Below are 144,179 nucleotides of genomic sequence, written 5' to 3' on the forward strand. Positions count from 1 at the left end.
TCTATAGGGGGATAATACAGGGGGCATCTATAGGGGGATAATACTGGGGGCGTCTATGGGGGATAATACTGGGGGCATCTATGGGGGATAATACAGGGGGCATCTATAGGGGGATAATACAGGGGGCATCTAAAGGGGATAATACGGGGGGCATCTATAGGGAATAGTACAGGGGGCATCTATAGGGGATAATACAGGGGGCATCTATTGGGGATAATACAGGGGTATCTATAGGGGATAATACAGGGGTATCTATAGGGGGATATACAGGGGGCATCTATAGGGGCATAATAAAGGGGGCATCTATAGGGGGATAATACAGGGGGCATCTATGGGTGATATACAGGGGGCATCTATGGGGTATAATACAGGGGGCCATCTATAGGGGGATAATACAGGGGCCATCTATTGGGGGACACCATAAGGGGGCATTTATAGGGGGACCAAATGAGATGGCATCTATAGGGGGACACCATGAGGGCCATCTATAAGGGGTAAAACATGGGGGACCATCTATAAGGGGGATGGACAACACAGGGGGTCATTTATAAGGGGCCAACACGAGTGGCATCTGTAAGGGGGAATACACAGAGGGGCATATACTATAAGGGGGTCACATAGTGTCAGGGCTACCCACTAAATTAGGGAGTAAAGGGGCCAATACAGATGTGCAGTGTGTAGAGAGATGAGGATGGTGACAGAGTGAGGAGTCTAATATGTTTGTCTGGCAGATTCTGTGGATTCGTGGCTCGGAGACGTTCTAATGGCCCAGGAAGGATGAAGAAGAAGATGAAAAGGAAACAACTCTAATCAGAATAGACGTCACCTGTAAGTCACCTGATATAACTGTACTGTAATTTATATGGTGTACAGAACCTGTGTAGAGCTGAGTGTGTTGATGGCGTAGTGGTCGATCGAGGGGGGGAGGGGGGGGGGGCCCAAGGGGGGGGGGGGGCCCAATCAAAAGTTTGCTATGGGGCCCAGCCATTTCTAGTTACGTCTCTGAGCTCCTTTCTTCTACGCTTTTCTTCTCCACTCACAGGGATTATTACATCACCTGTAGGAAGTCATCACATGGGGAGAGGAAGCATACACCCACACCTAGTCAGTCTTAGCTACGTTTCTGAGGAGAGAGGAAGCAAGACAAGTTGGACCCTATCGTGGTCCATCTGGGCCCTGGCTTAGCCAGGTCCCCACTCCTGAGCTACACTCTGCAGTTTTAGTCTAGTTGTTCAGCAGAGCAGATGTATATTGGAGACTTAGACACACTTTTCTTGAAAACAGCACTTCCACACACTATGCGGTGTTAAGCTACTCAAGGGTGAGAAAATGGGCAACAACGGACGTACTTTGTGCGGTTTGGACATAGCCTTATCTTCTGTGTGATCCAGGCCGGAGCGTGTACACATCGTATACGCTCCGGCCGGGATCCCGCACGGGGCCGCAAATAAATGACATATCAGTTTTCTGAGGCTGCAATTCAATGAATTGCGGCCGTAGGAAACCCTGTCAGTTCACACAATGAAGCGAGCAGCACCTGCCGCTTCCTAATTGTGTCCTATGGGAAGTTCTGATGCGGGCGCTCGCAGATCCCGAACGGACTCTCACGTTGTGTGAACATAGCCTAAGAGTGCAGAACAGTATCCTGATAACAAGAGGAACTGATCCGGATAGAGCAAAGTTGCTAGTAGCCTACGTACTCTATCTCGCAGCGCAGGTGTCACCAGGAAACCTTGGCCACTCTGATCAACCCAGGTAACAGGATCTGGGTCTTGTGTCACCCTCTAGGATGGGTGGCCCGACACTGGTCAGCAATAGGTGGTGCAAAGGCAACAAGTCAAAACAAGAAGACACACGTGAACGTCTATTCTCAAGTCTACAGTATTCTACTTCTTCTTCTTCTTCTAACGTTCCAGCAGAGCACACTTCTACCCTGGGTTGGGACTCTTACGACATCCTCCTCTCTACTACTCACCGCTCTCCTACGCGAAAGGTCCTCAGTGCAGTTCCTGTCTTCAGGTTTATAGTCTACTATTAATTATTGTACAAAGTATTCCTATAGTAAAGAAGATCTATTTATGCTAACAGGACTCAGTGGTTATTACCCCAGCACCCACACAGTAGGCAGTACATCTTTGGGTCATCTCCCTTTTCTGTGGGTGGAGGTACCGACAGTCCGGGTAGGTCACAACTTCACTCCGGACCACCGTGATAAGTACCCAAGGGACCCCCTCACAGCCCAGCAGGTCACCAACCACAGGGGAAAGGGTATAGCCAGCCATCCTAAACTAAAAGCAGGTGTGCCCAACCGGCACTTACGTCACTACAGTATACCATCTGGCTAAGCTATATTCCGACCAACCACCACAGAAGTGGCGTCACAAATCACCATCTAGCAAGTGACCGGTCGAGCACACACCACACTAAGAGACTGTCTATGAATCTGTACAGAGTCAGCTTTAAAACAAACTGAAGCTAGAAAGATTCTTAACTTCTTAAAGGGAATTTATTATTTCACGGGCTTTATCTAGTGTTACATACCATCGGATGCCACGCTGAATCAGCTGCCACGTTCTGTTTTCTAATCAGTTGTCCCGTTCACTTTATTTTTGCCTGAACAGCTGTATGCACATCCGGTCAGTTGTGCACAGGAGGTGAGCCCGAGAGAGCAGTTCAAAGCTATCTCCTCCCCCAGCCTCGACGAAGCATGCCTCCTCTTCTCCTCAGCCCAGTCTATGATATCTGATGACAAGCTGAGATGGTGCCGCCCTGACAAGCCGGGCAGGGAGTAGACTGGAGGCAGGACTGAGGAGAAGAGGAAGCACAATGTTATCAGGGCCGAGGAGGAGAAAGCTTTGAACTGCTCTCCCGAGGCTCACTTCCTGGGCACAACTGACCAGATTTGCATATACTGTAGCCATTCAGGCGAAAATAACCTGACAACTTATTAGAAAACCAACCATGGCATCTGATTCAGCATGGCGGCGCACATCCGATGGTATTTAACACTTGTTATAGCCTGTAAAGTGGTACATTCGTTTTAAAGGGGTTATCCAGTGCTACAAAAACATGGCCACTTTTCCCCCTCTCTTGTCTCCAGATTGGGTGGGGTTTCAAACTCATTTGCATTGAAGCAAATGGAGCTTAATTGCAAACAAGAGGGGGAAAAGTGGCCATGTTTTTGTAGCGCTGGATAACCACCGATATGCCTTTTCACTGCGATCATTAAGGGTCCTTATTCTGGGCCTCCTACAATAAGGTACTGTGGGTCCCCCATGGGAATTGTGGGTGCTAGGCTGTCAGTGTGCAGCTGGCCCCTGCTGTCTCTACCAGGAACATTCCTGGTAGATTAACGCTTAACATGCCACAGTCAGATCATGACTTTACATGTAAAGAGCCTGCTCCATTATACTTACCTATCGGAAATACCTTGCACTGCAGCTACACAAAGTAGAATGTTTACGCACTTTGGCTATGTTCGCACGCTGTCTAAATGACATCCGTTTCCATTGGACGGCCGCCATTTAACGGCAAGTAATGGCCAATAAAAACATACATCAATTTGACAGTGTGTGAACATAGCCCTATAGAAGTCTCACAGTCGCAGAGGGGTAAGGACAATGAAAACTTACCCATCCTGGTGCCCCATAGCGCCACTCAGGGGGCTCTTCCAGCTGCAACTGCATGGCCCAGCTGACAGATTGCTTGCTCAGCCACTCAGTGACTGGGGTGTGTCCCACTTCAGTTACTGATTTGGTCCTCCAAACAGTTTATTTGCTTGATAAAAGGAATCTCGAAAGTCGGCCCCCCATGATCCATATTGATGGCCTGTCCAATGCCATGTTCCCACACGTTGGAGGTTCATTTGTAGCACTGTTGTGGTACTGCAGTGTCTTCAGAGAAATGATGCAGTACTGCAATGTGTGAACACAGCCTAAGGACAGACCATCAACCTCAATAGGCTGGATAACCCCTTTAGGTCTCTTTCAGATTTTGGTCAGTATTTTGCATCAATATTTTGAAGCCATAATATACGTTTTAGTCCAAAATTTAAGAGGTGAAAGTCTTTTCATTGTAGTTGTTCTCTGTGTACTTCCACTGTTCATGCAGTGAAAAGAGGTTAAAGGGGTTATCCTCCAGGCTTTTAAAATCGATAGAGGATCCACTCCTACGTAGTTTTGACTTTCAAATACTGATGCAAAATACTGACCAGAATACTGTCATGTGAAAGTGGCCTTATAACATGAAGTCTGTACAAATCAGAGGGGAAAAATGTAGAGAAGAGATAAAATGGGACAGATGGGTATTGTGTTAAGAGTGGGTGGTAGTGACTGAATACTTAAAAGACTGGGCTGGGAGTTTCTCATGTGGAAGGAAATATCTTTGATCTATGGGTAACATCATTAGATTAGATGAGAAGAGAAGAGCATGTTCTTACATTGAATATGTGTATTGTATTAATCCAACTTGTATAGAATGTTTGTATTCCATGTTTCTTTTTTTTTTTTCTTGTATATTTGCTGTCGGTTCTATGGGGAGAAAAAACAGCCATGGCCGCACATCCATAAACTTATCATCAGCACAATACTTACTAACATCAGGAGTAAGGGGTCATTTACACGCTCTGTGATTTTCAGACCCTATGGAGCGTGAAGCTGTACAGTGGAATAACAGACCTCCCGGCACCATGTATCAATATGATGCTGCGAGAACTGAAAGTGCTCGCGGGACTGTACTGACACATGAAATGTGGGAATAAGGCCTTAGGGTAGGTTCACACATACCAGTTCCGCAGCGTAATCCACTGTGGTTCCTGGTACTGTAATTTTGTATGGGTTTACATACCCACAGTAGAATTTTCTTTCAGCTGCAAGTATGTAAAGCCTTATCCCCCTTAAGCAGCTGCAACCCGGTGAATACTTTAACCGCCCGCGCTCCGGCCTGCTTCTATGGCTCCCGGCTCCCTGGTGTCCCGCTCAGCCAATCAGTGGCTGCGGCAAGATGGGAGGAGCAGGACGTCAGGGAACTCTTTATATACCATATTTTCCAGCGTATAAGGTGACTGGGCGTATGACTTTTAAGAAGATTGTCAGGTGTTCGCCTTATACGCTGTACAATGTTGACCCCTGCCTGACCGCAGCCCTGCTGCGGTCAGGCAGGGGTTATCTGCAGCTAAAGAAAACAAAAACAAACAGTTAACTCACCTGTGGCCTGTTCCGGCAGCTTCAGTAACTTCCGGCGCCTCTGTCATTTTCCCGAAGCTCTCACGGGAGCCAAGCATCTCCGAGCTTCTCCGATGAGACGCTCGGCTGCCTGGGAGAGCTTCGGAGATCTCCGGCACAGGCAGTGTATGTTAACTGTTTGTTTATTTTATAGTGGTCGCCCCATACGGTGCGGATGCAGGCATTTTTTAACTCCCCCACAGTATGGGGCGACAATACCCGTACAATACCCGTATAAGACGACCCCTGAGTTCTAGGAAGATTTTTTTGGGGTTTAAATACGGAAAATACGGTACTCTCGGTTTTGCCACTGTTATGCATGTGTTTGATACCACGCTGCTTTGCATTCTCCAATGACCGCATGATATTGTTGAAAGTCTGGACAACATTGCATGGCTATTGGAGAATGCAGGGGGGGGGGCGGGGTTGTGGGAATACGGGGGGAATATATTATTGTTTTAAAGTTTACACCACTCACCTCTGTTCTCAGAGAAGTTCTGTTTGTACGTACATTTTTTAGTGCCATGTCAAATTTGACAACTGTGACTTTTTAAAAATGGCACAAAAAGGCGCAAAAAGCCGCTCCAGTCCGGACCACATTTAAATACTCGGGGATCTTGTGAATGAAAGAGGTGCTAATGCAAGATGTACCATTTCAACAGGTGTATTGGCGCAGCCACTCATTTTCATAATTTTGTGCCGAAAAAAAAATGCTCTAAAGGCAAAAGGCATAGTATAGACCACTTTACATTTAACCACCCACAGTCTTATGGTGCCTTTACACAGAGAGATTTATCAGACAGATTTTTGAAGCAAAAGCCAGGAATTGATTAAAAAAAAAAAAAAGGAGAAATCTCAGTCTTTCCTTTACGACCTGTTCTCTGTTTATAGTCTTTCTGTGTAAACGTACCCTTAGGCCATGTTCACACAACGTATATTTTCGTAAAATTACGGCCGTTGTTGCCGATTGCAACAATGGCTGTGATTAATACAAAAATATACGTTACCTGGCCTCTATGAAATGACCAGAGAGTATGCACATAGTATACACTCCGGCATCAGAACTCTGCAGCCCTATAAATCTTTTCTGAGACCGGCCGTTCCGTGGCCTCTTACGTAGTGTGGTTCCGTGGTCTCTTACGTAGTGTGAACATAGCCTTACACAGTGCTATACTGCATCAAAAACATGCAATTTTTAATTACATGGGACATCTAACAGCTGATTCAATATATGCTACACTTAGGATCCATTTACACAGAAAGATTATCTGACAAAGATATGAAGCCAAAGCCAGGAATAGCTTTGAAAAGAGGAAAAATCTCAGTCTATCCTTTATGACCTGATCTCTGTTTATAGTCTGTTTCTGGATTTGGCTTCAAATCTATCAGATAATCTTTCTGTGTAAATGGACCCTAATTGACAAAATAATTCACCTAACGGTATGTTTCCACATATGCATTTGGATTGAGATTGAAACTCTAGGGATACTAATTCCTCATGTTCTCCCCCAATAAACACACAACATGGGGGGAGAAGGGGGGATGTGGTTTCCATAGTCAGATCTCATATGTAGATTGGTGCCTGGGGGCGTTAATTCCACCCCAAGTGCACCAAACTGCCCTAATAGCCTAGGGAATTAACTACAAACTGGATGAAAGTAAGAAACTTACCTTCATCCTCAGCATCCCATGCTCAATAGAGACATATAACTAATTATGGAAGTAGTCTAAATGCTGCATAATCTTGTGCAAGACCATATTGGAAGATACTGCAAGTTAATTAAAAACCTAATCACTGCCAGCTGGGCAGTTGTATATACATTCACCGGCCACTTTATTAGGTACACCTGTCCAACTGCACGTTACCACTTAATTTCTAATCAGCCAATTACATGGCGGCAACTCAGTGCATTTAGGCATGTAGACCTCTCCTGCAGTTCAAACCAAGCATCAGTATGGGGAAGAAAGGTGATTTGGTGCCTTTGAACGTGGCATGGTTGTTGGTGCCAGAAGGGCTGGTCTGAGTATTTCAGAAACTGCTGATCTACTGGGATTTTCACGCACAACCATCTCTAGGGTTTACAGAGAATGGTCTGAAAAAGAAAAAACATCCAGTGAGCGGCAGTTCTGTGGGCGAAAATGCCTTGTTGATGCCAGAGGTCAGAGAAGAATGGGCAGACTGGTTCGAGCTGATAGAAAGGCAACAGTGACTCGAATAGCCAACCGTTACAACCAAGGTAGGCAGAAGAGCATCTCTGAACGCACAGTACATCCAACTTTGAGGCAGATGGGCTACAGCAGCAGAAGGCCACACCGGGTGCCACTCCTTTCAGCTAAGAACAGGAAACTGAGGCTACAATTTGCACAAGCTGATCGAAATTGGACAGTAGAAGATTGGAAAAACGTTGCCTGGTCTGATGAGTCACGATTTTTGCTGCGACATTCGGATGGTAGGGTCAGAATTTGGCGTCAACAACATGAAAGCATGGATCCATCCTGCCTTGTATCAATGGTTCAGGCTGGTGGTGGTGGTGTCATGGTGTGGGGAATATTTTCTTGGCACTTTTCGGGCCCCTTGGTACCAATTGAGCATCGTTGCAACGCCACAGCCTACCTGAGTATTGTTGCTGACCATGTCCATCCCTTTATGACCACAATGTACCCAACATCTGATGGCTACTTTCAGCAGGATAATGCGCCATGTCATAAAGCTAGAATCATCTCAGACTGGTTTCTTGAACATGACAATGAGTTCACTGTACTCAAATGGCTTCCACAGTCACCAGATCTCAATCCAATAGAGCATCTTTGGGATGTGGTGGAACGGGAGATTCGCATCATGGATGTGCAGCCGACAAATCTGCGGCAACTGTGTGATGCCATCATGTCACTATGGACCAAAATCTCTGAGGAAGCTTCCAGCACCTTGTTGTATCTATGCCACGAAGAATTGAGGCAGTTCTGAAGGCAAAAGGGGGTCCAACCCGTTACTAGCATGGTGTACCTAATAAAGTGGCCGGTAAATGTATGTTTGCTGGGTTAGGGTATGTGCACACTACTGAATCTGGGTGGATAACCCACCACAGATTCCTCCGCTCGCGCCCGCATGCATCTCCACCCGTGCCATAGACTCCATTCTATACATAGGCGGTTGCACCGTCTGCCCAAAGAATTGACAAGTCAACAGACAGCAGAATCGGCCTGTGCATAGAATGGAGTCTACAGCACAGGCGGGGATGCGCAGCGGGTTATCCGCCCGGATTCCGTAGTGTGCACATACACTTATTTAGCAGCATATAGATGAGGAAGGAATCTGCGGTCTGATGAGCACTTGACATGTCTTTCTATTATAAGAGACCAATGTACGATAGCATTACACATCAAGTGAGTGAAATAATAAGTGTGTATTTACAGGAGTTATTTTGTTCACAGTTTTGATGTTATTCTTGTAATCGCAGCAAATTAGCAGCGACTTTTGTTCACAGTTGCGAAAATACATCTTAAGCAGTAATCTATAGCACGGTGACACTGTTTTTTGTAAAGATGCTAATTCTTTCTGGTGTTTTCTATGCTTTTTTCTCGCTTTACGTTCTATGCTATGGCCAATTGGTACATTAAAGTCTACAGTGAAATATTAAGCACAATAAAACAGTTAAACACACTGGAATCAGAGAATTGTTATTACAGAAAGTTTGGGTTTGTGTAGGTATTTGAATCCCAGTGGGTGGAAAAAATGATGCAGCCCTAGGACTGGATAGAGAACATGGATACAGCCATAGGAGACCTGTATCCGTCTTCTTCACGCAGTCCTAGGACTACATCCATCTTCTCCAGACATCACGACTCAAATACCCAAGTGAACCCAAATTTACTGTAAGTTCGCTCATCTCTAGTCATTAGCATTTTTTTCAAACATAGCATGCACTTGGTATGGTGATTTTTTTCAGACATTTTTCCGATAGACTTCTTGATGACTTTTAAAATATTGCAGATATAATTAATTGAAAAATTACACTAAGAATTTTAGAAGAAAATAAAATAATAATAATAATAATAATAATAATTTGTCATTTTGCAGTATATTTGTCAGTGTGTTTAATCCAGTATGTGTACATGCGTAACATGTATTATAATGCATTGTATTGCTGGTCTTGTGCATACACTGTAGTCATATATGTGCTAGGTTTACAATCATCTTGCTCCACCTTCCCACAAAGGCTTCTCATAGAAGTGACTTGTCTAGTGTAGCCTGCCTAATGGTGCCTTTACACAGAGAGATTTATCTGACAGATTTTTAAAGCCAAAGCCAGGAACAGACTATAAACAGGCTATAAACAGGTAACAGGTCATAAAGGATAGACTGGGATTTCTCCTATATGCAAATCCATCCCTGGCTTTGGCTTCAGAAATCTGTCAGATAAATCTCTCTGTGTAAAGGCACCCTTAGCTGTTCACAGTACAGAATTTGGAGGAATTTCAGGCGGCATTCCCGTCACGGACTCCGCTTGGAATTCTGCCTGTCTGATTGATTCAATGGGATTTCTCAAGCTCAATCCGCCATCTTGTCTAGTCAGCCTGTTCAGGTTCGGCAACATTCTCCAAACCCGAACGCTATATTGCAGCTACTACATGTAGACATAGCTGGGCCCATACGGGTTGGCTGTCTGCACAAATGTGCTGATAATACAGTTCGATAGGCACAATCATGCAGCTGTTGGCCAACTCATGTTCAGTATTCAGTAGCAGTAATATGGGACTGACCCCTAATAGGATGTATACACACAAGGGGAGATTCATCAAACTGGTGTAAAGTAGAATTGTCTCAGTTGCCCCTAGCAACCAATCAGATTCCACTTTTGATTTCTCACATATTCTTTGAAAAATGAAAGGCGGAATCTGATTGGTTGCTAGGGGCAACTGAGACAATTCTACTTTAACCAGTTTGATAAATCTCCCCCATAGTGTGGTTTTGGCATGGTAAAAACAGAAACAAATGCAGTTTACGGCTATGTTCCCACACAGTACTTTTGCTCAGTATTTTGCAACTAAAACCAGGAGTGGATTGAAAACACAGAAATTAACACACTGCTGAAATTGAGTGGATGTTTTGAAATGACGGCCATTATTTGCCATTAAATGACGACCATCCACTAAATTTCAACAGTTTTTGAACATTGCCTTTCTGTATTTTCAATCCACTCCTGGTTTTGGTTGCAAAATACTGAGCAAAGATACTGTGTGGGAACATAGCCTTAGGCTACTATTAAACGGAACGATAATCGGCCGAATCGGGCCGATTCGGCCGATTATCGCTCCGTGTAATAAAGACAATGATCAGCCGATGATCGTTGTCATCGGCTGATCATTGATATAGGTTAGAACCTATAATTGTCGGGCGTGTAATAGCGGTGCGCGCCCGGCGACTGACGGTATACATTACCTATCCACGTTCCAGGGCTGCTGCTGTGGTCCGCTTTTCCCCGGGTCCCGAGCGCTCGAGCTTCAGAGTGGCCTGTCAGCTGACAGGCCCCTCAGCCAATAACAGGCCATGACCGCAGCAGCATGTGATTGGCTGAGCGGCCTGTCAGCTGACAGACCGCTCTGAAGCTAGAGCGCGCGGGACCCGAGGAGTAGCTGAGCGCAGCAGCAGCCCTGAAACGTGGATAGGTAAAGTATACCATCTAAGCAAGGGCTGCAAGGACATCGGTAACGATGTCCCTGCAGCCCTTGTTAAACGGTTATCGGGCCGTGTAATAGGCCCAGTAAAAGAGCACCGATCTAGCAGATCGGCGCTCGTTTACAGTTGTTATTGTGCCCCTATCGGCCCGTCTAATAGTACCCTTAGGGTGCCTTCACACACAACGTATCCACAGCGGACTTCCGGCGGTCAGCCAATCAGTGCGCTGCCCCACCGCACCCTGACCGCCAGGAGACGCCGGAGGCTCCAAAGGTAGCAGGAGCTATGCAGTAACTGACCATGCATCTCTCCACTCAGAACATGTGCACCTCATTATACTGCAGATAAATTCTGACCCATCTTTACATGTCCCACTGAGCCTTACCAGCACACAAATGAGCCCTAATGCTGCGTTTACACAGACAGATTTATCTGACAGATCTTTGAAGCCAAAACCAGGAACAGACTATAAACAGGGAACAGGTCATAAAGGAAAGACTGGGATCCATCCTCTTTTTAAATCCATTTCTGGCTTTGGCTTCCAAAATCTGTCAGCTAAATCTTTCTGTGTAAACGCACCCTAATGGTCCTTTTACACGGAACGATTTATCGTTCGAATTTACACGATAACAATCGAATTCGAACGATAATCGTATGTGTAAACGCAGCGAACGATCAAACGACGAGCGAGAAATCGTTCATTTTGATCTTTTAACATGTTCTCAAATTATCGTTGGTCGTTCGCAAAAAATTCGCAGATCGTTCCGTGTTAACATTCTTTCAACAATTTCACCTATGTGTGAGATGGTGGAGCTCTCCATGGTGGAGCTCTCTGCCGCGGAATCCCGCTTGCCTCAGTGTGTCAATGGGATGGCTCGCGCTCCTATTAGAGATAAGCGAACCTGGAGCATGCTGGAGTCCATCCGAACCCGATTGTTCGGCATTTGATTAGCGGTGGCTGCTGAAGTTGGATAAAGCCCTAAGGCTATGTGGAAATCATGGATATAGTCATTTTCCACATAGCCTTGGGGCTTTATCTAACTTCAGCAGCCACCGCTAATCAAATGTCGAACAATCGGGTTCGGATGGACTCGAGCATGCTTCAGGTTTGCTCATCTCTAGCCCATATGCTTCTACCACTCTTTGCTCAGTGTGAACATACCCTTACTGTCAAGGAAGTCTCAGATTGTCTGTTGACCGCCATTTCACCCTGAAAGGTGAGTTTGGGTCCATTTACACAGAAACATTATCTGCCAAAGATTTGAAGCCAAAGCCAGGCACAGACTATAAACAGAGATCAGGCTATAAAGGAAAGCCTGAGATTTCTCCTCTTTTCAAATCCATTCCTGGCTTTGGCTTCAAATCTTTGGCAAATAATCTGTCAGATAATTTTTCTGTGTAAATGGACCCTGTGACTGGCAATTCACATGGTCAGGCAAGACATGCAGGCGATGGGAGAGCGGATTTGGATCACCAAGGACAGAATATCTAGTCTTTGAAGACAGACTTGAACCTATGCAAAAATCCTTTTACAAGAGAAAGCAGCCGACCTGTGGAAACAGAAGTCTGACAACTTAGAAAACAGACTGGATATAAATAATTTAAGAATCCTAAGTCTACCCAAGAGAACTGAAGGCCAAGTCCCAGTGGCTTTTACTGAAAAACAGCTTCTTAAAGGGGTTATCCAGCGCTACAAAAACATGGCCACTTTTTCCCCTCTCTTGTCTTCAGTTCAGGTGCGGTTTGCAGTTAAGCTTCATTTACTTCAATGGAACTGAGTTTTAAACCCCACCCAAGAGAGACAAGAGAGGGGGAAAAGAGGGCATGTTTTTGTAGTGCTGGATGGAGGGGGAGAGGGTTTCTATGGGGATTTGCTGCTACTCCATTTTCACTGGAGTACCCCTTTAATCTCTTAACAAACTATAAGTTTAAGGGAGGCCTTGATGCTTTTCTTGAAAAATACATTTTTATATGCAAGTTATAGGCACTAGATAGCTTGTGATAGTACGCTGATACCCCCCCCCCCCTCTTTTGGGGCAACTGACACCTGTCTGAGTTTATTTTTTTTGCCTTCCTTTGGATCAACACAGTGGGGTTACAGGTATAACTTGACTTGTGACTTTTTTCTACCAGAGCTGAGTACTCTATCATTCCCACTAATAACTTTTTTATATTTACATTTTCTGCAATTTCAGGTTTAACTGAGGGAAAGCATTTGTTCCTTGTGGCTGTGGCCTCAGGCTATGTTCATATATTCATAGGCAGTAAAATACTACCAAAATGCGGCTGTAATTTTGAATGAAAATTAAACAATGTATGAACAGGTGACTTAATTATGGTCATTATTCTATACAGTGTGTGCACTGCCGACCAATTTCCCATTGATTTCAATGGAGCACATTGTTACAGTAAAAATATGGCTGTATTTTCACCTCAAAATTACAACTGTATTTTGGAATTATTTTACCTTGTGAACATAGCCATAGGCTAAATTAATTGTCATGACCCAGCTGATGGATTGCCCGCTCAGCCAGCCAGTGACTGGTGCGGGACACTGCAGAGACTGGCTGTCTGGGCGGGCAATCAATCAGTACTTTCACCAGAGTCATGATGTAGCAGGAAGCTGGGGGAGTTCCGATGATGTGGAGCTAAGGGTGCACGGGGACAGGTAAGTATACATTCTTTATTATGTCCCTCCACCCCCTTCCTGCACAGGATTTTCTGATTTTTAACAAACTTCTCCTTTAAAGAATCTCCCCTACACTGCAGTGTTTTCATGCAATTGCATACAGATCATGTGGCATTGTAGATAGGAAGTTTTTTTTATAGATTTAAAGTGTCCCTGTTGTTATAACTTTCAAAATCTAAATCAACAGTAGATGTGATATAAAGTTTGCAATTTACATTTATTATATTTTTTAGTTATCATGCTATATAACAGCTATACTTACTGTATCCAGGACCAATCTCCTGAAGGCAGCTATATAACAGCTATACTTACTGTATCCAGGTCCAGTCTCCTGCAGGCAGCTATATAACAGCTATACTTACTGTATCCAGGTCCAGTCTCCTGAAGGCAGCTATATAACAGCTGTACTTACTGTATCCAGGACCAATCTCCTGAAGGCAGCTATATAACAGCTATATATACTGTATCCAGGTCCAGTCTCCTGAAGGCAGCTATATAACAGCTATACTTACTGTATCCAGGTCCAGTCTCCTGAAGGCAGCTATATAACAGCTGTTCTTACTTGTATCCAGGTCCAGTCTCCTGAGGGCAGCTATATAACAGCTATACTTATTGTATCCAGGTCCAGTCTCCTGAAGGCAGCTATATAACAGCTATACTTACTGTATCCAGGTCCGGTCTCCTGAAAACACCTATATAACAGCTATACTTATTGTATCCAGGTCCAATCTCCTAAAGTCAGCTATATAACAGCTATACTTACTGTATCCAGGTCCGGACTCCTGAAAAAACCTATATAACAGCTATACTTATTGTATCCAGGTCCAATCTCCTAAAGGCAGCTATATAACAGCTATACTTACTTGTATCCAGGTCCAGTCTCCTGAAGCTTTTCAGTCTTGTGCTGGTTGAAAAAAGAACATAAACACACAAAGTCCCGACCAGTACAGAGAGTCACAGCTCAAGAACATGACTGCCTTCTCTATGAACGCATTAGATCGGCACTTCCTGCGTTTAGTCTTTTTTTTTAAAAATTTTCCAAAAAATCTAAACACAGGAAGTGCCATGTTTCCCATGAAACTTGCTTTAGTTACTTGAGTTACATTTTGAAAGTTTAACATCAGGGACACTTTAAAGGGCTTATCCGATGCTTTTTACATCTTGTTGCCATATAAGAAAACATAACAAACATTACATGCTTACCTCTCCATGCTTCCCCAGTATGCCCATGCAGTTGCCTGTGTCCCCAGCTGTGTGCACCTCTTAGTAAATCTAGATGAGGAAAAGGGGAGGGGGCTTTATTTAAAGGGGTTATCCAGCGCTACAAAAACATGGCCACTTTTTCCCCCTCTCTTGTCTTCAGTTCAGGTGTGGTTTGCAATTAAGCTTCATTTACTTCAATGGAACTGAGTTTGAAACCCCACCCAATCTGGAGACAAGAGAGGGGGAAAAGTGGCCATGTTTTTGTAGCACTGGATAACCCCTTTAAGACTGGCGTATGAGATAAATGTCCCCCATAATGTTTGTTATGTTTTCTTATGTGGCAGCAAGATGTAAACAATGTGTGAGTGCCAGATTACCCCTGTAAAATACCCCGACGCGTTCTGTAAGACATGCTCTATGACGCCCTCTATAGTTTGTAGTATATATTTTTCACTAATTAAAAGTTTGAAACCAGCTGCAGTCGTTCTCAGTGTCACACATAGCTATAAGTATCAGTTCCAGCAGGATTACTTAGTTTTAGTCTCACAGAATCAGCAGTTGTTCTACCATAGAAAAGCAATGGTGTGATATCACACCAGAGACAATTTAAGAAAAGTTTTTTTTAAATGAGACTGTAAAATAGATGTTAAAGGGCTCAGTTCACACCGGGACATTGGATGCAGTTGATGCTACTAGGGTTGGGGTTTGGCGGGTTCTCCTGAACTGAATGTAAAGTAACCAGGTAGAGGCAGGAGGAGAGGCAAGATTTGTAATTTACTTCTATTAAAAAATCTTGTCTTCCAGTACTTATCAGGTGCTGTATGACCTGCAGGAAGTGGTGTATTCTTTTTTTAGTTATCATGCTATATAACAGCTATACTTACTTGTATCCAGACAGAGAGTCAAAGCTCAAGAACATGACTGCCTTCTCTATGAGCGCATGTGAGCGACACTTCCTGCGTTTTTTTTTTTTTAATTGACCTCAATGTAGCTGGGCACAGAAGAGGTGCCGCTCCCCACTGACCGGCGGGACAGAGGGGGTTCCCCTTTAATAACCCCCACATGACTTATAAGATGTTGTGCATTATTGTGTTGTATATACATGGTGCATGATTGTGTTGTATATACATTGTGCATTATTGTGTTGTATATAACTTGTGCATTATTGTGTTATATATGTTGTATATTATTGTGTTGTATATACATGGTGCATTATTGTGTTGTATATTATTGTGTTGTATATATGTTGTATATTATTGTGTTGTAAATAACTTGTGCATTATTGTGTTGTATATGTTGTATATTATTGTGTTGTATATACGTGGTTTATTATTGTGTTGTATATACATGGTGCATTATTGTGTTGTATATAACTTGTGCATTATTGTGTTATATATGTTGTATATTATTGTTGTATATGTTGTATATTATTGTGTTGTATATAACTTGTGCATTATTGTGTTATATATGTTGTATATTATTGTGTTATATATGTTGTATATTATTGTGTTGTATATACATGGTGCATTATTGTGTTGTATATACATGGTGCATTATTGTGTTGTATATACGTTGTATATTATTGTGTTGTATATATGTTGTATATACGTTGTATATTATTGTGTTGTATATATGTTGTATATTATTGTGTTGTATATGTGTTGTATATTATTGTGTTGTATATACATTGTGCATTATTGTGTTGTATATATGTTGTATATTATTGTGTTGTATATTATTGTGTTGTATATACCTTGCGCATTATTGTGTTGTATATACCTTGTGCATTATTGTGTTGTATATACATGGTGCATTATTGTGTTGTATATATGTTGTATATTATTGTGTTGTATATACATTGTGCATTATTGTGTTGTATATATGTTGTATATTATTGTGTTGTATATACGTTGTATATTATTGTGTTGTATATACGTTGTATATTATTGTGTTGTATATACGTTGTATATTATTGTGTTGTATATATATGTTGTATATTATTGTGTTATATATATATATGTTGTATATTATTGTGTTGTATATATATTGTGCATTATTGTGTTGTATATACATGGTGCATTATTGTGTTGTATATATGTTGTATATTATTGTGTTGTATATTATTGTGTTGTATATACATTGTGCATTATTGTGTTGTATATATGTTGTATATTATTGTGTTGTATATACGTTGTATATTATTGTGTTGTATATACGTTGTATATTATTGTGTTCTATATACGTTGTATATTATTGTGTTGTATATATATGTTGTATATTATTGTGTTATATATATATATGTTGTATATTATTGTGTTGTATATATATTGTGCATTATTGTGTTGTATATACATGGTGCATTATTGTGTTGTATATATGTTGTATATTATTGTGTTGTATATTATTGTGTTGTATATACATTGTGCATTATTGTGTTGTATATATGTTGTATATTATTGTGTTGTATATACGTTGTATATTATTGTGTTGTATATACGTTGTATATTATTGTGTTCTATATACGTTGTATATTATTGTGTTGTATATATATGTTGTATATTATTGTGTTATATATATATGTTGTATATTATTGTGTTGTATATAAGTTGTGCATTATTGTGTTGTATATACATAAAGCATTATTGTGTTGTATATATGTTGTATATTATTGTGTTGTATATACATGGTGCATGATTGTGTTGTATATAACTTGTGCATTATTGTGTTATATATGTTGTATATTATTGTGTTGTATATAACTTGTGCATTATTGTGTTGTATATACATGGAGCATTATTGTGTTGTATATATGTTGTATATTATTGTGTTGTATATTATTGTGTTGTATATACATGGAGCATTATTGTGTTGTATATATGTTGTATATTATTGTGTTGTATATACAGTGTGCATTACTACATGGAATCCATCATTATACATGGTGGGTGGACATAAGCTGTGGCTTGCTCCTCCGTGTCTTCTTCTCATCCCTCTCACCTCTGGCCTCTGCCACCAGGAGCCCAAATCCGGCCAGTTAAGCCCCGCCCAGTACCGCCCCTCTATTAGCATATAGCCCTCCCCCTATTGCGGTGCATTGTCTCGCCAGTATCAGTGCAGCAGCTGTCAGATCCTGAGGCTCATTGACCTCAATGTAACTGGGCACAGAAGAGGTGCCGCTCCACACTGACCTGCGGGACAGAGGGGGTTCCCCTTTAATAACCCCCACGTGACTTATAAGATCTCTGATAAAATTCACGACTACAATTGTGACACGTCCACATGGCCGTCTCCCACCAGTCATTGATTTCCAGGCACACCCGTCCGGCAGTGTAAGCATCCCGCACACGGCAGCCATTCCTCCTATAGTCGCCCATTGGCCGGGAGGAGATGCCATCAGATTCCCATTATACGCCGGGGACTGATGGCGCGCAGTACCGCAGAGCCACCACGAGATGGCGCCCGCCCCGCCTCCTCTCCTCTCATCTACCTTCTTCACATTGATCGCTGGGGACAGAGGGAGGGGAGACGTTTCCTGCTGAACGGTAAAGAGAAGAAGGACGAGGAGAAGGGAGGAAAAACCGTAGCGGGTGGGAGACGGCGGACGAAATCCTGAAGGTGAAAGGGAAGGAGAGCGACTGGAGGAGAAGAGGGAGAAGAGGTAGTGAGGGAAGGAGGAGGAGGAGGAGACGTGAGGGGGTTGTCATAGAGAAGGCGCTATCCTGCCCCATGGACGAATAGAAGGAGCGGCCAGCACAGCGCAGGGACCACCACACACCGGCTCTTCTCTCCCACCACCACCACCACCATGCATTTGGCCTTTGGACTTCTCCATGGCGCAGGGCTGCTGCTCCTCGTCTCCCAGGCGGCTGTGGTGAGTAGCCTGACAGGAGGGGGGGGATCATTAACCCCTTCACCCCCTCCCATAGGTGAGGATAGATCCATCTCACTGCTGCGCTCCCTGACAAGATGGAGTCCTGGAAAGTGTCTGGAGGTTTCAGAGACTTCTGCAGCCATTAAACCTCCAAGAGTATTTATAAGGGGCCGCGGTGGGAAGATGAATTATTGATGGGGATAGGAATGGCTGCGGGTACACGCAGGGTTACACATAGGAATGGCTGCGGGTACACGCAGGGTTACACATAGGAATGGCTGCGGGTACACGCAGGGTTACACATAGGAATGGCTGCGGGTACACGCAGGGTTACACATAGGAATGGCTGCGGGTACACGCAGGGTTACACATAGGAATGGCTGCGGGTACACGCAGGGTTACACATAGGAATGGCTGCGGGTACACACAGGGTTACACATAGGAATGGCTGCGGGTACACGCAGGGTTACACATAGGAATGGCTGCGGGTACACGCAGGGTTACACATAGGAATGGCTGTGGGTACACGCAGGGTTACACTACGGCGAGAGTGACTAGGATGGCTATGGCTGAGGGACGGCCAAATGACTAGGATGGCTATGGCTGAGGGACGGCCGAATGACAATGATGGGTATGGATGAGGGACAGACGAATGAATATGATGGCTATGGCAGAGGGTCTATGATGACAGAGGGGTAGGCGACTATGATGGCTATGGCTGAGGGGCGGCCGATTGGCTATGATAGGTATGGCTGAGGGTCTATGATGGCAGAGGGGCAGCCAAGTGACTATGATGGGTATGGATGAGGGACAGCCGAATGACTATGATGGCTGAGGGGTGACTCAGTGACTATGATGTCTATGGCTAAGGGGTGGCCGATTGACTATGATGGTTTTGGCTGAGGGGTGGCCAAGTGACTATGATGGATATGGCTGAGGGTCTATGATGGCAGAGGGGCAGCCAAGTGACTATGATGGGTATGGATGAGGGACGGCCGAATGACTATGATGGTTTTGACAAAGGGTCTATGATGGCAGAGGGGTAGTCGAGTGACTATGGTGGCTATGACTGAGGGGCAGCTGATCGACTATGATAAGTATGGCTGAGGGTCTATGATGGCAGTATGGTGGCCGAGTGACTATAATGCCTAGTTACTAACCTACCCCCGACAATGCTTCCTGCCCATCGCAGCGGAGTGTGGAGCCCCAATAGGGTGTAATACCTCACAGAAAGTAAAGTAATGCAAGTAAAACCTCTGCAGTATGCAGTACTCCATGTACTCATTGTTGTTCCCACACCTTGGTGCCATTGTGCCAGCCCTGTATCGACAGTAGTGACATTGAATCCGGCGTCATCTGGCAAGGTTGCCACCATAGTCGCGTGCCGTGGAGCCACATGTGGACGTCACTGCGTTCTATTGTAGACAAAGGACGGGCACAGAGGCACTGAGGAGCGGCCACAGGGAATAGGAGTTGTAAGCAAAGTGTATGCGGAAGAGGCGCCTCCTAATACTGATATACTGATATGGTCCCCCCCCCCCCCCCCCCGTATAGTCACAGTGTATGAGGCTGTCACTTTGGCCCAGATTTATTCATCTGAAAAGACAAAAAGGAAGGGTGGGCACCGCTATCTATACGGGCTGCTCACATGTAGTACAGCCACTTAAAGGGAAAAGATTTGTGCATATCCAGACATGTGCACACCGGTAGTTCTAAGGTTTAGGCTTTAGTCACATCACATGGCTGAACAACTAAAAACATCAAAAATCCTGCAGCCTCCTCACTATGAAAGACCTGCAGCCAAACAGTTCTAGAGTAGAATACACTCACCAGGTATACAGGGTTAGTTATGGCTATGGCAGAGGGTCTATGATGTCAGAGAGGTGGTCGAGTGACCATGATGTCTATGGATGAGGGGAGACCAATCGATTATGATTGGTACAGCAGAGGGTCTATGATGTCAGAGAAGTGGTCTAGTTACTATGATGTCTATGGATGAGGGGTGGCTGATTGACTATGATAGGTATGACAGAGGGTCTATGATGGCAGAGGGGCGGCCGAGTTACTATGATGACTATGGCTGAGAGGTGGTCGAGTGACTATGATGGGTATGGCTGAGGATCTATGATGTCAGAGAGGTAGGCGAGTGACTATGATGGCTATAGCTGAGGGGCGGCTTAGTGACTATGATGGGTATGACAGAGGATCTATGATGGCAGAGGGGCGGCCGAGTGACTATGATGGGTATGGCTGAAGGTCTATAATGGCTGAAGGGTGGCCGAGTGACTATGATGGGTATGGCTGAAGGTCTATAATGGCTGAAGGGTGGCCGAGTGACTATGATGGGTATGGCTGAGGGGCGGCCGAGTGACTATGATGGGTATGGCTAAGGGGCAGCCTAGTGACTATGATGGGTATGGCTGAGGGGCGGCCGAGTGACTATGATGGGTATGGCTGAGGGGCGGCCGAGTGACTATGATGGGTATGGCTGAGGGGCGGCCGAGTGACTATGATGGGTATGGCTGAGGGGCGCCCGAGTGACTATGATGGGTATGGCTGAGGGGCGGCCGAGTGACTATGATTGGTATGGCTAAGGGGCGGCCGAGTGACTATGATGGGTATGGCTGAGGGGCGGCCGAGTGACTATGATGGGTATGGCTGAGGGGCGGCCGAGTGACTATGATGGGTATGGCTGAGGGGCGGCCGAGTGACTATGATGGGTATGGCTGAGGGGTGGCCGAGTGAATATGATGGGTATGGCTGAGGGGCGGCCGAGTGACTATGATGGGTATGGCTGAGGGGCGGCCGAGTGACTATGATGGGTATGGCTGAGGGGCGGCCGAGTGACTATGATGGGTATGGCTGAGGGGTGGCCGAGTGACTATGATGGGTATGGCTGAGGGGCGGCCGAGTGACTATGATGGGTATGGCTGAGGGGCGGCCGAGTGACTATGATGGGTATGGCTGAGGGGTGGCCGAGTGACTGATGGGTATGGCTGAGGGGTGGCCGAGTGACTATGATGGGTATGGCTGAGGGGCGGCCGAGTGACTATGATGGGTATGGCTGAGGGGCGGCCGAGTGACTATGATGGGTATGGCTGAGGGGTGGCTGAGTGAATATGATGGGTATGGCTGAGGGGCGGCCGAGTGACTATGATGGGTATGGCATGTCTCTATGACCTGTTACTTATAATGACAGTGACCCTTCCATGTTGTATCTCTATTTTCCTTAGCACTGAGGTAATTTGCAGCTACTGTTTCAGCATTTTCTGAATCTCCCAAACAAAAACTAAAAATACACTTATGGAGCTCTCACCTTTTAGGTTACCTTCACACTTACTGGATCACATCGGATTTCCTTGCCGCGCTCTGACCTGCTTCTCAGGCTCCCGACCTCTCAGCCCTACCCGCTGCCCCATCGCCCCCACTGATTGGCTGAGCGGGATGTCAGGGAGCCGGGAGCCTGAGAAGCAGGCCGGAGCGCGGCCAGGTAACGCATTAGCCGGGCAGCTCTGGGTTATGTGGGAAGGGGCTTTAAATAATAGCAGTGGAATGAAAAATCCCCGGCGAGTATGGGAAAAGTTTCTCCATAGATCTCAATAAAAAAAAGGGGCAGTTATTAAGCAGTGTTTTTGTTGCCCAATCAGAGGCCAGCTTTTAGATAATAATGAGCTCTAATAAAATGAAAGCTGAGCTGTGATTGGTTGCCATATTCATTATATATTATATTGCTATCTGATAAATCCCTCCAATGACCTGTCTGTTTGCTGTTACCTGGTGAGGCGCTTTCTTTGCATTCGTCATGCTGTGTTTATTATTTCGCCTTGTCACTTGTTGATACATTTACGTCATTATCAGGTGTTTTGCTGTTGTAACGTTGTGTTTTTCTTTACACCACCTGTCCCATAATTGTGTCGCACACTACAGTAAATCAGTGGTGTTTTACAGGTATCTCCGCACCGTGCGCCTTTTACTGAAAAAATACCAACAAGTAAAGATTGTTAAAATGTTGCCAACCTATTGCAACTAAATTAAAGGGAAACTTATCAGCAGGTGAGGAGAATTTAACCCACTGATGGGTCCCTATTGCGCACAGGGTGCTGAGGATGAAGGTCATTTTTCTTACTTTCATCCTCTGCTCTGTTCCCATACTGTTAGGAGTTTAATACTTATGCTAAATAGGCATTTTGGTGGTCTGGGGGCGGGGCTACCTCTCCTAATGCATCGGTCCAACCCGCCCCTCCCAATAAATATCAGTAGAGTCAGACGGCTGTCCGCAGTAGTCCCACCCCCAGCTGGCCGACTCTGCTGATATGCACTGGGAGGGGCGGGTCGTCCGTGGGGTGGATCGATGCACTGGGGGAGGTAGCTCTGCCCCCAGTGCACCAAAGCACAAAATTTGCGTAAAGTTTAAACTCCTAATAGCACAGAAACCGCACCAAAATCTGGTGCAACACTGTATATAAATCTGGGCTGATCAGTGGTGCAAGGAAAATCAGGCACAGGGGCCTGTGCCTGATCCCTATGCCAGTTATAGGTATAGTGTTACCATTACCTGGGCAGCAAACATGCCCCCAACATAGAGCAGGATGGGTGGTGGGAATAGCTGCGCTGGAGCTCTGTCATGGAGTTGTATGTTGTGTCTCTGTGAGCCCATAAGATATTTACAGCGTCAGGCTATGTTCACACACTGTCAAAATGACGACCGTTTTTAATGGACGGTCGTTGTTTAACAGCAAATAGCAGCTGCCAATATTCGTATAATAATGGACTCTATTTGCTGTTAAAGGGATTGTTCACCTCCCAAAAAAAACATTTCTTTCAAATCAACTGGTGTCAGAAAATGCTAGAGATTTGTAATTTACTTCTTTTAAAAAAAATCTCAATTCTTTCAGTACTTATCAGCTGCTGGATGTCCTGCAGGAAGTGGTGTATTCTCTCCAGTCTGACACAGTGCTCTCTGCTGCCACCACTGTCCATGTCAGGAACTGTCCAGAGCAGAAGAGGTTTTCTGTGGGGATTTACTACTGCTCTGGACAGTTCCTGACATGGACAGAGGTGGCAGCAGAGAGCACTGTGTCAGACTGGAGAGAATGCACCACTTCCTGCAGGACATCCAGCAGCTGATAAGTACTGAAAGAATTGAGATTTTTTTTAAAAGAAGTAAATTACAAATCTCTAGCATTTTCTGACACCAGTTGATTTGAAAGAAATGTTTTTTTTGGGAGGTGAACAATCCCTTTAACAGCAAATAGAGTCCATTATTAAACGAATATTGGCAGCTGCTATTTGCTGTTAAACAACGACCGTCCATTAAAAACGGTCGTCATTTTGACAGTGTGTGAACATAGCCTGATTGTTCACCTCCCAAAAAAAACATTTCTTTCAAATCAACTGGTGTCAGAAAATGCTAGAGATTTGTAATTTACTTCTTTTAAAAAAAATCTCAATTCTTTCAGTACTTATCAGCTGCTGGATGTCCTGCAGGAAGTGGTGTATTCTCTCCAGTCTGACACAGTGCTCTCTGCTGCCACCTCTGTCCATGTCATGAACTGTCCAGAGCAGTAGTAAATCCCCATAGAAAACCTCTTCTGCTCTGGACAGTTCCTGACATGGACAGTGGTGGCAGCAGAGAGCACTGTGTCAGACTGGAAAGAATACACCACTTCCTGCAGGACATACAGCAGCTGATAAGTACTGGAAGATTTGAGATTTTTAAATAGAAGTAATTTACAACTCTATAACTTTCTTGACCCAGTAGAAATCAATGATAATAGAAAATGTGCTGTGCAGTAAGTAAACGGAAAGTAAACTTTTTTTTTTTCTGAACTAGCCCTTTAAGTGACGACCGCCAATAAAAACGGCCATGATTTTGACAGTATGTGAACATAGCCTCAGCTTGCTGACTATGATATCCTGTGCTGATACTTCCTCATTGTACTCATCATCATTGAAGACCTCTTGAAGTGTCCTCAGTGTGAATGACAGTGGACGGGCCCCAGGCTCTCATTTCGTTCATTATGTTGCATGAATAGAGGGGTTGTGTTTTTCATTCAGATGACCCTGTGCCGTCATTTCATTCCTTATACTAATGTAGTCATCTTACAATGTTAGGAACAGGGATCTCTCTATCTCTCTCGCACCTTTTCTTCTCTCACCTCATGTCTTGTGGTTTTGACACTTGTCATGGAGTCATATGCTGGAATTGTCGCCGTCTTATTTCACAGAATGGATTTTATCTTGTGGTGTATACGATCACCTCCTTGTCACAAGAGGGAAATGTTTTCTTGCACTTTGCATTAGTCGGTGAGATTTCTTTAGACTGATGTTTTACAGGATCTGAAGTTTTGCTTAAAGGGGTACTCCGGTGATGGGAAACTTTTTATAAAGTGCTTCAGTTATATAGAAACTTATAAAGATGTCATTCTTACTGCAGTGTTTTCAGGTCCCCTGCTGACTGTCACTTCCCAGATGAATGCGTCTTTGCAGTGACAGCCCGCTCAGCCAATCAGTGACTGAGGTGGGACAGCACTGTGGCCAGTGATTGGCCGAGCACGCTGTCACTGCTGTATTTTGGCACCTAAACGTCCGAAGAAAGGGTCTGAGAATTAAAATGAATGAGTTGCCAAGAATGTTAGGGTTGGCTATGTAAACATATACTTACCTAAATAGTTTTTAAAAGAATGTAATGATTTGTTTTACAGAAAACCCCATGGACAAAAGCATTTTATCTCCAGCCTCTGTTTTTTGTATGGGGCAGGTTTGTAAGCATGCTCTGTGACCTGTGCAAATGTCATTCTACAGGGTAGGGGAGGCTGGGAATCTATTGTCTTATCTATATACTGCTGTCACCCTTTACTGTATTTCTGTATAGCTCTCCTCTTTATAATCACCGACAGAATAGGGGGTCTTAGTTTAGGTTTAGATTTAGCGGTCAGAATAAAAACGGAAAGTTTTCAGGATTACAGTGAAACCTCGGATTACAAGTAACATTGTCAGAGAGTGTTTTGTAAGACAAGCTAATCATTTAGAAAAATTGTAATTTGGTAAAGGAGCAAGATTTGGTAGGAGCCCCCTGTGTCCCCATCCTGATACTGTACTGGGTAGAAATCCCTCTCATTTTAACCTACTGCCACATCATCAGCTCTGATGGTAATGGTACACCTTCCGGCTCTCCTCCAGTGCCCGTTCATGTCAGGGACCCTGTAGAACTGCAGTGATCCTCCTGTGGAAGCGAGCAGCTCTGCCTTATCTATTCCTCCTGCTGCCGTAGGGCTGAGTGTGAATGAGGCTGTGGCACCTTCTTATTCCAGTGTTCAGGCAGCCTAGATCCTGCGCGCACAGATGTAACCCAAGCGGTGAGCGCTTCAACTCCCCTGGTCCGGACATCTCCCACCGCTGCCACTCACATTTCGCCACTATCTTACCTACACCTGATGCTGGATGGTGTATGACTGCTACTTCCCTATAACCCCTGAACTAACCCCTCTCACCAAACCAGCAACACTAGGTTTGCAGCCACCTGGGGAGTTGTATGTGGAGGGAGAGTTAACTGATTAACCCCTTCTTTACTTTTACAGTCTTCTTTATTGATACAGAACACCTTACCTACCTTATATTTGGGTTGTAGAACTAATCCGACAGCCATTGGGTAAGAGAGGGACCTGGAAGCCCATAGGAGATAGCTGCGGTCTTCACAAAGTGACGGCCAGCAGACCATTGTTACCGTACTTTGCACGATGTCGCTAATGGCTATTACACCAAGTGATTATTGGCCGTAACGGATGATAATCAACCAAATACGGCCGATAATCGCTTGGTGTAATAAGACCTTTAGATATTGAGGTAAACAGGGATCTGACATGTTGGATTTTAGCCCATCTGATCTTTGGTTTGCCCAGGGGAGTGGCAGCTCGGGATTAGTGTTGAGTGAGCATGCTCCGATGCTGCTTGGGTAACTGAAGGCTGAGCGGCTTCCCCCTAAACCCATTTTCTTGTTCTAATTCTTTTTAGTTTTGTTCGAAATATAGAAAAATTAGAACCAAAAGAATGGAATATTCAAGGAATGTTTGTTCTTGAATTGCACCATCTGCTATGTTGAGTATTGGGCACCTGGCATCATACTGCAATGGGTCCCATTGACTTCAATGAGGCTCGTTAATCGAGCATTGAAAAATGCATTTTAGTGCTCACTCAGATACTTTCCTCTCTCCGTGTTAAATAGCATGCATGTTCAGCCAGACCTAACCTATAAAAAAGCAAGTAGTCACCAACGTCTGATAGTTCTTGACGATTACTGAACCCTCAGACAATGTAAAGTATATCCTCACCTGACATCCATGTATTCCCGCTATACATGGAACAATAGGAAAATGGCATTGAAGTAATATATTGAAGAACGCTCCGCTGAGGTGAGAAAGGAAGGCGATGTCTTTGTGTTCCATGTGATACAATAGCCAGAGAAATTACTATTGTGCTCGATTCCACAGCGAATGGACATGACCACAAAAGAGCCCTCAAGTCTTCTCTACCGCTAGTGTCTAATCTGTGTGTTTGACACCTCCTATGGGAGTGTTACCAATCCATCGCTGCCTGTATACCCCAGATCCATACAGGTCTGATTTGTCTGCTATTATATTAGTGTAGTAATGACTGTTTTTTTTTGGTGCAAATTTTTGTAAAGACTCATTTTTGTGCGCAAAACAAGGGAATCGATAGCCTGATGGTGGATGATGTGACATTTATTATTATAGGAAGCGCACCATATCAGAGATGGATAATTACGATGAGTCAACATTAAACCTAATGACAGAAGAGGCGGCTTTGCGGGCCCCACTCACAAAAGGTGATAGGAGAAATTGTAATTGCTTCATTGTGTGCTAGAGAGCAGACATTGGAAAAGCTGTAATTAATGGACATGAGAAACTAGATCACGGTAACCCTTCATGGAGAGAAGGCTGAATCGTCACTGACTTACATGCGTGAGACTCTTAAAGGGAAACTCCGGACACATCTAAAAATCTGTTACAGGCAGGGGGTAGGGGAACATGTATACTTACTAGAGATAAGAGAATCTCAAGCACGCTCTGGTCCATCCAAACCTGAGCATGCACCATTTGATTACTAGTGGCTGAAGAAGTTGGATGCAGCCCTAGGGAGTCCTGAAAAACATGGCTGTATCCAGCCTTAAAGGGAATCTGTCACCTAAATTTTCTTTTGCTAATCAGATAATGAGTCAGATACTAAAAATTGTTCTTTTATTCTAATCTGTTTCTACTTTTTGACTGTGATTTTTTTAATTTCACCTTTTGGACATTGTTATGGGGGCTGCCATCTTGCCCGGGCTGTTCTTAACAGCATTCATCAACATGCTTTACAGAAAGTCTCATGGACATAGATGAAAATAGACAGAGTCCGACCCCCTTGTGTCACATGTCGCTGCAATGCTGTGCAGATCACTTTACCGCAGCCTCCTCTTATCACTACAGACACAACAGAAAGTCTCGGCTTAGGTTTTAGCAACAGTGGTGTGAATGAAAACTGCAAGATACCGGGATTATTTTATAATATAGATAGTAAAATGGAAAATTAGAAAAGACATCCACAAAAATTCTTAAAAAATTTGTTTAACATAAAAACATTATGGGGGAGATTTATCAAAGGGTGTAAAATTTAGACTGGTGCAAACTACCCACAGCAACCAATCACAGCTCAGCTTTAGGCAGTGCTGAAAGGAAAGAGGAGCTGTGATTGGTGGCTGTGGGCAGTTTGCACCAGTCTAAATTTTACACCCTTTGATAAATCTCCCCCTATGTAAACAAAGTCTACAGACGGTCTGTAGAAGCACGGTCACGCGCGAAACAGTCTGTCACTGTTGTTTGTTTCCTAGCGTCTGCCATGTCCGTGTCTGCACTATGTCCAGTTTTTGATATGAAGAAATAAAGTTTATAAAGACTTCTTTGGTGGCTGCACTCCATTCTTCTCTTGTTGGAACTAGAATCATGCATCGTATTTCCCTAATGGGATCTATAGTGGACTAATTGTGTGGTGGATTCTCATCTGTCCTATACAGTAATGGTAATCTGGCCTGGTATTAGATGCGACAGGAGCGCAGATCCCCGCTGGGCAGATAAAAGTAATGGTTTTAGTTCTGGTCCCGGGTAATCCTGTTGCCGGTATAGGCAGGTTATCTTGGGGTGATTTCTTTATTGGGTTTTGAGGAGATTTGTCCTTTGTTACATCGAACGGGAAATCATTTTTGAAAACAAGACAGCTGATAGAGAAAGCCTCACCTACTGTTATAATAGACGGTCTGGAAGTAGACAGCAGGATAGTGGAGATATCTCCCTGCCTTCTCATCACTGCTGCATTCTGAAGCCCCCAAGACTTATAGGGCATCCTTATAAGTCTGCCACAATTTCTGAAATAGATGAAAATGCAGCAAATGTCACCAGGAATCTTCTTCAGGTGCAAGGATGTATGTTGGGGGACACTTAGGGGGGACATTTATTATATCCAGCTGTGTCGGGCTTAAAAATGTCCCTGCAGTGCAGAGACCCCCAGGGTTCTTGTAGGGGCACAATGCCTCTATGTAAATCCTGTGTGCATGCGAATAAATATATTTGGCATTTGCGGCTATATTTACGCACATTAGGGGAGATCGATCAAACATGGTGTAAAGTGAAACTGGCTCAGTTGCCCCTAGCAACCAATCAGATTCCACCTTTCATTTTTCAGGACTGAAAAGTGGAATCTGATTGGTTGCTAGGGGCAACTGAGCCAGTTTCACTTTACACCCTGTTTGATAAATCTCCCCCATTGAGAAATGGCATCTCCCCAATATGGCTGCGACATAACATTTTATTTTTTTTTGCTCATTTGGGACGGCAGAGGAATATTGGAAGTTGTTTGGGTGCGAAATGACGGGCATTCAAATGCCCCGAAAAGCCGTTTTGTTGCTGTATACTGTTTGTTGTATACGGATTTCTGCCGTATACATTTTGGGATGCCCGGCCATGGGACTTTCTCTGCAGGCACCTACATTTTTATTTTTATATATATATATATATATATATATATATATATATATATATATATATACAGTGGTACCTTGGTTTAAAAGTTTTGGTTTAAGAGCTCACAGTTTTTCAAAATTGCGACTTGGTTTAAGAGCATTGCTTTGGTTTAAGAACTCCCTGTACTGGGTGGGAGGGAGAGTGGGGGAGGGGCATAGTCTGCATAGTGTGGTCTATAGCACTGTACTCTGACCCAGGAAGTCTCCCTCACCTTTTAAATCATAGCAGATCCACTTCAGGCTGGGGCTTACATCAGGGGACAGGACTGTGGGGGTAATTTCTCCATAGCTGTAACCCCTCTCTCCCCGGACAGAGAGTGCTGCTATACTGTGCCCACATCTGCCTGCTCATTCCTTCCTGCTCCCTGCAGTCTCTGTCAGTCCTTGTGTTTTTGGGGTGTGGAACCAATTGTCTACATTTCTATGATTTCTTATGGGAAAATTTACTTTGGTTTAAGAGTGGATTTGGATTACAAGCACGGTCCCGGAATGAATTATGCTCGTAATCCAAGGCACCACTGTATATAAGCTTTGAATGTGCGGCTTTTCTCTTAACCAACAGATAGTTATGTAGAAATATAAGAATGCAGCACTCCGAAAATGGCTGGTTCCATGTTTTTCCAGACTCCCTAGGGCTCGTCCAACTTCTTCAGCCATGACTGATCAAATGCCGAACAATCAGACTTGAACGTTCTCCACATGCGCTGATCTCTAGAAATAATATAAGCTCGGACTAGATGGACCAGGTGGTCTGTTTCTGATGACAGTCTATTATGTTTCTATGTTTTGACTGTGCCTTAAAGTGATACTGCCCCCCCCCCCTTTCTGGATGAGGACTTCTCTACACAGCTGTAAAGCCTAAATTCTGTCATTTTCACACCTCACTTTATAACAGATTACTTGGTACTTGTTCCAGTGAAAAATGCTTTTTATTGTTGGTGAATTGTGCCACCTGGGCGGGGCTTCATGACTGCTGTGCCACTTAGCCCTGCCCACATCGGCGCTATAGGCCCCACCCCTCCATTGTCATTTAGGCCCCGCCCCCTCTGTGGCCACTTAGAGGGGGTAGGGGGTGCATGGACAGTGTTCTGCGGACTGGACCTGGGAGCTCCCAGCATCATAATCAATTACAATGTCGGGAGCTCGTAAAGAGTTTAAAAGTTCAGGCTAGTCTCCTTAGCCTGAGGGAGGGGGATGCCAGCCGACTGTGCCACCCAGCCAGCCGGCCGAACAGCTGGAGGACCTGCAGGACCTGAGGAAGCCGATCAGTGTCAGGACTCTTCATTGCTTTTATATGAAGCTGTGTAGTCATCACACTCCCGTCCTCTCTGCCGTAGGAGAATACTTCCACACTCACACTTCACATCTTCTATAAATACATATATACGTTTTCTTCTTTGTAGTGAGACATCCTCTTCACGTGCCGCGTTGCCATGGGGTGTTGAGAGGAATGAAACATGAAGCTCAAAAACCCTTTGGATCGGAGAACACAATTTGCTGGGGATCCCAGCTGTTGTCCTGTATGGATGTAAGGCAATACTATGTGTGCAGGGCGGATCTTAGAGAATGTAGTAAGTTATGGCAGGAGAAGGGGGTCTGCGGAGTTACTAGTCACTGAGGGGGCTTATTTCTGAAATTTCTAACTTCTCTTGGGATGCAACGCTAACAGGCTCACACACTGTCTAAATCACGTCCGCTTTTATTTAATATGATTGTCGTTTAATATCAAATAACGGTTGTCATTCTAAAACAACGACCATTATTACGCAAATAACATCCGTTCAAAATGGCCATCATTTTGACAATGCGTGAACATAGCCGTACAGTATTGTTCAAACATTCAATATATGGATAATTTTACTTTACAAAATAGCTTCATATGCTATCTTTTAAATGGCAGATTTTTTGGGGCCCTTTTTGAACAAACTGTCTGGCGAGGAGACCGCATCCAGGTGGATCCCCAGTGTAAGGGTGGATCCCCAGTGTAACGGTGTATCTCTACACTAAACATGAGGTCGGATCCCTACACTAATCATTAGAGTGGATCGCCACATAAGGGTGGATCCCTATTCCCTACACTAAACATGAGGGTGGACCCCCAGTGTAAGGGTGGATCCCTACACTAAACATGAGGGTGGATCTCTACACTAATCATTAGGGTGGATCCCCACATAAGGGTGGATCCCTACACTAAGCATGAGGGTGGATCCCTACACTAAACATAAGGGTGGATCCCTACACTAAACATAAGGGTGGATCCCCACACTAAACATGAGGGTGGTTCCCTACACTAAACATAAGGGTGGATCCCTACACTAAACATAAGGGTGGATCCCCACACTAAACATAAGGGTGGATCCCTACACTAAACATAAGGGTGGATCCCCACACTAAACATGAGGGTGGTTCCCTACACTAAACATAAGGGTGGATCCATATGCTAAACATAAGGGTGGATCCCTACACTTTACCTAAGGGTGGATCCCTACACTCAACGTAAGGGTGGATCCCTACACTAAACATAAGGGATGCGTCCCTACACTAAACGTAAGGGTGGATCCCTACACTAAACATAAGGACGGATCCCTACACTAAACATAAGGACGGATCCCTACACTAAACATAAGGGTGGATCCCTACACTTTACATAGGGGTATGCTGACATGGGAATTTATGTGCAACTTTTCCCAGTTTCAGCAATGTGAATTATTTTTTAAAGGAATTTTATCCTAACACTGCAGAAAGATATGTGTGATCTGTGATGGTGGTTTATACATCAGTGATCCCTACTGTTACTGATCTCCCTATCTGCAGCTTATGTGGAGAAAATTACCAGCGCGCTTTCTGATGCTGTCAGTGACTGCTCTGTTGTGCAGATGGATCTAGCGGTGCATCACATTCTCACATCACTATTGCTACCATGTTTCCTAAATAATCCCTACCCCAAAAATAATCCCTACCCCAAAAATAATCCCTACCCCAAAAATATGCCCTACCCCAAAAATAAGCCCTACCCCCAAAATAAGCCCTACCCCAAAATAAGCCCTACCCCCAAAATAAGCCCTACCCCAAAATAAGCCCTACCCTAAAAATAAGCCCTACCCCAAAAAAAACCCTACCCCAAAAATAAACTCTACCCCAAAAATAAGCCCTACCCTAAAAATAAGCCTTACCCCAAAAATATGCCCTACCCTAAAAATAATCCCTACCCCAAAAATAAGCCCTACCCCAATAATAAGCCCTACCCTAAAAATAAACCCTAGCTATAGTCATGTGAGGTCAGTGATAAGAGACAGAGAATGGGCATACTGTAGCTGATTGAAGGACCATAGGAGGGAGGGGGGTTCACAGTATGAGAGGCCTAGTTACAGAAGGGGAAGGGAGGTATACAGTATACAGCCTAACTACAGAGGGGGAACAACTACAGGGGGTGGTGGGGGTGGCCGTGCTTCTTCAAATAAATGATTTACCCCCAAAATAAGCCCTAGTGATGTCACTGATAACACAGAGATGGCAAAGGGGCATACTGTAGCTCCCCCTAGGACGGAGGGGGTATACAGTATGAGGGGCTTAGTTATACAGAGGAGTAAGGGAGGTATACAGTATGGGGGTACTAACTACAGAAGAGGAGGGGAGAATATAGTATGGGGGCCTAACTATAGAGACTCATGAAAAAGGAACCGATACGGTTCCGAAACGTGTTGGGTCTTAATATTGTTAAATTTTTATTGTTTTATTTTTATTCATTTATTGGGTCTCCTTTAGTCGGACCTGCGCCTGGATTCCTGTTGTTGGTGTTTGGTGGTTTTTGCTAACTACAGAGAGAGGATGTATACAGTATAGGGGGAACAACTACGGGAGGGGGGGATGGGGTGTTCTGGTTTTCTACCAAAATTTTCCCTACCCCGAAAATAAGCCCTAGCCCTTTTTTCAGGAAAAAATAATATAAGACCCTGTCTTATTTTCGGAGAGACGCGGTGAGTATACAAAATGTCTCAGGCCTTGTGGTGCGTGATACATTTATAGAGTGCTATATATATATATATATATATATATATATACTGTCGTTACATTTAACATTTTGTGCATGTATGAGCTTTAACTAAGCACTGTTGTTTGAACAAATGTGGCCTCCAGAGCAGAAATCTGCAGAAACCTGCCATATATAAGATATGTGATGGCCGGATATGGTGCTAATCCTCATGTACACACATATACAGCAGCTTATCCTGAAATGTCAGCCCATGCTTTATAGGAAATGAAAGACATGTTTTATGCCATAGCACTTGTTGTATGCGTTCCTTTGTTTCGGGAGCACACGGCTAATACATCAGGGAATTCCATTATTAGCAGTCGGCTAATATATTGTCACTAGCTGCAGCAGGGAAGCCATGGGGAAATCAGATCCCACAGGTGTCCTAAAGCCCAGCTACAGGTTGATGACTTTTTCTTACAGCTTTCTAGACGCTTTGTATACCTCTATAATGTATCTATACATAGGGAATTTGTAGCAACCATGGTGCTCCGGGGGGAAAAAAGGATCACTATACCTTCAAAACATTAGAATTGGGGATTTTTTTTTACTGCTGTGGACAGTTCCTGACATGGACAGAGGTGGCAGCAGAGAGCACTGTGTCAGACTGGAAAGAATATACCACTTCCTGCAGGACATACAGCAGCTGATAAGTTTTGGAAAACGTAATATCTTTAAATCAGCAGGTTCTCCCTAATGAACCTGCTGATGTGCCGCACACGTCAATTCTTTGAGCGGAGAGCGGAAGCCCTCCCATAAAAACACTGTGTAACACTAAGGCAGAGGGGATTCCGCCAAATTTACTCAGTGTGAACATACCCTAAGGTTAGAAATTGAAGTGTGATTTATTAGACCATTGTGTATGATGTCGTCATGTCTTACATTGTTTTGTGGGACTACTGCGTCCGCCATCCTTACCAAACGATTATTTGCGGATGTTAGCGACAGTCCGGCCACTCATTTTTTCCCCAAATTGTGTCCGTACCGGCTGCTATACCAGGATTCTGTGATGTTCCAGGACTATAATAGGTACCGTTATTCTCATTTATGTCCCGGTATCTCGATGAAAGCCGCTTCAGCTGAGATCTAATGTCATCTTGGATATTGTTTTCCCGATCTCTGGGGTAATACACGGGATTGTGATGGACATTTAATCTCTTTGTGTCAACAATATGGATATTAATGACCTGTGACAAGTGCGGGGAGGGAGTAAATGAGAGTCCCAGCACCCCTGATGGTTGGGCTATCCCAGTGACCATCGTATATCCTTGTAGCTGACAGTCATCCATCCATGTACGGCTGCAGAGAGGGGTCCGAACGAATGATTGATCCTACAAATCCCTCCCGGTAATTGGCAAGTGAAAGCAAAAGTAACCAAGCTCCCGATTGATTTCCTATATCATTGATCAAGTGCTCATGTAAGACCTTTAAAGAGGCACCGTCACAGAATGTCTTATAAAGAAATCTACGATATTGCAATATACTCTCGTTTTATTTAGTTTTCTTTGTTTAAATCAACATTATACATATGGCCACTAGGTGTCTCCTTTCAGCTGCTGCACATCCACATTCAGTATCAGAGAATCCTGGGAGTGCTCACATTGTATGGTCAGCTCTCCTGTCACACACTACCAAAACCTCTGTAAGCACACCGTGACATTATACTGACTGAATTGTTGTATAAAAAAGAGCATTGTCTCCTGGTAAGCTGCAGAGCTGGTTATATAATTAGTAAAAGTTAAAATTATATATACTGTAATTAGCCTAAGGTAATTGCCCTTAGCTGATATACAACCTGCATGATGGACAGGCGTGTTTCTCTGTGTGAGCGGCAGAGGACGGGGACTTCCTGTGTTCGGTCTCTTTTTTTAACAGAGAAAAGACCAAATATCACCACGGAGGGAGGATGGAGCACAGTTTGACGGTATGTATAACGTTGATTTAAACCTAGAAAAATACAGCGAGTATATTGCAGAACTGCTTAAAAAAAATTGCAACAGAAACACTTTAAGGTCACCATAGATATTATTAAAAAGGAGGCTAAACCCATTGACTTCAGCAGGACTGGACAACTGTCTAATGTGTATGGTGTCCTCCCATATAAAATTTGGGGGGGTGCAGGGCATGTTTACCTCAGACAGATAAGTTGAGTCTAGCAGCGGCTTTCCTCTCATTGCTCCATTAAGAACACAGAAAATGAGGGTGACTTGTGCATGCTTAAATTTGATCATTTGGCATCTAAATACCGCCGGCTGTAGAAGTTAGATGCAGCCCTAAGGAGTCTGGGAAAACTTGCATACAGCCTATGGCCTACGGCTGTATCCATGTTTTCCAGAGAGCCTTAGGGCTGCATCCAACTTCTCCAGTTTTCAGATGCCAAACCATAGGACTCATCTTCAGGGATTGGCTGAGTAGACATTTTCTATGTATTGGGATAAAGAACAGGAAGCTCCAAGTAGCGGGGGACATCAGAGCAGCGCTGGCAGTGTTCGGTAGCAGATGAGTACACATTTCTTACTTTTACATCTAAAAATACTCGGACAATCACTTTAAGGGTCTGTTCACACGTACAGACTCGCTGCGTATTTATCGCTGCTAGTTTCTCGCACATAAATCCACAGTGATGCTGATTGCTATCAAGTCAATGTATGTGTATTCTCGCTGCGCGTTTGGTGCGATTTTTTAACATGCGAGTTTTGATTTTCACATGATTTTCACAGGCGAGTTCAACACCACAAAAAACGCAGCTACTTTCGTGCAAGTTTGATGCGAGTTCTGTGCGAGTTTTACGCAGCGAGTCTGTGCGTGTGAACAGACCCTGAAGGGGAACTATAAGCAGGTTACACAAATCTAACCTGCTGACATGTCCTTACTGCACAGGAGACACCGAGGAGGAAGGTCTGTTTCTAACCTTCCTCCTCGGCTTCATTCCAATGTACTTTGCCCCAATCCGATGCGCACTGCCCGCCCCTATAGCGCCATTCCACCCCTTTCAAATCATAATGAATGGAGCGAGGGGCTGATTGGCGCTATGGGGGCAGGGATTTCTCCTAACGGGTGCCTCAGTGCTCTTAACGGTCTCACCGGACTGTGGAGCACACGACTAACTGCAAAGGAGCAGCACCGAGGTGGAAGATAACAGACATAGCTCAGCGTCTCCTGTGCAATAGGGACATATCTTCTGGTTAGATTAGTCTTAGGCTGGGTTCAAACTACGTTTTTTGCAATCCGTTTTTTGCAAAAAAAACAAACAAAAATGATCCGTTTTTCCATTGCACTCCATTATAAAGAAAAAACTGATCAATTTTTTTTAACGGACACAAAAATGAGGTCGACTATGTTTTTGTGTGTTAAAAAAAACGGATGTTTTTTTTTTTTAAATTATGGTATTCAATGAAAAAACGGATCAAAACGGATGCATACACATCCATCTGTTTTTTTTTTTTTGCAAAAAAAAGGATTGCAAAACGTAGTGTGAACCCAGCCTGATCTGCCGATAGTTCCCCTTTAATCTCACCCAATCTATTTCTGAATCAGATAATAAAGATCCCTAACAGAATGATTGACAAAAACCTATAAAATGTATTGCCTTGCTTGGTGACACTCCGGGTGTAATGTCGCAGCTGCTGTGAATTATTGGCTCCTTCATTTGTAAATAGATATTGATTATCATCCATCCAGCAGACTTGCAATATAACGCACATCAATACAAGTCCCATCCACCCTCAGTGCGGATCAGACGCTCAGTGCTAGACTTCCTCCATGAAGGTGGGGGAATTCCTCGGTGGCCGGCCGACACACTTTGATGAATGCTGAAGTCTCGGACACATGTAAGGATTGGCGCGGACTTTATATTGAGCTGTGCGCTTTATTTGAATTGTCTTTCATTTTTCTTCTCTTCACCACATTCTGTGTGTTTTGATCAAAGATTCTTAGTCTCTAAGCTTTGCCGTTCTTCACCTTGAATTATTTAGAAGAAGATCCTTCTTTTTTCAGTGCACAAAGAAGAATATTTGGAGGTCAGGACTATAATATAACTCATAGTTAACTCTTTCACCACTGGGTTTACTTTCACTTTTATGTTTTCACTTTCTTCTCCTCACCTTCTAAATCCCATAACTCTTTTCCTTCTTTTCATCTAGAGAGTTATATAAGTGTATGTTCACACTGAGCAAATACGCCATGCTCAGTTTCCCGATGTGAGTAAATGAGAGAGTGCACGCTCCTCTGCTGCCGCCGCTCTCCGCTCGGGTGAGTGACATGTCACTTCTTTGAGTGGAGAGCGCGGGTGCAGAGGAGCGTGCGCTCTCCCATAGACTGGCTATGGCACACTGAGACAGGCGGGAACTTTTCGGCGCGGAATTCCGCCTGTGTTAAAAACCTTAGGAGCTTTTTTTTTTTTTTTTATGAGGTACCCATTGTACTTTCTCGGCACTCTGATCATTTCACCATAAAATGAACTGCAAAACCGAAATAAAATTATTTGTGGGGTAAAATAAAACAAAAACAGCAATTTAGTAAATTTAGGGGGTTTTGTTGTGCAAATTACGGTAAAACTGACATGGTGACTGTATTCTGTTATCTGTATTCTGTATTCTACTTTTGAAAAAATGTGAACTTAACCCCTAAAGCGAATGTACCAATAGGTAAATTGTTTTACATTTTTTACATGAATAGACTGGCTCTGACGGATGCCAGTGCCATAGTCCTTTTTTGAACTGTGGCTAGTGCCCAGGTATCACCACGCAGGCACCGGTCTATTCTTTTAAAAAGCTTAAAGTTCTGTACCTAATGGTACATTCGCTTTAAATGGGCTGGCTACTTCATTGTAAAATTGTTCAGTGTATAGTATTAGTAAGTGTGCTCACTGCACTTACTGACAGCAGCTCCCTGTGTACCCTATAGAGCAAAAACCAGACTCCCCTCCTCCAGGCTGTGCTGTCCTGTTCTGTGGTCAGTCTGTCCATAAGATGGCTGACATGGAGGAGCATGTGACCATGTCCTGCCCCGCTGATCGTACCCACCTCCAGCCCTCTTAGCCAATCACTGACTGAGACAGGGCAGCGCCATGACCAGTGATTGGCTGAGCAGGCTGTCACTCTCGCCTCAGGAGTGGCAGCCTGCTCAGCCAATCACAGACTGACTGTAGAACACCCCTGCACGCATACAGATTTAGCCAGCACCAACTTCATAGTTGAAACCCTACATGTATTTCGAAGTGTGTTACCCTATTTGTGTATCATGCTTTGTTATATGTGCACACTCCTGTGCATAATCTTTATGGGGTAGCAGGGACAGTAAGCTAGGGATGCTTTATGCATCCTTAGCTGTCTGTTGGTAGATTGCCTAGGCCGGGCGCTCTGGACCCAAGCATGGTGAGCAAGCGCTGGTACTACTGCTTACTGCCACAGGGTTTTCTTGGCAAAAAGCAGATTGGGTCTCACATTTTTACTTCTCTCCAAAGGTTAAGAAAACTCACACAAAACAATAGTAAAAAAAAAAAAAACAAAAAAACTTGAGATTGAAATGAGAACACTCAGAGATACACTTCTTTGACCATTTTATAAAAATATATATAAAAATCATACCGATTTCTCATTGGACCAGCAAAGTCTCTGCTTATTGCCACAGGGTATCCTGGGTATCCCTTTGGTAAAGGTTTGCTGCCAAGAAAACCTTGTGGCTTTAAGCAGTAGTAGGTAAACCATTGCTCACCATGGCTTAGGGCTAGAGATACCTTGGGTCGGGTGGCGGTGCCCTTGGCCAATGAAATCTACTACAGCTCCATGTAAAACTACATATGCAGGGAGGCAGGGAAGACATATTTTTGCTAATACCTCTAAATTCTCTCCCACGACCAATAAGTGATCTACCCCCGGCGATGGTGACATCATACATCTAAAAGGGGAAAGTAAAGAAAAACATGTTTGTGTGACACACCTACACACAGCATGGACATAGAATGGAGCACCTGTTGTGTGGACACCTAACGGGAAATCTCTAGTATTCAGAGTTTAGTCATTGGTTTCTCTTATATATTTGTCACATTGGGCAAGAGGAAGAATCCAAGTAAACAGTTTCTGAATTATTACTTTGTATAAAGTGCCCCTATTGCTTTACAATATTGGTGCTTTAAAGGAGAAGTCCGGCTAAAATTTTTATTTAAATAAAAGTTATACAAATGACCAATATACACTTATTACGGGAAATGCACATAAAGGGGGCGAATTGACATTTTGGTGGACGCTGAATTAAACTCGAGAATATCTTTGAGTCTATGGGACAGCCGGAACTTCAAGCGGAGTCCACCGCACAGTTTCTGCTTTTTTTAAAAGTTTCTGTATTTAAATTAACCCGTTAACATGTGGCCACTAGGTGTCTCCCTTTTTCTCAAACTTTGGTCCATGCTCCCTCCTGGAAGTGTTTGGTCTTTTTTTTTTTAAAGAGACTAAACACAAGAAGAGACCCATGCAGTCCCAGACATGGCTTAGGTATGAAAGCATTTTCAAGCTGTGAGTGACTGCTTACTATGAGATTGTCCTTCTGGCATGGCTAGTGTATTAGTATCATGGTGCGTTTACACGGAACAATTATCGTTAGAATTTTCGCGATAACGATCGAATTTGAGCGATAATCGGCTCGTGTAAACACAGCGAAAGATCAAGCGACGAGCAAGAAATCATTCATTGTGCTCTTTTAACATGTTCTCAAATCGTCGTTGGTCAATCGCTAAAAATTCACAGATCGCTTCTTGTAAACAGTCTTTCACCGACTTCACCCTATGTGTGAGAAGGGCTTAAGCGATCTTAAAACGATTGAAATAACAAATTTTCCAAATGATATATCGTTCCATCTAAACGCTGATCGTTATAAATAACTGTTTCTCACTTGAGACACAGGAGTAGTAGTTATGCTAAGCTTTACATCAGTGGTTGTGGTACATTCGTGGGCTTAGGGCTGCTGTTTTATTGTTTTAGATCAGGGGTGGGGAACCTTTTCTATGTCGAGGGCCGGTCGGGCATTAATAAAATCATTCAAGGGCCGCATGCTGTGCGCGGCAGTTAGTAGCGTGGGTTAGCAGCACCTGCCCTGTAACCAGAGTTAACCTCCAGTGATGCCCCTGGTAGCTGTAGTTAACCCCTTACTGATGTCCCTGGTAGTCTAGTTAACCCCCGAGGATGCCCCTTGTGGTCTAGTTAACCCCCAGTGATGCCCCTTGTAGCCTAGTTAACCCCCAAGTCATGCCCCTGGTAGCCTAGTTAACCCCCCAGTCATGTTCCTGGTGGCCTAGTTAACCCCCCTCCCCAGTCATGCCCCTGGTAGCATAGTTAACCCCAGTGTCTGCCCCAAATAAAAAAACAAACATCCCACTCACCTTTCCTCCACTCCCACTCTGCCCAGGTCCTCTTCTCTCCCCTCTATTTTGTGCCAGTCTTCGGCAGGCGGCGTGTGATGAAATTAAATCACCGTGCACGGCCCGCAGGAGAAGAAAGACGTGCGGCACTCTAGTGGGGAAGGGGCCGGCACTCACAGCATCCTCCTGGCAGCTGTCACAGACACAGGAGGACGCGGTGGATGCCGGCTCCTTCCCCTTTAGAGCGCCGCACGTCACAGGGGAGCCGCAGGCCACATTCCGAAGGTGTCAGGGGCCGGATGCGGCCCGCGGGCCGGAGGTTCCCCACCCCTGTTTTAGATGGTGACTTGCTTTACTGAAGCGGAATTAGATCATAAGGAGGGATTCACTCATAACAGAATTGGATTTCACCGGTCCGCGTTCCGGCCTGCTTCTGTAGCTCCCAACTCCAACAGCGCCCTAATTGGCTGAGCGGGACATCAGGGAGCCAGGAGCCACAGAAGCAGGCGGCGGAATGGTAAAGTATTCACCGGGCCACGGGGGGTTAAGGGGGATGGCATTTACATACTCAAAGCGGCATGAAAATTCTGCGGTGAGTATGTAAACCTATTGAAACGATAGTGCCGGGATTCACAGCGGATTTTGCTGCCAACTCGCAGCAGATTTCACGCTGCGAGTTTGCAGCAAAATCTGCTGCGATTCGCACTTGGCTTATAGGCCGGCTGTCTTTGATCTCCGTGCTGCTTCACACTGGGTGCCTGGAAAAGTTGGATCCTGAGTCCTGGAATACTTCTCCCAGTTTCCCAGGACTGGATCCAGATTTTCCAGGCACCCGACGTGGAGCGGCACAGAGATCAAATGCAGCCGAGTGCCGAGCAAACAAAGCGCTTTGCTTGTAATGTAAATTTTCTCATCTCTAATCCTAATCACTGTATGTACATAGCAGTAAACAATGGTAAAGCCCATACTATTTGCAGACAGGCAGTCAAGCAGCATGGAATACGCGCTCTCATCATCTCCGCTGCTTTCTCCTTTGTAGTTTTATTTTTCATCCTAGATGCTCTGAGCAGTTGATATAGTGGTGCGGCTCTCACCCTGGCCACAGAATGCTTTATATGATACCTGAGAAGGGAATACGGCCGGGATCAGTGGTGTAGTCGCTGAATAAATACCTGGGGAAATAACTAGTGCGGCATTAGCATTCCACAAATCACTTCTCAATGTTAAATGAAAGGCAGTAATCACAAAGTGGGATACAGCCAGGTAAGGACTTGCCTCCTGATCGCCGTCTTTTGTTCCACATCACTGATTTTCATTGACAGCCGCTGTGTATTCACTGCACGTCATCCTTATTTTTTTTTACTATTGTTGTATTTACTGCTCAATGGCTGCACTGCAGGTGTGATGCATTGTGGATTCTTTACACAGTACTTTATTCATATACTCTTAAAGGGGTAGTTCACCAATTTTTTTTTTTTAATTTCAAATCAAATCAAGTACTGGAAGACGTGAGTTTTTTTTTTAATAGGAGTAAATTACAAATCTCTGGCACTTTCTGTCACCAGTTTATCTGAATGAAAATGTTTTTCTTGTGAACTACTCCTTTAAGTGATGGTCCCACCTCCCGCATCGCCGTAGTCATCTGTATATATAATATTTAAGATCAGCTTTTTAGTCATCCTACACACAAAAAAACTAAAAATATTAGGAAATTGCCTGAATATTCTGTCTTTGATGTAGACTTATTATCGGAATCCCTCGCTTTACCAGCAGGAGCCGGCTGATAATAAGATACAGGATAGCGTGCCTTTCTACATTCCCTGCTGCTTTCCTACAAATCTTTTACCAGAATAAACGCTGTTATAAAAACGCCTGTAGCCCCGTGGCTTGTCTGCTGTATTCTTGGAATGTGAGTAATAATCCAATACCCTTGTATATTGCTGAAGGTTTATCCGAAGGTGAAACAAAGCCCAGACTCCATTTTATTGTAGCATGGCCTGTGATCTGATTTCACAGGGCGATGGGGCAGTAATGGGGAGATTTACTGAGCAACGGGCAGCAGAACTCTGCGGGGTAACACGGCGGGCGCTGAATGTATGTGTTTTAGACTATTTACTTCTACCTAAAGCATCGAGTAGAGCGAGCACAGTCTAAAGATGTTGTAAATTTAAGATGTGTATATGTATGCTATCCATCAGGTCCTTTAAGGGAAGACATTTTTCTAGAGGTCCTATTACACGAAACGAACTGCCCAATCAGGCCGATCAGAGCCGATCAGTGTCTGATTGTTCACGATTCACGGGCCACGCATCACTATGTGTAATAGCGTGATCGATGGCTGATAAAAGGTAAATACTAAAGATTATACTTACCTGTCCAGGCTCCCCTGGTGTCCTGCTTCCTTTTCCTTGCTCACTGCAGCCGCCTGTCTGAAGTGACTATCTTGATCACTGATTGGCTGAACGGCCTGTCGCTTCCTAGACATGTTCTGAGGTGAGCAGGGAAAAGACAGCAGGACACAGAGGGGAGCCTAGACAGGTAAGTATAATCTTTAGTATTTTCTCTATAGAACAAAGGCTGTACAGACATCGCTAACAATTGCCGCACGATTCCCAAGCCGTGTAATATCTATCAGACTGTCACTCGCTTACAGTGAACATCGGACCGTGTAATACGTCCCTTACGTGTCTAGCGAATTGCACTAAGGTTCATCTTATGTACGCCATTTTCATGGTTTGTGCTCCTAGATGATTGCACGTATGCTACAGTACTACCCCCCCCCCCCCAATGTCTGTATCCTTCATCCATGTACCTTTACAGTTCCCATGGAAAGCCGAGAGGTGATGAGTTTTAGGGCATGTTGTTAGAATATTATGGTAAAGTTTAACAATTGATCAATACCTGCATTGTGTTCTAGGTTGCTAGCTCATGAACATTTATTCCTGTATAAAAATCCTGGATATATACGGCACTTGTTTGGTGGAAGGCCAGACCTGAAAAAATCATATAAGAAGTGTCCATGTTAATATTCATTTAAAGGTAAAGGTCGCACAGCCTGCTCCTTCCACACACTGGGACCACCCACTTGTTCACATCATTCTCTTCTGTACATCAGGATTTTGCCCATTAACTCCTTCATATCGCAGCCCAAAATGGCCTAAATGACCAGGCGCCAGTTTTCATTTTTGCCTTTTTTTTCCTCCTCTACCTTTTACCTTTATTTCTCCATCTACAGGGCCATGTGAGGGCTTGTTTCTTTTTTTAAAAATGTAATTTTGTAACTTTTGTGGGTTCCCCATGTCTACCTAATGCACTTTACACTATAACTGACATGATATCATTATTCTATACGTCAGTCCAAACGTGCATGTTTTCATAACTTTTCTAATAATTTACTATTTTTTTTACATTACAGGGATTTTTTGCAAATAATTATGATTAAAATTGCTCTATTGTGACGCTTTTATTATTTCACCTACGTATGTATGTATGTATGTGTATAGAATGTCATTTTTTTTGCGATGTGATCTCTAGATTTCATGAGTTTCATATTTGTGTTGCCGTTTTTATCACTTTTTAGAATTTTTTTGTAACAAAATGTAACAAAAATCAGCAATCAGCAATTAAAGTGACACTGTCACCTCCTTTTTGCATTCTGACATCTCTACAGAGGTGTAAAGGGTAAATTTAGCAGTTTTCATACCTTATTTTATATCATACGTCATGGTGCTTGTTCAAGAAAAAAGTGTCCTTTTATCAACTGCAGATTGTGCTAAGTGGACGGGGCCTCGCGACATTACCGCCACTTAGCCCCACCCACAACGACACAGTTGGCCACGCCCCCTTGCCGGCCATTGGAACAGGTTGGCCGAAAGGTCTAGACCCCACCCCCTTTACGTCGGCCAACCAATGGGTGTCAAGGGGGCGGGGTCAGATGTGCCATTGTGGGCGGGGCTAAGTGGCACTATTGCAATGAGGCCACGCCCACTTAATACAATCTGCAGTTGATAAAAGGACACTTTTTACTTGAACAAGCACCATGACGTATTATATGAAATAAATTATGAAAACCGCTAAATTTACCCCTTACACCTGTGTAAAGATGTCAGAATGCAAAAAGGGGGTGACAGTGTCACTTTAAGTCTTCTTTGGGGACTATTACCTGCAATAATTAGACTGCATATACTTTTCAATGCTATGGCATTGCATGATATGCCCTAGACAGACTATATTAGAAGATTGCCGATCGGACCGCACAGAGGTAAGTATAACTCCTCTGGCAGTCAGGCAGAAGGATGTGGACCCCCACACTCACACTACAGGGGGTGCCGATTGTTTAGTGACAGGAGCTGCGCCTGTCTCACTTAAACGCTGCGATCACGCCGCAGTCCCATCGTTTACGGGGTTAATGATGGGTTTACAGGGTTCCATGGTTTGCGGGGTTTAATGGTGAGGGCCTGGCTGCTGATAGCTGACGATACTTACCAGCTCCTGAGCTCGCTTCATAGCACCAAAGCTAATACTGGTGTATGGGTACGGCATGGGTCGTCTGGTCACAGTCACCCATGCTGTACCGTTACAACATAGGTCGTCTAGGGGTTGATGTCTAGGGGACTTTCTCCGCCTAGAGCAGGACTATATTGCTGCTGTGCCATCCCTATCTGTTAGTTCCTGCAGGGCTCACTATAAAAGTAACACACATGGACGTTCCTGGGAGCTAATGGAACGCACTAGAGATGAGCACGACTTGAGTCCGATTGTTTGACATTTGAATCCCAGTGGCTGAAGAAGTTATAGGCCATAGGCTGCATCCATGTTTTCCAGGACCCCCTAGGGCGGCATCCAGCTTGGTCAGCCATCAGTGTTCAAATACAGAACAATCAGACTCATCTCATCTGTAGGACGCACTTTTCCCTACACTCCTAATGCGTCTCCTCTCCGCTATGAGTACAGCGGGTTGATGGATGGAAACCTGCCAGCATGTGATCATCTTCCTAAGATGTTCTTGCTGGGCAGGATTTGTGCAGAGTTTCTGAAAAGCCATCTAGATGCATAATTCACTGCTGTAGAATAGAACTATCTATCTTACCATCCTATCGATTGAGTTTTTGGATTTGTTTGTTAGATAATAGGTATTCACCAGAGATGAGCGCATGAGAGCATGCTCAAGACGGATCGCTCGGTATTTGCTGAACGATTGGACTGGAGCATGCTGATCTAATATTTATGAATTTATCTAATATTTACAGTTAATTTTTTTTTTCTCAACAAGAGGAACTATCAGCAGGTTAGATGAATCTAACCTGCTGATAGTCCCCTACTTGGCATGGGGCGCTGAGGATTAGGGTAAGTCTGTTACCTTCCTCCTCTGCGCCATTCCTGTGCTGTTAGCAGTGTAATCCTCAGTCTGGAGCACCATTAGGAGCACTGCCCCCCATAGCGCCAATCCGGCCCACTCTATCTAATGATAATTAATGTTTCGGGCAGGATCACAAAAACATTGTTACGAATACTACAACATACAAGGAAATTCCATTGGCAGCCAGCATCTCTGCTCCTATGATGGAGGAAAACAACAGAAATAAGTAGCACAGATTAAAGCCTTCACATGACGTTTTTCCTGTCCGTTCCCAACCCCCCCTCTGACGTTCCTCATTTTGCGTTTTGGGTAGTAAACACAGTGAAAGGCTAGTGAAATTAAAAAGGCTGGGTTCACACTACGTTTTTGCAATCCGGTTTTTGCAAAAAACGGATGAGAAAAACTGATGTATTTGTGTGCATCCGTTTTGATCCATTGTGCATTGACTTCCATTTAAAAAAAAAAAAAAACAAAACGAATCAAAACGCATATTTTTTTTTTTTACCGTACACTTTGTACGCGTTGTGATCCTTTTTTTTTTTTTTTTTACAAAGGAAGTCAATGGAAATCCGGATCAAAACGGATGCACGCAAATGCATCTGTTCTTTCCATCCGTTTTTCAGCCTAAAAGACGGCCTTACCTGCCTGAAATCTACACCTGCCCCTGAGGCACCCCCCCCCCCCCCCCCCCCCACACACCTATCAGGCAAGCTGGAGATACGGCAGGTATACGCCAGGGAAAGGGACCAATCTGCGCCTTCTCCCTGGCGTACACTAGGGGAGCAACAATAGTAAATGTCCCCCTAAGTGTATTGGCCGGACGTCATTCCATTGGCTTCAATTATACTTTGTTAATGGCGGGTGTTATCAATTTTTTTTAAAAGCGTTTTTCTCTTTTTTACACAGTGTGAAAAGCCTTAGCTTTCCCCCATAGCCTTACAGTGACTGTATATCATACAGAATCCTACCCCTCTGACTCCATATAGAGACATAGAGGTCCTGTCTGTCTGCAGACTGCAGAGACTTCTTCCCTAGAATGATATTGTATGTAGAATATCCCCATAATGTGTCAATGTACGGAGCATACACCACCAGGTTGTAGTGTGATCCGCACAGCCTCCCGCACAGGGATCTGCCATGTGCACATGACCTGACGCTGAGGACACTAAGCAGTATCATCATCGGTATCATAGACCAAATCCCCCTTCCTGTTATCAGCCTTAGTGTGAGTTATAGAGTCATCTCCCATCTCTTACCACACTGTATATACAGTATAAGTGCAATGAAGGCGTCTCTGCACTGATATCCCTGCTATTAGTAGGCACCAGGAATACATATTGTGTATATTACTGTACAAGGACTTGGCAGCCGTCTGCGTTCGAGTTTTTTTTTCCTTCTTCTTTTTCCACATAGCGTACAGTAGTGTAAGCTGAATGTATAAGACCTCCCAGTAGTCGATGGCGGTGGGTGTTCTGCTACCCCCTCAGCATGCTGTGTATGCAGGGTGAGACTGAAGGGGAGGGACTCTTCGTAAGGAGATTTAGAGGATTTACATCTCACACGGAGGAATCAGATGTGTTTAACTATGAGAGAGAGAGAGACTGCATCAGGGATAGACTAGACAAAGAGCCTGATGCAGCCCTTCACCTTCCTGTCCTTGTCCGTCTATATATCTGAATGAGATACAATATAGAAGCAGGAAATGGGGGCTTTTTTAGTTGTTTTTTTCAGCCCCCATAAAATTGTGGCCCAAGATTAGTGTCTGACTATATCTCCTCCAGCCAGCAACGACGCACAGACTGACAGCGACTGGTTCATGTTACATGGGAAAAAAATGCATTGTTGAATACGGCTTTGATTTTCCAGTGCAGGTCTATGTAATAGTGCTCCGGGATGGAATATTTCCTTTCATTCCATCTGAAAGTACAAAGAGAACGTTCTGCATGGAGCTATCACATGCGAGCACCTGCAATAGGTCAAAAAACAAAGGATGAACGTTGGCCAGGAACCATGACATGTTTTCCTTCTGGTGTCACTCATGGCGCTCCAGTCTGAATATTTGCAGTTCACATAGGTCAGGTTCCCATAAGGCTTTTACCCTCTGCCACAGGTTTTTTTTTTTCTGTTTTGATAGGGGTATGTTCACACTAAGGAATAGGTGAGGAATTTCAGGCGGAATCTGTGCTTAATTTTACATGTATTCTGCTTTAAAATCTGTACAAAGCAATGACCCATTGTGTTCAATGGGATTTTTTCTCTGTTGTTCACATGGTGGAATATACATGCGGAATGTTCCGCCGCGGATCGGCTTTCCGCCCAAATGATTGACTTGTCCGCTAGAGAAATCACATAGAAGTCATTGGGGCTTTGAATGTCCACTTTCCGTTTGCATTCTGCTTGAACTCCGTGCCAATTCCACCAGAGCTGAAGAAGAGGAAATTTTTTACAGAAAACTTTCCTCTTCAATTCCTCGCCTGTTCCTCCGTATGAACATACGTTCACACTGAGCAAAATCAGCAAAAAGCTTTGCCACGGAATCCCGCCTGCCTTAGTGTCAAACAGCCTCTCTGTGGGAGGGCAAACACGCCTGCGCTCAAAGAGTTGACATGGTTTCCCATCCCCTGTACCTGGAGTTCCCCTTAAGGGTGCGTTCACACCTACAGGATCTGCTGCAGATCTGCAGCAGATTTGATGCTGTGTTTAGTTATTTAAATGAAATCTGCTGCAGAAAATCAGCTGCAGATCCTGTAGGTGTGAACGCACCATTAAAGAGATTGCTAATCGATTAGTGTACTACAGCGGATGATGGTGGCTCAGCTCCTTTAGTTCCTAGTCAGTCGAGTAGGCTTTCGATTCTTTCTTAAAGGGCGTTTTCACCTTGAGTGGTGGTGGTAGTGCTGTGTGTGTGGGGTCAAGACCATAGGTACAAGAGATGAGCATACCCCGCTTGAACCTGAGTGTGTGAATATTGGTGGCTGGAGAAGATGGATGCAGCCCTAGGGAGTCCTGGAAAATTCTCCTTACAACTTCTTCAGGCAGAGGGATTTAGATGAACCCGGACATGCTCTTCTCTATACAGACCACAGGCTGTGATAATAGTTAAAGGGGTTATCCAGTGCTACAAAAACATGGCCACTTTTCCCCCTACTGTTGTCTCCAGTTCAGGTGTGGTTTGCAATTAAGCTCCATTTACTTCAATGGAACTGAGTTTTAAAACCCCACCCAAACTGGAGACAACAGTAGGGGGAAAGTGGCCATGTTTTTGTAGCGCTGGATAACCCCTTTAACACAGAACCATTGTTAGCAAGTGCTGTATACCTTAGGAGTTACCTAATTTGGGGTCAAGTGGTTAAAGGGGTTATCCAGCGCTACAAAAACATGGCCACTTTCCCCCTACTGTTGTCTCCAGTTAGGGTGGGGTTTTGAAACTCAGTTCCATTAAAGTAAATGGAGCTTAATTGCAAACCACACCTGAACTGGAGACAACTGTAGGGGGGAAAAGTGGCCATGTTTTTGTAGCGCTGGATAACCCCTTTAAGAAGACAGACAAAGACAAACACATTTTCACTTTAGATTGTCAGTCCCAGGTTGATATTTTAGTAAAACATGGTTGGATAGTAGGTTGGACCTAATATAGATTGACCTTTGTGTCTTTTTATTTAACCCTATCAGCTCCATGTAAGTAAGTAAAGCTGGCCATACACCTTCAATAACTGATGCCCAATCGACCAATCGGTTATTTCTCCCATCCTCCCCATACACAGGAGCATTAAGCACTGCTGAGAATTCCTGTGTTCTCTATGGGGAGGTATAAGAGGCAGCCAGGCTCTGACAGAGACTTATCTTTCCAAGAACAAAGGGGACTGTTGGTAGACGATTGGGAAAGCTTCACACACCTTAGGGAGGTATTACACGTGTTGATGGGGGCCCGATAATACCTGTAAACGAGCGCCGATCTGCTAGATCGGCGCTTGTTTACTGGGCCTATTACACGGCCCGATAATCGTTTAACAAGGGCTGCAGGGACATCGTTACCAATGTCCTTGCAGCCCTTGCTTAAACTGTATACATTACCTATCCAGGTGGCAGGGCTCCTTTTCCGCTGTGCTTTTTCCGGGTCAGCACGCACCAGCTTCAGGGCCAATCACAAGCCGTGGCGGTCCTGGTCTATGATTGGCTAAGCGGCCTGCCATTGAGACAGGCTGCTGTGAAGCTGCAGCGTGTGGGACCCAGGGAGAAGCACAGAGTAAGAGGAGCCCTGCAACCTGGATAGGTATGTATTCCTCTTTGCATATCGTCAGCGTCGGCCGCGCACCACTATTACATGTAGCGATGCGCGGTCGGCGCCTGACGATTATAGGTCAGAACCTATATCAACGATCAGCCAATGACAACGATCATCGGCTGATCGTTGTCTTTATTACACAAAACGATAATCGGCCGGATAGGGCTGATTCAGCTGATGATGAGGGGGACCTTAACTCTACATTATATTAACGACATCATATACACATAATGGGGGAGATTTATCAGGGTGTAAAATTTAGACTGGTGCAAACTGCCCACAGCAACCAATCACAGCTCCTCTTTCCTTTCACCAGAGCTGGAAGCTGAGCTGTGATTGGTTGCTGTGGGCAGTTTGCACCAGTCTAAACTTTACACCCTTTGATAAATCTCCCCCAATGTGTTAAGACTTCAAATCTAGTGACACCCCCTCCTATATTCACTCTTCATCTTCAGTATAAACTTCTGTACCCCTTCTATGACATATCCCATAAACATGCACTTACAAACTAAAAGAAAGAAAGTAAAAATTATTCACAGAATTCCCAGCCCGGAATGATCCGGTAACTATTTTTCCCAGTGTTCGCCGCTGTTTTTCCATAATATTTGCAGAGCCGCTGCCGTACGTCAAGACGTTTACATCATATTTTTGCACCCTGGCGTGCAGTCCAGACTGGAAGAAAGATCTTTCTGTTCTCTTCGCTGATGGAGAAGTTCTGTGATAAAACTGGGATTGGAATGTGTTTTGCCAGGAAACTGGGAGCTGACACTGAGGTTTTTACAAGTTGTTTATGTGCTTGTCCGAAATGGGATCTACTATAAGTAACTATTCTACATGGACATAACGGTCATAGTAACTGGTCCTACTACTACCCCTTTATTCTTCAGATTCTTCCACTCTTCCATCTTATCTAACAGTGAAACGGACTAAATATCTCAGGCACTGTTCACACTTTGCACCATTTCTTTTTCATCAGGTTTCTGTTTCTTTCGTTTTGCCCAAATCCTCGATCCTGTAAAACAGAAGCCAGATGAACAAAGCATAAGATGGGATTGAACTAAAGGAGAAGTCCGGCATCGGCCGTTTCTAAAGAGGGAGGTGGCTGCACATAACAACATGCACCTACTTCTCCGACTCCATCGCAGGGGTCCACTGTCCCCTGCTCTGGTTCCCAGTCGCTTCCTGGTCCGGGTTGTGACGTGTCAGCCCTGCTGGGCCAGTCATTGGCCAAGGAAGTACCCCTCTATGGCCGCTGACTAGCTCATTGGGGCTGACATGTCATGACCCGGGTCCAGGAAGTGGCCGGGGGACTGGGAACTGGGGCAGGGAACTCTTTTGAAATAAAAATGGCTGATGCCAGACTTCCCCTTTAACCTACCCAGATGCCCTTGTAATTAAAGTTACAGAGGAGAAGACAGGAGTGTTAATAAATATGGGGTGGAGAAGCAACTAGAAAACCTAGCTAGTCAACCATAAAAGACCTTCTAGCTAGTCTGCCGGATACACATATATCTGTGCTGTCAGTTTCCAGATTACACAAGAAGTGCATACAAACCTAGTACGCTGCTGTGTGATCTGGAATCCTGCTCTCTCTTCAGGCAGCTGTCTCCTCCAGAATCATTGACATCTCAAGGAGGTGGGGCCAGAGAGCAGGACAGGAGGAGCGGGATGCTGGATCACACAGCAGCAGCACACTAAGTATGTGTGGATCTATGGCTGCATGAACCATACATGGATCGTATTTCCCTTTGTTGTGCTGTGTAAATGCAACGCAAACCAGCACCGATCTCACTAGTTGTCTGTCCTTTGCGTCCTTGCACTGTATAAAAGACTCCTATGGGGCTACATTGTTGGAAATAGTCCAGGGATCGTCCAGAACAGATTTGAGCCTACAGATATCAATGTAACTAAATGATTGAACACAACACAAAATCTACAGCAGATCCTGTGCGTGTGAACAGAACCTAAAGAAATAATGGGGTGAATAGGTGGTCTGCTTTATATTACTTACTGTATCTGACATTTGGAAGTCATGCGTATGGAGAAAATAAGATGAAATAAAATGTGAATTCCAATATGGAAAGACAATAGAGATAAAACAACGTAGATGTAAGGGGATGTCAGTATTATAGATTTTTGCATTGTGTTATCGGAGATGTAGTCATTTCCATATAAATGGTGCTCAGTGTTGACATGCAGGCTGGATTCCTCCGGGTTACTATTTGCAGATGTTCATTCGCTGATTCTGCCGTTCTCCATGCTGCGGATATTGAGCTTTCAGTCTTCGTAGTTCAGATATAGAAGAGAAGAAGGGTAGGAATGAAAGCCCTCCCGCCTAGGGCTGGGTTATGAATCGAATAATTCGATTTATTCAACTAGATTTTAAAAAATCTTAAATTCGATTTTCCCCAAAAAAATAAAAAATAAAAAGTGCACTCTGACCTGCTCTGGGCAAGGTGTTTATCCTGCAGGTCAGCGCGCCCCCTGTTGGACCACCCGTCCGCACCTAGGAGATCGCAACCGCTGGCCGCCCTCAAACGAGATTGCCACCACCCTTCACTGCCGCCCGCCTTCATCCACCCACGCCCGCCCACACCCTGGACACGAGTCATGTTGTCACTGGGAAAAAAAATTGGCCATCTTTTTGAAGTACCGGAAAACCCCTTTAAATCTTATACCATCTTGTGACTTAGAAAGGGAAGTTCTAGATATGAGGAGGATAGCGAAGGGAGAGAGGATGGAAGAGGAACTGATATACAGTGGATTCAGCTTTTTTTGCTTTCATACAACTACGTAATAGAGAGGAACTGGATAATAATGTGTTTGCCGCCACTTGTCTGAGTACTGTAATTGTAATGTCTGTGCCATCGAGGACGGGCCATGCTCAGGGGGCTTTCACACAGCTTTTTGTGGATTTTATTTTTCTATTCAGTATTTTGAGCCAAATCCAAAAGTGGATTAAAAAGGAATGGGAAACATAAAGGAATAAAGGAAAGGGCTTATACGTCTTCCATCTGCTGGATCCACTTATTACTTTGGCTTAAAAATCTGCACAAATAGCTGTGAAACCATTCACACACACCGAATCGCAGCAGATTTTACACTGCAAAATCCGCTGCGATGCTCTGTAGTGTCATTTCCTAAGACTCTATATTCTCAGGCTATGTTCACACTACGTAAAAAACATGGCAGTATTTCATAACAACGGCAGTGTTTTTTGCATAGTGGGAACATTTTCATTCCGCTGCGAGAATGTAGCCCCTGCCTCTTCACTCACCGCTGCCGGGCTAATACATTACCTGTCCACATTCCTGTCTGCCATAGTGTGTATCCCAGTTTTCCAGGCGTTCCTTAGGCTGTATCCACACGCTGCACAAAGCCGGCAGACAGCGGGAGTCAGATGCCTAGATTTCTGGTTCGTATGAACCAGAAATCCGGCAGGTTCGCTCATCTCTAGTTACAGCTATGAAGAGATTACCTCCACAGTCCTGTCCTCTGATACAAGCCCCAGCCTGTAGTTGATCTGCCATGATTTGGAAGGTGAGGGAGACTTCCATGGTCGGAGTACAGTTCTGTACACCACGCTATGCAGACCATGCCCCTCCCCCTGCCGTCTCCCACCCAGTACAGGGAGCTCTTAAACCAAAGTAATGCTCTTAAACCAAGTTAAAATTTTGAAAACTGTGAGCTCTTAAATCAAAACACTCTTAAACCAAGTTGCTCTTAAACCAAGGTACCACTGTATATATACATATTTTAATAGAGCAATACAAACGAAAAAAAAAGTCACAGTACCGGCACAGCATAAATTACCTTCTAGGTGAACATACTCTTTTTAGTCCATGCCAAGAGTAAACACTTGCAGGTAGGTGGAAACAGGTGAGGGTCATGTGGGGTGCTCAGCTGATAAAACAAGTATCTCCAACTTCACAACATATTAGCGTAGAAATATTGCGGCACTCACCACGTTTGTTACAAATCCACAGTTCCTTTATTGATAAAAGCGAACCATATTAACAGCAGGTAAGACGCCAGTGAAAAAATGATGTGTTGCCGGATACAGCTGTTTCACACTATTCCAGCGCTTCTGCATACCGGTAGAAGCGCTGGGATAGCGTGAAACAGCTGTAACCGGCAACATACATTGTTTTTTCACTGGCGTCTTACCTGCTGTTATTATGGTTTCTTTTTATCAATAAAGGAACTGTAGATTTGCAGCAAATGTAAGTGCCGCAATATTGGTACGCAAATATATATATATATATTATTTTTTTTATGTTATTTGCACATGCTGGGTTCTATGGTGAAGTTGTGGGCAGACAGCGCCCCCTCAGCATGATCTGGTCATTGCAGAAGACAGTAGCTTTTTGTTTACACTCCCTCCCCCACCCTTTTTTCTAGTAGTTATTTCCCCATTTCTTCCTCCTCTTTACTTGGTTGCGTCCTTCCCATCTTCCATTGCTATTTCTTTGTCGCCTTCCATCACTCTGACTATATATTTCTTCCTCACTTCTGCTCTATGTGTCCATGTGCTCCATCTCATCCATTCTCCTTTACTTGTCCGGTTGTCTTTTCTTCCTTCTTTCTCACACACTGTGTTACAGTTATGATGTGTGTGTCTGGGAGGGAGACCCTCACCCCCTCGCTATCCAGGCCTGGCCTCCCATCTGGAAGTGATTGCTGGATGTAGGGGAGGGCGGCTGGGAGAGGGGGAGTAGTGGGTTTCATTTCATTCCATCATATTTTTACTCCTTTTTATGGATTTTTCAGACGTCATTTCTTTTATCTTGCCGCCATGATTCCCTTTTCTACACACAATACACATGTAAGCAATAGGAATTCTTTATAACACATGATGATATCCCATACAGAACTGTATACTTATGCAGCTAATGAGTAAACTTATATTAATTTTAAATAGACTTTGTCAGTAGGTTTATGGTGTCCTATGTCAGGGTAGTATAAAGTAGTAATAGATTCCCTTTAAGATGTTGAAGGATTGACTGTTATTGAGATTGCCCTTGAAAAAAACCATGGAACATCTTAAGGGCCTTTTACAGGAGATGTACAGATGATAGGAAAGGGAAACTGACCACACAGATGTGCATATACCTGTGCTTTCAGTTTCCAGATCACAAAAGCATTGCATACATACCTAGTGCGTTGCTGTGTGATCCGGCATCCAGCTCTCCGGCTCTCCTGCACAGCTCGGGCCACCACTGTATCTTCAGGCTGGCAGAATGATTGACAGCTGGAGGAGGCCTAAAGATACAGCTGGTGGCTGGAGAGTGAGGCGGGATAATCGCATGCCGGATCACACAGCAACACAGAAGGTACATGTGTACTGCTTGCGTGATATATGCATATCTGTGCTTCCATGGCTGTGCAAACGATACAAGCTATAGACAGTACAGGTGGGATATGGTTATAGACAGTACAGGTGGAAAATGGTTATAGACAGTACAGGTGGGATATGGTTATAGACAGTACAGGTGGAAAATGGTTATAGACAGTACAGGTCGGATATGGTTATAGACAGTACAGGTGGAAAATGGCTATAGACAGTACAGGTGGGCTATGGTTATAGACAGTACAGGTGGAAAATGGCTATAGACAGTACAGGTGGGATATGGTTATATACAGTACAGGTGGGTATGGCTATAGACAGTACAGGTGGATTATGACTATTGACAGTACAGGTGGAAAATGGCTATAGACAGTACAGGTGGGATATGGTTATAGACAGTACAGTTGGGATATGGCTATAGACAGTGCAGGTGGACTATGACTATTGACAGTACAGGTGGAAAATGGCTATAGACAGTACAGGAGGAATATGGTTATAGACAGCACAGAGGGAATATGGCTATAGACAGTACAGGTGGGATATGGCTATAGACAGTACAGGTGGGATATGGCTATAGACAGTACAGGTGGGGTACAGCTATAGACAGTACAGGTGGAATATGGCTATAGACAGTACAGGTGGGGTACAGCTATAGACAGTACAGGTGGAATATGGTTACAGACGGTATAGGTGAGATATGGCTATAGACATAACGGGGGGATTATAATTATAGACAGTACAGGTGGACTATGGCTGTAGACGGTACAGTTGGGATATGACTTTAGACAGTACAGGTGGAATATGGTTACAGACGGTACAGGTGAGATATGGCTATAGACAGTACAGGTGGGGTACAGCTATAGACAGTACAGGTGGAATATGGTTACAGACGGTACAGGTGAGATATGGCTATAGACATAACGGGGGGATTATAATTATAGACAGTACAGGTGGAATATGGCTATAGACAGTACAGGTGGAATATGGTTACAGATGGTACAGGTGAGATATGGCTATAGACATAACGGGGGGATTATAATTATAGACAGTACAGGTGGACTATAGCTCAGATGACTTGGGAAACACAGAACTTTCTGTCTTTAGACTCTTTGAGAAAAAAGTCAGAACACAGGAAGTTCAGTGTTTTCGATGATAACTAAAAAAAAATATATATAAGGAATATAAATTGCAAACCTTTATATCACATGTACTGATTTAGGTTTTAAAAGTTATAACGACAGTGACACTCATTTAAATGTCACTTTGCAGAAATCAATAACTATCAATAATACAAGCGATTTTAAGAAACTCTGTAAAAGCTTTTATTAAGCAAATGTTTTCTTCTGTACTCAAGAAAACTGTTGTCCTACCCCCCCCCCCCCCAAATTCAGAAGAAGCAGGATATCTGTGTCCATTACGGTTTATGAAGGGGGAAGGGTTGAGAGGGACGAGTGAGCACAGAGAGGAAAAAAAGGAAGCCCTGCGAAACACAAAATCCTTCAGTCTCACCTCTAAATCCAGCGTTTTATGTGCCCAGACAGTCTCCAAACTGCACAGTTGCTTGTCTCCTCTTCCTGTTTGCTCACCCCCCCTCAGCCTTCCCCCCCCCCCCATAGGATGTAATGGACACAGTAGAACCTGTCTTCACTTTGCCCCTCTGTAATGAAGACGGCTTTGCCTGATAATGCACAAATAAGAAATGAGGGGGGGAGGCGGGGAAACTGCTTTTTGAGTACTAGAGATGAGCGAACCTGGAGCATGCTCGAGTCCATCCGAACCCGAACGTTCGGCATTTGATTAGCGGTGGCTGCTGAACTTGGATAAAGCCCTAAGGCTATGTGGAAATCATGGATATAGTCATTGGCTGTACCAACCACCGCTAATCAAATACCGAACGTTCGGGTTCGGATAGACTCGAGCATGCTCCAGGTTCGCTCATCTCTAGTAGGTACCAAATACTGTTTAACCATAATACCCTACAACATCAGTCGTTTTGGAGATGATCTGAACGAGTCATTTAAAGGGGTTATCCAGGATTTAAAAAATCATAAAGTAGCTGTAGTTTTTCTTAAAACAGTGCCACCTCTGTCCTCAGGTTGTGTGTGGTATTACAATTCAGTTTAATTCACTTCAATGAAAATGACCTGCAATACCACACACAGACAGGACAGGAGTGCTGCTGTTTCTGGATGAAATCAGACATATTTTTCTAATGTTGCACAATCCCTTTAAATGTTGTCAGACCAGGTTTACAGTCAGGAGCTCACAAGCTGAGGCCGCAGTTCTGTCATGTGTTCTTATAAACTCCACAAATAAAATTGATATTTTTAGGCGGTCTTTCTTTAATATTAGATGACATAGCGGCATTACCAGTATACACAACATTGCTGTTTGAATTTGCTTTGAGCATTTTTTTATTTTTAAAGGCCACACATTCTTGTAAAAAATGCCAAAGTTCCTTTGAACGTGGGGTTTGTGTTGAGCCCTAAATCCTCGTCTCCAGTCTCTGCAAAGCTCGGCATTTTCTGTCCACTTTGCTAGTGATTATCTTGGAGAAGTGACACCTGCTTGCTGCAATCGAAGTCTTCGGAGACCACAGGAGATGATTTTACATACAGGCAATGTCAATCAGCAACGTTGGGTGGTTATTTTTAGTGTCTTTGCTTTTACTGATATACACATATAAGTGCAGCTTACTTAAAGGGATTGTTCATCTTTTTTCTTTCAAATCAACTAGTTCCTAAAAGTGTCAAAGATTTGTAATTTACTTCAGTTAAAAAAATCTCAAGTCTTCCAGTATTTAACAGCTGCTGTATGTCCTGCAGGAAGTGGTGTATTCTTTCCAGTCTGACACAGTGCCCTCTGCTGCCACCTCTGTCCAGCTTAGGATCTGTCCAGAAAAACCACTACTGCTCTGGATAGTTCCTGGCATGGACAGAGGTGGCAACAGAGAGCACTCCGTCAGCCTGGAAAGAATACACCACTTCCTACAGGACATACAGCAGCTGATAAGTACTGGAAGACTTGAGTTTTTTTTATAAGAAGTAAATTACGAATCTCTGGCACTTTCTGGCATGAGTTTATTTAAAGAATTTAATTTTTTTATGAATTACCCCTTTTAAAGTGTCACTGTCGTTTAAATTTTTTTGCAGAAATCAATAGTCCAGGCGATTTTAAGTAGAGAAGTAATTGGGTTTATTAGCCGTAAAATGCATTTTTATCATGCAAAGGCAGTTTGAAGCTCTCCCCCCTGTCTTCATGGTTCTCTTATGGCGAGGGGAGGGTTGGTGGGAGATGAGGCACCAAAACAGGACAACAAAGAGTTAATTTACAGCTACATCACCGGGCTATCTCCTCTGAAGTCAGCACTGACCTCTCTGACCTCTGAATACCGGCTTTCACACAGGTCCCACTGTGTAATCCTTTGTTCTCTGCTGGCGACTAATCTCTCTCCTCACTCTTTCCCCCTCCCCTCTCCATAGGTTACACAGGGCATGACTGATGTAAAAGAGTCGAGATTTCCTGATAATGAGCAGTGAATGAGAGAGAGAGAGGGGGGGGGGACCTGGGGAAAGGCCTTTTGAATGCAGATAATTGCATATTTGCCTAATAAACCCAATTACAAAGTTTCTTAAAATTGCCTGGACTATTGATATCTGCAAAACAAAATACGACAGTGACTCTTTAGACTCTGTAAGTGTGAACCCTGTGTCTGTACGGCTGGGAACATCATCTGTTCTTGGGAGTTCTTTGCGTCTCTGTATTGCCAGACCACGATAAACAAGTTGACTTCTCGGTACAGTGCCCTTTCTGTTGGAGTATGGAGTGCAAAATTTCCCATGTCTCCCATTCTCCCCCTCATTCTCTCTGCCATCTTCAAACACAGAGTTTGAATGGGGCCTTTGTTTCAGGCCATTGTTACCAGGAGTGACAAAGTCACTTGAGACGACAGAGCCGGCCTGTGTCCTCTTCCTCTGAGTCTACAGAAATGCTTGCATCCTAGTTTTTAACTTCCTCATTTCCATTGCGGAGCAACAAGCCCGGTTTGTTATCACAGACAAGTCAAGGAACCCGCTCGGTTAATGGGTCATTCACACTAGAGAAGCAAAATATATTAATGGCACCATAGCATAAAGTGAAGGTCAAGAGCCTCTGATGAAGTGCATCTTTTTCTGTCCTGCTGCTACCACCCCCATGCTCCCCGCTAGGCTACTTCATGATTTCCTGCTGGCTTCTGGCTCCACACTAAAGCGCGCCTTGTCCTTGTGGTTAATTTACAAACCACTTCATATTTTTAGTTGGATAGAATTTGAAATTTAAGAATTTAACCAGTTATTTGCCAGGTTAGTTAGTTTCTACTAAGGGGTCATTCACACGCTCTGTAATCCACGGACCCTACTGAGCGTGAAGCTGCGCAGAGGACCCGCAGACCTCCAGCCATCGTGTATTAACAAAAGTGTCACTGTCCTTTAAATTTTTTTGGCAGGAATCAATAGTACAGGCGATTTTAAGAAACTTTGTAATTGGGTTTATTAGCGAAAAATGCATTTTGATCATGAAAAAGCAGTTTGAAGCTCTCCCCCCCATCTTCATTGTTTTCTATGGAGAGGGGAGGGGTGGAGGGAGATGAGGCACCAAAACAGGACAACAAACAGTTAATCACAGCTTCATCATCGAGCTATCTCCTCTGAAATCAGCACTGACCTCTCTGACCTCTAAACCACCACTTTCACAAAGGTCCCGCTGTGTAATCCCTTGTTCTTTGCTGCCGATTAATCTCCCTCCTCCCCCCTCCCCTCTCCATAGGTTACACAGGGCCTGACTGATGTAAAAGTCAAGATTTCCTAATAATGAGCGGTGAATGAGAGAAAGGAGTGGGGGGACATGGGGAAAGTCTTTTTGAATGGAGATAATGGCATATTTGCCTAATAAACCTGATTACAAAGCAGGGTTGTGGAGTCGGAGCTAGTTTTGGCTGGAGTTGGAGTCGGAAAAAAATGTACCGACTCCGACTCCAGCTTTAAAAAAATCTTTAAAAAATGTAGAATTGAATTTTGATATAAATTTTACAAGTTTTGCTCATGAATATATATTATGAGGACACTGGCCCTATTACATAAGGGTAGTCGGGGAATATATCAGTAATAGGACACTGGCCCTATTACTAGGGGAGGGTCATGGAAAAGTTGGAGGTCACTATTTGGCAGTTTGTTTCTGAGCTGGAAGAGTCCATTGTGTGGGGGGAGATCTGTGCTGTTCTCTTCTGGATGATTGTATATAAGCAGCAGTTTAATATGAAGATATCCTGTGTAATACAGAGAAGTGTGTGTGCTATGGCTGCAGCAGGCTGTGTGTGTATGCTATGGCTGCAGTAAGCTGTGTGTGTGTGTGTGTGTGTGTGTGCGTGCGTGCCATGGCTGCAGCAGGCTGTGTGTATGTGTGCTATGGCTGCAGCAGGCTGTGTGTATGTGTGCTATGGCTGCAGCAGGCTGAGTGTGTATGCTATGGCTGCAGCAGGCTGTGTGTGTGTGTGTGCTATGGCTGCAGCAAGCTGTGTGTGTGTGTGTGTGTGTGTGCACTATGGCTACAGCAGGCTGTGTTTGTGTGCTATGGCCGCAGCAGGCTGTGTGTGTGTGTGCACTATGTTTTCTCTCTGAGAGAAGATTGTGTGTTTTTCTTCAGTGTTCCCTGGCTGCAGCTGTGTGTGTGTGTGTGTGTGCGTGCGTGCTATGGCTGCAGTAAGCTGTGTGTGTGCTATGGCTGCAGCAGGCTGTGTGTGTATACTATGGCTGCAGCAGGCTGTGTGTGTATGCTATGGATGCAGTAAGCTGTGTGTGTGTGCATGCTATGGCTACAGCAGGCTGTGTGTATGTGTGCTATGGCTGCAGCAGGCTGAGTGTGTATGCTATGGCTGCAGCAGGCTGTGTGTGTATGCTATGGCTGCAGCAGGCTGTGTGTGTATGCTATGGCTGCAGCAAGCTGTGTGTGTATGCTATGGCTGCAGCAAGCTGTGTGTGTGTGTGTGTGTGTCCACTATGGCTGCAGCAGGCTGTGTGTGTGTGTGCTATGGCCGCAGCAGGCTGTGTGTGTGTGTGTGCATGCATATGTGTGACCCCTCTCTACATCACTATGTGGGACCCCTTTATATCACTATGTGTGACCCCTCTCTATATCACTGTGTGTGACCCCCGTATATCACTATGGCAGACCTCTATATCACAGGGATCTGGCATTGTTAGCACATAGAAGACTCAGCAGGAAAAGACCACCTGCTCCATCTAGTCTAGTTGTGAGTTGTTCAGGACATTGAGGCTGGAGACTGGCTGCATCCACTACACACGCAGGATAAGCTGCTTTATATACAGTATTGCTTTATTCACTCAGAAGTCACCCCAGGATCATGTAGGGAGAAGCTGCTGAGCAAGTGTGATAAATAACTCCCTGGTATATGACCGGCCATTTATGAAGGAGCAGGAGTCGGGAGTCGGAGTCGGTCCTGATAAAATTCAGGAGTCGGAGTCGGAGTTGGAGTTGGAGCTGCGCCTTACCGACTCCACAGCCCTGTTACAAAGTTTCTTAAAATCGCCTGTATTAATGATTTCTACAAACAAAATAAAAAATAATGACAGTGACACTTTAAAATCTTTGCAGGACTGTACTGGCAAAGCCATGCGGTTGTATCGGTACAGTTCCAGGATATCCTAATGGTACATGATGCATTGAGGTCTGCAGGTCCGCTGCACAGCTTCACACTCAGTAGGGTTTGTGGATTGCAGCGAGTGCGAATGACCCCTTAAGATGCCCAAACACCTTCAATGGCTTCTCAACTTGGCCAAGCAGGGAAAGAGGAATGAGCTTCTGCCTGATGCCAGCACACCCCTCTTGTTTTCATCCTACGTTTTCATCTCCCCACAACAGGAACAATAATGCAGCTGACTTTCTTTTAGTGTGTATAGATACCTTAAAAGGGTACCCTGGCAAAAAAAATCACCTGGTTTTACAAAGTTATATAGATTTGTAATTTACTTCTATTAAAAAAAATCTCAAGTCTTCCAGTACTTATCAGCTGCTGCATGTCCTGCAGGAAGTGGTGTATTCTTTCCAGTCTGACACAGTGCTCTCTGCTGCCACCTCTGTCCATGTCAGGGACTGTCCAGAGCACAAGAGGTTTTCTATAGTAGATTTGCTCCTGCTCTGCTGAAGTAGTTTTAAATATAATGGGGCAGTTGAAATTCCGCATGCCTGATCCTTCTCTTCCCTGATATCATCTGTCGAGAGAGTCAGGAGACCACTAAACTTGTCTACGAGATCATTGTTAGTTGTAAAAGGTTTAAAAGTAATTGTAAGATTGTCGCTAATCAGGATCTTTCGCCGGCCCCTTTAACTCCCCACCGCCCGCAGCATATGATACCTGCTCGGCGCCGCGGCTGGATCTGAAGCTCCCGACTCCCGACGGTCCCACTCAGCCAATCAGTGCACGGTCACGCAGCAGTCACTAATTGGCCGAGCAGGACCGATGGGAGCCTCAGATGCAGCCGCAGCGTGGAGCAGGTATGTCTACTGCGGGCGGTGGGGAGTTAAAGGGGCCGGTGTTACATACTCGCAGCAGAATGAAAATTCCGCTGTGGGTATGTAACCCCATTGAAGATCACAGTTCCTGGATTTGAAGCGGATTTCGCTGCAAACTCGCATTGTGAAATCCGCTGCGAATATGGTAGCTACCATTAAGCTTTTTTCTTACTAGTCTGTGATCTGTATGTCAGAGAACTGGTCCAATCACGTCCCGGACCAGGACTTACTAGCCTGTGATCTGTATGGTCTGGGTGTCAGAGAACTGGTCCAATCACGTCCCGGGCCAGGACTTACTAGCCTGTGATCTGTATGGTCTGGATGTCAGAGGACTGGTCCAATCACACCCCTGGACCAGGACTTACTAGCCTGTGATCTGTATGGTCTGGATGTCAGAGGACTGGACCAGGACTTACTAGCCTGTGATCTGTATGGTCTGGATGTCAGAGGACTGGTCCAGGACTTACTAGCCTGTGATCTGTATGGTCTGGATGTCAGAGGACTGGTCCAATCACGTCCCGGACCAGGACTTACTAGCCTGTGATCTGTATGGTCTGGATGTCAGAGGACTGGTCCAATCACACCCCGGAACAGGACTTACTAGCCTGTGATCTGTATGGTCTGGATGTCAGAGGACTGGTCCAATCACACCCCTGGACCAGGACTTACTAGCCTGTGATCTGTATGGTCTGGATGTCAGAGGACTGGACCAGGACTTACTAGCCTGTGATCTGTATGGTCTGGATGTCAGAGGACTGGTCCAGGACTTACTAGCCTGTGATCTGTATGGTCTGGATGTCAGAGGACTGGTCCAATCACGTCCCGGACCAGGACTTACTAGCCTGTGATCTGTATGGTCTGGATGTCAGAGGACTGGTCCAATCACACCCTGGACCAGGACTCAGACATCATATAAGAATACCTCTTACCTTTTCATTCAGTGCTTACTATCAGTTGATTTTATTTTTCCTGTTTTGCTATTTTGATCTCCTGACCTCTGGCTTACCTTTCTGTGACTTCCCATTTTTCTGCTGACTTGGTTCTTTATATGCTATTTACAGTTCTGACCATTCCTTTTGTGCTTGTTTGCCTTGTTTTGCCTCTGTGTGCACTGTTGCTTAGGGAGGGATTGTCGACCAGTTGTGGCTAACTGCCTAGGGTCCGCTGGCAAGTAGGCAGGGACAGTTTTGGGGGCCTAGATATAGGGCTCACTGACTAGTCCTCCCTGCCTGATCTCTCTGGTCATACAGTCCTGACAGGTGCTCAGTGGATTACTGTTACACTAATATTGTCTGGATAGTTCTCTGACAACATAGTATTTATTGGAAAACTGAATACATAAAATTACAAAATATAGTATGTTGCCTATCACAGTCAATAAATGACAGCGTCACAAGTCAAGACACTAGTGGGAATGCGGCTTCTCGTGTGTGAACACAACTTCTTGGTTTAGATACATGTCTTGTCTTTAGCCTTGCCCTTCCTTACTATTGTACGTCATGAAATATTAAGAGTGGATAGATGTATCCGCCATAAGCAAACGTCTTTGAGGACTGCAGTTTCCCTCATAGACGCTGCGATCAGCAGTCATCAGTATCCATTAGGAAGACGACGTTCCATCATCCCTGCTGACTTTCTTTTTTTAGATAGGACTATAGGATAATGGTTGTTGTAAGGCTCTGTTAATAGTTATGGTAATGTCATCAGACCAGGTGGTCGGCACTCAGGAGCACAGCAAATAGTACAAACACAATAGAGCAAAATGTATGGAAAATGAGTAAACTTATTATATACAGTGAGGAAAATAAGTATTTGATACAGTGACGATTTTACAAGTTATCCCACCTACAAAGAATGGAGAGGTGTGTAATATGTATGGTAGGTACACATCTCCTGTGAGAGACAAAATCTATAAAGAAAAATAGTGTGTCTAGTATCTCCTTTCTACAGTATAGTGTGATACTACATGTCCTGTACTGCTGTGTGTGTCTAGTATCTCCTCTCTACAGTACAGTGTGATACTACATGTCCTGTACTGCTGTGTGTGTAAGATATCTTCTCTCTACAGTACAGTGTGATACTACATGTCCTGTACTGCTGTGTGTGTCTAGTATCTCCTCTCTACAGTACAGTGTGATACTACATGTCCTGTACTGCTGTGTGTCCGGTATCTCCTCCCTACAGTATAGTGTGATACTACATGTCCTGTACTGCTGTGTGTCTAGTATCTCCTCTTTACAGTATAGTGTAATACTACATGTCCTGTACTGCTGTGTGTCTAGTATTTCCTCTTTACAGTACAGTGTGATACTACGTGTCCTGTACTGCTGTGTGTCTAGTATCTCCTCTCTACAGTACCGTGTGATACTACATGCCCTGTACTGCTGTGTGTCCAGTATCTCCTCCTTACAGTAGAGTGTGATACTACATGTCCTGTACTGCTGTGTGTGTCAAGTATCTCCTCTCTACAGTACAGTGTGATACTACATGTCCTGTACTGCCGTGTGTCTAGTATCTCCTCTATAGTACAGTGTGATACTACATGTCCTGTACTGCTGTGTGTGTCTAGTATCTCCTCTTTACAGTACAGTGTGATACTACTTGTCCTGTACTGCTGTGTGTCTAGTATCTCCTCCCTACAGTATAGTGTGATACTACATGTCCTGTATTGCTGTGTGTGTCTAGTATCTGCTCCCTACAGTATAGTGTGATACTACTTGTCCTGTACTGCTGTGAGTGTCTAGTATCTTCTCTATAGTACAGTGTGATACTACATGTCCTGTACTGCTGTGTGTCTAGTATCTCCTCCCTACAGTATAGTGTGATACTACTTGTCCTGTACTGCTGTGAGTGTCTAGTATCTCCTCTCTACAGTATAGTGTGATACTACATGTCCCATACTGCTGTGTGTGTCTAGTATCTCCTCTCTACAGTACAGTGTGATACTACATGTCCTGTACTGCTGTGTGTCTAGTATCTCCTCTCTACAGTACAGTGTGATACTACATGTCCCGTATTGCTGTGTGTCTAGTATCTCCTCTCTACAGTATAGTGTGATACTACATGTCCTGTACTGCTGTGTGTGTCTAGTATCTCCTCTCTACAGTACAGTGTGATACTCCATGTTCTGTACTGCTGTGTGTGTCTAGTATCTCCTCTCTACAGTACAGTGTGATACTACATGTCCTGTACTGCTGTGTGTGTCTAGTATCTCCTCTCTACAGTATAGTGATACTACATGTCCTGAGCTGCTCTTTTTCTGTGCCAGGATCAGCTGCTCCTTTGGGTATCCGATGAGGGGGGCTTCATTTTAGTTTTCTGGGACCCTGTGTGATCTGTACAGGACCCTGAAAACGCTCTAGTTCTCTACATAGAAAGCAATTTACATTCTCCAGTAACTCTTTCTGACAGATGTATGTAAGCTTTTATTTATCCATATTAGTTATCTGCTTATTTTCCTTTAAATCTTAATTTTTCTCTTTTTTTTGGGTGGATTCAGAACCAATGACTGTACCAGTTTTCCATAGAGTTATGTACTTACCATACAGTGGTCGTCCTGAAACCAATTAATATAGTATGTTGACGGACCCCTGTACTTATTTTCCCCAGTGTGGAATAAAATTTCCTAAAATCTTATAGACACACACACGCACACACAAGCTGACAGCTGTCTTAGGGTATGTTCACACTACGGAATCCGCCCGGAGACCTCAAGCTGATTCTGCCGTGTGTCCTCCGATTGAACTTCCACCTGTCCCATAGACTCAATGATATTGATTCCCAATTCTTTGGGCAGACGGCAGGATTTGCCGGAGAATATCGTTGAGTCTATGGGAAGGGCGGAACTTCAAGCAGAGGCCGTGCGGCGGAATCTGCTTGAAGTCTCCGCGCGGATTCTGTAGTGTGAACATACCCTTAGGGTACTATTCCACCGGACAATTATCGTTTGCATAATCGTTAACGATTAACGATCTCAAACGACCGCTATTGTGAAAGACCTTAAAACGTTCACTTATTTCCATGGAACGATAATTGTTACTTATGATCGTAATTGCAATCGTTTTCTCTTCGCAATTTATTCGCTATTGCGTTCATATCTATTGCGAACGACCGAACGATGTTTTATTCAATGCGAACGAATTTGCAAACGTTTTGCGAACGAGCAACAATAAAAATAGGTCCAGGTCTTAAGGCCCTATTCCACGGAACGATTATCGTTCATAAACTCGCTCCAACGACCGATCGTTAACGATAATCGTTTCGTGGAATTGGTGTAAACGAGCGAATGACAAAGGCGAAATCGTTATACTGTCCTTCAAAATTGTTTTTCAGCATGTCGAAAAAAAGTTGTTGGTCTTTGAAAGATAATTCGCTAATCGGTTCGTAAAATTAGAAGTCTTTCAGTCGTTCGTAAAAAGGTTTAAAAAAACTAGTTGTGTCGTATGGTCATGATCACCCCGGCGAACGTTTTAAATGACCATGTAACGACGGCAAAATAATCGTTACACTACATATATCCTTCACATTATGTGTTATCATTCGCTAAAAAAAATCGTTTAGTGATCGTTAACGAGCGGTCGTTGGAGCGAGTTTCTGAACGATAATCGTTCAGTGGAATAGGGGTATTATAAAGCGATCAACGATTTCTCGTTCGGCCGTTAATCGTTAACTGCATTTCAACCGAACGATTATCGTTTAGCTTCGAACGATTTAACGATAATCTGAACGATAATCGTCCGGTGGAATTGGGCCCTTACAGAGACTGAAGTGCTTTGTGTTTGTAGCCTATGGCTTGTGTTGCTAGCTATGGCTGCAGACTACACCCATATTATTGCTCTGAGTGGACTTTCTTTGGCTGTCCGGGCATGATGGGAGTTGTAGTTTTGCAACAGCTGGAGGGCCGAGGTTCCCTATCTTTGGTATAGCCACTTTATCCCTTTAAACCCTCTATTCTACAAAACGTGTCAGTATCAAATATGTCTCCTGTCATGCCGAGAGGTGGTTTACAATAAAAGCCTCTCGCCGGTGCCAGTGCTCAGCCGCAGCCTGTTATCTAGACCAGGCATTAACCCCTTCTGTCACTACCATTGCAGCTAGCTGCCTCTTCATTGCACCGCCGTCCTCCTTCAGCTACCACAGGACGACGTGCGATGGGCAGGTATGGTGGAAAGCAAACGGTTAAAGAGCGAGCCCCCCCCCCCCCCCCCATACACTCACATACTCATAGGATGCAGTAGGCGGTTGCCATGGATATGGTCACTATGGAAACGGCACCAGGGACCCAGGCCTAGAAAAGGATGTTCAACTTGTAATCTAGAGATAGAAATGGCACCTGAGAGAGAGGGAGGAGGCAGCAGCGGCAGCCGAGAGATGGATCCCATGGGGAGAGGCCAGGACTTTCCTCTATGCTCCAATACAATATAGAAATAAATAGGAGCGGCTATTTATCATGGCAATATTTATCAAAATCCATAAAAATCGGTAGAATCTTGCATACAGGAGGTGTATATATATATATATATATATATATATATATATATATATATATAGTATAGACTTGCATTGCACATGGCGTCCTCTGCAGAGTTGCATCATGTGCTGCTGCCTTCAGCTCTTTCTCTATTTGCAGCTTCAGCAGATCACGTATAATCGAGGAAATGACCCCCGTGAACGACATCATGGATATCCTCACCCCGCCTGCCGCTTCTCATTCCTATCCGTCCTCCCTGCAGTGACTGCGCCTGGCTGCTTCCAATGCGGACCTGCTCCATTCTGATGATAATAGCAGATTTCTCTATTACATCTCTTAGTGATCCGTTATTATTATTATTATTATTATTATTATTATTATAAAGAAGAAAGGATTATGATTCTTTATCCAAGACTTTTCTTGTGCAGCGCCCTCTCTGAGATATCACAAATACCATAAGCCTCCATACCATTGATTTTTATTTTTTTTTTTATATTGGGGGTACTACCGCTGAATTTTTAACAAATGTATAGATTTTTAATTTTATTTCTACTTAAAAAAATCTCAACTCTACCAGTACTTATCAGCTGCTGTATGTCCTGCAGGAAGTGGTGTATTCTTACCAGTCTGACACAGTGCTCTGGACGTCCGCTGTAGGTGCTGGTTTTAGTTCTGTGGCTGTTGGAGGAGTTTCCGTAGTGAATCTGACCCCCAAATCCAGCCTGGACTCCATCTCGAAATCTAAAAAATGAAGATGAACACAGTGATTTCTTATGGACGGTCTAAAAATTGCCTATTGGGAAAGTTTAAGTGTCAAATTAGAAATAAAGCATGTAAAAAGCCTAAAGGGGTACTCTAGTGGGGAAAAGAAATAAACTGATGTAAATTACTTTTATTTAAAAATCTCAAGTCTTCCAGTACTTACGAGCTGCTGTATGTCCTGCAGGAAGTTGTGTATTCTTTTCTGACGGACACAATGCTCTCTGCTGCCACCTCTGTCCAGAGCAGTAGATATTTTATTAAAGGTTTTTTGTTCTAACAATACAGCCATTAATTTTGCACATTAGAAGATGTTGTAAAATGGCTAAAAGTAAAAGATTATAACATAGATAGATGTCAAATATTAGACACATATACAATAGAGCTTTTCTATGAGGATTTGCTTCTGCTCTGGACAGTTCCTGACATGGACAGAGGTGGCAGCAGAGAACACTCTGTCAGACTGGAAAGAATACCCCACTTCCTGTGGGACATACAGTAGCTGAGAAGTACTGGAAGACTAGAAAGTTTTAAATACAAGTAAATTTCATATAATTATACTATTTTCAAAACTGTTATAATCTTCAGAAACATTTTTTATTATAAATATATATATATTTTTTTTATTATTATTATTTCTTATAGCCCTGGAGTCTGGTTAGTCGTACCATAGAAGTGAAGTCAGATGGGAAAAAAGACGTCAGATTTTCAAAAGATCGGCAGAAGTGGGTCAAAGAAATGCACACAGGCCATGGCTGACAGATCAGAAATGTCTACATGAGTCAGCAGGGTGTATGGGCCCTATTAGACGGAGCTATTGTCGGGCCAGATCAGGCCGAGTCGGGCGGATATTGCCCCATGTAATAAAGACAACATCAGCCAAGAAGCCGAACATCATTATTATTTTTTAACATTTTTAAAAATCATCAACTTCTGACCATGCATCGCTACATGTAATAGTGATGTATGACTGACAGCTAATGACAGTGCCCCTCCCCGGGCCCCCGCCGTCAGCTGTTCCCGTCACCTCTGCAGGATAAGGAACGGCTTTGCCGGCCACTGACATTACGCTGGCCAGCAGCACCTCTTAAGGGCCCTATTGCAGGGGACGATTATCGCTCGGATAATCGTTAAATCATTCAGAACGAATCGATCAGAACAGTTAACGATTAAATGACGAACGAGAAATCGTTGATTGCTTAATGATACCTGGGCCGTTCGATGTAATAAAACATTGTTCGGTCGTTTCTTGGTCGTTAGTGGGTGCGTTCAACATGTTCACACAGCGTAAAAGTACGGCCGTTGTTGCCATCCGCAACAACGACCGTACTTTGTACGCTGAAACACACTGCCTTATCTTCTATGGGATCCCGGCCGGAGCGTATCCACATAGTATACGCTCCGGCCGGGATCCCAAGCGGCGCCGCAAACAGCTGACATATCAGTTTTCTGCGGCCGCAATTCAGTGAATTGCGGCCGCAGAAAGGCCTGCCAGTTCACACAATGAAGCAAGCGGCTCCAGCCGCTTCTTTCATTGTGTGCTATGAGAGTTCTGATGCGGGCGTGCGCTGATGCGCCTGCATCAAAACACTCCGGCCGGGAAGATCATCCGGCCGGTACTGCAGTAACGGCCGGGATGATCTTTTCAGATACCGGCTGTTCTCATATGCCGTGTGAACATAGCCTAATAGTGCAAATCCTATTGGCTAAACACATTGATTGACAGGGACCACAAATGTATGTTGAATAATGGGATACATTGCGTAAAAAAAGAGGAAAGAAAATGGACATCCCGGGACGCGCGCCAACCGGAAGTGTCGGCGGTTTAGCTACGCAAGAGAAAGTTCGCCCAAAGTATATTTCTTTTAAATGTTTATGTTGACCAATGGGATACACTTCAGACGAAAGAAGCCCGCCGCTCGTGTTCTTTTTGTAAATCCAAATTGATTTGGAAAATTTTACATAATAGCATTTATTGCATGTAAACATTTATAATATTCATAGATTACGTACGAATATAAAAGGAAAAATACGCCCACCGGAGGCAGAGAGGATAGGAAAAAAAATGACTCGCCCCACCTACTTTAACGATAGTCTGTTGTTCATCGTTCCGTGGAATTACTCTGAAGCGAACGATCAAGAGGTCAGGACGACTGTAAGAATGACTAGAATTAAAGATTGTGTGAACAATCTCGAGAAGCTCGCAAAGTGGTTATTTGAGATCGTTTATCGTTAACGATTATCTGAACGATAATCGTCCTGTGGAATAGGGCCCTAAGTGGTGTGGGAGCAGCCCCTCACCACGGCCTGGTGCCACCCTCAGTGTCAGTGGGGAGGACTCTGGATTGGATCCCTAGCTGCTCCTGGCTGTGTGGTCCGGAGGTCAGGCCGCGGAGGACACTGGCTCCCCCTGCAGGCAGAGAGCAGAATTTTCTTTTGAAAATTGAATTTACAGCTAAAAAAAAAAAAAAGTGAGCCCCCTAAAGGGGAATTGATTGAATTAGTTTGATTAATCGGCCATCCCTGCTTTCCAGTATCCATCTCTTATCAGTAACAAAATTCTAGGTGATTCATTCCCTTCAACTATCAGATGCTGTAAAGCAAGGATGCACAGCACAGCTTTTCTGAGCTGCCCGGAGCCATCAGGACTCTTACATGCTTGTCTGCACCCAGATAGTGAGAAGCATGCAGCTGTCACAAGACAGTGCATCATTTTAATGTGACGTGCCATCATTACACAATAGCTCCTCTCGTTCTTCCCTGCAGGTAATGGAAGATACAGGTTAGTGACTTCTGATGACTGCTCACATGTATCTTATATTTCAGACAGTAAAAGAGCAGCGCGAGTAAATGTCAGTGGTGTACTTTGTAAATGGTGTACTGTGTGGCTGTCAGTACTGGGGGCACCGAGGCTGGCACTACCCGTTTTCTCTTTTTGATGCACTTTGAATCTTGTGTAAAGGTTTTGTATCATTAAAGGGAATCTATCACTAGGTTTATTCCACCTTAAATGAGGGCAGCATAAACTAGTGACAGGAATGCTGAAAAGTTTGGTGTATTACTTACATCATTCTGTTCAGCCGTTCTTCTAATATGCAGGAGAATAGGATTCTTGCCACACCCCTCCCACCGCCCTGCAACTGCTGATTGACAGATGACTGCCTATACACAGCATGGAAAGATAACTGCCAATCAGCAGCTGGTGGGTGGAGTTTTCTGGTGCTCATGAATATCCAACACTACTGGGCTCATGCACATAATGGAGAGGACTACTTATTGTCCATGTTATTCAGGAGGATATGTCCAAGCTGCTTGAGAGATATAGATTACTAATCCCCATGTGCCTGCTTGGTTTTAATAACCTTCTGCAATTGGTTATGACACACTAAGGTGGTCGGGCATGCTCAGTTCAACGGCAATCTTCAGGAAGTGCCAGAAGCGGATCTCCTCTCTGCCTGCAAGCAAGGGGCATTGTGGGAAAGTGTGTGAAAAGTTGAATGTCAACAGCGAGGCCACAGTATAGAGAGGAGACCATGGAGTTATTAAAGGAGACCTGTCACCTCCCGTGCCGGGGTGACAGGCTCCCGACCCCCCCCGTTACAGCCCCCTATACTCGCCTCATCCCGCCGGGTCTCGCTTCCTGATCCGGTCGGGTCACGGAGATATGAGCGCCCGAAGCCCGGCGCGCGCACTCATAGGAGAGTCAGATGCTCATAGAGAATGAATGGGGAGTCCGATGCTCCGTCATTTTCTATGGGCATCGGACTCTCCTGTGAGCGCGCGCTCCGGGCTTCGGGAGCTCATATCTCCGTGACCCGACCGGATCAGGAAGCGGGACCCGAGCCTGTCACCCTGACACGGGGGGTGACAGGTCATCTTTAAAGCAGTCAGTGTATTGACATCCATTTATTTTCCCTTGAAATGTTTATTCCTAACAGATAATTCTGATTTTTTTGCTGCCGTTTTGTCATCTCTTTCTCTTATAAGAGTTTGCGAGAGAAAAAAAATGTTTTTGATATCAAGTGTCAGAAACTTATACAGATCTGTAAATTACTTCTATTTAAAAATCTTCCAGTACTTATCAGCTGCTGTATGTCCTGCAGGAAGTGGTGTATTATTTCCAGTCTAACACAGTGCTCTCTGCTGCCACATGTTTGCATGTCAGGAACTGTCCAGAGCAGCATGTATTTATGAAAAACAAAAACATTTGATACTGTAGCATCATAAAATCATAAAAATCATAAAAATCAAAGTCTGTCTGTCTGTCCTTCTGGCTGTCTGTCTGTCTGTCTGTCCCAAATAGACTTCCAAACGCCTGAACCGTTTGACCCCAAATTTGGCACACAGATACATTGGGTGCCCGGGAAGGTTTTAGTGAAGGTCCCGTCCTCGCCAGATGTACAGATGAGGAGGGGGAAGGGGGAAGAGCGGCGCCCCATAGAGATGAATGGGAAAATGTCCTCACTGCAAACACAGGTGATATAATTAGCTCCAGCAGACACGGCAGTTGGAAGCCTTAGCAACCAATAGGATTACTACTTTCATTTTCACAGGGAGCTGGAATGTGAATGGTTGCTAGGGAAGCTGCCTCACGACATCCACAGAAATGACTGGTAGATAACACTGCCATACCAGACCTGACCAATACCGCCATACTGTGACTGGGTAACACTGCCATACCAGACCTGACCAATACCGCCATACTGTGACTGGGTAACACTGTCATACCAGACCTGACCAATACCGCCATACTATGACTGGATAACACCGCCATACCACACCTGACCAATACCGCCATACTGTGACTGGATAACACTGCCATACCAGACCTGACCAATACCGCCATACTATGACTGGATAACAACGCCATACCAGATCGGACCAATACCGCCATACTGTGACTGGATAACACTGCCATACCAGCCCTGACTAATACCGCCATACTGTGCTGGATAACACTGCCATACCAGCTCTGACCAATACCGCCACACTGTGACTGGATAACACTGTCATACCAGACCTGACCAATACCGCCATACTGTGACTGGATAACACCACCATACCACACCTGACCAATACCGCCATACTGTGACTGGGTAACACTGTCATACCAGACCTGACCAATACCGCCATACTGTGACTGGATAACACTGCCATACCAGACCTGACCAATACCACCATACTGTGACTGGATAACACCACTATACCAGACCTGACCAATACAGCCACACTGTGACTGGAGAACACCGCCACACCAGACCTGACCAATATTTCCATACTGTGACTGGATAACACCGCCATACCAGACCTGACCAATGCTGACACACTGTGACTGAATAACACTGCCATACCAGACCTGACCAATACCTCCATACTGTGACTGGATAAAACCGCTATACCAGACCTGACCAATACCGCCATACCCCCCTCGAAAAGTCTGAACGGGAGGGTACTGCCCCTCTGCAAGGTGCTACCCTACGCACCAGACCATGGTTGCCTAATGGTAAATACGACCCAGGTATACAGGACCCCAAAACTATACACTACAGGTGCACAGGACCTCCACCAACTATATACTATAGGTATACAGGACCCCAAACTTTACACTACAGGTATACAGGACCTCAAAGCTATACACTACAGGTATACAGGACCTCCACCAACTATATACTTCAGGTATACAGGACCTCCACCAACTATATACTACAAGTATATAGGACCCCAAACTATACACTACAGGTATACAGGACCCCAAAACTATACACTACAAGTATACATGAACTTCACCAACTATATACTACAGGTATATAGGACCCCAAACTATACACTACAGGTATACAGGACCCCAAAACTATACACTACAAGTATACATGAACTTCACCAACTATATACTACAGGTATATAGGACCCCAAACTATACACTACAGGTATAGGACCTCCACCAACTCTATACTACAGGTATACAGGACCCCAAACAATACACTATGGGTTTACAGAAACCCAAAACTATACACTACAGGTATACAGGACCTTCATCAACTCTATACTACAGGTATACAGGAACCTAAACAATACACTATGGGTTTACAGAAACCCCAAACTATACACTACAGGTATACAGGACCCCCAACTATACACTACAGGTATACAGGACCTCCACCAACTACATACTACAGGTATACAGGACCCTCAAACTATACAATACAGGTATACAGGACCTACTAACTATATACTACAGGTATACAAGACCTCCACCAACTATACACTACAGATATCCAGGACCCTCAAACTATAAACTACAGGTATACAAAACCTCCACCAACTATACATTACAGGTATACAGCACCAACTATTTACTACAGGTATACAGGACCCTCAAACTATACAATACAGGTATACAGGACCCACAAACTATATACTACAGGTATACAAGACCTCCACCAACTATACACTACAGATATCCAGGACCCTCAAACTATAAACTACAGGTATACAAAACCTCCACCAACTATACATTACAGGTATACAGCACCAACTATTTACTACAGGTATACAGGACCCGCAAACTATACAGAACAGGTATACAGGACCTTCACCAACTATACACTGCAGGTATACAGGACTTCCCAAACTATACAGTACAGGTATACAGCCCCCCCCCCCCAATAATACACTACTGGTATGCAGGACCTCCCTCAACTATACACTACAGGTATACAGCCCCCCCAACTCTACACTACAGGTATACAGGACTCCCCCAACTATACACTATAGGTATACAGCCCCCCACCCCCCAACTATGCACTACAGATATGCGGGACCCCTAAAAACTATACACTGTAGGTATACAGAACCCCTCCAACTATGCACTACAGGTATACACTAATTCCACTGATGAAACAATACCTTTAGATTGGCCTCCTGGCCACCTTAGAACAAATCTAATTAACACACTGACACTTTATACCCGGGCAGCGCCGGGTACATTTTCTAGTATATATATATATATATATATATATATATATATATATACACTCACACAGTGGTACCTTGGATTACTAGCATAATTTGTTCTAGCAAATTAAATTTTCCCATCATTGAAATGCATAAAATTGGTTCCACACCCCAAAATAATGATTTTTTAAAATTCTGAATAACATAGCAATCAGCATGTGGAGTATAATGTATAGTAAGTGCATAAACCTGATAACACAGCAGCAGCAGTTTGTAGATACAGGGGATATGGGGATGCAGATCCCCATAATGCAGTAGCGTAGTACAACAAGCTAGAATAGAGAAGCTGTCAGAGGTCTGTGTGGTCACATGACAGCAATGGGGAAGGGTGTGTGTTCAGCATGGACCAATCAGGAAGTGAGAATCAAAGAGCTGTGCAGGAGGACAGAGACAGAACCTTCTCTATACAGCAGTGTGAATGACGGAGTGCAAGTGCAGGAACATTACAGCAGCAGTGTGTATAGCTGAGTGTAAGTACAGGCACATTTTAGTAGGATGGAGATGGAGATGGAAAACACAAGGGCTGACAGAGACTGTAGGAAGCATGAGCAGGGCAGATGTGGGCACAGAGTGATTACCTCCACAGTCCTGTCCCCTGATGCAAGCCCCAGCCTGAAGTAGATCTGTTATGATTTGGAAGGTGAGGGAGACTTCCGGGGTCAGAGTACAGTGCTGTAGACCCCGCTATGCAGACCATGCCCCTCCCCCTCTCCCTCTCCCACCCAGTACATGGAGCTCTTAAACCAAAGCAATGCTCTTAAACCAAGTTACCATTTTGAAAAAGTGTGAGCTCTTTTTGCAAAACGCTTTCAATCCAAGTTACTCTTAAACCAAGGTACCACTGTGTGTGTGTGTGTATATATATATATATATCAGAAAAAAATAATAAAAAAAAAAACAATAAAAAACTTTGTTTTACAGCAATATGACACCAATAAAAATGATAGATTATGATGCAAAAAGTTTGGGACTTTGATCATGAAGTTATGCTTGTCTAAAATTCTTTCACTTTGTCGGCGCTAAAAACTCATACTTAGGATTTATTTTATTCCGCCAATAAGCCAGATGTTTAAATATAAATCACTATATAATGCGCCAATCCACAGGTGAGATTCGCAGTGTTTCTATCCCCTGTGGACTTCATCAATGATGGATCTGATGTGTTTAATCCTATAGTTTTTGGTTCCTAGCTACTAAGTAACAGGTAACACTGCAGTGCAGATACAGTATAGGATAACAGGACAGACTGCATTGTGACTGCTCTGTGGTAAGGGACGTTCATCCTCAGCACTCACCGCACTCTCATGGTTTGGTTCCCCGTCTAGGTTACTGACACCCGGCTGATTGTATTGAGGCACCTTCAGCGCTAACTACACTTGTTGTTCTTTGCTGTTTCTCTATGGCACCCGCTGTTGATGGGATGAGATTTCTCTCTTGCCATGTGAGAATTAATCGGCTTAACCCCATCAGTGCCAGGGTGCCCGGGAATGGCTGTAGTCTTGGGAAGTTGCTCGACTTTGTTGGAGAGAAGTATACGGGGGGATATAAAATGTGAGTTTCATTTTCTGCTCCTCATCTGTTTGCAATTGTAAGAGGTTAAGAGAGGATTTTGGTTCTGATGAAAGAATGGAAGAATCTGGAAACCATTAAACAACCCCAAGAAGCTGTGCACAGCCCGATGACCTTTCTAGTAAACCTTCCATACCTGAAGTAACACTTTTCTTTTTTGGTATTTCCTGTATATTGTATTTCTTTAGTATTTTTTGGCATTTCCTGTGTTTTTTTGTTTTTTTTTACAGGTCAAATAAGTGTTTAATAAACTTTTTTGAAAAATAGATTTATTACATCCGCTGATTTGTAATGGCAACGACTCCTCCAGCACATCTCTTCTTCAATAGAGATCATTGTTAGGACCGGCGGAGTGAGGTCCTGGGGGTTAGCGGCCAATGATCTGCCTCCTTGTGCTGCCACAAGAATACCTCTGTAATACAACATACTGCACAGCACAATTTCTTTTATCATGGATTCCTGTTGGGTCAAGATAGTTATAAAAAGTTGTAAATTACTTCTATTTAAAAATCTCCAGTATTTATCATCTTTTGTATGTCCTGCAGGAAGTGGTGTATTCTTCCCAGTCTGACACAGTGCTCTCTGCTGCCACCTCTGCCCATGTCAGGAACTGTCCAGAGCAGTTGCAAATCCTCATAGAAAACCTCTCCTGCTCATGGACAGAGGTGGCAGCAGAGAGCACTGTGTCAGACTGGGAAGAATACACCACTTCCTGCAGGACATACAGCAGCTGATAAATACTAGACGGCTTTAGATATTTAAAGGACAACTCTGGCGCTGATTAAAAAAAACTGAACTGAAGCTCCAGTTGGTGTCTTCATTTTTTCTTCACTTCCTGGTTTGGGCTTTCCCATGATGCACTTTGTCTCCTGTGATGTCTAACTGACTCTGGAGAACTGTTAGATGGCTTTCAGCTTGTTCAGCCAATCAGAGCTGAGCAACCTGAGTCATCTGACAAAGGGAGGCTGGCTTAACAGGGCTTAGACCCGCCTCCTTCTTGATGATGTCATTGTCACAAAATGGCTGCCACAGAACAGCCTGGGGTCAACAGTCATTAGGTAAGAATGAGTTTACCTTACTTCCTGGTGGGGGATAGAGGGGGGTAAGATAGGGAAGGGAAGCAGATAGGTGATTGAAGCATATTACAAAGTTATATAACTTTGTAATGTGTTTCAGTTGCTGGGAAAAAGCTTTTTGCCGGAGTATCCCTTTAAATAGAAGTCAGGTAGAAATCTATATAACTTTCTGACACCAGTTGATATAAAAACTATTCTTTAGCCCTTTAATCCTTCAACAATGTTTTGTGTTTTGAAGACCAAAATATATGGTACTTACTGTATATATCGCACTTACTGATTGGAGAATAACATAAAGGCTTCGTAGTGGTCTTATGTGTACAAAAATAAAGCGGGACAGTCAGGAATAGAACATGATTATTTGACCAAGGATTATTTCTGGATGCATTTCACCTAGGAGAAGGCTTGCTATTTACTTAGGAATCTATGTGGAGCCGCAGCCTGGTCTGCAATAATCTGCTTTATATTTGTGTACTTAGTTTATTAAGTTTGCTTGAAATGTTTAAATGTTATATTGACACATCCATCTTTCCTGAGTGCCAGAATGCGGCCCAGACGTCCCGCCCTCCTAGTGAATATTGGGATGGAGCTTTGCTCATATTAGTTAGGAGGGGCGGATTGGTGCACTGAGAGGTAGCCCCGCCCCTATGGCACTGAAGCGGCTCATTAGCATATTATGTTTTTTTTTGCATAATATAGATGAAGTAAATGGACTGCAAAAACGCTGCAAAAATTCTTTAGCTGTCCAGGCATGATGGGAATTGTGGTTTTGCAACAGCTGGAGGGCCGCAGTTTTGAGAACCATGCCATATAGTGATCAACGAACTTGCTGAACAGTTGAGTTTGGCTGAACCCAAATGCTTAGCGTTTGACTCCCCTTCTCTGGCTGTATCCAGGTTTTCTATGGCTGCATTCAACTTCTCTGGCCGCCGGGAGTCAAATTCTGAACATTCTGCAAGTTCATCACTATTGGCGATCCCATCCATTAGGTGGCCAGGCATGTGACCTTCTCTGTGTCCCCCATAGGCATACACAGGCTCAGTGGAGGATGCCGGGGAAGGAGGATAGTAACATTTTATGGATGGGATGGCCATTCAGCAGTCACAGCAGGGTGACACAGCCTGGAGGGGGATCTGATATCACTGCTGAATAATTTACTATAAGTGGCCAAAGCCTTTAACTGAGACCAGACCTGGCTGTATCCAGAGCATTTCAAATATATATATACACAGTGGTACCTTGGTTTACGAGTAACTTGGATTAAGAGCGTTTTGCAAGAAGAGCTCACAGTTTTTCAAAATTGTAACTTGGTTTAAGAGCATTGCTTTGGTTTAAGAACTCCCTGGAGTGGGGGAGGGGCATGGTCTGCATAGCAGAGTCTACAGCACTGTACTCTGACCCAGGAAGTCTCCCTCACCTTCCAAATCATAGCAGATCCACTTCAGGCTGGGGCTTACATCAGGGGACAGGACTGTGGAGGTAATCTCTTCATAGCTGTAACCCCTCTCTCCCCAGACAGAGAGTGCTGCTATACTTTGCCCACTTATGCCCTGCTCATTCCTTCATGCTCCCTGCAGTCTCTGTCAGCCCTTGTGATTCCCATCCTTTTCATTCCTGCTATAATGTGCCTGCACTCACACTCAGCTATATACACTGCTGCTATAACATGCCTGCACTCACACTCAGCTATACATGAGTTTCTTATTGTTTGTTTCATCTGTTCTACATGTTATTTAGAATAAAAAAATCATTATTTTTGGGGTGCGGAACCAATTGTCTGCATATCAGTGATTTCTTATGAGAAAATTTGATTTGGTTTAAGAGCGGATTTGGATTATAAGCGCCGTTCCGGAACGAATTATATTCATAATTTAAGGCACCAATATATACATTTCTTCAGTAGACAATAGAGAACAGAGACTGAAACACTAAGAATTTTTTTTTTTTTCCGTATTAGATGTACAGATGTATGTGTGATGGATTGATGGATGTCAGAATGATGTTGGCGGCAATGTAATTGGGTTACTAGACTGTATCTTACACTATTCTAAAGACTCCGACACAGTATTAGCATTGAAATGATCTTCTGCTATTATTAGTCTAATTATCTGAACCCGAATTCTTCCCCTGCTTTGGATTAGAATATGTTACGTGCTGAATCACTTTAGCGTAATATACTTTCAATGGGTCTGGATGTCAGTGAATGAGGAATGCTCTTTATTATTATCATACTCTCTAATTGCCGCGTATTCCAGACAGCTTAACATTAGAGTCCTTTCCATTACTGGTAATTGATCATAATTAGGAAGCGTATACTCGCCTTTGACACGTCAGACGGTGTTCACTTTTTATGCGTTTTTGCAATGATTTTGCTAAAAATTTTGCAGTAGCGGTAAAATAGCACAAATTAGACACTAAAACGCCATTATAATGGCAAGAATAGCAATGTTTCCTGCATTAGTTTTGCCGCCATCAGTAAAGTAAATATTGTTGGAACTCCTCCATTATGGGCAGAACACCAATAAGAACAAAGTGTCTTTTTTGGGTTTTTTCCTGTTCAGGTTTATGAAAATTCATTGTTTGGCTACTAAAAACTTTTGACTTTTTGAGTGGCAATACTGACTTTTAAAGTCTACAGTGAGGGCCTTATGACACGGAGCGGGAATTGGCCTGATTCTGCCGATTATCGCCCTGTATAATAGTGAGAACGATCATCCAGTGAAACGTTTTTTGGCTGATTGTTCTTTTAGGCCCTGACCTAAAATCCTTGCGCGACCGTGCATGGCCATGCAGAATAGCGCAGTCGGCGGCTGATGATTCAACAAGCAGTTGAACAGTTATATAACCTGTCCATGTTCCTGGTCTCCTCCTGCGCTCTGCATGCTTGCTCCCCTGACCCACACGCTCCATCTTCAGAGTGGCCTATCTCAGCTGACAGGCCGCTCAGCCAATCACTGTCCACGGGGGTCCCAGCCAGTGATTACCTGAGCGGCTTGCTCGGAAACTGCAGGAGGAGACCGGGAACATGGATAGGTAGTGTAAAAACTGTTTAGGCAAAGGCTGCACGGACATCGCTAACAATGTCCGTGCAGCCCTTGCTAAACGATTATCAGATCGTGTAATAGGCCCAATAAACAAGCGCTGATCAAGCAGATTGGCACTCGTTTACAGTATTGATCAGGCCGCCATTTTCTACCCCTGAATATACTCGATAAGCAGTTACTATAAAACAAACGTCTCAAAACCTTTTTCTCTGTTCCTTATAGGCTCAACGATGGCGGAAGGAATTTGAAGATGAAAAGCCATTCGATCTAGAAAGTTCTGGAGATGATGATTTCCTTGACGAGGACGATACAGATGATGTTTATTCTGGATCGGGATCCGGTGGTAAATATTAAGGCTATTTTATATACCGTACACTTTTATCTACTATATATGAAGAGCAAATGTAACTTTAGAAACACCACCAGCCCATGGTTACATAGGCCACATAGAAAACCAACTGTGGATGTATTGGGTATAAAATATAAAAAAGAAAAAGATAAAAAGTGGCATGTTACTTAAAGCAACAACGTAGTCTGTCTTCCATTTTTCTTGTGCAGGATGTTTAACCCTTTCAGGACCGGGCCAAGGGGGACTTTGGGTAGCCTTGTTAAAAAGAAAACTTCCAAACACTGGTCTCCTTACTTTCCCGGTCCTGAGTCGGTGTGTGAGGCCCCGGGGCCTGACTTTTTTTAAAACATCCCACTTGGAGTCACTTGGGGCCTTTACCACTTGAGACTAGACTCAACATACAGTCTGTTGTACCTTGTCCTATTTACAGGTAGTGACACTTCACAGGTACTGACACTGTTAGAGTAAAGATCTCTTGTAGCATGTTCTTCTTGTAGACACCGGAGAAAGATTCAGTCCTTGATGAGGGAACACATCTCTTCACATGGATCGAAAATCTCCTTCTTTGGTTTGACCTTTGCAGATGATTAGTTTGAGCTCAGGAGTCTGGAACTTCTCTTCAGCTGTCTTGTTTGTTTGTTCTTGCTGAATATTGTTACACAAAATCCTGAGAAAAGTGTAGCTTAAAGGGATTGTGTGGGATAAAATTGACAATTGGGCATCCTGCTGGGGCTGCAGGGCACATATCAGTAATGTATACTTACATGTCCCTCTCCCCGCCCCTGCCAGATGTCGGGCCACCCACTTTCCGCCGCTCTCTGTGTTTTGGAAACATCTGGTGATGTGCTGCTCCCTCCAGAAATGCCTGTCAACATAGACAGTATAGGACCTATGCTGACCGTCCATTTCTGGAGGGAGCGGGATGTCACTGGATGTTTCGAAAACACTGTGATCACCAGAGGACGGACAGCCTGATATCTGTTAGCAGCGGGACAGGTAAGTATACATTACTATAGAAGTAGTATACATGGTTTTGGTGGTTTCCTTACAGGAGCCACCCCTTGGCTGGGTCCTTCCCGGAGGGATATCTGGCTAGTCCTGTGTTTCGAGACTCTTCTAAAAGGCTCCACGGGCTCTTTTTTTTGCATATTCATGTTTCCCAGGGGGCAATGCTCTGTTTCTCTTATGGCTCTACTAGGCATTGCTCCCACCCAGCCAGAATCCTGCTCCACACTGATGAGGGGCAACACCCCGAAACAGCTGTATGGGGATGGTTACCTGGCCTTGGTTTTTCCCTTATCATTACATTGACTTATAGGGCCACTTAATATGGTGGTTTTGGTGGTTTCCTTACAGGAGCTATCCCTTGGCTGGGTCCTTCCTGGAGGGATATCTGGCTAGTCCTGTGTTTCGAGACTCTTTAATGAGGCACCACAGGCTCTTCTTTTGCATATTCATGTTTCCAAGGGGGCAATGCACCTAGGATTTCACTGCATTGAGCGCTTTCACTAGCAGCCGGCAGTGTTATCGTTTGGCTGGTCTCCCTGAGATTAGTGATCTGTTTCTCTTATAGTATACATTACTGACATGCAACCTGCAGCCCCGGCAGGGTGCCCCATTAAACATTTTTCATAGACAACCTCTTTAATAGTTTAGATTGGTTTAGACTAGTTTTTCAGGCTAACAGGGGCTGGACTACAAACTGCTTGCATTAGTTGAGAGGCATCATGTGACCAAAGCATCTTACTTCCAATAAAGAGTTTAAAAAGGTAAGGAGGAAAAAATTAATACACCAAAACGAAAATTGGCTGCGTCATGAAGTGGTTAAAGACTAGGAACTTTAGACGAGGAAAAACCTGTAGACAGTAAATACAAGTAATAGAATAATGGATCATTAATAGAAGCTTTTGTATTGGTGCGTTGTAATAAATCACGTTAGATAGGCTTAAGTTGTGGCAATCACGTCCAATTTGCAGACATATCTTCCAGCTGTAGTTACGTCTCATCGATGTGCATGTTTTTCTTCTTAAATGTTTTTGATGTTGAAATGCACCGTTTCTACATTACCGGTTGTGGAAGGTCAGCTGAGTTTTCTGCATCTGCCTATGTAGCTTACATTATACTTCTAGCTCTGTTAATTTTGTTCTGTTTAAATGACAATAGAGATAAGCTGAGAATGGATCCCAGCATAATAGTAAGCAGCCGCCTCTGGTATATTTTATCCACTCACACTCCTTTGCTTCTGTGCCAGTGAATTTACACTCATTACAAGCAAATTGTCTGGGAAACTGTGCTAATACGGGAAACTGTGGTGGGCACAGTATACGAGGAGTATAGAGAATTTGTTAGCTACGTGGATTAACATTTTATGAAAAGGTCATACGGGATAGCTGCTTTACATGTGTATAGATGATTGTTCCATACTTAGGTTTTTTCCTCAGCTATATTCTTTCTGACTGTAAAAGTCATGTTACCACTATGCTGTTTGCACTTGACCTATATATTCACCATCCCAGTGATATACCAGCAAAGTCTAACCTGCTGAAATGTCCCTATAGGACACGGGGCACTGAGGATGAAAGAAAGTTTCTTACTTTCATCCTCTGCACCGTTTTCTCTCTATATTAGTGATTGACACACTACTCCAACCCTTCTAATGAATATTGGAACGGTGATCTGCGCCATTTCACTATTATTAGTTAGGAGTGTGGGTCGGACAAAGCATTTCGGTAGCCGCTCCACTGTTAAATTCTTCTTTTCCTTTAAAGCAAATGTACCACTAGTTACATCACCCCCCTTTTCCCATATATAAATCAAAATAAATAAATAAACATATTTGGTATCGCTGCGTGCGTAATCACCTGAACTATTAATTTATCACACTCCTGATCTCTCATGGTAAATGGCGTAAGCGCAAAAAAATTTAAAGGGCAAAATTGTGCATTTTTGGTTGCATCAAATCTAAAAAAATATATTAAAAAGCAATCAAAAAATCGCATATACGCAACTAGAAGAACAATAGAAAGTACAGATCATGGCGCAAAAAAATGACACCTCACACAGCCCCATAGACCAAAGGATAAAAGTGTTATAAGCATGGGAATAGAGCGATTTTAAGGAACATATATATATTTTTTAGAGGTTTTAATTTTTTAAAAGCCATCAAGTAAAGTAAAAGGTATATGTTACATATTGTTGTAATCGTACTGACTTAAAGAACATGTATAACAAGCCAGTTTTACCCTAGGGCGAATGGTGTAAAAACAATCACTCTGTTTATCTTCTTTTTTAGACTTCGAGATGGAGTCCAGGCTGGATTTTGGGGTCAGGTTCACTACGGAAACACCTATTGCACCTCCAACAGCCACAGCACTAAAACCAGCACCTACAGCGGACGCCCTTCCTCCAGTGCAGACTACTTGGCTTCCTCCCACAACACAATCATCATTAGTCCATCGACATCACCAATGGGTTCTTCCTGAAGCTCCAGAAACACCGTCCATTACAGCTGCCCCGACACCAACCATTCCTTCCAAAGAAGCAGCAACTACTGCGGCTGTAACCACAGCAACGGCCAGGACAACGGAGGTACGCCGATTACAGCCTGTCATTATACCGTCCACATTAACAACAATAATGCCTACTACTACAGAGGAGGAAACAAAGGGATGGGACGATATTACTAAAAGCATTGGGACCATTCCAGTCCAGGGAAGCAGCCAGCAGTGGCCGACACAAGAAGACAGAACTATACAGACAACTATCGCAGGCGACAGTGACATAGAGGATTTCGAAGACGTGACTCCTACTCAACAACCACAGGTGAGAGACAAGGATGGGAGAACAGAAGTTATGTTGGATTAAAATTTTTAATAAAGTTTCAAAAAGTTTTGGGGAAAAAGTAATTTAGCCAAGGAGTAATGTAGATCCACAAAACATTGGTTGGTGCAGGCCTTTCCACTGTGTTAGTTTAGTCAGAGATTTGGTGACTTTAAGGAAATAAAAAACACCATCTACATTGTGACTAAAGATGGCGCACCTCAAGCATGCTTGGATTTCTCTGGACTTGCTCTTGTGGCATTTTATTACCGGCAGCTGAAGAAGCTGGATGTAGCCCTAGGGAGTCCTAGAAAACATGGATATAGCCTATGGCCTATGGCTGTATCCATGTTTTCCAGGCAGCCTTAGGTCTGCACCCATGAATCCTAGCATGCACTCTAATTGTGACTATTAAGTTGTCAGGTTGTGCCTCCCTTGATTGAGCTCCGAGAACCCACAGAAGTTCGATGAGATTGAGGCTTCTGGTTTCCATTGCTACCATCGGGGCTCTGCAATTATTTCGCAGAGCCCCAATGGATACTGGAGGGAGAATTCTCCCTCTGTAGAGGGAGAATTCTCTCTCTCTGGAGCCCTATAGATGCTGCGGTCGTGCTGACCGCAGTACCTATAGGGTTAACTCTCAGCACCGGAGCGCAGCTCCAGTGCTGAGAGTTGCGGCGGGTCCCCCGCTATCATTGATAGCCGGGACCCGCCGCGGATGATACAGGTGTAGCTCCTGCACCTGTGTCATCCTACAGCATTAGTTACTGTCGCTGCAGCATCGGGCATAGGCTGCAGCGACGTTAATTAACAGTGCGGCGGCGGAAGGGGGTTAAAGTGACCACTGCTATTGGAGAACACTGTTTCCAGGAAAAGACGTACTTCAAAAAGGTTAGGTAGTACTACCACCAGCATCACCCTGCCATTATTGCATCCTAGTGCCTTTTCCCTAGGTAAGAAAGACACACACGTGGCCAACCGCTGTAATGCATTAAATGAGGAATTTATTACACCATGTACAGTATGCCAGCTTTTCAGTGTACAAAAGTCAAACCTTACTTTTTCCAATCGCTCCACTTTTTATAGATGATGTAAAATTCAGTTTAAGGGCCTGTTCACACTGAGCAAAACAGGTGGAAATTCCCACCACTTGCCAGGCACCATTGTCACAAGACAGCCAGTGTTAGGCTGGGTTCACACTGCGTTTTTGCATCCCTTTCACTGTATCCATTTTTGAACGTTTACTTTTAACATACAGAGAAACATGGGCAACCCCATTTTTGTGTACGCTAAAGAATTTTAAAAAAGGCAAAAACATAAAAGTTTATCAGCAACCCGTAAGAGCTAGGACTTACCGTATACACTTCCCCCATCATATACACAATAAAGATATTTGAAATAGAAAAACTGCTTTAAAATTTTTTAAAAAATAACAGACCTGTTTCAGTACTTTTCTTATAATATTCAATGGAAAATGGATTCTGACAGATGGCATGCCACTGCATCTGTGTTTCCATACTGTATGTACACATTAAACAGACAGCAAAAACGCTGTGTGAACCTAACCTTATACACTTCAGCTATCAGTGTATTAAAGGGGCGCTTTGGGTGGGAGCCTTTTTTAATATTTGCCTGGGGACAGGTTGTTTGAAAGTAATAAAGAGCACTTACTCTCTATCTCCTGTGGTGCTGGTACCTTACTAATCCGTCCCACTGTTTGGCCGCTACCGGGACCTGGGGTTGTAATGTTCCAGGCTCATCTAACCAGTCAGCGACTGAGGTGGGAAACCGCTGCAGCCGCTACAGTGTCACAACACAACTCCTGGAAGCAGGCAAACAGTGGTACGTATTAGTAGGGTACCGGCGCCACAGGAGATAGGGAGGTAAGTGCTCTTTATTACATTCAAGCAACCTGTCCCCAGGCATATAGAAGGCTCCCGCCCAGAGTACCCCTTTAATACTATGGTTGATCAGTGTATATCAGGATAACTATGTGAATAGAGCATAGGTTAATACTAGGAAATGGAGACGTAACACAGTAACATAGTTAATAAGGTTGAAGAAAGACAAGAGTCCATCAAGTTAAACACACAGAAATCCTACTGCGTTGATCCAGAGGAAGGCAAAAGCCCTTATGAGGCAGATGCCAATTGTCCCATTATGGGGGGAAAACTCCTTCCCAACTCCAATGGCATCAGAATAATACCTGGATCACCGTCCTATCACATGTAATCCAATGCCCATAACTTGTAATATTATATTTATCGAGAAAAGCATCCAGGCCTCCCTCGTACTTATATAATGAATCAGCCATGACAACATCATGTGGCAGAGAGTTCCATAGTCTCACTGCTCTTACAGTAAAGAATATAGAGAGTTCCATAGTCTCACTGCTCTTACAGTATAGAATATAGAGAGTCCCATAGTCTCACTGCATTTACAGTAAAGAATATAGAGAGTTCCATGGTCTCACTGCTCTTACAGTATAGAATATAGAGAGTCCCATAGTCTCACTGCATTTACAGTAAAGAATATAGAGAGTTCCATAGTCTCACTGCTCTTACAGTAAAGAATATAGAGAGTTCCATAGTCTCACTGCTCTTACAGTATAGAATATAGAGAGTCCCATAGTCTCACTGCATTTACAGTAAAGAATATAGAGAGTTCCATAGTCTCACTGCTCTTACAGTATAAAATATAGAGAGTCCCATAGTCTCATTGCATTTACAGTAAAGAAAATAGAGAGTTCCATAGTCTCACTGCTCTTACAGTATAGAATATAGAGTCACATAGTCTCACTGCATTTACAGTAAACAATATAGAGAGTTCCATAGTCTCACTGCTCTTACAGTATAAAATATAGAGAGTCCCATAGTCTCATTGCATTTACAGTAAAGAATATAGAGAGTTCCATAGTCTCACTGCTCTTACAGTATAGAATATAGAGAGTCACATAGTCTCACTGCATTTACAGTAAAGAATATAGAGAGTTCCATAGTCTCACTGCTCTTACAGTATAGAATATAGAGAGTCCCATAGTCTCACTGCATTTACAGTAAAGAATATAGAGAGTTCCATAGTCTCACTGCATTTACAGTAAAGAATATAGAGAGTTCCATAGTCTCACTGCTCTTACAGTAAAGAATATAGAGAGTTCCATAGTCTCACTGCTCATACAGTATAGAATATAGAGAGTCCCATAGTCTCACTGCTCCTACAGTAAAGAATATAGAGAGTTCCATAGTCTCACTGCTCTTACAGTATAGAATATAGAGAGTCCCATAGTCTCACTGCATTTACAGTAAAGAATATAGAGAGTTCCATAGTCTCACTGCTCTTACAGTATAGAATATAGAGAGTCCCATAGTCTCACTGCATTTACAGTAAAGAATATAGAGAGTTGCATAGTTTCACTGCTCTTACAGTAAAGAATATAGAGAGTCACATAGTCTCACTGCATTTACAGTAAAGAATATAGAGAGTTCCATAGTCTCACTGCTCTTACAGTATAGAATATAGAGAGTCCCATAGTCTCACTGCTCTTACAGTATAGAATATAGAGAGTCCCATAGTCTCACTGCATTTACAGTAAAGAATATAGAGAGTTCCATAGTCTCACTGCTCTTACAGTATAAAATATAGAGAGTCCCATAGTCTCACTGCATTTACAGTAAAGAATATAGAGAGTTCCATAGTCTCACTGCTCTTACAGTATAAAATATAGAGAGTCCCATAGTCTCACTGCATTTACAGTAAAGAATATAGAGAGTTCCATAGTCTCACTGCTCTTACAGTATAGAATATAGAGAGTCCCATAGTCTCACTGCATTTACAGTAAAGAATATAGAGAGTTCCATAGTCTCACTGCTCTTACAGTATAGAATATAGAGAGTCCCATAGTCTCACTGCATTTACAGTAAAGAATATAGAGTTCCATAGTCTCACTGCTCTTACAGTATAGAATATAGAGAGTCCCATAGTCTCACTGCATTTACAGTAAAGAATATAGAGAGTTGCATAGTTTCACTGCTCTTACAGTATAGAATATAGAGAGTCCCATAGTCTCACTGCATTTACAGTATAGAGAGTTGCATAGTTTCACTGCTCTTACAGTATAGAATATAGAGAGACCCATAGTCTCACTGCATTTACAGTAAAGAATATAGAGAGTTCCATAGTCTCACTGCTCTTACAGTATAGAATAGAGTCCCATAGTCTCACTGCATTTACAGTAAAGAATATAGAGTTCCATAGTCTCACTGCTCTTACAGTATAGAATATAGAGAGTCCCATAGTCTCACTGCTCTTACAATAAGAAAGTGAAAGCTACAAGTGTGTAAGGAACTTGCAAGTTTTTTCATTATTCTGGAATCTTTCAAATGTTGCCGTATTGATAAATTATTGGCCCATTTCACTTATCCATCCTTTCTCTTTTTCGGTGACAGACAGACAGCTGGGAGGTGACAGTAGCGACTGCTCGCGACAGGGATATAGAGGTGCCAGTGAGTGGAGGCCCAAGCGGAGACTTTGAGATTCGAGAGGAAGAGGAAGCATCACAAACGCAGCCGCCCACAGTTATTGACCTGGGTAATGAAGTATTGCCCCCCGGCACATCACCCACTGATCATGGTCGAGGGAGAAAATTAGACACTGGTCTTATTGACAACACTATAGATTCTGGGAATACCCTGGCACAGATGCCTCAAAAGAACATTCTGGAGAGAAGAGAAGTGTTAATAGGTGAGTGACTATTTGTAATCTATACAAGCACTTTTATTTCTCCAGCCGTTTCATATCAGCCTGTGCTAGTGCTGAGCGGACCTGTGAAACTTTTCATGTTCAGCAACGTTCTCCTAACCCAAACGCTTGGCAGAAGTTGGATGCTGTCCTAGGGACCTGGAAAACATGGATACAGCCGATGACCTATGGCTATATCCATATTTTCCAGGACTCCTTAGGGCTGCATCCACCTTCTGCAGCTGCGGGGAATCAATGCCAAGCATTTGGGTTCAGAGAACGTTGCCGAACATGAACAGTATCACACATCTGCTCAATACTAGTCTGTACATAAATTTATAGCAGTAATGTAGCATATTTTTAGATTAAAAATAAATTAGCATTTTATACATATTTTACTGTTGTACTTTGCTCTTATTTTACTATGTGAACATAGCCCCAAACTTATAAAAGTGTGTTTAAACCAGTGATTCTCATATTTTACTAAAGTATGTTAAAAAAAGTGTTAACAGCCGCACAAACGATCGATTGTTCTATTATTGTCAGCAGCACCTCATCTCACGGGGAGACGTGCTGCCGATAACTGATGATTGTTAGGGCCACAAAACAGATGTGATGGCGGCTCAGCCTGCACCCCTTCTCTCTCCTCTGCTGAAAGCTCATCTAGGCTCAGTCTTATATGATTTCTGTTTATTTCAATTGACTATGTTAGATTTCAGCCTAGATTACTGTTCCGGGGAGGAGAGAAAAGGGGCTGCCGTCCGACGGAACGCACACTGAACAGCATCCAGCAGCTTGTACTGTATAGTAATGCGTACAAGCTGCAGAAACAATAAGATCCAGATTTTTTTATGTAAACTAATCATAAAGAAAAGAATTAATAAAATACAAACAATGCTAATAAATGACATAACAGCAAATGTATTTTTGGCCGGTATACATGCTGTATTTATAGGTGGTCAGTGATTTTTTTTTTCTCTGCGAAAAATAGAGGGTTTTCATAATGCAGAAACCTAAAACACCATTGTAGCAAAAAAAAAAAAAAAAAAAAAAAAGAAGAAATTGATAGGGGTTGTGATCACTTGCAGTTGTGCAATATACAGTATTTTCCTGTGTATAAGACTACTTTTTAACCCAGGAAAATCTTCTAACTAATCAAGGGGTCATCTTATACGCCGGGTGTCGTCTTATTGGGTGGGTGCTGGAAAACTTCGGAACTGGAGAATCTGTGGTCGCCACATACAGTGGATGTGGCTCAAAAACGGTCGCATCCCCTCCGTAAGCGGCAGGGTGGATTTGTTTTAAATCAAACTGATTTAAATCACGATTTAAATCACGATTTAAATCACTAGTCAGGAAGGCTTGATTTAAATCAGTGATTTAAATCAAAGTTTCTACCTAAACTAGTTCTTGCTACTTTAACATGCAAGTAGATGAAGATTTTTAGAATCACTTTTTATATTACTTTTTTCTCCCCAGTTTAATGGGTTAATCATTCATATTTGGACACCACTGTTCTGTTGTACTTAGGAAGGAGAAAAATAATCCTGAACTTAATAACAATTTAAATGGATTTATTCAACTGAAACAATAACAACATTACAGCATACGTTATTTGCTTAAACAAACATCCATGTTAACTAATTTGGCTAAACAAAAAAAAAAAAAGTCCAAACAATCAGAAACATATTGTCTAACTTCTTGGACTTGGTACTGAAGGGGATGATTCTGTATTCATAGGTTTGTAGAACAATAGGATTAAGGTCTTTTTCTCAACTCTGTTCATGTTGTAACATTTGAGAACATATACAGCCTTTATTCTACTGAGTTAAACAACTCCGCTTTATCTCATGATGGAAGAACCTTTGGATGGTAAAATATTTTCCTCAAAAAGCAGTTTATTGAAAAAAATCCGATTTAAATCAAAAAAATCCGATTTAAATCAAAAAAATCCGATTTTTTTGATTTTTTTAAAAAAATCATTGATTTTTATCCACCCTGGTAAGCGGCGACCATATGAAGGGAAGAGCAAGCTGCAGGTGTCCGGGCTATTGGTGTGCATTGGAAGAGGGGTAGTCTTATACGATGAGCATATCCCAAACTCTATATTTTAACTGGAAAAGTTGGGGGTCGTCTTATATGCCGGAAAATACGGTACTCATTATATTTTTCTATGTTTAAATCAATGTTATACAAACAGCCAAACTGTGGTCCATGCTCCCTCCAATATTTGTTCTTTTCTCTGTAAAAAAAAAGGCCAAATGTCCTCACCCTTTATTTGCTCACAGACATGCCTTGGTATTGATTGACAGCCATTCCTGAGCACGCACGCAGCACAAGTCTTTACTGCGCATGTGTACAGCTGCTGCGCAGCCACATTCAGAGAGAATATCACATAGCAGAGAATCCTTGGGGGTGCTCGCATTGTACGGTCAGCTCTCCTGTCACACAGCACCAAAACCTCTGTAACACAGTGACATTATACTGACTGAGTTGTTGTATTACAAAGCAACAATTAGCCCTTAGTTAATTGTCCTCAGCTGATATACAACCTGATAAACTGGTGTCTTTCCTTGTGTGGGCAGCGGAGGACGGGGACTTCCTGTGTTTGGTCTTTTATTTTGAACTGAGAAAAGACCAAATATCAGCACGGAGGGAGCATGGAGCACGGTTTGGCCGTATGTATAACGTTGAATTACACATACAAAACTTAAAAAATAAATAAATAAAGCGAGTATATTGCAAAACTGCTTCTGATCACAACCCCTGTTGATTTCTTTAAAAATTTTTAAAAAATGGCAACAGGTGCATTTTAAAAAACCCATAGGGAAACATTTATAAAGTCCGGCTTACAAATGTCCCTGCAGCTCTGGAGCTCAGGGGATTTATGTAGAGGCGCACTGCCTCTACATAAATCCTGATCGCAGGGAGCCCGTCCGTGCAAAGATTTTGAAACCTGCGCCAGCTCAGAGCTGGCGTAGGTTTCAGTGTAATTTTTCCAGCAGAAAAATGATAACTGCGGCGCACACAGAGGCTGCACCCCCTCTGCGTGCTGCCGCACCCCCCCCCCCCCCCCCCCGTAACGCCCCCTCTCCGCCCCACAGGCGAAGGTGGCGCAGATGGGGCAGATGCGAACAAAATATTCACAAAAATACCCTGTGCTAATATTTTGACGCCTATCTGCCCCATCTGCGCCAAAAATAGGCATATTCGCCTTTTCATACATGCCCCCCATAGTGTTTATGACCAGCTTTCCTCCCTTATCACACCAATAGCTATAATAAACAGGCCGCTGAAGCGTTTTATTCATGGCTTTGAGCCGTACCTATTATTTCAGATATTGATCGGAGAGCACGTTTTATTTATGTGGTCAACATTTCTTTAGAAATTTCTCTCTCGAAATGTCACCATCCTGACATAAAATGCAGCTCTTTGGTCAATGCTTCAAAGAGTGTATTATATTTCATACATCCAAACTATATATAGGCCATTTCATCTCTCTCCTCCATCTTCCTTGTACATAGTTGTGATAACTATTTATCCAGTCTGATGCCAGTGAATTGGGCTATAACAGTTGTGATTTTGAGCCTTAAATGGGTTGTCGCTATTAGGAAGATACTTAGGATGGTGTGGGCTAAAAATAAGATTGGTGCTGGTGTAATAAAAAACAAACCCTCCCTTACCTTCTTCATTCCACCCCGGGATCTAAAAGCTCCTCTCTCTACATCCCAATGCTTCCTTGTCTTTAGAAGTTGCTTGCGGACCCATTCAGCCAGTCAGTGGTTGAGGCTGGGATCCTGAGGGGGGGGAGGCGGCTATAGGTGTTTTTTTTTCCTTAAAGGGACTCTGTACCGCCAGACACGTACCCAAAACCACTGGTACCATTCTGTTGTGTTCCTCCTTCTAGTCCTGGTCCCGGGTCTGTCTCCTAGGGATGGTATTTGGGCTAAAAAGGCAGGGAGAGGCGCTGCAGGCCCAGGGCACGGAAGCTCTAGTCTCCGCCTTACTAACACTAATTACTGGCCCGAGAAGACAAAAAGACCCTGGGGCCAGGCATTCATTGAGGACCACAACAGAATGGTAGTGGTGGTGTGGGGGTCGTGTCCGACTGTACAGCTTTAACCCACAGTTCCCCAAACATGTACTGTATTGTAACCTACTGCAGAAATTCCAAAAAACGTCATACACAATGGTCTGTATCTGTTTTTTTTTTTTTATTAAAATAATAAGCCATTGTTAACTAACTTTTTTTTTTTTTTTTTTGCTTTTCTAGCGGTGATAGTAGGAGGAGTGGTTGGGGCCCTTTTTGCTGCATTTCTAGTGATGCTGCTGATCTATCGCATGAAAAAGAAAGATGAAGGGAGTTACGCTCTGGAAGAACCCAAACCAGCCAGCGTTTCCTATCAAAAACCGGACAATCATGAAGAATTCTACGCATAGTAGGGGGGGACGTCTCCTCCTCTTGTCTCTTTTCCAGTTCCGATGATCAATGAGCCTGTGGACGGATCTTCCTTTCATGGCTCCCATGTTCAATGACCCTGGATGTGGGCTGTTTTTTTTTATTTTTAAGTCACAACTACCTGGTGGATGGTCCTATGAAATGTGGCCAGATCAGGACACCGCACCGCTCTGGAGAAAAAGAATATTCCTGTTGCGGGATTTCTACTGCATCCATTCCTCTTGGCATTCGTACACTGTAAATGGCCACAACTGACAGGTGCTTCCTTGAGGGTTCTTATACAACGCTTGACTGATAACGTTGTTGTGGCCGTCACGTAGCAGATTCAGGACCCACTAAAGCACAAGGAATACCTTTTATTTCACCTCCTATTGCAGTATTGGCATACGCTAGGAAATTGTTTCCGCGCTCCCAGACGGCAGTTCCTTTTTTTTTTTATAATATTTCAAAGTTTATGTACATGCTAAAGGGAATCTGGAATGTTGGATAAGAATCCTATAAATATCTTTATATTAAACCCATAGAAATTAATTTCTCCTCCGACCACAGGCTCCGCCAGTAAGCTGTAAATACGATCTGGTGTAAATTAAGAAATTTTAGGAAGTCTTATTAGAAAAAAAAGAAAAAAAGAGAGAACTTTTTTAAACATTTAAACAAAAAACATTCTCCAGCAAATATACTGATGTGGAAATGAGGACTAATCTTTACTGATGACATGATAAAGGGATGGGGTTAGTGTTTTATGGTTAAATGTAGTGCCATAAAAAGGGATTGGTTTCAAATGTTCTTACCTCTGGGGAGGAAAGCTCCAACCTCATGAGGTACAATTCTCTTTTTCAATGGTCACTCTTGTCCCCATCAGTTCAGACATTATCCCCTGTGCTTTATTTACTTAGAGGTGCCGTGCAGTGTAATTAAAAGCCACATATATATAAACTCTATATAAAAAACAACAGCAACAATAGGCTTGTTTTACTTCAGCTAAAAAAAAAATCTTTTTTAATAGGTTTTGTTATGTGACTCTCCTTTAAAGGGCCGCCACCCCATTTCCCGCAGTGCGGGAAATGTCCATTCCTTGTTATATGGTAATGCCCCCAGTGCACCAGTATCTCCTCCCATCGCTGTGGCGCCTCACGTGAATAGAATGAGGTGTGACAGCGATAGGAGGAGATATTGGTGCACTGGGGTGTTGGGCCCGTCTCCAGTGCACCAGACAAACTTAACATATAAGAAGAAAAACGGGCGTAATTGCAGAATGAGGCGAAAGATCTCTGAATGAATGGCACCACTGGAATCAGTTCGGCAGCGCTATTTGGTTAGAATGTGCGAATAGATTTGTTTTGAAGTGATTTTTTGGTGCTCTGTCTAGTCAAAAATGCATGTTATTGTTGATGGATTGGCCTTCACGGCCGTTGTGCCCCTTCTTCCCGCCTACATAGGCGCCTTAGTCCCCATGCTCTTTGTCACATCGCCAGAACGGGACAGTCTGAAAGGCCTAGTCCCTACTGTGACTTCATCGGAGGGGCAGGGACTGGGCCACCAGATCGGCCCATTTCAATGACGTCACAGAGGAGATGGGGACTACAGTGCCAATGTAGACAGGGAGATGGGGCCCAGATGGCACTCTCCACCAACAATAAGATGCATTTTTGACCGGAGAGATCACCAAGAAATCCTTTATTCAGTAAGCTACAAAATTTCCAGAATATAAGAATGGTGTTGAAAACACATTATATGGAGAGGGGGGGGTGACAATATCACTTTAAAGATTTCAGCAGACTGGTTGCTGGGTTTAGAAGCAGCGTCTAACCGGATGTTTGTAGATGATCGGCATTCTCATCTTCAATCTGCTTGTTCTGCACTGAACAACTATTATAATAGGTCATAAGATGTATTGCTACTTTAAAGGGGTTCTCCAGCCCTTTAACATTTTTTTATGTAATATTGCCCTTATATAGAACATAAGAAAGATCTTATACTTACCTCACCACGATCCCCTGGGGTCCTCCTGCAGCATCTTCGGGTCCCCCCGCCAGGCGCTCTGATCGGCACGGCCAGTAATCGACTGAACCGGCTGTCACTGTCGAGATGACTCCATCTCAGAAGTGGCGGAGTAGGAGACCAAAGACAAAGCAGGGGAGCGGGGTGAGGTAAGAATAGGCTATTTACATATATATGATATTGCTCCTCTTAAAATATATACATATATATATATATATATATATATATATATATATATAGGGCCAGAGTAAAGGTTTTAAAGTAAAAAGTTGCGTCCCCACCTTTGGCAGCCTCGCCATTCCTGAGAGGGTCACCGGCTTAGACCTTAGGAAATATAAAACAACTTTTCCTTCATTCGTCCTCATTCCTGACCTATTTTTATAGGTCTTTACAATGATGTTATAGTTATTTTCTTTGTGCTGTTCACCTCTAAGTAAATGAAATAGAGCCCCAAAGATGGGAAACACGAGGCCTTATATTCCCTTTCCCAGAATGCTTAGCTCGGAGGGACTCGGGCCACTGACAATATGTTGATACTTGGGATGTTGGCAGTAAAGTTTTAATCCTAACTTTAACTTAAACGACTAAACACTTAGGACCTAGGACATATAAATGACGGACGGGGCGAGGATGTCGTCCGAAATAGAACTTCTTTCTACCAAGCTGAATGTCATTTCTGTGGCAGCCTATGTGTTTGTTATTTTCCCCCATGGAGACCGAATGTAACATACCAAGATGTGTTTTGTGCATTTGCAGCAAGGTTTGTTGCAGTGCTCTATGACGGGAAGCACTTCTTAGCCAAGACTTTCTAGTATGGTGAATCTTGATTGGTCCATATCAACACTTGGAATTTTTTTGATTTTGTCCATTACTCTGCCATGCTACCTGCAATGACACGGTGGGTTCATTTCTTACAAAACATTTGTTGTAAGTGGTGAAATAATTTCTAGAAGGGGGTGGGGTACTGGGGTTATACTGTAATAGAGCATTTTTTGTATGTACAGTATGTAATTCACTAGGATTTTAGCATAAAAAAATTTGCTTCTTAAAGTCTGTCCTGAATGTGTCACATAGCACAGACTTTAAAGCCAAAAGCTAAAGCAACATGAGCAAAAAGCAAACGAAAAACCATTCACTTCAAAATAAAACTATACCTTTGCCAATGATCTTACGCAATGTTGCAGTTAATGTATCTTAATAATTTTATAATTATTTCTGTGCTGTACCCATTAAGGAAATAAAACTTAAAACATTTGATTTGTTTTTTATTATTTTCTTGTCATTTTTTTTTTTGGTGAGTGATAGAGAAGCTTTCAGACATTTACGGCTTTGAAGGTTTTGAAGGAGCAGTTTATATGCAGAACACAGCATCTGACTGTAAATGGTTGTGATCGTAAAAATCGTAGTGTGCTTAGAGTGGGACAAGTCTTCACTGTGCATGTGTATTATTATTTATTTATAAAGCGCCCTTAATTCCAGAGCACAGCAGAGAATCCTGTGGGTGCTCACATTGTACGGTCAGCTCTCCTGTCACACAGTACCAAAACCTCTTTAACCACAGAGTGACATTATACTGACTGAGTTGTTACATAACAAAGAGCATTGTCTCCTGGTAAGCTGCTAGAGCTGATAATAGAATTGGCAAAGTTAATAATATAATTAGCCTAAGTTAGTTGTCCTCAGTTGATACACAACCTGCATGATGTACAGGTGTCTTTATTTGCATGAGCGGCAGAGGACATTCATTGAATTTAAATGTACTTGTTGACTCCACACTACTGTCTTGTACTTATAAGGAGTTCAGATGGAGCAAAACTGGCGGAATTCTGCCGCAGTATCCCGCCAGCCTCCGTGTCATACTGGGAGTCTATGGGAGGCTATTGGTCACCATATTGGTCACCATACCACAATTCTTGAATGGTAAATGCTGTAAATGTTGTGTACGTGGATTGAGTTGAGTATGGACAATGTTGTGGACTCTGTATCCTGACGACTACACGCCATCATCACCAAAAAACCTTTACTAAGTAGTAAAGATGATCGAACATCGGAAAATCTTAGGTTCTATAGAACTCGAACCTTGCCGAACCTTCCGCATTTGATTCCCGATGCCTTCCCCTTCCGTGGGGAAGGAGGATACAGCCTCGATACTGCCTGGAATTCTGGACTCAGTCCAGGTAATAGGCTGAATCACAAAATTCCAGGCGGTACCCGGGCTGTCTCCTCCTTCTCCACGGACCGGGAAGGCATCGGGAATCAAATGCGGAAGGTTCAACAAGGTTCGAGTTCTATAGAACCTAAAATTTTCCGATGTTCGATCATCTCTACTGAGTAGGTGTTCCTGATGTAGTTTTTGTTCAGTGTGAATTAGTAAAGTCTTTAGCTCTCGTGGTGCCAACTGCAACAAGCAGCAGTTTTATTTAAAATTTTAGGCTTTGGGCCCTTATAGACATACAGTATAAGATAAATCAGAATAAATCACAACATCCGTGACGTCATCGCTGCATAGGCCTCGCCCTCTCAGCGGCCATTGGTGTGGGACATTTTAGGGGGCTGGGGCCTAGAGCTTTAGGCTGGCCCTTCCAATGGCTGCTGAGGGGGCGGGCCTATGCAGCAATTACGTCACGGATGGGGGCGGGGCTAAGTGGAGCGATGTGGCACAAAGGCTGTGAGGCCCCGCCCACATATACACCAATCCACAGGTGATAAAAACGACTTTTTACCAGAACAAGCCCCATGAGGTGTGATATAAAATAAGTAATGAAAGCTGTAACATTTACCCTTTACACCTGTGGAGAGCAGTCAGAATGCAAATAGGGGGGACAGAGTCAAAAAAGAAAATTATAAATTGTTGGATGAGGGTTCATGTGTGGACTGGTAAGACTCTGCTGTATGGTCATATAACCACAGTTAATGGGGTTATCCGGTTAGGTAAAATACATGTTGAATCATCCCCCCTCCCGGAGACTTACAACTCGTTCCATACTTTTTATTAGCTTATCAGTCTCCTTCCCCCAGTTCTGAGCTGCTGTTTTCTGATGAAAATACAAAAAAACTATGTGTGAGTTGTTCTCTCCATCTCCCCCTCCTCCCCCCTCCCTTCTGACACTCTTCATGTAAACAGTGTCCCTAGCCGGCTGTCTCTGCACTCTGTAATTCCAGAAGGGGTTAATCACAGAGAGGTCACTAGCAATTTGACCTCAGATTAACCCTCTTGGCATTACCGAGTGCTGAGACAGCCGACCAGGGACACTGTTTACATGAAGAGTGTCAGAAGGGAGGAGGGGGAGATGGAGAGAACAATTCACACACAGTTTTCTATATCTTCATCAGAAAGCAGCAGCTCAGAACTGGGGGAAGGAGTCAGATAAGGTAATAACATATATGGAATGAATTTTTAGTCTCCAGGAACCGGATAACCTCTTTAAAGGGAACCAATCATGCAAAAATCACTATTACAGCTATAAATAAAAAAATCCTACATGCCCCCCCAGCACCGTTTTTGAGCAAGTAAACACTATGAGGGACATTTACTAAAATAGGCACAAAACCCTTAAAAAATTTCGCCCTATGAGCGTTTTAAACTTACTCATCTAGTCATGTGGGAGCTCCTAATTAGTCACGGCTGGTGGGAAATCTTGCCGACAATCACACCTCCCTGCACTGAGCAGGGAAAAGCCAGGAGAAGACCGGGGAGTGTGGAGTGGTAAGTAATCCTTTATTATTTTCTATATATACAACTAGGGCTGCACAGAAATATATATATACACACACAGCCCCTGCTGCACGACTATCGAGCCGTGTAATAGGCTCTGTAAAGCCCCTATCACACGGGGTGACTAAGGGCCCTATTCCACCGGACGATTATCGTTCAGATTATCGTTCGAATCTAAACGATAATCGTTCGGTTGAAATGCATTTAACGATTAACGACCGAACGAGAAATCGTTGCTCGCTTTATAAGACCTGGACCTATTTTTATCGTTGCTCGTTCGCAAGACGTTCGCAAATCGTTCACATTGAATAAGACGTTGTTCGGTCGTTCGCAGTAGATACGAACGTAATAGCGAAGAAAAAACGATCGCAAATACGATCATAAGTAACGATTATCGTTCCATGGAAATGACTGAACGTTTTCAGGTCTTTCGCAAAAGCGGTTGTTTGAGATCATTAATCGTTAACGATTATGCGAACGATAATCGTCCGGTGGAATAGAGCCCTAAGGGGCCTATCGCTCAGTGGAATAGAGACAACGATCAGCCGATGATCGTTTATTTAGGTGCAAACCTAAAATCATCGGGCATTGACCATGCGACGCTACGTGGAATAGCGGTGCGTGGCTGGCGACCAATGATCTCACAAACAGCATACTTTATCCAGGCTGCAGGTCTTCTCCTGCACTCCTTCTCTCCCAGTCCCGCGCGCAGCAGCAGCAGCTTCAGAGCGGCCTGTCTAAGCTGACAGACCGCTCATCCAATCACTGGCCAGGACCGAAGCTGCTGCTGCGTGTGGGACCAGGAGAGAACGAGCGCAGGAGAAGACCTGCAGCATGGATAGGTAAAGGATGCTGTTTAACGAGGGCTGCAAGGATATTAGTAACGATGTCCCTGCAGCCCTCGCTAAACGATTATCGGCCGTGGAATAGGCCCAGTAAACGAGCGCTGATCTTGCAGATTGGCGCTCGTTTACATTATTGATCGGGCCCCCATCGGCCTGTGGAAACAAGCACTGTACACGCGGAGGCAGCAAGAGGGTGAGTCAGTGTGGGGGGCTGCAGGAAGCTATGGGGGGGCTGCCCAGGTGATCGCTAGATCGTCCAGGCAGCTTATAGAGGATAGCGGCGCTCTGCTGCTGCCGCTCCTATTCCACGGAGCAGATTGTTATTGAAAGACAAACGACAGCAACTATTACCCGACATCGTTCTTGCCGGCTGATCGATGCCTTCTATTACATGGGACAATTATCGTCCGTAACGGCTGATAATCGTTCCGTGTAATAGGGCCTTAAGCGAGCGGCGATCTAGCAGGTCAGTGCACGCTTACGGAAAATGACTGTGAATTTTGCATATTAGGAGGCGGTATACTTATCATGGTTTTTCCCTAGGGAGGTGATAGGTGGATTGTATAACTGGACTGTATTCCTGCTGTAAGGAGGTAAGAGACTGCTGTGTGCTGCCTCCTTCTCTCTTCTTCTCTTCCAGGAGCCGCAGTCACTAGGAAGGCTCTAAGGCTAAGAGCTAATTAACAGCTCATGCAATTAGCGGCGTGTCAGCCTGCCAGGGGCTAATTAACTGGTTTGGAAAATTACCACAAGACGTGTCGGAGAGAAAATAAACCCTATTCACTATCAGTAGAGATAGTGTCGATTGTCTACAACAGACCCATTTACTAGAGTTGGGAAGTCACTAGACTCGATTATATTTCAAGGAACGTTCATTTCAAGTCCACAGACGTTCAGCCATAGAATACACTGCGGCTTCCTTGTTCTGAGCACGTTTGTCAATACTTAAAGGGAATCTGTCTGCTGCAATTTACTTCCCACGCTGCTAACTAGTTGTTAGTGTAAGGAGGCACATGGTACCTATCTCTGGGGCAAAGAGGCCTTCCCAAGCTCCTGAAGTACTGGTAGTTAAAGGGGTACTCCAGTGACCATCTTTTTCTTTCAAATCAACTGATTTCACAAAGTTACATAACTGGACAGTTCCTGACATGGACAGAGGTGGCAGCAGAGAGCACTGTGTCAGACTGGAAAGAATACATCACTTCCTGCAGGACATACAGCAGCTGATAAGGGCTGAAAGGCAGGATATTTTTCAATACAAGTAAATTACAAATATGTATAACTTTCTGACACCAGTTTATTTAACAGAAAAAGATAATGGGGATAAAATAAAATACAATACCCGCATGGTGTCTTTTGGTGTTTTTAAGGATGATTTGCTGTTTTCGGAAATTGCAGCTGGGTCTACGTTTGGCATTTTTCCTCAGAAATATTGGTGCTTTACCCCCATAGAATTCTGAGGGCGGGGGTGGGTAAAAAAAAAGCTGTAAAAATGTATGTCTATATGCATATTGGTGTTTTTTTTTCTCACATTTTCCCCCCAGTTTTTATTAAGAGAGTTTTTAAATAAATAAAAAGACAGAAAAAATCCCCAAAAACCACTGTGTAAGTTGTCTGAGAAAAGCCTCAATGACTATAGAAATTGGGATAACCTATATAGTAAAAAACACAATGGGGGAGATTTATCAACCATGGTGTAAAGTGAAACTGGCTCAGTTGCCCCTAGCAACCAATCAGATTCCACCTTTCTTTTTCCATAGAGTCTGTGAGGAATGAAAGGTGAAATCTGATTGGTTGCTAGGGGCAACTGAGCCAGTTTCACTTTACACCATGTTTGATAAATCTCCCCCACTGTTCAATAAAATAACACTTCCGACTCTTCCCTCTATATGTAGATTCACTATAGTGATCTGACATAGTAATACGGGTTCTTCAGAATTGCTTTATTGATTAACAAAATTAAACAAAAAGAGTAATGATACCGGAGGTGAGCACTACATTGTATAGCTATTTAAAGGGGTACTCTGAAAATTATTTCAAATCAGCTGGTGTCAGAAAGTTATATAGATTTGTAATTTACTTCTATTTAAACATTCCCAGTGTTCCAGTACTTATCAGCTGTTGTATGTCCTGCAGAAAGTGGGGTATCCTTTCCAGTCTGACACAGTGCTCTCTGCTGCCACCTCTGTCCATGTCAGGAACTGTCCAGAGCAGAAGAGGTTTTCTATGGGGATTTGCTACTGCTCTGGGTGAAGAAATCTTCCTCTTCTACTGTCCTAACCTTCTTATCTCGGCCTATACTGATAGGTATAACTCTTTGCAAGCCTGGATAGCTGCAGACTTGTAGGGCATGCTAAGAGGTTTTTTTTTAAAATCTTTTAAACTCTATGGGTGGGCTTAGAGGTGTTCCATACTAGAGCAATACCCTGTACATTCCTCTGTTTTTCAGAAGATGGAAGATGTGGTGGTGGTTGAGCCTTTCATAACCTTACTAAGTAGCACCACCAGCGTGTCCTTCATTTCCTTATAATATTATCATCATCATCATCATCATCATCATCATCATGTATTCGTAAATTATGAACGGAGAATGAAGACATTAAACAATAGTATACAGTGTGCATTAACACTTCACAATACGGCACAGTCATTAGCATCTCTAGTAAAGTATACAGAGCGCCCTCTGGTGTTAGCTTATGTGACCTTCATTCGATACAGTGCTATATACTCTGCACCTGGGTGTGCTATAATGTGTGTGATTATGTAGGATTCAGTATTACATGACATTGCTTTTATTTTGTATTTTTAGTTTGTTTTTTTCCTTTTTATTAGAACCAATGATTTAAAGAGACAATAAAGCTTTTGTTATCAGTTGAATGTGAGTAAAAGCAGCCATATTGGGTGGGGAGAGTGAATAATCTCTAGTCTGCCCTTTTAGTATTTCTTTTCTTATTATCTTAGGTTAGATATATGTATATACCAGGCAGGTTTACATTCAGTTATTGTAGATTTACCAACCACATCTGCTGGAAGATTGTTCCAAGCATCTACTACTTTTTCAGAAAAGTAAATTTTCTCACATTGCTTCTGATTTTTCCCTCAACTAACTTTTCACTGTGTCCTCTTGTTTCTGAGTGCAGTTTTTCATTAAAAACACTTCCCTCCTGAACCTTATTTAATCCTTTAAAGGGGAACTATCAGCTCCGGAGAGGAGTTTACCCCAACTAACAGCGCAGGACAGGGGCCAAGGAGGGAGGTAAGACACATACCTTCATCCTCTGCTTCATCGGCGCTATAGGGAACTATCAGTAGGTTAGATTTGTCTGACCTGCTGATAGTTGCCCTTTAACATATTTAAAGGTTTTGATCATGTCCCTCTTTTCCCTTCTTTCCTTCAGACTATACAGAATTAGATACTTATCTTTCCTGATATGGTTTATACCTCACACCCTCCACCATTTTTGTAGCCCGTCTTTGGACCAGTTTTATTTTATCAGTATCTTTTTGTAGGTGAGGTCTCCAGAACTGGACACAGTATTCCAGATGTGATGTCGCTAGAGCTCTGTACAGCGGGATCACAGTCTCCCTCTTCCTACTGGTTATACCTCTAGCTATACAGCTCAGCATACCATTATATATACAGCCCAGCATACCATTATATATACACAGCCCAGCATACCATTATATATACAGCCCAGCATACCATTATATATATACAGCCCAACATACCATTATATATACGGACCAGCATACCAATATATATATATATATATATATATATATATATACAGCCTGGCATACCATTATATATATACAGCCCAACATACCATTTTATATACGGCCCAACATACCATTATATATATATATACTGTATATATATATATATATATATATATACAGCCCAGCATATCATTATATATATATATATATATATAGCTCAGCATACCATTATATATATACATCTCAGAATACCATTATATATACAGCCCAGCATAGTGTTCACTTATTAATTTACTAATTTATCAGTATGCAAAGTACACTGTATGGTCATAGCTAACTTTTATCTTATTATTAGAGATGAGCGAACCTGGAGCATGTTCGAGTCCATCCGAACCTGAACTTTCGGCATTTGATTAGCGGTGGCTGCTGAACTTGGATGAAGCCCTAAGGCTATGTGGAAAACATGGATATAGTCATTGGCTGTATCCATGTTTTCCAGACAACCTTAGAGCTTTATCCAAGTTCAGCAGCCACCGCTAATCAAATACCGAACGTTATTAACTATATATTCATTTAATGTTATATACCCCTATAAATTAGAAAATTATCCAGTCTAGATTTTCCACCATGCTTGATCTAATTAAGGAAAATCTGGATATCTGGCTATTCCTGTGTTTTGAGACTCGTAACTGAGACTCCACGGACCCTTCTTTTGCATATTTTAATTTATAGGGGGCAATGCATCAGTGCAGACTCTTCAGTGAGTACTCCATTAGATTTTTTTGTCACTGGGCTCAGCGATTGCTGTGTTTAATTAAGGAAAAGGACCAATCAGCATGAACTTTTCCCAAATAAATATACATGAAGGTATTATCATATTTTCTGCTGTTGAAAAAGATGCCAAGAGGGCATCAAAACTCGTCCAGCAATTAAAAATTAAGACCACAGCAGGTATATCCATTCATCTTATTTGCAAATTGCACTTAGCAGCTTACCTCTTTTGAATTTGGAACGAGGTCCCGCGGGCAACAACTACATCGGGGCATGCGCTAAAGCAGTCACTCTACTTATCAAGCACCCACAAGCGCTAAAAGCACCTGCTAGCTAACAACTTGAACACTGCAGAGGTAAGACTGCCGGTACCATACTCAAATCATTACACTCCAACCGCCACCACCCACATTAATTAAAAGACTGGAGAACAATAACTTAAAGCATGGGGATAGGCCACAGCTGTATTCATTTAACTAAACATATCTCTGCAAAAGGGGGACCTTGCATGACATCTCGGATGGTACCTGGACGAAAAGGTCACCTCGCATGCCAGGCCACCGCTCCCACGGTGGGCATGTCTTGGTTGGTTCGACAGGGGCCTTGCAGCGATTCTTCCACTCCTACAAGGTCCTCCCCTGCGCCAGCTGTGACAAACAAAGAAGTATTACCAATTTCCATAACAATACTTTACATCATACTTCTAAAATAAATTAACATCAAATAAGGAAGGGAGGGACAAAACTTGCTCTGTAGCTCTAGTTAACTAGCTGAAGAGACTGAACTTCCTGGTTCATCCACGTAAAAGCAAAGGATACTCCCTCCCCTGCCTACTCTAAACCAATCCAGCCCCAGGGACAAACTAAGTTGACTAGAAGAAGGGGGGGGGGGGACCTCTAGTCAATTGTTCAGTCTCCTATGCAGCCACTGAACCAGCAGGACATCACCTCTGAATCGGCTGCAACACTACCAACCAGGACTCCGTTGCTGGACCAGACTTAATCCACAGCACGGACTACAACTTCAGACGGGTGAGAGGTGTCTAACACCAAACCTAAATGTATCACTAACTGGAACTGCTACTTAGTGTACTGTACATCTGCTACTCGCTCCTTAACGCTGATGATCTCTTGCAACTAAATACATAGAGAGTCACAGCGATCCCTCAGAACACATGCACTGTATCTCTACTACAGAGAAAAGATAAAGAATACCACGCTATTAATAATCTTTAATCTAAATATAATTCATCTCTAATATAGAGAAAGGACCAATTACCTAATGCTGCTAACAATTATACAATGACATTATCATGCATATTGGATGAATGAGATAAAAGCCTATAAACTGTTATCAATCATTTTTAAACATTATTTTTAATCATCGATCCTCATCATATGTTTTTTCCTTTTTCTTTTCTTTTTTTTTATTTGATTATTACCGGACTTAGTATATATTATTTTTTGTCTTCCCCCATTTGGACTCTTTAATTTGTTCATTTTTCATTTGGACTCCTTTTATTTTTATTTCTACTTTTACTTCCATTGTTTCGTTTTTTATTTATTCTAATTCATTTTATTTGTATAGTTTCTGGTAGCAGAAGAATTTCTTTGATATTAAGTTATGCATATACTGTATATTTATTTAGAATAAATTATTCATTGTACTTGATGTATACTCACATATTTTTATAATTCTTACACTTCCCCTTATTCTAACTTGTCTAGGTGGTGATATTTGTTGAGCATATAATGGTGGTGGCCACATGTCATCTATTAGGACATTATGTGAAAGCAGGCCTTGCATCTACCAGCCAGAGCAGTGAGTGACTACAGAGAACAGGTTTGACACTAATGGGACTGTCATGTCTATGCATTACACCGAAAGCCCATTGATTTCAATTTAACTGTATAATACTGTATTTCCCTTGGTGGCTCTGCAGGGAAATTGATCTCTTGCTGTCTGGTTCCCCCCACCACTCTCTGCAGGACATACAGCAGTTGGTAAGAATAGAAACACCTGAGCTTTTTAAATAGAAGTAAGTTACAAATTTATATAATTTTCAGAAAGATTTTTTGATGGATAATGCCTTTAAACGATCATAGGCACTTTGGCAACATTCATCTTACATATACAACGGATGTGCAGTCAGGGAGTATGTGTGGTGTCCCACTGTTAAGTGACTTAGGCACCTGTCGTAAAGTTCTAACTCCAGCTTGGGTGGTGATGAAGGTAATTTTCTCTCGTTTTACCACTAGATGTCAGTGTTCTCAATACACCTCTGTTCTTGTTCACACAGCTGAGGTTAGCAATGGGTTAAGGTTGTTGTACCATGTGTTTCATGCTGACCTATGAGAGATGCTCTTTCTTCTTCTGCCCTTCCTTCCTCTCTCTACACACACACAACCCAGGAGGAGGAGTTAGTTAGCTCAGTTGGACAAGAGACAACCAGTTCTTTCAGTATTTATACTATATCTACTATGCAGTGCTAAACACTACAAAGGGAAAAGAGTCTAGGAACATCCTAGCCCACGCCGTGAGCCAGTCTAAAAATGCAGGGCAGTATCGTGAAAGACAAGAGAAACTAGCCTGGATAGGACAAAGGTACCAAGAGGTCTACGTATCCTATCTCCAAGTACAGATAACTGTGACACCCCCGGGAGCTTAGCTTCACCCAGGTAACTACAACTGGTGCTTGTATCACCCTAGGAGCACGAGTCACTCGACACCGTAGGGCAGAAGGTGGTCAGACTAAAGTGTATACACAGGTACAAGTAACTTCTCACTCTAAAGTATTCTCTCAAGTTCCAGAAGAGTATATTGCTACATTGGGTTAGGACTACCTTGACAAACTATTCTCCTCTACGCTACTCTACTCTACTTTCAACTCTTCAAGCACCGCTACAACTACCTCTACTCTACTCTACACCTTCAAGCATCTCCTCAGCACAGACAAGTTCAAGCACTACAGTCTAAGTAAGATCTATCTACTTGCTACAAAAGTGTATTTTACTATTAAGAGACTGTACAGTAAAGCTATTATATTTTTATATCACTGGGACTCTGTCATCTTTTCCTCCGCACCAGCACCCATACACACTAGCCGCACACCGTGGGTCACTCTTCCGCGTTCTGTGGGTGGCAGTACCGATAGTCCAGGTGGGTCAATTGCCACTCAGGACTACCGTGACAAAAGCCCAAGGGACCCACCACAGCCTGGCAGGTTACCGACCATTTGTAGAACACTACCGACTGACCACACTAAAGCAGGTACCAACATCACACCTGTGTGCTGGACTATCACTGGCGTCACAACATTACCACCACCGGTTGACCCACCACATATGGAGCGAGCTCAGAAACTGCGGCCACTCCATACACTGTGGGTACCAGTTGCCATCAGCAGCAGACACTCACCATCAATGACCAGCATCAGAGATTAGTCCATTGCTGGTCATTTAACCAATTAAAGATCAATAGGGGGCTGCAACATTATGCAGTTAATTGAAAAGTGCCAGTTCTGTCAAACCATGTTAGATCTACTGTTATAGCCATAGGTAGGCTGTAAAAGTAAATCATCAGATTGACAGTACATTACAATTGTAACGTCTGGAGTCATGGATCCGCTGTACCACCACTAGCGATGATGTAAGCCGCACCAGGGAGTGGAGTCTAGGGGGCCGCTGGTCTTCACTGGAGCCCACTACAAGGCAGGATTGACTTGCTGCGGCAGGTGACCCCCAGGTTGCTACCTCTTTCTTGGTTTGCTAGTGATGGCGGGCGAGGAGACACGTAGAACGGCAGTAACACAGCAGGACTCTCGGCTGGAACCGGGATAGCAGTCACAGGCTGGAACCACAGATATCTGGAACCAGGAACAACGGGAAGGAACCATGGGCAGGAATCACAGGAGAGCTGGGACCACACACTTATGAGAAGCATGCAGAGGCTACAACACAGGATTCAGGGAGGTGCAGGGATTTATAGGGGAGTGTTTTGGATGCAACACCAGTTAGGGACGTGGAGTCCCTTTAAATTGCCAAGAGTCGGTGCGTGCACACTAGGAGGTGGGGACAAACGCGCCGGGCAGAGCACGAGCGTGGCGGGGTAAGGTGCCCGTGGGGATCAAAGTGGAGGCAGTGCCGGATCTGGGGAGCAGGGAGAGTGGGTACAGTGGCGGCCCAGAGCACAGGATGTCGCTGCAGCCCTAACAGCAATATTTTATGTACTCCAAAATGGGGCCAACTACAACCCATCCAGCTAAGTCAAAAGAAAAATAACAAAGGTATGGCTCTGTGAAAGCAAGGGGGTGAGGCATAACCCATATCAGGAAAGACTTAAGGATTTGAATCTGTAAAGTCTGGAGGAAAGAAGGGAGGGGGGGGGCATGATTGAAACCTTTAAGTATGTTAAAGGACTAAATAAGGTTCAAGAGGGGAGTGTTTTTTAGTAAAAAACTGAGCTCAAGAACAAGAGGACACAGTGAGAGGTTAGTTGGGGGAAAGATCAGAAGCAATGTGAGAAAATATTATTTTACTGAAAGAGTAGTAGATACCTGGAACAAATTTCCAGCAGAGGTGGTTGGTAAATCTACAATAACAGAATTTAAACACGCCTGGGATAAACATACATCTATCCTAAGATAATAAGAAAGAAAATACTTAAAGGGAAGACTAGATGGACCCAGTGGTCTTTTTCTGCCGACAATCTTCTATGTTTCTATGAAAATTAAATGGTTATACCCATCTGTGGCTAATTCAATTCAGCACTGCTGTGTCCACACTCACTTCCTTGTTCGGTGCAGGGGGAGCGAGGACAGGACGCAGGGATGCTACGCTGAATCAGCTTGGCATTGCTGTGTCTCCCACTGAGCTTACACATCTTCAGAGACTATGCAAACCTGTGGAGACTTGTGTAAGCTCAGTGGTAGAGAGGGATTGAAAACTATTTATTAGAAAATTATATCTCCCGAGGGTCCTGGCCATCCAAGTGCTGAGAGCGGTGGTCGGGAATCTAGGCAACGAGCTATCAACAGTATAAAGGGAGAAAGGGTTCAAACTACAAAAAAAAAAGCAATTTTGCTAATACAAAGTGTTCACAAAATTGCTTTCCATATCACCTAACAAAAGATTAAGTGATGGGAATACCAATTTAACTCATAATAAAGTAAACTTGTTATGTTTATCACAACAACAAAAAAGATGGTTGTTTTTTGCCTTTCCTAATCCTTTCAAAAATGTAATAAAAACTAATAGATGAATTATATGTATCCAAACAGTATTGGGTACATCCCCATAAATCATCAACAGAAAAGTAAAAGAGTCATGGCTTTTTGAATGTGAGGGTCAAAAAAAAAAATTACTTGGTCAATGTATCTTGGTCATTAAGTGGTTAAAAAACACTTTCGTAAAAAAAAAATAAAATTGGACAGCTTTCCCACTCATCTACGCAGCTCCTAGCCCCAGATTGAAACTTTTACAAACTATCTGATTTTTACACCATAGCACCCAAATGGGAAACTACATCTCCCAGCATGCATGCAGGCAACAGAGCAAACTGCTGGTACCTGTACCTGTCCCTGTCTTGTAGTATCTGCACATTACTGGCTCTATCCGCTTCTGCTTTACACAGTAAACACAGTATCTATCTATCTATCTATCTATCTATCTATCTATCTCTCTATTCATCTACATAGATTAAAGAGAGAGAGAGAGAGATGAAACAACAATGTCTCCTTTCCCCTATACTACTCAGGAAGAGGCTGTTGTTTCCTCGCCCTTGGCCAGGTGATCACTGTGTGATGTCAATGGTGGGCAGGGTTACAGATGAGGTGTTACAGCTTGCCTGGCAACAGAAGAGACAGGGATCATGTGACCTCTGTCTCAGAAGGGAGGGGGAGGACAGAGGAGTGGAGACAGAGATGAGCAGGCAGTAAGAATTTTCAGTAGTTTCAGGATGTGCTGCAGAGAAACAGCCCAATTCATGTAATATAAACCTATCACACACAAGCTTAGATTATGGGTGGGGATTGAACTGGGTTCCACCTTTCTTATCCTCTTATCTGGAGTTCCCCTTTAAATATCAGAATACATTTATGTTAACCAACCTGTTGCTGCTGTGATCAGGCAAGATAGGAGATGTGAAGCTCTGTACTGCTGAGAGCATACTTTTTTATTAGTTGCTATCTCCCTCACCTCCCTGAACAATGCAATTTTAGTTTGTGATGGAAAATGTTCCAGCAGCCATATCTCTATGGGAGCTTACTTTGTTAACTATTTGTACATCTACTCAGTTTTTACCAGATTAGATTAAATTACAACCTCCCCCCCCCCCCCCAAAGGGTAAAAGTTGCCAACTCTCCCTAATGTCACATTACTAGAGAGTAGTGGTGATGCCTCAATGAGACCTACAATGTGATGCAGCCCATATCTGTTATGTAGCGGATAATAACTCTGCTTAATATGCACACATTAATTTGATTTAATTAGAGCGTGTAATCCTAAAACTAAGGAGCTTTAAATGATCATTCAACAGAAATTAATTATTAACGGTTCCTCAAGGATTATTGTAACAAGCATGGTTAGTAGAGTCTGACAAAGGGACAGCATGGTTAAAAGCCGATGTCACAATCCATTAATCAAGCAGACATAAGACCTTTCATTGACTGTGTGATTTGTCTCCTGACTTACCATAGATGTGTTTGTTTAGCAGTTATTATGTTTAGGTTCTGTAGAATTTCAGGACAATTGTATAGTGTACATCAGATTTATTATTGAGAATGACTATTTGTATATATACACACGTACGTATATGCACAAAATTGTTGGTACCTTTTTACTAAAGAATAGAAAAAACCTACAATGGTCACTGAAATAAGTTGAAACTGACATAAGTATCACTTTTGTTTTATTTGTGCATCATTTAGTGAATGTTAATATACGTTTTTACGGCTTAGCGGCAAATTCAGATATTTTCCTAAAATATTTTTTGTCTGCATCAGATCAGAGGCGACCTAATGACGGAGTGGTGGTTGGAGAGCAGGGTGGGCACCAACAGAATGGAGTATCAAATTAAAGGAGCCACAAGTAAAAATCCAGTGTGGAAACATAATGAAAAAAAGAATACTTACCTGTCTCTGTACCCCTGTAGAGGCTGGCGGTGATGCAGTGCTGTGGGAGGACAGGGATGGGTAAGTATACATTCTTTACTATGTTCCACCCCACCCACCTCTCCCTGCCCACAGAGGATTTTGACCTTTTTCAGGAACTAAATGTTAGGACTTATTTTTTGCATATATGTGCCATTAGTTTCTCTTTAAAGCAAAGTGAAGGTGAAATTTGAAAAAAATCAATCTTTTTACAAATTTCCAATTTTAATCCTTTTTTATTCTGTAACACGGCAGGTATTAAAGGGAACCAATCAGCATGATCTTTAATGCAGCTAGTCACGGGCGGCTCTCTGCTCAGATGACTAGTCGCCGCCCCTCTCCGCAATAATAGTTATTCTCCAGTGTAAAGATAAATCGGCAGATGAGGCTCCTATGGTAAGGGAGCTGCCATAAAGATCTTTAGGGTGCCGCTGAATTGTGCTGATCGGTTCACAGCATATTTTTCACTCTGAGGGTAGCTTCACACGTACCGTATCGCAGCTGATTTTACAGTTTTAATGCTGTGTTCAATGCTTTTTACAGGTTTAATGCTGTGTTCATTCATTTAGTCAAATCTGCTGCGGATCCGCAGCAGAAAATCAGCTGCGATACGGTACGTGTGAAGCTACCCTGAATCTGAAGATTTTAGAAATATCCCATGTGCAGCCCTGGTGTGCTGCTTGACACACACACACACACAGGCCTCAGAAACATGGATCACCCTGTGGATTTTTTATTAGGGTATTTCTCATGCACCATATATTTTTTATGCGATACTATGTCAGAAAAAAACAAAGGTCTCTCTACAGTGATATTAACCTCTTAAGGACCCATGATGTACTGGTACGCCAGTGGGTCAGGAGCTGAGCTCACTTCACAGCATGTGACCATTTTATATACGATGCTAATAAAAACTACAGATCATGGTGCAAAAAATAATGTACATACAGCCCTGCAGGTGAAAAAATAAAATCGTATAGGAGTTTAATCAGTAATAGTAATAGTGAAAGGTTAGAAAAGCTGTATAAACAAGCATACCGCTGTATTCAGACTGACCTATAGAATAAAGATATAATGTCAGTTTTACTGTAATGTTTTACTGCATTATGTAAACACAGGACCCCTCCCCCCCCAAAAAAAAAAAAAATATATATATTATATTATATAAATGATATATATATATATTTTTTTCCATTAATTTTATGGTAGATTGAAAGAAGCCATTACCAAGTACACCTGTTCCTGAAAAAAACAAGCCCTCACATGGCCCTGGAGATGGAAAAATGAAAGAGTTATAGGAAAAAACGAAAATGTGTTAAGGTCATTTTGGGCTCCCTCCTTAAGGGGTTATCCGGCAAAAATCTTTTTCTTTCAAATCAACTGGTGTCATAATGTTATATAGCTTTGTAAGGGTCCATTTACAAAGAAAGATTATCTGACAGATTATCTGCCAAAGATTTGAAGCCAAAGCCAGGAATGGATTTGAAAAGAGGAAAAATCTCAGTCTTTTCTTTATGACCTGATCTCTGTTTCTGGCTTTGGCTTCAAATCTTTGGCAGATAATCTTTCTGTGTAAATGGACCCTTATTTACTTCTATTTAAAATCTCAAGTCTTCCCATACTTGTTGTTTAATTGTCAGACACGGTGCTCTCTGCTGCCACCTCTGTCCATGTTAGGAAATGTCCAAAGCAGGAGAGGTTTTCTTTGGGGATTTGCTTCTGCTCTGGACTGTTCCTGTCTCAGACAGAGGTGGCAGCAGACAGCACTGTGTCAGAGTGAAAACAAAACATTTCCTGCAGGACATACAGCAGCTGATAAGTACTGGAAGACTTGAGATTTTTAAATAGAAGTAAATTACAAATCTATTTAATTTTCTGAAACCAGTTGATTAGAAAGAAAAATATTTTTGCTGGGTAGCCCCTGTTCTCTCAGGCAGGATTCCCCTAGTAGGCAGTTAACCCCCTCCCCCAGGCAGGAACCCCAGTCCCCCCCCCCCTATCCTTATCAAATAAAAAATAAACATCCAACTCAGCTGTCCTCCACTCCAGTGCTGGCAATGTCCTCTCCGATCCGCTATAGTCTGTGCCGGAGTGGGACAGATCCTCTGTTTCAGCCGCATGGGATGAGGGACATAATCAAGCACGTCCCTCAGAAGATGTGCGCCACCCTGGGAGACACTACAGAAAGACAGGAGGAGTCGGGACGCCAGAAAGAGGGAAAGCAAGCGGCACGTACGCTATAAACAGGTTGAAACACAAGACAAAAACATTCTACTGCTGAACATTGCTTCCAGGAAATTTTTCATTTGAGTACTGAAGCATTCGAAAAATTTTACTGTACTACCACAATATCTGGATGAGAAACAGCAACCTGAGCAAAAGAAAAGAACATGAAAGATTTGGTATAATATATGTCATGTATAACACCATCTCCTTTTTCATTTCACTCGGTATTTTGTTCAGAAATTTCTCATGTAAAACACCGGAATTTTAAGCGATGTTAAAAAATACAATAGTAGAAACAATCAAGGACGAGCTGATTGCCTATTGTTCGGCTTGGCAGTTTATTTTGCCTATTGTCTAAAACAAGTAGGATGCCAATGGCAAAAATAGACGTATACAAAAGAGTTTTTACATCGAAACAAAGAAAAATGGAGTGATATAGGGAGAAGCTATATTAAAACTCAGTTCAGAAGTTGGTAAAGTAATAACGTACCTTTGCCGAACCTGTTTGTATGATAGGTTTACTCAAATTGATCCCTATACGACAGACTATTTTGGGTTATATACCCACACAAAAAAGAAAAAAAAAAGGCTTAAAAAGATAAATGACGCAAAATGTAAAATTTTAATATGATTTATTAGAAACAATAGACCAAAACCAAAAACTGTACAGAAATAAGACTCTGGAGGGGGATCAGAATCCATCCCACCCTCTAAACAGGTACGCAAAGAGATATCATGCAATATTATGGTCTGTGATCCTCCTTCCCACCAAACAGGAAAATAAATTTAGGCTGGAAACACACACACAGGCTTTTTTTTTAGCAGTTTTTGTGCCAAAACCAGAAGAGGATCCAACAAAAAAGAGAGGTACAAGTCTTCTCTTTATATTGTCCTTTCCATTCAAATCCACATCTGGTTTTGACACAAAAACTGCAGTGGTAGTTTAAGAAAAAACAACAACAACAAAACTCTGGTGTGTGTGTGTGTCCAGTTGTAAGTTGTCAATCAGTACCAGGCCATTGCTAAAGTGAGTAAATAACAAGTTTAGCTAGTAGCACTCCTGCCTGTGTTTCCACATATTTGTGTCTCCGATTGTGATGGAACCCATGCCCCTATTTTTTACACAATAGTTGCGCAATGTTGGCAAAAATCTTTAAGCTCATAAAAACCTTACAGCTGAACTAGTAGGTGACTGAGTCATAAAACTCTATGGCAGAGCCCGGTGATAAACAACACTGGCAGTTTTATTAACAGATACAGAAACATTAAGATTTTTATCTGATCCCACTCTGGAGCAGGCAACATACAATTGTCCACGTGAGAAACAATTCTGTTCTGACAGTCGGTGCCGTTGTCTGAATGAATGAAATGAAAAGAATGACTAAATTTCTAACTGGGTGTTACCAGATGGGGATGTGTCCGTGCGTTTAATGAAGTTGACAGTGCCATCCAAGGCCTAAATCGCCTAGAAGACCAATATAAGTCATGGCATATCACTTGGTCTTTACTTACTTATCCCAGTGGTTGTACCCCTGTTGTCTGTAGAATCACTAGAGTTTCAAAAAGAGTAGGTAGGAGAAGTCCATTTAAAATGAAAAATAAGCAGAAGGCAGGGATGTGTGGGAATATATTAAAGAATGTATACTTACCAGTCCCCATGCCTCCACAGTGCCAGAAGTTTTCTGACTGCCACCGGGCTCCAATGTCTCCCGGGTTCTTAGTACATCATGACCTTGCGGGAAAGGCCTGCTCAGCCAGTCAGTGACTGCAACGTTGTCCCGACCCAGTACCTGACTGGCTGAGTGGGCTGTAACATTGCAGGAGCCAAAAATCCAGTAGGATTTGGGAGCAGTAAGGAGGCACGAGGATGGGTAAGTATGCAATTTTTTATTAATTTTTTTATTAATTTATAAAAAATTTTATTATGTTCCCACAACCCCTTGCCTTCTGCTGATTTTTCAGTTAGGTCGGATTCCTCCTTTAAATACGCTTTGTGAATAGTGTTATATAAGATCCTATTCACCACACTGTAACAGCCCCGGCCCTGACTAAATGTGGTCACAATGAAATATACATTATATTATATTTTTCTGCTAATACTTATGTCCTGTTATTAAAATACCCGGCCAGTCCTTGTATTTGGCTGCCTCTCTGATCGTCCCACTGTCAGTTACCTGACATGGCCTGTTTAACCTTGGGATAAATGAGGTTGCTTTTATGGATCAAAAAAAATAAAAAATTAATTGACAGCAACAGGTGGCGATAGAACATTTGGAAGAGATTTTTGTGCCGGGCGCAAAAAGGCAGAAAGACCTTGATTCTCCACAAAAGGTCTTCCGTTTCCACATCTTTGATTTGCTGACATATCTGCAGTTTTTCTTCTGGTTGAGCTCTGGCAGCAAAGAACATTTTACATTTTATATAATGAGGAGATTCAGCAATCAAAGCAATAGCTGTTAGACTTTCCTCTTACTCTCTGTGTTAAGCCGAGGACTCTCATTACCAGTTTAGTTACTAGATATAGGGACACTCACAGAAATACAGAAGTGTTTCCTATCCAGAAGACTGTGGTATAGTGGGATATACAGTATTTGAGAAATATTAAAAGCATCAATCTCAGCTGCATCAGTTCTTACGGCTTCAGTTGTGTAATGAAGACTTGCATTTATCTTTTTCTTGTTAAAGGGGAACTCCAGTTAAGAAAGATTTAACTCTGTTCAATCCCCACCCATAATCTAAGCTTAAGTGTAATAGGTTTCTATTAAATGAATTGGTTGGTTTGCCTGCAGCACATATTGACTCACACCCTGAAGATGCAGAAAATCCTCACTGCCTCATCCACTCTGTCTCCACTCCCCTCCCTTTTGAGACAGATCACATGATTTATCTCTCTTCTGTTGCCAGGCAAGCTGTAACTCCTTATCTGTAACCCCACCCAACACTGACATCATACAGTGATTACCTGTCCATGGGCGGGGAAACAACAGCCTCTCCTGAGTAGTATAGGGGAAAGGAGACACTGTTGATTCATCTCTCTTTCTCTAATTTCTCTATGTAGATGAATAGATAGATTATCCAAGAATGGTCTGCAGCAGTCCTTCGAAAACTGAAAAACGTGGTTTATTCCATCCAATGAAAAAATGGTGCAACACAGCAGATAATGTGCAAGGTTAAAATAGCTTTCTGAAGCAATTTTCAAGCATCAAGTAGTTTATCTATATAATGTTAAGATTCCAGAAAATGCCCTAGTAATCCTTGAAGATTTACAAATCACAGGGGCAAAGGTGGCAAATATAAAAAAAGAAGTCTATTGAGATGAGCGAGTACTAAAATGCTCATTACTCTAGTTGAGTATTTTCAAATGCTCAAGTAACAAACCCCATTAAAGTCAATGGGAAATTTGAGTAATCTTTTTAAGGAGCCTCCTATTCGGCAGAGGGGAAGGTGTCAGGTGCACCAGAAAACCTCTGAAAGTGATGGAAACATCACGGAAATGGAATGGGAACAGCAGGGGGAGTGTGCATGGATGCATCTTAGGATCCTATTGGACAAAACAATGTTTTGTATTTTTCAGATTAATGATAAATGATCGCAAACTAGCGCTTTTGTGAATGACCTTAAATTGATGACCATAATACAAGGAACAATAGTCATTAGTTACCAATCATTATTGCGATTGTTTGTCTACTCTATACTCCTGATTCCAGGGAACAAATGAATGATGTGTACATACACCGAACAGTTAGTGAACAATGATTTTATGACAAAAGATACAACCAACAACATATCAACGACTTCTCGTTGGTCATTTATTGACTGCAATGTACAGGTTATCGCTTAAATTTGAAAGATATAACTATTTTTTGCATGATAATTGCCCAGTGTAATATGGCCTTAAGACCCCCAGGCCACTGTATTAGCCAATAAACTATTAGTACCAGGTCAGTGGCCACAAAGCTACTCCCCCAGCACCTCCTGACATTACTCCTACAACACCAACTAGTTATACTTATGAACACCTACTGGCGTTACTCATAAAACACCTCCTGGCATAGCTTCTGCTATACACTAAAGACATGGCACTTACTATATGTCGGAATACCTTTTTATACTGATGTAAATCCGCCATGGGTGAGCCACTGTTTTCCATAAATCCTAATAAAACAGAAGGGGGTAGCCATGATCTAGACCCTTATCTGTTTGTTCGGTCTTGCATGCAGTATTGGAGCCAAGCGCAGGAGAGAACTGGGCGACGGACTATTACTAGCTGTATACGATTGTATTTCACTATTCTGTATAATACTGGTATAATGTATGGAACATGGCTCCTGAAAAGGACTGTTGGGTGTTTTTGTGTTAATTGCCTACCTAACTAACCAAGCTAAGCCCCACACCTGCTCTGCCCCTGCTCCAGCAGCTCTCCCTGTCACCAATAGACCACAAGTGAATCTAGCATCAGGTGACCTCAGTCTATATACACCCAGGTCACCTGATGCATCTGGCCTATCATTGCTATGCTTGCAGCAAACATGGCTGTGGTACAGCAGGATGTGCTAGCTCTTTCCCTGCATTTTTATTGGCTAATTAAAGCTGCTAAACATGTGACATACGCCAATATTGTTGTCTATTACCTTGAGCAATGATACATCTATGTGGCCCACCACTTCCACCATGTTGCGGTGTGGTGGTGGCACTACATAGATGAAACCTTCATGATATGGACAGGGGGAGCCCTGGAATGGATGAGTTCATCATGAGATGAGTTGCTTAATACCATTGACAATGCTATAAAATTTACGGCAAACTTTTCCAGTGAAATGAGACATTACTTAGATGATGAAATCATTAAGTGTCAGAATAAACTACTAACATTCATTGGAAAAGTAGTGACTGTAATAATGCATTACATCATAGTAGCTGTCATCCATCCCAGTGGATAAAGGCAGTACCGTACAGTCAGATGCTATGGGCTCCAAGGGTGATTGATAATAAATAAGATTTACGGAAAGCACTTGATAGAATAACTTTAGTCAACAGGGGTATTCCTCTAAATTATTATCAGAATATTGCTGTAAAGTGGAAGGGACAGATAGGCAGCAACTTCTTAACAAGCAGGAAACAACTAGACAGATTGATCGGGAACCCTTCACTTCAATCTACACACATTTTCTCCATGGATAGGAAAAATTCTCAATAAAAACTGGTATACCATAAAAAACTCATACCAAGACAGCTGACGTCCCTCTATTGTCGTATAGAAAAGGAAACAATCTTAAAGATAAACTTGTTCTGCCAGACATTAAAGATGTTGTCCTATCCAGAGGATAGGGGAAAAGTAGGAGGTTTCAGGGGGTCTGACCTCTGTACCCCCCGCTGATCTCCATATCGGGCCCCGTTGGCTCTATTCATTTCAATGGAGCCAACAAAAAGAGCCACGTACAGCACTCTTCCGACTCACTCGGCTCTTTCCTTCAGAATGAAACAGAGCCAGGGGGGCCTGAAACAGAGATCAGCGGGGGAAAGAGAGGTCGGACCTCCCTGTCCTGTGGGTAGAGGAAAAGTAATTTTTTCCTTGACAACCTCTTTAAATACCTACTGGAGATACATAATGATATTTCAGTACCCTGAGCTTAGGTTTTATCCAGGCGCAAGTCACGTTAATTGTAAACACATGATGAAAAATGCAAAATTAGTTCATCCTGCAACAAAAGTATCACATAAAAGTCATCATCACCTGACATGTAACTCCGACTGGGTGTTGTATGCCTTGTGGTGTCCCTGCAATAAAGTTTACATTGGTGAGACTACTTACAATTTAAAAACATATTAACAAACATCGTATTACTATTAGAGAGAAGAAGATGGATTTGACCGTTCCAAAACATTTTGCTGAGACAGAGCATGCAGAGGGCACCCCTAAAGGCGAAGTCCAGAGAAAAACTTTTTACCCCATTTGTGCAGTACACCCAATGTTATATACCATCTCAGTATACTCTAATCCTCAAATCAATGGCATTACTGTACTTTTCATACCCAAAGTGTTTTCTAGATTCTCGATTCTAAATGTATTTTTCTAGGTTCTTGATTTGTCACGACCCTTGGTCCGCTTATCAGCGCCATCTTGCGTCATGACGTTCCAGCTTCGCATCACAGGTCAGGGCGTCCTTGCTTCTGGGACAGCAACCCCCTTCGATCTCTCCACTTCGTCTACTGGCTGTCACTTTTCTCATGGGAGGGGGATCAGACCGGAGGCTTCACAAAGGGGGAAGGACAATAGACACAAGAGATGCCAGGATCTGTAGACACTGATCAGCGTAGCTCAGCGCCTAGAGCAGTAGCGCCAACAAGCTGCAATGTGAAAATGGGTTCTGTGCGTGTTGTACAACAGTGATTTGGGGGTCACAAGATGCCGGGACTCATTTACAAAACCCTTGTCACAAAGCACTTGACCAAGGTAAGGAAAAGGACAAGACAGTGAGTCCTAGCCACTAGAACCCACCTTTTGTCCCTACCTACTTGCTTCAACGGCCCTAAACAGCCGCGGACAACCACGATGATGGTCCCTGACCTACACCAAACGAAACAAACACAATAAAGAAGAGTCTTCGGTCCGGGTCGACAACGGCGGTCAGCGGGGTACAAAAACGTAAGGCAGAAGGAGAATTGGTGACAGACAAATAGGTCAGGGCAGGCAGCAGACAGAGCAGGTCGGAAGATAAAGCAATAGGTCAGGCAACAGAAGTAATAGAACCGGGAGAGGTGAAGCGCTTAGGCTAGGTTCACACTGCGTTTTCAGCATCCGTTTAACGGATCCGTTTTTTTTTAACGTCCAGAAAAATAGGGTCAGCAACGTTTTTTGGTCCGTTTTGGTCCGCCAAAAAAAACGGATCCGTTTTTTAAATAATGGAAGTCAATGGAAAAACGGATGCACACAAATGAATCCGTTTTTTGCAATCTGTTTTTCATGCGTTTTTTGCAAAAAAACTGATGCGTTAAACGGATGCTGAAAACGCAATGTGAACCTAGCCTTAGCTGAGTAACACTCAATAGCCAGCAGGGAAATGAGGAGGCTGCTGCTATTTACCTAGCATCAGGGACTGGGTCCGACAGCTGATTGTATCAGCCCTGATCTCAGCACCCAGCTCAGCTGGACAGGTCTTTAGAAGAACTAATGGTGCGTTTACACAAAGAGATTTATCTGGCAGATCTTTGAAGCCAAATCCAGGAACAGACTATAAATAGAGAACAAGTCATAAAGGAAAGACTGAGATTTATCCTCTTTTCAAATCCATTCCTGGCTTTGGCTTTAAAAATCTGTCAGATAAATCTCTCTGTGTAAACACACCATAACCCCCGCACAGCCAGAGTGTAACAGGAAATGCAAGTGTGGCTGGGAATCTAAGACAGCATTCAGACAGAACTGCAAACAAACCAGAGGCTCAGCACTTCCTTGGCCACTCGTACGCCTCCTGGCCGCCATCTTTGGATAAACAAGATCCACCTTAACCATCAGTGTCTTAATGTGGTTACTCTGTGCACATTATAAACTTTATAACTTGTCAACCGGAACAGACAGTCAATATGATAGCACTCTTGAGGTGCATTCATTTCATTTGGCATGCAACGTGGGGCCAAATAAAATGGATGCACCTCAAGAGTCGGTCTATTGTACCAATGACCATCAGGCTTTCTGTACATCATATTTCTATAGAATGTTTAAAGCAGCTCTACATATAGGCCTGGGTAAAAAATTAAATAAAGAAAAAAATTACAAATAGAAAATCAGTGTATCTGAATCAGTAAGAACATCTACATGCTACATTCTCTTTAAAGTGATTTATATGTAAAATACGCTGTAAGGCTAGGTTCACACTATGCACCGATATATGACCCAACATATGAAGGTCCATATGCATATATAATACACCAAACCACCTATTTATGTTAAATTGCAGAGACTACATCTCCACGCTGAAGGAAAGTCTGACATTGAGACATTATCTGGTTTCTGCATCGTTGAGTCACTGACCAGCTAGTGATGTAAGGGCGCAGGATTTCTGCTCAGCAACAATTGTCCTCTGTAACCTCTAAGCAAACTTCTTATCATTTCAGCAGATCTTAAGTGAGCTAACTTTGGAATTACTCCAATATGAATCCTGCTAATGAGATACTTGTGTCAGCTTCTTTATATAGTGCATGACATCATGGATCTACCAATGCTCACACATGTTGGCAAGAGTTTATGCATGCACCGGTGATGTTTTATGAAGGAACTAGTGATGAGCGAATAGTGAAATATTCGATATTCGTTCGAATATCTCCCCGATATTCGATCCCATTAAAGTCTATGGGAACAAGTATTTGTTTATTGAAAAACATCTACTCGACCACTTGGAGGATAAAACTTGGAGGAGAAGTAGGGGGATTTTAACGCTTATCGAATATTCGGCGAACTATTCGATAATATTCAATAGATCGAATACCTTACTATTCGAATATCTATTCAATCGAACAGTATTCGCTCAACACTAGAAGGAACTCATTGAGGAGATGTCTACCCTGCATTGTGATTAAAATAAGACACTGAAGTTAATAAGGGAAAAAAAATAATAATAATAATAAAAAAATAATAATAATAATTCCATGGATTGGAATTGAAGGCCATTTGCCTTCATGTAATGTGTTTTTGATCTTGTATTATTCCTGTTTGTTACACCTATCGCTTATATAGTGCTCTGGAATTAAGGGCGCTTTATAAATACATAATAACAATAATAAATAATAATAATAATAATTCATGAAAAAAATACCTTGCAACTGGCACAGCCTTATAGGAGTACAGCATTGGCAGGCGTGCAGCCCTTTTTTATGCCCCCAGCTGTCATGGTAACTATCATCAGTCATGATCAAAGTTGCGGGGAGTCCTATCCCCATATCCTACTACAAGCCATAGCAGCTAAAGGGTTAAACTACTGAGGTCAGAGTAGTGATAAGCGAACATGTTCGTAAATGTTTGTATGTTCATATGAACCTAACGCTAATTGTCCGTGTTTGCCGATCACAAACAATTTGTTCGATGATCGGATCGGAAGCGTAGACCGAGACGTACGCTTCTACTGTACGTTTGTCATTTGTTCACGAATGTTCGGCGAACACGAACCGATCACGATATTTTTTTTACGTTTGTGTTCAGGATACAAACCGAAAATTGGGATGTTTGCTCATCACTAGGTCAGAGTTGTTTCCCATCTTGATAGTTGCAGCAGGTTCCCAGCTGGGGCAGCGTATGGGCAAAGTGACTTCACTTGATCGTTCCCGAGCTTGTCTTGGTCTAAACTATATTCCCTTGGCTAGTAACTCGAGCAGAACTTTGGATAGATTGTTCGGGGGTTAAATTATGAGGTTCGGCCTCCCATATATTGGTTTTGAGCGTGATGATATCAAGGGGAGGCCTTAGGTCCTGTTTAGGACTGAGGAAGATTCCTACCCAAGAGTGCAGGTGCAGTTAGGTTGGGATGTTCTAGGGCCAGAGGTGGTTGTTCAATCCCTCAGAAAGGTGGTTTCTGTTACTAAAATTTTTTTTTTTTTTAAATTTTGTTAAAAGGTACTCGAGAGACAAGTTCTACTAAGATGAAAAGTGTTAAACTTTTGTTATTTCAGAAACATACAAGCAACAGCTCCATCTAGTGCAAATTATGTGGCCATGAAATTTCTGCCTCATTTATAAATTGGAAATATTAGAATTGCTGTGCCAAGAATTCTGTGAGAAGAAATTGTACAGGTCTCCTTATTGTAGAAGAGTTCTTCAGTCCTCTCCGACCTGCTTAATGCAAATGGAGATGGAAGCTACACAGGTCACCAGGGAATACCGAGAGCTATTGGCTGGATCTGAGCTGCAACTCCAGGTGCCGGCCGGGTGGAGCATCCAGGGACTTTGACCGCCACATGCAAGATCGGCCTAAATTAAGGAAAGGATCAGTGGATCAGTTTATCGATGATCTTAAATGACTGCACCACACTGTTACTGTTAATATTACTAATCCCACTTGACAAAAGTTTCTCTTCCAAGGCCATGGACTAGTTGAAAAATGCAATTTTTCATCAAGACAGAAGACACAAAGGCTAGTGAGGTAACTAATCTCTGGACATGTTATCATCAACTTTAAACATCAAACCCATGACCCAGGAAAAACACCACCATGGCTCACACAATAGAGCACATTCTATATGTGTGGATATGCCCAGGGCCGCCATCAGGGCAGTATTGGCGGTACAGCTGTCAGGGGCCCGAGGCAAAACTGGAATCAGGGGGGCCCGGCCATCCAGCCTCCCTGCATAGAGACTCCTGCTAGCTGTACCGCACACTGCAGCTCCCTGTCAGCCTGCTCACTGTCTCTATACAGTAATCGTACTATAAAGAGACAGGAAAGAAGGGTGACAGGGAGGTGTAGAAACAAGCAGGGCCCCCTCCTCACTCCCCCGGCCCCCTCCCCCACACACTCACTACTTTCTCTGCTAGCTTCCTGCTCTCTATGATGCCGGGACAGAAGAGGGGGAGGGGCCCGGAGCGGCTGTGAGGAGAAGAGCTGAAGCTGAGACCCACGCGGACCCCCTGTAGCTTCCCTGCTGAGTAAGTATAGTGTGTGTGTGTGTGTGTGTGTGTGTGTGTATGTCAGTAGTATGGATCATGGATGTAAATATGTATTGTGCATAAGTGCATAAATCTGTGTTAAGTGTGACTGTAGTGTATACAGCATGTGTTGGGTGTGTATGATGGGTGTATGATATACATGTGTGTGTGTGTTGTGTGTTGTGTGTGTATGATGGATGGATGATATACATGTGTATGTGTGTTGTGTGTGTATGATGGATGGATGATATACATGTGTATGTGTGTTGTGTGTGTATGATGGATGGATGATATACATGTGTATGTGTGTTGTGTGTGTATGATGGATGGATGATATACATGTGTATACACAAACAGGAGCAAAGTGCAAAGAATGCATATTCAAGCAAATTCAGCAAAAACATGTATAGCTTTATTATACATACAGAAAACTCACTATAAGTCTGATACTTGGTTCCATAACAAACAAAAGAACCCAATGACCAAAGTCCGCATCCAGGATCCTTTTACAGTGTGCATGCCGCTGTCACAAGTGACAGCGGCATCTAACCGCTCCTGAGCAGCTTCATATGCAGCAAGGGTCTGCTGCATATGAAGCGTCCACCACTGCTGATGACTGTGGCCCGCGATCATTTAACCATTGCGGTCCCGTCCCCTATCATCTCCCTCTTGGATCTGCCGCTGCAGCCAGCGATCGCTCGCACCCCAGGTCCACTCCCATCCTCCCCTGGAACCGTCACAGTAGCCAGCTGTCCCTCGCACCCCCAGGAGGTATGCTTAGAGTTTTTGTGCACAAGGAGGTATGCTTTATTAAGTATTGAATTGGTATCAAGTAAGGATGGTCCGAACCTGCCGAGGTTCGGGATCGTACAAACCTGAACTCTCGGCTTCTGATTCCCGCTGTCTGGCTGCTCCGTGGAGAGGGCGGATACAGCGGGAGGAGCGCCTGGAAAACTGGGATACAGCCTATAGCTATGGCTGTATCCCAGTTTTCTAGGGGGTCCTCCGGCTGTATCCACCCGCTGCACGGAGCAGCCAGACAGCGGGAATCAGAAGCCGAGAGTTCAGGTTTGTACGATCCCGAACCTCGCCAGGTTCGGACCATCCCGAGTATCAAGCATCGAAATATAAAAGATGGTGTCGGTATGAAACGCAAAATTCTGGTGATATCCCTACCTGCTACATATAATTGTGCCATGAATGGTTTATTCACTATATTTTATATTCTCATATGCACCATATTCTGGTCTGATGTATCATTATTATTGCCCTTGGACATGCTCTGAGTCTGATACATGCATATACAGTTTAAAGAGCACCATCTTTTTTTGGGGCATTGACCAATTCCCCGATATTGGGGGAATATACGGATGACACGTTTAGAAGCATTGGGGGAGATTTATCAAACATGGTGTAAAGTGAAACTGGCCCTGTTGCCCCTAGCAACCAATCAGATTCCACCTTTCATTTTCCAAAGAGTCTGTGAGGAATGAAAGGTGGAATCTGATTGGTTGCCGGGGGCGACTGAGACAGTCTCACTTTACACCATGTTTGATAAATCTCCCCCATGGTGCTTGTACACTGACCGCACACAGGTTTATAGAATCATTGTAAATTATTATTGCGGTACTGTGTAAATAATGGACTCAATTTAGTTTATGACTTAGTGAGACGATACGTGTGGAGTCTCATCCACTCATGGCAATGTAACTCCATTTACTTGTCCTGCAGATGCATGAGTCACATGGTAACTGGCAGTCTCTGATATCTGGTCAGTGTAGGGACCTCTATCATTGTTTGTGACAGTGTCAGGTGGGTCTGTGGTACTGTGCCCACCCTGCTCTTGAACTATGGCTAGAGCAGTGGTCTAAGAGCTGGGCGGGTGTGAACAGTGTCATAGATCCGCCTCATTCCTAGTCACCTAGAAAATGCAATGCAGGTAACTGGAAACTGGCAGCTCTAATATGTGCATATCCGTACTTATATAATAGGGCTTGTGCATGGAAATTGGCTGGTGTGAGACATATCCGAAAAAAACAATCTTCCAGTGGCATCTGCCTCTGCACACCGCTCCGGAGACGTCAGTCAAAGATATGTCTCAGATTCTTTTGTTAATGGGGGGCCCAGACACTTCAGCTGTATGGGGCCCTGAAATTCCTGATGGCTGCCCTGGATATGCCATAAGTGTCCCTGATGTCCATACTTCTTTCTTAGTATGAAAATAATATGATTGATTATTCCAATAATTTGGGGGGAAATTGAAGGAGTTTTCCTATTATTATTAGTAAGAACATAGAGCTATAAAATGCCGTCCCTTGTTGATCAGTGGAGATGTGGCGGCTGGGCCCCTAGAACCCTCAGTATGAAGTGGCTGCAGCTCAAATGTATGGCATATACCTCAAATTTGTCAAAATATAAAGTACATCCTAGCGGGTTTGGCATGGCATGGTTACTTCTCCCCAGCAGTAACAAAATAATTGTTACATAGATCGGTACACTCAGACCCGGATCCATCAAGACTTTTGACATGTCTCTGTGACATGTCAAATTTTACAAACAACAGGTACACTTTAACCTTTTACAAACAACAGGTACACATTAACCTTAAAACTGGGATACAGCCTATGGCTATGGCTGTATCCCAGTTTTCCAGGCGGTCCTTCCGCTGTATCCACCCTCTTCACGGAGCGACCAGACAGCGGGAATCATTGCCGAGAGTTCGGGTTCGTACGAACCCGAACCTCGGCAGGTTCGGACCATCCCTAATGCCAAGGATGAAATCTGTGGACCGAGATTGCATGTGGGTCTGCGATGTCATCATCATCGTACTTGTCTTCACCTAAGCTGTCATCCTCCATAGGCATGCAGTACGATCCCATACGGCTGCCAGAAGCTGCCCCTGCCTGGTTTCCTGACTGCTCTGGTGTGTCTCAACTCTGGAAGTCTCAATGCTTTCTTGCAATTCTTATCTATCTGGAGATTCTTCAAAAAAATGCTCCAAATCCAGTGTCTCAGAGTCTATGGAAAGTGCTAGGCTTGCTGACAGCGCTGCCGATCTCAATCTGGTGGGGACAGGTAGTACTGTCTATCATTTGGGGTATAAAAGAGGGGTACATGCTTCACTTCCGCACCTCCTGAGGAAGCCGGTGGGGCGAAACGTACGTCGAGGTCTGAGGTGGAGTTCCGCTGTATACATTAAGGGCAGCATTTTCATCTATTTGGAGCTTACATGCTCCTATTATTATACTCTGCAGTTTATGGGCATGTATATTTTGATGAGGGCTTGCGAGTATCTGGTGGCAATAGTATATACATATATGTATATTATATACTGATGATAGATTTCATGTAATATGTGTGTGTTGCCTCTATATATCTATATGTTTACAACAAGGTTCTTTATAATATTTGCTATATATTTTTTGTGAATTCATTGTTGCTTGTATACCATATTTCATTATGGCACCTTATATTGATAAAGTTGCTTCTGCTAACATTTTTTTAAGATTATTTATTTATTATCATTCTTATTTTGTATTTCTTTTGGGGGAGCTGTAGGTGTTCATTAATATTTTCTTTTCCCCTCATACGGGATTTATTTGATTGGGGTTTTCCTGAATTGTAGGTGCACTTTACTATATTTACAGATAGTTCTACATTTCTAGACGCTTTTATAAACCTTTCTAGTGTTTCGCACATATTAGCTGATTGCTTTGCTATCTGTGCACTGCATCAGACATACAGTATATCTGGGCATTTTAGAAAGAAAAAAACTATATTCCTATGAAAATTACTGTAGACTTCTATAGAATGTGTAAAAATAAAATAAAAGAAGCAAAAATAGCAACAGAAAGAAGGATAGCCACAGAAAGTAAAACAAATCCCAAAATGTTCTTCACCTATATAAACAACAAAAGACTTAAAACCGAAAATGTTGGTCCCCTCAAAAATAATCTGGGTGTAATGGTGAAGGGGGAAGAGGAAAAAGCCAATCTACTAAATACATTCTTCTCTACTGTATTCACAGAGGAGAATCCCATAACAGATGCCATGACTAGGGATAATGTAAATCCTCCCATAAATCTCACCTGCCTAACACAACAAGAAGTGGGGAGACGCCTTAAAAACATTAAAATCCATAAGTCACCATGAGTTTTGCAAGAATTAAATACTGTGTTAGACAGACCGATATTCCTAATATTTAAAGATTCTATAACGACAGGGATTGTTCCACAGGACTGGCGCATAGCTAATGTGGTACCAATATTCAAAAAAGGGTTAAAGAGGGATCCTGGAAACTACAGGCCTGTAAGTCTAACATCTATAGTAGGTAAAGTATTTGAGGGGTTTGTAACAGATGCTATACTGGAGTATCTTAATGAAAATGATCTTATGGCGCTGCACCAGCATGAATTTATGAGGGATCGGTCCTGTCAGACTAATCTGATCGGCTTCTATGAAGAGGTGAGTTATAGACCTGACCTGGGGGAGGCTGTGGATGTTGTGTATCTGGACTTTTCAAAGGCATTTGATACTTTGCCGCATGAAAGGTTCTACAAAATGAGGATGCTGGGACTCTGGGAAAATGTATGCAAATGGGTAAGTAACTGGTTGTGTAATAGAAAACAGAGGGTGGTCATTGATGGAACATATTCAGATTGGGTTTCAGTTACTAGTGGGGTACCACAGGGGTCAGTGTTGGGTCCACTTCTTTTTAATATTTTTATTAATGATCTTGTAGAGGGGCTACAGAGTAGAATCTCCATTTTTGCAGATGATACTAAACTGGGTAGAGTAATCAGCACAGAGGAGGATAATATCATATTACAGAGGGATTTGGAGAAGCTAGAGGCTTGGGCAGGAAAATGGCAAATGAAGTTTAATGTGGATAAATGTAAGGTTATGCATTTGGGCCGTAAAAATAATAAGTACAGTTATGTGCTAAATAATAAAACACTGGGTGAAACTACTTCCGGAAAGGGGAGTATTGGTGGACTGTAAACTCAACTTTAGTGATCAGTGCCAGGCAGCAGCTGCCAAGGCTAATAAAATAATGGGATGCATCAAAAGAGGTATAGATGCTAAAGATGAGAACATAGTTTTGCCTCTTTAGAAATCACTGGTCAGACCACATATGGAATACTGTGTACAGTTTTGGGCACCGGTATATAAGAAGGACACAGCTGAACTGGAGCGGGTGCAGAGGGCAACTAAGGTCATTAAGGGAATGGGTGGGTTACAGTACCAGGACAGGTTATCAAGCTTGGGGTTATTTACGCTAGAAAAAAGACGTCTTAGGGGCGATCTGATCACAATGTACAAATATATGAATGGACAGTACAGAGATCTTTGTAGTGGTCTTTTTACTCCTAGGTCTGTAACCAGGACAAGGGGGCATCCTCTACGTCTAGAGGAAAGAAGATTTCATCATCAGCATCGACGCAGGTTCTTAACTGTACGAGCGGTAAGACTGTGGAACTCTCTGCCACATGAGGTTGTCATGGCTGATTCATTAAATAAGTTCAAGGGAGGTCTGGATGCTTTTCTTGAACAATATAATATTACAACTTTTGGGCATTAGATTTCTGGTGATACGTTGATCCAGGGGTTGTTCTGGTTGCCATTGGAGTCGGGAGGGAGTTTTCTCTCTGTGATGGGGCAATTGTTGTCTGCCTCATAGGGGTTTTTGCCTTCCCCCTGGATCAACACGTTGGAAGTTCCCTGGGTTGAACCTGATGGACTCTTGTCTTCTTTCAACCTTATTTACTATGTTACTATGTTACCTGCAAAAATTGACACCTAGTGCCTGGTTAATAACAGAAAAGCGGAGGAAGCGGAAGCAAAATGACGTTGGAGTGAGGTGGGAGTCTAGCGGACTGGGACCTTGCACATACTTTGGTAACACCTTTGGCATGTGTATACATATATTCTGTATGATTACTCTGTTTAGCATACTGGAGCATTATGGTACACCCTTGCACTTTATTGGTTACTTATCATGCGTTTATGCTGAATGAGCTGACTATGTGGATTATATATATATATATAATATATATAATATATATATATATATATATATATATATATATATATATATATATACACACATGTACTTTGAAAAGATTATCATGTTTCTTTTGTCCCAGTAGTGGGGTATCCCACCTCCCAGGTCATGTTTTTTATGTTTTTTTTCTTTTGTGATTGATTTTATAAAGTTTTGTATAAATTTCTGAGTTTCTGAGTGACGCATGATGATTACTCTGGACACACAGTACTCTATAGGTGTTTTCCATTTTAGAAATAGGCTGCTAGTTCTAGTGTATTCCTGTGACACGCCTGAAACACAGACTCCTCTATATTCTGTCTGTGTCTCAGTCATGTTCAGCATCTCATAGAAGCCCTGAGTAACACAAAAGGCGGAATGCTGGGAGCCTGGGAGCGTCCTCATTGTTTCCAGTATGTAAAAGAACATATGGTGACTAAAGGCATTGACAGAGGCCTAAATTATTTATTTAAAGCGTACCTGTCACAATTTTTTTTTCAAGACATTAACAGAGGTTGTGATCACAAGCAGTTCTGCAATGTAATAGCTTTCTATGTTTACTATGTTTAAATCATTGTCATACTTATGGCCAAACTGTGCTCCATGCTCCTTCAGTGCTGGTATTTGGTCTTTTCTGTTCACAAAGAAACAGACCGAACACAGAAGGTCCCTGTGCTTTGCTGCTCACACAAGAAAAGACACCTGTTCATCACGCAAGTTGTATATCAGCTGAGGGCAATTAACTATTAGCTGAGGCTAATTATATTATTATTATTATTATTATTATTATTATTATTACTATTATTAATAAGAATTATATTATCAACTCTGCAGCTTACCAAGAGACAATGCCCCATATTACGGAACAATTCAGTCAGCACAATTTCACTGTGTGGTTACAGAGATTTTGGTGCTGTGTTACAGGAGAGCTGACCATGCAATGCGAGCACCCCCAAGATTCTCTACTACTGAATGTGGACGTGCAGCAGCTGCACACAAGCGCAGTGAAGATAGACAACTAGTGTTGAAAAACATAGAAAACACAGGATCCTGATGTTGTGTCCTTCCACTGGTGTTTTTATCTCTCCTGTGCATCTGTCAAAAAGCCCTTTCTCTCAGGTTTATTTGCTTATGAGGTATTCTGAAGTTTCACCACTAGGTGCTGTTGTTTTCTATGTCCTTATGTGTATGCACGTCCAAGGTCGGTATTGGGTTAGTGTTTTATGTGTGCCATGTGTTTATAACTGACCAATAGGAGGTGCTCTTTTCTTCTAACCTATTATCTTTCTCTTTTCTAATGCAAACACTTATCCCCACCTCTCACAGGCAGGTGTGCGGAGGCCCCTGTGGGAGGAGTTTCACTGGTGGGGGAGGTACAAGGGAGTTCAATTCAGATTCTCAGAGAGGAAGGACACAGTAGCCACAGCTCCTGCTGTAGGTAATCCAGGGCCTGGCTTTTGCCAGGACCCCTGTCCGGGGCAACGAGTTCAGTTACCTAAGTCTAGTCACCTAAGTGTATACATGCAGCAAGAGACCAACAGTTTTTTCACCACTACTTTATCTCTAAAGGGAGTGGTAACCAAGGAACACCCTAAACCACGCCAGGAACAGAGCATGGCAGTGTCCTGACAACAGAGGAGCTAGCCTTGATAGGACAAAGCTACCGCAAAGAAGGTCTACGTATCCTATTGCGCAGTGCAGGTAACTGGGACCCCTTGGACGCCTAGCTACACCCAGATAACCACCGCTGGGGCTTGTACTACCCTATTGGGAAGGGTTCGACAATACCAGGGGGCAGAAGGTGGTCAGACCAAAGTCTATACACAAGTAAAAGTAAGTCTTCACTACAAATATATCTTCAGGTTCTGGCAGAGTAAATTGCTACACTGGGTTGGGGCTCCTCTGGCAAACTCCTCTCTTCTCTTACTTCTTCTCAAGCACCTTCCTTCAGCACAAAGGTCAAGCACTAAAGTCTGTGTAAAGATTTATCTATTCGGTGAAACGTATACTGTTATATTGCAAAGTCTGACAGTAAAACTGTTATATTTTTTATACTACCGGGACTCTGTCATCTTCTATCTGCACCAGCACCCATACACACAGCACCACACACCTTGGGTAATTTTTCCCCTTTCTGTGGCTGGTGGTACCAACAGTCCAGGTGGGTCAGTTGCCACTGAGGACTGCCATGACAAGAGCCCAAGGGATCCGCAACAACCTGGCAGGTTACTGACCATTTGGGGAATACAGCCAGCCATACTACAAAAAGCAGGTACCAACATCACACCTGTATACTGGACTAGCACTAGCGTCACGACACTAACACCTTCGGCCCAGCTGACACAACCACCAGTAGTAACATCACCTGGTGGCACCCACCACACTGAGAAAACTGTAGGGTTATAGTTGTGAACACTCAGTGTGGTAAAGATAAAGCAGTAATATTTACCTTTGTGCTGATAATTAGAGATGAGCAAGTACTAAAATGCTGGAATTCTTGTTACTCGATTTTCCGATGTTTGATCCAGTGCTCGATTCGAGTAATAAACCCTATTAAAGTCAATGGGAGACTTGAGCATGTTTTCAGGGGCCTCCTATTTGGCGGAGGGGAATGTGTCTGGTGCACCTAAAAACCTCAGAAAGTGATAGAAACACCACAAAATGAAATGGGAACAGCAGGGGGAGCATGTATGGATGCCTTAAAATTTCTTCTCAGTAATGATGAAAAATTCAGTCTTCCTAAGAGGCCTTTGAATTTGAATGAGCACACAGCTAAACCATCAAGTTAAGAATGTGGCCCAGGCATGGCAAATGTGGGAGGTGGATAAGGGGTTGATGTTTGAGACGCTTAATAAGTGCAAAAAAGTCTGGTGTGACTCTTGTGGGCAGGAACCTGGTGTGACCCTATGAAAAATGTATTTAAAATTAGAAATGTAATTTTATTAGAATTATAAATTGAATTTAAAATTGAAATTCAACATTGGTGGGAGGATGACACCTGATGACATTATTGTTAAAAGGCCATGGAATTTGGTGTTGGCCCCTGTAAAAATTGTGGTCAAGAGCTTTGTTGTAACCCCTGTAAAAATTTCTCTTTGTGGCATGCTGCTTTGCACTGGTGAAGTCTAAGAGGTAGAGAAGTCTGGTAAAATCCATGTCTATATTCATCCTGTTAAGTGTCTGCCAGTCAACATTCTTAGTAGACAGTCAAGTATGCTTATCGGTGATGATACCCCCCGCAGTGCAGAGCAGCACCTCCAAGGGATACAGTGGCAGTTTATGCCATGTGTCCAGCTTTTACACCCAATAGTTGAATGGCGCAGAGTGATCTGGCAGGATTATGGTGCAGTCCACTACATACTCCCCCACTGTCTTCCAGAACCTGTCCCTCCTTGACATCCTAGGATGCTTATTGGGGGATTTATCCTGGTTGGGTGTCATAAACATGTTCCACATCTTGGATAGTGTTCCTCTTTAATGCTAAATTGTCCCTTCATCTCCCATCCTCGGCCCAGGCAACCAAGTCCTCTGTTGGTAGCATTGTCGGATGGGAAGGCTTTAAACTATTTCTCCACCAAGCTCTGGGGTATCGAGAGCTGAATGCTGGGATGGGAAACCCTGTTGGACGATGCGGATGACCCTATAGACAAATTGCTTGTTTCATGGGCGTGAGGTGCACTTGACTGTGTCCTAGGAGGGGGTTAAGACAGCACTGCCAGCACCTAAAACAGGGAAAGATACTGTGGTATCACACACAAGTGTTGGTTGTGGACCACAACCTTGGTCCCACCTAGTCGGGTGCTTTGCTGACATGTGCCAGATCATGCTGGTGGTGGTCAACTTGTTAGTGGTGGCGCCTCTGCTTATCTTTGCCTAGCACGGCATAAGACAATGCACCTTGGAGCTTTCTTTAAAAAAGTGCCACACCAATGAAGACCGACCCCTCCCCACATTAACAGTTTTGGGACCACTTGTTTTAGAACTCCTTCTCCCTCTGGCCACCCCACTGCTTCTTAAGTCTGTGGTGGTGATGCATTTTCTTCCCCCTCTGAACTGCTGTGTCTAGTCATCTCGCTAGCGACTCATGTGGGGTCAGTGACCTCATCATTTAACCCCTCCTCTTCTAGATCCTCACCCAATTTGTCCGCCTTACTTTTTGGTCTAAAAACCACCTTATTGATCAACTACTGTGTCTCATCATCACTGGAGCCCTCCTCACCCTGACTCAGAGGAAGGTCAAGGGTTTGGGTATAAGGGCACACAATCTCCTGCAAAGATTCTGGAAGTATTGCCTCCGAATCAGGAAAAAGAACTGAGAACAGTTGACTGGCTCAGCTGGGAACAAGGGGGATCAGCAGTAGCCTGTGTCTCACCACGCCCACGTCCTCGTCAGTGTCCCTTCCCACTAGTCTTGCCCATGTTTTCTGTTGTGGTGTCCCTTTGTTAGTGTTCTATGCACCTGTCAATAAGCTTTTTCTCAGGTTAAGTGGTGGATGAGGTATTTGCAATTTCCCCACTAGGTGTCAGTGTTTCTTTTACTTATATGTATTCTATTGCACAGCTGTGGAAGGTCATGGGTTAATGTTGTTGTGTACCATGAGTTTTATGCTGACCAATAGGAGGTGCTCTCTCTCCCAACCTATCCTGGCTCTCTACACACTCACCCCCTGTAGGAGGAGTTAGCTCCATGTGGGTGGAAGTACACAGTTCAGTTCAGTTGACTCTAATCACGAGAGTGAGCTGATGAAGTTGAAGACCAATGCTTCTTCTATAACTACCACTACGTTCACTATGGAGTGCTAAGCACACAACAGGGAGAGTAGTCACCAAGCAACACCCTGACCTACGCCAGCAACACGTCTAAACAGAGCAGGGCAGTATCCTGAACAAGATGGGAACTAGCCTAAGTAGGACAAAGCAACCGGTATAAAGGTCTACGTATCCTACTGCGCAGCGCAGGTAACCAGGACAACTTAGATGACTTGGACACCTAGCTTCACCCAGATAAGCACAGCTGGAGCTCGTATTACCCTACTGGGACAGGTTATACGCTACCAGAGGGCAGAAGGCGGTAAGACAGTGTCTATATGTGAGTACGAGTATCACTTCACTCAATGACTATAACATGCACAGTCCTTTTCCTGATCCAATTTCTGGTTTAGGGACATTATTGACTCATTTTATACTTATGTTAAAGTTATATACAATTTATGAGCGAATTTAAGGTAGACTGCTACCACCACAGAAGAAACAGTAGTCTCCAACTCTTATAAGATGTTAATGCTTTATTTTTTTCCTTGATTAGAAGGCCGACATGTTTCAGGCAACTTGCTCTTAATCATGGCTCTGTCCATTTAAATTAGCATGACAATCATGTGTATCAGGAGTAATAGGCTCCACAGGAAAAGATGTATCATATCGTCATTTCCCCCAGGAATAAACCAAGAGGTATGCCTTCTACACACTCATGTGTCCACCACAGATGGTGAGGCCCCTGCATCCTATTGGTCAGTCTGGTGAGATCCAGGCATCACTTTGCTCTGTTGGCTTCAAGTTCAAAAAGTTTGAGAAGCATTGGTGTAAGGGTTCGTTTTTGTATCTAATTCAACTTTCTGTCTGCCTGCTGGAGAAAATGTTTTGTCACCTCCCTGCCTCTGGGCCTATCAAAGCCCTGTCAAAGATCTCCCTCCAGTTCTGTCCAATCCTGTGTCAAGCTACTTCAGGTTCTTCTTCACCAGTAGGAAGCCACCTAGAAGTTTATAAATTAGTATAGAGAGGACCATGTGCTCAGTTAGTTAGTTCTCAGTTTAGTTTGGTTGTACATAGGGCCTGGCCATCCAGACAGTGCCTGATGCTGCGTCTCAGGAGTTCTTGCTGATTATCTTCTGTTCCTGTGTCCTTGTCTATTCAGCTATGGCTGGCTAAACCACACAGGGTACAACTGCGACCAATGAGGAACCAATCCAGTCCACTCTGAGGGGGGTTATTCAAGTCTTCCAAGCTTCATGCTCTGCAATGAGCTTTTGTCGCTAGACAGCAGTTGGAGAAGTGCTTCTCACCTGTGTGCCCTGCTGCATCTTGCCCAGTTTTAATTTTAAGGCCAAAGGTGAGCTCCATCTAGTGAATCGCCTGGGCTTTGTACTGCTGGAATGTGCTGCTCTGTGTTCGATTCCAGCTTTGACGGACGTTCTCTCTTTTATACCTTGAGGATTGGTTATCTTTAACCCCTTAAGGACAGGGCCAATTTCCATTTTTGCGCTTTCGTGTTTTCCTCCTTGTATTTAAAAGGCCATAGCGCTTTCATTTTTTCACCTAGAGACCCACATCAGCCCTTATTTTTTGCGCCACTAATTGTACTTTGCAATGACAGGCTTAATTTTTGCACAAAGTACGTTGCGAAACCAGAAAAAAATTAAATGTTTGGTGAAATTGAAAAAAAAAAAAACCCCTCACCATTTTATTTATTTGGGGAGGTTTAGTGTTTACACCGTTCGCTCTAGGGTGAAATTGACTTGTTATACACATTCCTCAAGTTAGTACGATTACAACGAGTTTGGTGACCAAAAATGCGCAATTTTGCACTTTGAAATTTTTTGCTCTTACGCCGTTTACTGTGCGGGATCAGGAATTAAATTATTAATAGTTCGGGTGATTACGCACACGGCGATACCAAATATGTCTATTTATTTATTTATTTTTATTTGTAAAATGGAGAAAGAGGGGTGATTCAGACTTTTATTACAGGAGTGGATTTTTTTATTAATAAAAACACTTTTTTTTTTTACATTTTTACACATATACTAGAAGCCCCCTGGGGTTAGGGTTATTCCCCCTGGGGGACTTCTAGTATTACTACTCTGATATGGATATACTGCGTGAGATAGGTGTTCTATTGCTCTCGGTTGCTGCGGCCGAGAGCAATAGATTGCCGAGCTGGATCAGCGCCATTACAGCACAGACCCCGGGTCGGACCAGATGCGTTGATTGCTCCTCACCACCTGGAATGGCCAAAACAAGCCTTTTAAATGCAGATGTCAACTTTGACAGCTGCATTAAAATGGCTAATTAGCGGGCACAGCGATCGGACCATGCCTGCTAATTTCCACGGTCCCGGGCTGCAGATGGCAGGCCCCCCTCTTAATGCCCCTAACGATGCCAGGGTGTATATTTATGCCCTGTGTCCTTAAAGCGACTCTGTACTTACAATCTGACCCCCAAAACCACTTGTACCTTCGTATAGCTGCTTTTAATCCAAGATCTGTCCTGTGGTCCTGCAGGTGATGCAGTTATTGTCCTAAAAAACAACTTTTTTTTTTATATTAAACTTTATTGAGATTTTTTATATATCTCCAAACATAAGAAAAAGAACAACATCTCATACAAAAGTGTAATACACAAACCACAATTTCCCCCCATTCCAAAAATACTCTATTACATTATCTTAATACCCTCCTACCCTCCCCCATCCGTGTCCGCTGGAAGAAAAAAAAAAAAAAGAAGGAAACAATAAATAAATAAAATTTAATTTCCCCCTTCCCTCACAACCTACCTATAATAGAATCTCTCATAAAGGGTCACACATCTCTCCCATTCCCCTTCCTGAGGAGGCTCCCTTGCTATCCATTTTCTTACTAGCAACAGTTTGGTGTAAAAAGTTAATCTTAACATAGTTTTGACACAATCCTTCCTGATCTCAATTCCTGCCGTGTCACCTAGCAGAGCAAACTGCACCGATCTAGGAATCACTGCCCCTACCTTGCTCTATTTCTTGAAGAACATGAGACCAAAACGGAAAGATCTTTACACATGCCCATAACAGATGAACAAATCCCGCCTCTTTTCCCCTGCATCTGGGGCAGTCATTATTCATTTTCCCACCTATCCTACACAGAAACACTGGTGTACAGTATAGGCGGTGAACTATATTAAATTGCACAAGCTGGTGGTCTCCCGACCTTCACACCTTTTTAATATTCTTATAAATGGTTGGCCAGTCGCATCTATCGTTCTTATCCAGCTCTTCCTGCCATTTTCTCCGGCTTGAAAACCCCACACTGTCACTCATTTGTTGTCCTATAATCTTCCTATAATCTTCCTAACTAACCAATCCTGTCCTGCCAGTTGCAGCGAGTTCTCTCTTATATCTCTCTTCAAAGCTGATCTCACCATCTCGTAATGCAGCCAGGCCCTGTTGTTAATATTGAATTTAGCCCTTATTGACTCCCAACTGGCAACCTCCTTGCCCCCCCATATATCTCCGATTGTCTGGATCCCAGCTCTCCATAACACTTCTGAGACTTCTATCTTAGTCGTCTCTGCTAACCGTTGCTTTCCCCACAAGTCACAAACACCTCTGATATCTCTCCTTTTCTTCAAGTCCCTCCATACTTTCACTAGGTTCTTAATAGAGATGAGCGAACCGGGTTCGGGTTCGAGTCTATCCGAATCCTAACTTTCGGCATTTGATTAGCTGGGGCTGCTGAACTTGGATAAAGCTCTAAGGTTGTCTGGAAAACATGGATACAGCCAATGACTATATCCATGTTTTCCAAATAGCCTTAGGGCTTTATCCAAGTTCAGCAGCCCCAGCTAATCAAGTGCCGAAATTTCGGAATTCAGATGGACTCGAGGATGCTCCAGGTTCGCTCATCTCTAGTTCTTAACCATACTCCAGTCTTTACAACTTCCCCTCTCTAGTACTCCAGCTTCAAGTTTCTAAAATATATCCCATCTCCATTTCTCTGAAACCTCCCCCACTAAATCAAAAAATTTACTTTCTTTATGATATATAAACCAATAGATTTGAGAAGACAACCAGTCCCATAAAATATCTGGGAGGCCTAAACCTCCTTGACCTCTTGAAACACTAAGGAGTTCTAACTTCATTCGGACCCTCCTCCCCCCCCCCCCCCCAAATTAATGCATTAAACAAGGCTCTTATATTCCTAAAGTATTTCTCATCTATATGTATAGGGGATGCAGCAAACAAAAAAAGTAACCCTCGGAGACATACTGATCTTATTAACGTAACTCTATCCATTTTTGACAGTGGAAGCTTATTCCATATTATCACTTTTTTGGATAACTCCTCCACAATGGGTTTGGTATTTAAAATATTGAATTTCTCCAACCTCCTAGATAGCCTTACCCCTAAATATCTAAATGACCCTCCTTTTTCAAGGGCTCTCAAAGGGGGAAACTTCAACATTAAGTTCTCATCCAGGGGCATAAACACAGATTTAGCCCAGTTTATTGCTAGTCCTGACAGATTGGCAATTTCCTCTACTATCCCCATAACCCTGGGCACCGATACCTTCGGATCCTTTAAAAACAACAGGAGATCATCCATGTAATGCGATACCCTGTCCCCCTCGCCCCTCACCCCAAATCCTACCACATCCACATCCGCTCTTATCTTAATAGCTAATGGTTCAATACTTAGGGCGAAGAACCCTGGCGAGTGCCTCTACTTAAAGTAAATGGGACAGAGGACCTTCCTTCTATTGACACCACTGCCCTAGCCTCTGTATATAGCAGCTTCACCATCTGAATGAAGCCCGGACCAATACCAAATTGCTTCAGAGTCTCCCAAAGGTACTCCCACTCCACCCTGTGGAAAGCTTCCACCGCATCTAACGACAGGATGGAGTGGGACACCGGCTCCGACACCAGCTGCATATCCTCATACAATCTTCTTATATTATGCTTCACCATACGACCCGCCATAAACCTGCACTGATCTCGATGTATTACATCTCCCACCACTTCACCTAGCCTGTTTGCCAACACCTTAGCGAACAACTTGGCATTGGTGTTAATAAGGGAGATGGGTCTATAAGACCCTCCAATGGGTCTTTCCCCTCTTTCAGAATTGGAATAATTTCTGCTTCCCCCATGGACCGTGGAAGATGCCCCTATTTAATTGAACACTGTAGAGTCTCCAGCAATGCTGGCAGGAGCAGGTCTCTATGTTCCCTATATATACCGAATGGAAGCCCGTCATTTCCTGGAGCCGAGCTCCCCCCAGAGGCATCCAGAGCCCTTGCCAATTCTGCCAAGGAGATAGGCCTATCTAAATCTTCCGCCTGTAGCCGAGAAAATGTTTGGAATCTCCAACCCAGAGAAAAGCCTCTCTAATTCTGGTCCTGCATGGTCTACCTCAGATGTATATAAGCTAGAATAAAATTTCCTAAATTCCTCCAAGATTACCTCTTTATTATTTGAGACGCTCCCTTGTTCTGTTCTAATAACATCAATCCCTTTCTTTCCCTCTTGATTCCTAATCAGTGCTACTAACCCTTTATTTAAAGTGCCTGACCCCTTGTATTTCCTTTCTCCCAAAAACTCTAACTGGTGTTTTGCTTTTTCCAGCAGGTACCCATCCAATTCATCTTGCCCCCTTTTCAATTCTTCATGTGTACAAAGTGAACCTGTTCTAATAATCTCTCCCTCTAACTTCTCTACTGCATCTCTCAACTCTTTTTCTCTAACCCTAAACTTCTTTTTAGTGTTACATATTGCCCAAAAATAAAATCCCCTCCAACCTGCTTTTAAAGCATCCCACACTCACTGTGCCGAAGTAGTGTCCTTATTTACATCCCAAAATATCTTAAGCTCATTGACTATCTTTTCCTTATCTACTAATACTTCTAGCCAATGAGGGTTTAACCTAAACCTCCGTGTTGTAACCACCCTATTCGTTTTAACTACTACTAACAATGGTGTATGATCCGACAGGGAGCGCCTCAAATAACTAATCTCTTTTACAGGCCTGTATTTAGAGTTCATGCTGCCCTAGGCACTTTGCACGCAGAGGCGCCCCCCCCCCCCCACGTTGCTGTACATGCATGGTATATACCCTGGCACTTAGGTGCCGCTCTGCTTGATGCCCGCTGTTCTCATCAAACAGACGTGATGGAGGAAGGAAGGAGGCCGGGGACGTCTTAGTTTGGGGACTGGTTCTGTCCAGTGTAGGACTGGGGCACCTGGGGCTCACCAATATACAACCAGTGAGACACGACATGCTGACCCGCTTCTTTCCTGAATTTATCTGTATCTGTGACAAATCCCTCCATTTATACAGCTCTCAGGGTATGCTGGGA

General features: G+C 43.2%; 1 protein-coding gene across 2 annotated transcripts; it reads left to right on the plus strand.

Moving 5' to 3' along the window:
• Positions 1-18,159: 18,159 nt before the first annotated feature.
• On the plus strand, positions 18,160-99,234 carry SDC3 (syndecan 3). 2 transcript variants are annotated; one of them, XR_011363226.1, is made up of 6 exons: positions 18,160-18,662; positions 82,838-82,958; positions 86,257-86,786; positions 91,229-91,523; positions 95,794-97,056; positions 97,147-99,234. XR_011363226.1 is itself a non-coding variant. In XM_069971567.1 (5 exons), exons 1-5 carry the CDS (start codon positions 18,597-18,599, stop codon positions 95,958-95,960), a joined length of 1,179 nt encoding a protein of 392 aa, XP_069827668.1. In that variant the 5' UTR covers positions 18,160-18,596; the 3' UTR covers positions 95,961-99,234. The 2 variants fall into 2 exon arrangements, 1 of the variants encoding a protein (XP_069827668.1); XM_069971567.1 differs by having other exon boundaries at positions 95,794-99,234.
• The last annotated feature ends 44,945 nt before the right edge of the window (positions 99,235-144,179 follow it).

Source organism: Dendropsophus ebraccatus, chromosome 5 (assembly GCF_027789765.1).
Source record: "Dendropsophus ebraccatus isolate aDenEbr1 chromosome 5, aDenEbr1.pat, whole genome shotgun sequence".
Taxonomy (NCBI): domain Eukaryota; kingdom Metazoa; phylum Chordata; class Amphibia; order Anura; family Hylidae; genus Dendropsophus; species Dendropsophus ebraccatus.

Coding starts and splice junctions, on each gene's coding strand:
- SDC3 (XM_069971567.1), top strand. CDS start 18,597: ATGCATTTGGCCTTTGGACTTCTCCATGGCGCAGGGCTGCTGCTCCTC. Junction 18,663..82,837: donor TCGTCTCCCAGGCGGCTGTG/GTGAGTAGCCTG, acceptor TGTTCCTTATAG/GCTCAACGATGGCGGAAGGA. Junction 91,524..95,793: donor GAGAAGAGAAGTGTTAATAG/GTGAGTGACTAT, acceptor TTGCTTTTCTAG/CGGTGATAGTAGGAGGAGTG.